Source organism: Ambystoma mexicanum, chromosome 9 (genome assembly GCF_040938575.1).
Source record: "Ambystoma mexicanum isolate Mex_15411 chromosome 9, UKY_AmexF1_1, whole genome shotgun sequence".
Lineage (NCBI taxonomy): Eukaryota > Metazoa > Chordata > Amphibia > Caudata > Ambystomatidae > Ambystoma > Ambystoma mexicanum.
In genome coordinates this window covers 157,756,034-157,900,212 of record NC_090931.1, presented here as the reverse complement: position 1 = coordinate 157,900,212, position 144,179 = coordinate 157,756,034, and positions in this window count along the sequence as shown.

The window sequence follows — 144,179 nt, the reverse complement described above, 5'->3', positions numbered from 1 at the left end:
AATACCATAATGGAACAAGAAGTACTCCTTACAAAAAAATGCCCTGAAAACGTAAATTTACCCCTCCATTCAACTGAATCAGAACATCTAGTGTACAAATGGCCAGGCACGTCAATGTGTAACATTCCCCAAAAAATGTTCAAGTCTTTATGCCAATTCCTCAATCAATATGTGAAAAGCAAAGACAAAATCAAAATTAAACTACTGCAAAATATGGATGCTTGTCCAGTATGCAAGTACACAGGACTACAAGGACATTCATTGGCCTGCATTACAGGACCTACTTGCAAAACAACCTTCCATGATATCAAAAGGATATCAACATATTATGCAAGTATAATAAATCTAGTTTATAAACTGTACTATGCTAAAAGTCCTGCTTTAGCACTAGCCAATGTAAAAAAACCTTCTTCTACATGGTACAGCAAAAGACCTACTAGAAGAAATCGACTATATCCAGACAAAATATTTTGGAAGTGAAACCCACTTACAAGATGAATTAGCAGTAAACCAACTTCGTAACAATTCTGCACATGGCAACCTTTCACTACACACATAGAAAAAAAGAAATACTAAAATTTGAAAGTACTTCAGCTGAAGTACCAAATCACATGTGTGTATGTTGCCGCAGAACTTTTTATAAAAGTAACACAAAAACTGTAGACGTATCATACAAAATAGAAGCCAATGAAGATTCGAAATTGTTTGAATTAGCTCTCTACCTTATAGCAGAAAACAAATATGAAATAACTGACCCCATAATACTTTGCAGTTACTGCACTGCAAAACTTGACAACAACCAAACTCCTTCACGTGCTATCACAAATAACTTTGAATTATGATGCTCTCATATAAATTACGTTGTTGAAGGGGTTTTGGTAGTGGATATAATTCCAACAAAAATGCACCCATTTCAAGCAATAATACGCCTTCAACCAAAAACTGCAAAATTACCTCCCTCTGAATTAGTGAAAGGTATTCATGGAAAATTAGTGTATTTACCATTAGATCTAAAAGAAAATGTGCACACTCTAGGAATGCAACGTCCAATGCAACAATCTCTAATTATCTTGGTAAATGGAGTACCTACAAAAGACAAAAAATATTGGCAACAACTGGTAGATTTACATAAAGTTAGAGAAGCCCTGCAATATCTTAAAGAGAATAATGAATACTACAAAGAAATTAATATTGAAGAAAACTTAAAAGATACAACTTAAATAATTCAAGAGACACAAGAAGCTCGTCAATTTGAGCTCATAGATCCTGCTACAATATCAAACACTTTAGACCATTATACAGTTCATCCATTGCACTCTAATGACAGCATAGAAGATGCACCGGAAACGTACCAAATGCGTCAAACAAAAGGATCACCAATCAGCATATGGGTAAAAAGTATATAAACACGTGCTTTTCCTCTACTCTTTCCTACTGGCAAAGGAGGAAGATACAATGATAGACCTATTCAAATATCAGCATCAGAATATCGCTCATTACAAATGTATTCTGAAGATCCCAGTTTTCGACAAAATGTGGAATACATATTCCACCTACTCTTAGAAAGTGAACTAGCAACTTTATGTTACAGAGTTGCACACATATTAAAATCAGGATCACACTTTCAAAATATGACAGCTACACAATTATTACAAAAAGTTCAACAAAAAGATGAGGTTTTACAAGCAAATCTTACAAATCTATTAGCAAATATGCGTGGTACTAAAGAGTACTGGTTTCAACGTCATGGAGATGTACGTTGTATGATCAGAAACCTTGGCCCACCCACTTGGATTGTTACATTAAGTTGTGCAGAATATGCATGGGAAGATTTACATGCTTTCCTACGCATATCAAACGAAAACAAAACAAACATAGATATACTAACACCTGGAGAACTTTGTTCTCAGGATCCTGTTAATATTTCAAGATATTTTCACCATCGCTTCATAGCTATGCTACGTTTCATTTGTAATAAAACTGTTCCTCCCCTTGGAGAAGTGCAACACTTCTTTTGGAGAAAAGAATACCAAGCCAGATTAGCACCACATGTCCGCATGCTTTTATGGATTAAAGATGCTCCATAAATAGTGATCTTCATGCAAAAATATTACAATTCCAAAGACACAAATGTGGCAAATACTCTCATCGCAAATACAAAAACACAGGGAAATACTACACCAAATGCCGATTTGGTTTCCCTAGACCAGTTACAAATACAGGTCAAGTGAACAACCTCATGTCTTCAGCAGTGGCGCCTCCAGAAATTTTTCAGAGGGGTGGCCTGATGAGGCCACAGGAAATCTTGGGGTGGCACACAGGGTGCCAAACAGGGGCGGATCCAGCCTCAACATTTTGGCGGAGCTGGATGGCAGTTTTGAAAACTGTTAGTGAGCCCGGACATTAAACCTATTGGGCTACTGAACCACCCTCGTCCTAACATCCGCTTTGCAAGCCCAGTAGGCTGAGTAGATATCACGCCTTCCTTTGGCCCATTAGATCCATCTTTCACCCCAACTCACCAGAGGCGTAGCCATTATTCTGTAACAAGTGGGGCCTGGAGCTAATGTAGTACGGCCCACATTAAGAAGAGCCTGCAGAAGGAAGGGCACTTGTTCTGCCCCCAGCCAAATACATAGGAGTGACAGAGTATTGAGGGAGGGCGAACCAATCAAAGGGGGTTTGTCCCCTTGAGAAAAGGTTTTAAATAATGTGTTAAAATATACTGCATTTTACAGTACACTTTGTGATAAATTGGGTAAAAACCACCTAGTTTACAATCGATTTTGTAGGGTAAGACATGAAAAGTGTGTTAGATTCCAAGCCACCAACAATGCACCGGAACATTTTCAAACACATTTTCATAATGCCTTTGTCCGCTATATGCCAGTACTCTGCAAGTGTAAAAAAGCATTTTCATATTGATTGTGCTCACACATGTCCTTTCTGGTGCACCTATATATGCCAATATTTCCATATATGACAATAATCATGTTTGCTTTGTCCATAATGCCAGTAACGATACTATAACAAAGCATGTGTATGCTAGCTCTCCCAATACGCGCCAGAATCCCCATGTAAGAACATACTCCTGTTGGCTTTGCCTTAATGCCAGTGAAAAAAGAGCCATGCCACATTAAGAAAATATATCCTTGCTGGCTACAAAAATCCCCCACTCCACATATAATAACACTCATCATGTTGTATTTGCTCCCTAACGGCAATAAAAAATGTCATGCCACAGTAAAAAAACATATAGCCTTGCAGGCAGCACGAATGCCCCCACCCCAATGTTAGAATACGTATGTTGCCTTTGGCCTTAACACCAGTAATACACTGCAACGCCACAGAAAGAAAACATGTTCTTGCTGGCAAGCCGGTAAAATAGCTCACCGGGCTGAGCGCATGCTTTTGTAATCCGAGTGTGATTTGCAGGTTCAAATCCAGGCAAGGCCAACTCTGTCTTTCATACTTCAATGTGATCTCTGTGATCTCTACCCTCCTATATGGACCTCGTACTATTATGTTGCTTTTGCAACTTGTTACCTCTCTTACTCTGTACTGTAGTGTCTTCCCTGCTCAGCAAGTTGTACCACTGCCGTGATACGTATGGGTTTGGTCGCTGTCAATAAATGCAATAAATAAATAAAGCTCATTAAATGAGTGCAAACTTCAGCTGGGTGATACATTTGATGTAAATGTTCTCTGAACATCGCTTTGGCGAAAGCGCTATATAAATAGCATATCATCACACAAATCCCCCCATATAAGGACATTTATGTTGCACGCATCATGTTATATTCCCCCATGCAAGAATATGTATGTTGCCTTTGACCTTAAACACCAGTAAAATAATAAAGACCCAAGTCAAGATAAGGAAGCATGCGCTCCCAATGTAAGAACACTCATGTTGCCTTTGACCTTAATGCGAGTACAACATTCCATGCCACAGTAAGACCCTGCCAGTCCAGCCCCACTGTAGTATTCTCCCCCACCCATCCCCACTCCAACCCCACCATCACATACAAACACTCAAGTAGGCTTTCCATTGCCCAAAAATGGCAGTAAAACATGCCATGCACTTACAGTGTGAGTCTCCCGACTAGACCCTTCTGCAAAAGGTGCACCTGCAGCTTTTGTCATTTATGGCACTATTTATTTAGTGGCTATTACTTCAACTCACTGCTTAGGGAAATTGGGGGGCCCTTCTTTCCTCTGAGCCTCATCTGAAATGACTTCTACTCTGGGTTTGTGCGCTAGTAAATGCCCTTTCATATATCACTGAAGCATATTCTCCCTACTTTCAGTCTGTAAAACTGCCCTGATGGGCTGCCTCATATGTTGTACCTAGGGAGGGCCATCTATTTACACAGGGTTGCTCCTTTTCGCTCTGTTGGCACACTGTTAGTAGCTTTTGTTCCAGGGAAATGGAGCTGGAAACATGCAACTACTATCAAAGGCAGATGGGCAAAGCAAATGATTGTGTTGGACTAAGGACACCAGAAAGTTCTACTACCTGATGTGATCCAATTTCATTACTCGGGTGGCATTGCAGCTTTATGGGCAGAAAGGAGGTGTGTATCAGTGCCCAAAATCTGCAGGGCCACAATGTAAGCATGTGTCCCTTAACATTCATTAAGCGTTACACATTTCATGTTGTAGACTTTGTTGGACTTCATTTGAGCTCAGAAAGCATTGCTCATTAAGGATCTGGTCTTCAGCAAATGTGTTGCAGCATTTCCAGTGTGTGTGTTTAATGGTGCTTGCTATAGCCTCATATATCTACAACTGGGGCGAGGAAGGTGCTATAGTGTCCACAGGGGATTCGCGTTACTCCAAATCCTCCTGCTACCCTGCCAAGTAATGCTGCCAGCCTGTGCACATGCTTAGGAGCTTTCTAGCCAAAGAGAGCATTCTGGGAGTGGGAGGAGTGCTATTTGGAGTCCGCATTTGAATTAAACTAAAGTATTATTTGAAAGCTATTTGCTTACATAAGGTGACTCGAGAGGTGAAAGTGCCGCAAGTTGTAAGGACTATGTCAAGGAAGGGAAGGACTTGGTGTATTGAAGCATATTGGCAAGTAATATGGACACTGTCATCCTCTGAAGCATTAGAGAGGGGTGCTCGTTTCTATTTTAATGCAGCATTCTGAAGAGCGCACAAGAATGAGGGGAGTCACATCTGTTAGTGGGAAAGTTGATAGTTATTTAATTTAAATGTTTCTAGAAGTCCTATATAGAGGGACCAAATTTAGCTGTGCACAACAGGCCTAGGAGCTCATTTGTTCTGGGTGGTGACAGAATGGTCGGCATTGCGTAAGGAGGTGTAAGTATAAAGAAATTGCGTGTGTGAAGAGAGCAGAATTGTGTAGGGAGATCAGGGCAGTGCAGTGCTGGCCTCGGTCAAGGGTGGGGTGAAGGTGGGCAGCAATCATGTGTCTTGTGTGGAGAGTAGGGCAGTGAAATGCCTCCCACCTGTCGAATGGGCAGGTAGAAGGGCAAAGGTATTTGGGGGTAGAAATTAAAGGTCACCGAACATGGGCCTCTAGTCCAGGGGACGGCTGTGACAGGAGGGGCCCTGTTTTTGGATAGGCAGCAATGATGGCAGCAAATGACGACGTGGCAGGGTTCGCATACGACATGGTCTGGCCACGTAGGCCAGATACAATTTAAAAAGCTGCTCTTTCAATCGGCAGGCACCGCAGCAACACGTTTTTGACAAAGGGTGTACTCTTCACGATGGGTACAAGGAGAATGGCCTCACTGAAAGAGACACCGATTATCCTGCTAAGGTGGCCAGCATGCATCTCGCAGCCAGCAGGTACTCTCTTCTTCCAGGGGCGTCTCACCTTCACAATTGTTCTATTTAATAATAATGGGCTTGTTACATTTTAACGCCTCCTCCCTCCCCCACAATCAGTTTTGTGAGGAGAAAATAAAGCGGTGTGGAGAGCGCCGGCTTGAGGTCAAGCGAGCAGGCCTGTGCATGGCAAATAGGCATCTGCAGAAGGGGGGGGGGACTTTAGCCCTCCCACGCCCATGCCTGGCACCACCCCTGGTGCCACATACCTCAACTCTGAAGTGCTTGCCTAGGACAACCACTCGATCCCTCAGCGCCGCAGCCCAGGTCTCCTTTTCAGTGCCTGGAAGTGAACAAAGCCTGCAAGTGCAAGCCAAAACAAATGCGTGCACTCAGGCTGTGTTTATTGTGCGATCAATGGGGGTAGGGCCACCATCATATGTGGCTTGATCCAGTCCATCGCGGGTGGTGAGCTGCGGCAACAAACAAAAAAATGTGTTCACACTGAACTGCACATGTGATTATTGTCCATGCACAGTTCAGAGGGGAAGAAAAAAAAGTGTATTTTTTTGCTTTTTCATGGGGTGGCCGATGGGGGGGCCAGCATTTTTATAAGGGTGGCCATGGCCCCCCCTGGCCACCCCTTGGAGGCGCCCCTGGTCTTCAGTTAGACATAGTGTTAAAGGTAAGTCACCTAAAAATACATATTGCATAAAAAGAAAAGAAGAAGAAAAATATATGAATGATTACAATGCAATCATTGCCCTCTTATGGAATGCAAACATAGATGTGCAGTACATTGCAGACAATTCTACTGCAGTGGCACGATATGTCACAGCATACTTAACCAAATCAGAAAAGACAGAGCTCCAAGACCTCTGCAATGACCTGTCATCAGATAAAACAGTGTCTCAGAAATTATACAGCTTGGGCATAAAAAATGCTGTCCCTTAGAGAATGTGGATCCTATGAAGCAGCTGATTGATTAACTGGTACTGCATTGTATGGTAAATCTGAAAATATAGTATGGTTAAGTCTTGGTCCAGCTAAATCTAGAAAAAGAGTTCTAAAATCATACAAAGATATAGAAACAATAGCCAAACATGATCCCAACAGCCAAGACATTTTAAAAAACAATTTATTGGACACATACTACCCAAACAGGAGTACCACTTTGGAAACCATGTGTCTATACCACATAGCCCAAAACTACACATACAAAAATAATATAAAACCTGATGAACAAAACCGTAAATACAAAGTGACAAACTGTGAAGGCAGTTTAGTAAAACTCACCAAACCAAATTTAATTAATCATATCAAAGTGTCATTAAAGACTCCTCAACATAAAAAAGTATATTACATGTCCCTGCTATAACTCTTTAAACCATGGAGAAAAGAAGAAGAAATACTAGATAACTATGACTCATATGAAGACGCTTTCAAAGCAAATCAAAGCAGTATAACTGATGTAAACTTTGCACAGTACAAAATAATGTTGCACAATGAACAGCAACACGAAGAAGAACTCCAGGCCCAACTAGACAAGGACACCCTGACAGTAGTCAACCTTCTGTCACAGAAAGCCAAGAACCACTGGGAGATCCACTAATAACAAATGAGGCAGAATTAGCTATGATAGAAGTAGAAAACACCATGTGTCAGTATGAAGATAAAGAAGACTTAACTATACTACAATCAAAGCTAAACAATGAGCAACGTAGCATTTTTCAAGAAGTAACAAAATAAATTGCACATGGTGTACAACATGAAAACAAATAATGCACCTGTCAAAATTACAAACCTATACTATTGTATGTCAATGGTGAAGCTGGTTCTGGCAAAACATTCCTAATCAAAATCATCAGTAAGTTCCTTCCACAATTGACAAACAACAAACTGTCAGCTGTTGTCACTGCCCCCACAGGTTTAGCTGCCTACAACATAGGTGGTGTCACTTTACACCGATTTCTGCTCCTGCCAGTAGAACACAAAAACAAATTAGATTATTACAAACTTTCTGTAGAAGCTGCAATGGAACTACGCAGAGTACTGAAACAAATGAAAATGCTACTAATAGATGAAGTGAGCATGGTGTCCAACCTAATGTTGGCTTTGATTCACCTCAGATTACAAGAAGTACTCAAAACAAACTATGAAGAGCTCTTTGCAGGAAAACACATTATTGTTTTCAGAGATCTTCTTCAATTGACACCAGTAAAAGGTGAGCCTGTTTTTAAAACATTAGGACGCAAACTCTGCCGTAAAACTGTTGGCAGCATTGGAAATGTCAACCTTTGGCAACATTTCCAATACAGAGAATTAACAGAAAACATGTGCAAATCTGCAGATCTCACTTATTCCAACATCTTAAAAAGTATCAGAGTAGGTATACGTTCTATAGAAGCAGAAGCAATATTGAAAACCAGGCACATTCATGCACTTTATGGTGATAATGCATGTGCTACAGATGTTATGGAACAATTAGCCCACAAAAATTATGGCCTTAATGCCAACACTTGCAACTGTGTCAAATTCAATGAAATAATGTTAAGTAAAGAAATGCAACCAATAATGGAAATTAGCGCCACAGACAAACTAGATGTACATGGAATGACACTGCCCATGTGTGACCAAGCCACAACAAGACTAAATAGTTTAGAAAAATCAATCTCAAACACAGCAGGCTTGGAAAAGATATTAAAATTATCCTTAAATTGCAGAGTAATGCTGAAACGTAACCTTGACGTGGACCAAGGACTAGATAATGGAGCACTGGGTACAGTTGTTGGCTTTCAAACATACCCATGTGACAACAAAATTCAGTTTGTCAATATTCTCTTTGACAAACTTTCAGAAGTAAAAAGAATAGAACGCTCAACAGCTTGATTCCTTCTCTTCAAAGACATTTATGTACGCAGAGAACAATTTTCTCTAACTCTTGCATACACAGTCACCATTCATAAATCACAAGGTCTTACCCTAGACAAAGCAACGATAGACATTGGCAACACAGTCTTTAAAGAAGACATGAGCTACGTAGCACTATCACGCTTACGTACACTTGACGGTCTATTTCTAATCAACTTTGATGCAAGTAAAATAAACACTGATATTCCTTGCATTTTAGAATACAATAGACTTTGTTCACTATACACGCCCCATCTAAACACATATTCGGTTCCACAAAAAGTAAAACATTATAAAAGAAAAATAAATCAAACAGAAAAGCAACAGGATGTCACTGCAAATCCTCCAAGGAGAGTAAAAGAAAGTAATACTTCATCAAGTGCCACAAGCAAAAAAGAATCAATTAGGGAAAGTAAACTAGGTACTTATTCAAAGAAGGAAGACAAACTCCAAATGAAGCGGTCAGATACAGAACTACCTGGTCCATTTAAACTCTCAAATATAGTTGGTGTAAGTTGCTACACAAATGTAGCAATGAATATTCTATTTCAATTACCACCAATTGTTGAGAACATTTACTTACACAGTACAGACCCATTGTGTTTGCAAATGTTAGTACTTCACAGAAATGCAGCAAACAATCATGACAACACGTATATTGTTTATGGAATAAGACAACAATTGGACTACTGTGCTGGAATGGTGAAATTCGCTATAAACTCACAGGAAGATCCACAAGAATTTCTAATGTACTTACTGTTAGTACTGGAAAACAAAAACATACCTATAAATGAAATCTTTCAGATTTCATACATGTGGAAACATACATGCACTCTCTGTAACAATGGGACACAAGAACAAATCCCCAATGAACGCTTTGTGTATATATCAATACCTAATTGTGAATCCGTTCCATTTCAGCAACTTGTACAAAATGCAAACAATGGTAGATTATGTTCGACCTGCAATTCAGATAATCGCTCCACGTTAGTAATACAAACACATAGTATATACGTAATACTAATGCTTCTATGTTACAATGCAGATGGTACCAAAATCAACTGCAAGCTGACTGAATTCACACATGGTCAAATATCACTTGGTAGGAAAACCTTCACAACAATGTGTATAATCTACCACGCAGGAGCCACAACCAATTCAGGGCACTACACTGCATATATAAAAAAGAAATGTGGATGGTTTGAATGTAATGATAGTACCATTACTCTAAAGCAGAGTATACCAGCAAATCTTACAAACACTTATTTAATGTTCTTAAAACCAAAATTTGATAACTAAACTGTACTTAAACCTTAAGTACACTTGTAGTAAAATAATATAAACTGTCACAATATTCCAAAAGCTATCTAACTGCCCAAAGATGCTACAACAACTAATCAGATAAATTGATACCACTCAAATAGAGAAAAAAATAGACAGTTAGAATACGCCAATTGGTATCTAACTGTCCCAAAATTTAGAAATATCCAAACAGATAAATCAATACCACGAAATTATATCAAAAAACAAACAGTTAGAATATGCCTACTGGTATCTAACTGCTCCAAATTTGTACAATATTCAAAGAAATACCTAATATCGTACTGCTCCCAAAAACTAGAACAATCCAATGTACAAAGCATTAGCCAGAAACAACAAGTAAACACTGAAAACAAACAAACAAATAAACTGTAGCATAACAGAAAAAGGGTTTTTTTTAATCCACCATTGATTTTTTTTTCTCCCACAGACCCAATGATTTTAGCAACAAACACAGAAACTGAGCAAATTGCACAGTACTCTGGTATGTCATCTACTAAATATGAGGGTCAAAATAAAGAAGAAAATGTTGCTTGTACAATGTAATAAGTCTTTATAAAATACTAATACTAACATGCTATTTTCTTTTATTACAGAAATGAACAAGAAAAACATGGACTCCCGTTACTAAAGCAAATAGTAAGTATAACATGATAAATACAACCATCGCAGCATATCAAACCCATGCTGGCTTATAACATTGTTCCTTATAAAAAATTTTTTGACCCAAAGTTATAAGCCACTATGAGTGTGATATGCTGCGGTGGTTGTGGCCAGGGCATAGACTCTTGCGTGCATGGCCAAATGGCCATGCACCCAACTTTCTATACCCTGGCCACAACCACCGCAGCATATCACACCCATAAATTCAAGCATTGCAACCATTTTAATGTTCGCGGACACAAGGAAGTTCCTAGAACACATTCAACTTGCCAGAGGACGATACGGACAGCGTCCTCAGGACAGCCCCATTTTCTTTATGTACAAACATTTCAGGACACCGCGAGTGTTCTTAGAACACCAAATCCATTCTGTTTATTTACGAACATTTCAGAACAGCCGTGTTGTCCGCAGACAAAATCGAACACAACAAAAGCGTCTAGCACATAAAAAAAATACAACATTGCACCTATCTCATACTCCCCCACCCTCCCCAAACACTCTTACACATCGCGCAAGCTGCTCAGCCAAACAGGGCACTGTCCGCGGAGCGAACCGGGAAATCCATCTGCGGAGCGAATGGAGAAATCACTAATTTTTGTGCCTTACATTTTGGTCATTTTAAAAAAAAATACTGGACAGATTTACACCAAATTCGAAAAAGCACGCTTTCTGGACCAAGCCCCTGCTCCTGGTGTAAATCCGTCCAGTGGTTTGGGCTGTAGGCGTGCGCAAAGTGTTTTCCCATTACGTCTATGGGAAAAAACAAAAGTTTTGCGACCCCCCCTATAACTTTGCCCCCCCTGGACCAAACCTCTCCAAACTTTGCACTTTGCAAAAAAATTCAGAGTGGGCCATATACTTTTTTTTGCAAAGTTTGTTGAGGATTCGTCCAGAGGGAGCGAAGTTATAAGCCACCCAAAAAATGCTCTTCCTATAGAAACACCAACTTAACCATAACTACATGGACGCTACCGCGTCCATGTAATATATATATATATGTATATATATATATATATATATATCCATCATAGGTCTGCGATAGCCGCCCTATAGTTAAGGTGAGTCAGACTTCAATAGGAACCCATCAAAATTCTGTTGTTAATAACATTTGATTCGAGTAAAATATTTGACCCCAGACTGCAAAGTGCTGTAAAGATTTGTTAAAAAATAAAAAAACTTATTAAGAAGACAACACATTTTTTTCCAAAAGCGCGGCCTACTTTACATTCATTTTTCCATATACAAACAGAGTACTTTTTTGTAAAAGCTCATAGCCCAAACTACTGGACGGATTTGGACCAGGTCTGAAACAACTTACACACAAAGCATTAACTCGTGATCCATGCATGGTTTGGTGTTATTCCATGCAGTAGTTATTCAAATGTTTGATGGAAAGGTGCCCCTTCCCAAAACTAGATGGCTATATCTTGGGGGATTTACCTGAAACCGGGTTTTATTAGAAATGAAACAGTCGCCGTCTTGTTTTACTCTAGATCAAGAGATAACCATGGTTATAGCCGAGGATAACAGAAAAAGAAAAGCACTTAAAAAGCTATTTGCAGGTTAAAATAATTGCAAATGCGTTTAGTCTATAGATGGGGAGGTTGCTGGAGGACACCAAGTGAAATTTGGGAATTATAGGAGGTTCAGGGACTGAGTTTGCAACGAAAAGCTTTCTGTAGCCATGGATATAGCTTCAAATAGCTGACATCTCAAAGCAAATTGCATCACAGAACCAGCCAATTTCCATGCATGATAAACATGAGCCCTTTCCATTTTTATTTTATTTTAATTTGTTTATTTTTTAATATAACCACGGGTTGAGCTGACTGACTTTTTTAAAAGACTTTTTTAAATAAAATTGTTAGTCAAAGGGTGGGCTCACTTCTGGTATTATAATACAATAGAAGTTCAGAGATCAACACAGTAAAGCATGGGGGGCGTGGCCAAGTGCCGTGCAGGATGGCTGACTGATACATGCGCTACAGCCCCGTAAATACTTTATCCCCCTTTATTAACTCATGGTGAAGGGAATTTCTTCACAAAATTATAGCCGTTTACTTAAGAAACCTTCCTGGTGGTCTGCGGCGCTCCGTGTGCCTGACGTTTCATCCTGCTATGTGAGCTGTATCGTGGGTGCAGCCAGGCCTGTCAAACCAGGAAGTCCCGTGACGCATGAGCCAACGTTCCTGTCAGCTGGCTGGGCTACGCGCTCAGCCGAAGACTTGCTGAAGAGACCGGTGACGTTTTCTTCACAACACAGGCCTGGAACTGTTCCTAAGTCATTTAAAGGCATATCCTCCACTTTTAAGGGTACAAACAATGTTTTAAAGGTACATGCAAAGCTTTACCTTACATTTTTGTAAGTGACAGATCTGCTAAGCTCACCTAAAGAACATTGGGAATTTGTCATATTTCTTTACAATGGACACTACAATACCTCAACATATATTACTAACTCTGTGCTAATAGTAAGTAAATGATGACTCCCTCACACTAAAGTACGGTACTGTCATAGCTGAAGCAGTTGCATGTTCTTGAGGGTTTAAAGCCAGGTACCTGTTTGACTGGTTGCCCAATGTTTATATAATAACTGTGATTCCTTCCTTTACCATTCTAACTAAGATAATGGTATTTTAACTTCTCATGGGAGGGCACTATTAATTTTGAATGGACATTTCTGGAACTTTCTAACTATATTTAGAATCTTTTTTTCAAGTTTCTATCATTCTAACTCCATAACTGCACATATCAATCCCACACTGAGGCGATATATGCTTAATTAATGCTATCTTGTATCAAAGCTTAATGAAGGTGTGCTGCAAATCAGTTCTCACTCAAGTGTGCAGTGTAATAATATATCAACTTTCATCAGTATGGCTTCTAAAAAACCTGAAGTCAAAGAAATACCCATCTCCACCTCAAATAAGAGGCAGAAAAGTGAATCACCAACACCTTAAGAAGACACACCAGATTCTACCATGCAGGCCATACTTATGGAAGTAAAGGCTGTGTAGCCTTTTTAGGAAGGCTACTAATCATAAGCTACAGCAACGGATGATAAATGGTCTGCGTTTGAAGCAAGAATCGCTGAGGTTGGGCAACGGGTTAGTAAAGCTGAAGATATCACTGGAAGAGTGCAAGCACTTGAAAACACTGTTATATCACTACAAAAGTGCACAGAGAATTTATAAAATTGCAACAGGAGAAACAACTTGCGAATTGTTGGATTATTGGAAGGAATTGAAGGAGAAGATCCAATTTCGTTCATTAATAGTCTCCTAATGAAACCTCTGAAACTTCCAGGCAAAAATGCTTATTAAATCTCTCACTGGGCTTTTTGGAGACACCTTATATGTAGTAAATATTACTTTGTGAAACTTCAACCACTTGTTTCTTTTGTTCATTTTTTTATTCAATCTGTGAGGTTGTGTCCAAATAATACTCTTCAACTCTTCATATATCTTTTTTGGTTGATTATTTTATTTAGAAGATTTTCTGAACTTCCGCCATCAACCAAACTGAATATTGAGCACATGGTATTGGACCCTATATCCCTGTGCAACCCTCTAATAGCACCAACGACAACTCTTCAAGGACAATGGTTTTCAATCTATTAGATTATACCCATGTGCGTTTAATCTTGGAGAAGGCCAAGTTGAAAAAACACCTAACTTGGAAAGGCAGGAAACTCTTTATCACACAAGACGTATCTAACACCACTGCGGGCGGAAGGAAGGAGCTCCTTGCTCTTAGACCTGCTCTTAAGCAGCTCAATGCTAGATACAGTATTATACATCTGGCTATCCTCAAAGTGACCCTCAATGGCCATATATCTTCCTTTCAAGATCCCATTGCCCTGACACATTTCATTCAAAATCAGAGGAAACATGACATGGATATGTCGAAAGCACCTACCAGAAGAACATTACTAAGGCATTCTTATCTACTATTTGTCTTTGCTATGTCTTCTGTTCTTTTTTACTTTTTACAGAGTGGGGTGTGAAGTCATCTCCTTCGAAGGCTATTCCTCCCCCTAATTATACACCTTTTTCACTTAGCATGTTTTGGAGTGGCCATTTCTTTTTAGCCACTATGGTCACTAAAGTATTTTTCTCTTCTAGTTTGTTGTTTTCCATGCTATTTTTGTTAGTCACCTCATTTCCTCTGTGTTTCTCTCCTTGTGTATCTTTGCTGAGTGCATATATGAAAATGATTGCCTTATTGAAGATGATACATAACTTATGGCTCTGCACACATTTTGAAATATCTTCTATACTTCTCTTGTTACACTTATCTTTAAGCTTATTTCCAGTCTTACTATGCCACCATAATCCTTTAAATTCAAGATAACAACATGGAATGTAAAGGGGTTACATAACCCTATTAAAAGGTAGAAAATCAATTCTATCCCACCTTAATGGAACCAAACCCTCCATTGCATGTATTCAAGAGTCTTATCTTTCCAATGCAGAGGCGGCAAAGCTCAAACGCCACAGGGTTGGTCAGGTCTTCTCTAGTGCAGTTTACGGGAAGAAAAATTGTGTTATTACCCTAGTAAGCAAGAAACTTAATTGTCAATTATTAGCAAATGAATCTGATGATGTTGGTAGATGGGTAAGGGTTAAACTTCTAATTGACTCCACTGAGTTTACTGTTCTTAATTTCTGCAGACCTATGTCTTTTTGGGTACAACTTAAAAATCACATCTTTCTCTCTAACCCTAATAATTTGATTGTGTGTGGAGATAGCAACGAAATTATAGATCCATACATAGATAGAAAATCCAATGTTTGCTATAAACCTGCAAAATCACATATGCAATTTATCAAATTTATTTCTGAATTATGCCTCATAGATACCTGGAGTATTACTCACCCATCTGACTCTGAATTCACTTTCTTCTCCAGTCCTCACAAAACTCTATCTAGATTAGATTATATATTTATCTCCAACCCCCCCTTTAAGTTCTATTGTTGATGCCAAAATGTATTGTATAGCATTATCGGATCACGCCCCTGATCACTTACAAATAACTTTGCTGCTAAAGTCTCAGACCCCCAATAGATGGAGATTTAACTCAGCCTTGCTCAAGGATGAGGCATTTACTTCCTTTATATCTCAACAACATAATTATTACTCTTCTGAAAATGTAAGTAAAGATACCTCAGTTTCGAATATTTGGGACTGTTTATGCAAGGGCATATTATTTCCTATGTAGCCAATAAAAATAAAAGGATTAAATTAGAAACAGAAAATATACTAAAAGAGCTTAAAACTCTTGAATCTCAGTTTTCACATAATAATTCTAAAACAATACTGAACTCCATCGTTAAACTTTAAGTTCAGTATAACAAAACAGTTACCCAATACTCATGTGACAATCTCCTTAAATATAATGCAAAAATGTATCAACTATCTAACCATTCAAGCAAGTCATTAGCATCGTTTTTAAAGCATAAAAAGGAGAAAAATAGGATTGCAGTTATCAAAGATTGTACTGGTGATAGAAAGTTTACAGATAAAGAAATTGCTGGAGTCTTCTCTGATTTTTATAAGAAGTTATATACTTCTGAAATGTCTTCTAATAACAAACTATTACAAACATTTCTTAAAGATCCCCCTCCTTCTCTGTACCCATCAGTTGATCTACAATTGCTCAATGCTCCCATTTACATCAATGAAATTTATAAAGCCATCAAATACCTTAAAAAAGGTAAAGCCCCTGGATACTCTAGTGATTTCTACACATAATTTAAAGATGTGTTAATACCCAAACTCGATGATTTTTTTTCTCAATTCATTCAAGATAATAAAGCCAAAGGATCTTTCTTAGAAGCTATTTTAATCGTATTCCCCAAACCTGGTAAAGATCCCGAAACTCCCTCAAAGTTATAGACCTATTTCCCTTATCAATACGGAGTGTAAAATCTTTGCAAAGATCTTAGCCAATAGACTTTTACTGGTATTACCCAAACTAGTTAAACAAGATCAAGTAGGCTATATTAAAAGTAGGCTCTGCTCTGCCAATATAAGTTTGATTCTAAATTCTATTGATCATATTTGTAGCTCGAATTACCCTTTTGTTGCAGATGCCCTTGATGCTGAAGAAGCATTCGATAGAGTTGAATGGAATTTTATGTTTGAATCCCTTAAATGGCATGGCATTGAAGCACCTTTTTTTGGCAATGTTTAGAGTGCTTTATTCCAATCCAATGACCTCCATGTTCATGAATAGACATATATCCCCACATGTCCCCCTATTCAGAGGAACTCGCCAGGGATGCCCTCTTTCTCCACTCCTATTTATTTTGGCCCTAGCCATAGCAAATAAGACTGAACACAAGTTTCAAAGGCCTAACTTGCGGTAATTTGCAAATTAAACCAGTGGCATATGCTGATGACATCTTATTACTAGTCAAAGATCCCAACTCTTCCCTGAAACATATTTTAGATATGATATCACAGTTCTCAGCTGTCTCAGTGTATAAATTAAATACTGACAAGTCTGAAATCCTTCCTCTTAATTTCATTGCACCAAACATCATATACTAAAAACTGGTATGAAATGGTGTCCTGATGGTTTTAAGTACTTAGGAATCCATATCTCCTCCTCTATCAGAGACATTGTCAAACTCAACACTACCTCTCTTCTATCAAGAATTGAAGAAATAACTAACTCATGGTCTCCTCTTTAACTTTCATGGTGGGATAGACTATAATCCATTAAGATGATGATTGCATCCATCATCCTTTATCTATTATATATGCTGCCTGTCCCTCTTCCCTGATCTTTTTTTTTAAATCTATTGGGCCTCATTACAAATCAGGCGGTCCGGAAATAACGGTGGCGGTAAACCCGACGCCACCGTTGTTTCCGGACAGCCTGATCCCGACTCCTGCAGGCGGGAGGTGATGTTCTCGCCAGGTTTGACCGGCGGGTTTAACACCGCCCGCCTGCAGGCGGACGAGGAAACACCGGCAGCATCACGAGATGCTGCTGGTGTTTCCATGATCCCCATTCCCATTGAGTCCGATAGGACTCAATGGGAATGGGGATTAACACCATTCCGCCTCCGTGATTCCCGGGAAACCGGGGTTGTAATGCCCCAGTAATTCCGGGAATCATGGAGGCGGAATGGTAATACGAGTCCGGCGGTAACCAGGCGGTTTTACCGCCTCGGTTACCGCTGGACTCGTAATGAGGCCCATTGACTCAAGTCTAGCTAAATTCCTTTGGGGGAAAAAGAGAAACAGGCTGTCTCTTAATAAACTCAAATTATCACGAGAAGCTGGGGGAGTGGGGTTTCCCAATTTCAAGAATGATCATATAGCATTTGTTTTAAAGCAGGTTCAGTGGCTATGTTTAGAGAGAGCGATGGTATGCCCCATAAGTCTGGCTGACAGCTTTTGCATTAAAGCTAAAACAAAATACATTAAGGGGCCGATTCATAGAACAAACGTTCGCCGAAAATCCCAGTGCAAGCAGGCGCAAGGAGGCGCAAGCGTGAGAAAGCAAGCGCACGCGTACGATTCAAGGAAGGCGCTGCACTACTTTCCCACTGGTTGTGCGCCAAATCCGTGCATGGCGCGCGCTGGCGCACATGTCTCCAAACAGCGTGCGCTAAGCGCACAGCGAAAAGCGCACATGCTGCAGCGCACACAACAAAAGTAGGCGGAACAGGGGGCGTAACATGCGGAATGGGGAATAACGCGTGAAAAAGAAGGCGTAACTGGGGAAGTACTGCTGGGAACTACACGGAACGCCCACACGCACGCGAACCACACATATTCATGGAATCGAAGAGGGCAAACCCGCGCACATGCAAAGACATGCACAGGTCTAAACACGTCCGCCACACGAAGGCAGGCGGTAGTGTACCTGCGTATTACAAAAGTGTGCACAAATAAAAAGCACGTATATACTGAGTGGGGTACGTGTATTACTGGGGTTCGCGGGAAGTTTTACATGCGAAAGAGCCCTGTGCAAGTGGGGTACGTGTATTACTGGGGTTCGCGGGAATTTTTACACACGAAAGGGCCCTGTGCGAGTGGGGTATGTGTATTACTGGGGTTCGCGGGTAGTTTCACACGCGATTGGCCCTGTGCGAGTGGGGTACGTGTATTACTGGGGTTCGCAGGAAGTTTTACACGCGATTGGCCCTGTGCGAGTGGGGTACGTGTATTACTGGGGTTCGCGGGAGGTTTTACACGCGAAAGGGCAACGCCCGTGCACGTTACATCACAGACGCGCTTACGTGCTAAGGGCCTTTGGTCCAATGAAATCGCGTACATGTGCTGACGCGCTTATGCGCTAAGGGCCTTTCCTCGGATTTCACACTGACGTGCACTTTTTTCACGTGCCAATTCACTCCGTATCAAGCTGGCCACGTGTACACACACAGAAGACCAAGCTCCTGCCCTAAAGGCCATTTTCCTGCCCCCCAGATCCCCGAGCACGCTCCCACTTGCCATCTGCTGCTACCTGACTGCCTGCTGCCCACGTGCCCTGCTATTTGGTTCCTGCACGTCAGCCAGGGTTCCAGTTGCTGTGTCCACCCCTGCTGGAACAGAAGACTCCCGACTGGGATACCATCGCTCCACAGCCCAGCCCCAGGACCCAGTTGCCCACCCACGCCTGCCTCGGGGGTCGCCATGTCGGGGCAAACACCATCTGAGACCGCTGGCGACGCCCAGCCAGAGAGGCAGAGGGCCACCAGCTTCAGTGTGAAGGAAGTTGGTGTCCTGGTGGAGCATGTCCTGGGGCATTATTATGCCCTCTTCGGAACATCACGCGCCAACAAGGAAGGACGGGAGAGGATCTGGGACGACATAGTGGTTGCCATCAAAGCGGAGGGGGTGGCAACCCGTGACATCAAGCACGTCAAGAAGCGCTGGAAGGACTTCAGGTCCAGGACTCTCCACAAGGCCCGGCGCCTCGCGGAGGGGGGCCGGGTCAGCATGAGTGACATCCAGATGAGGGTCCTGGAACATGTATGCCCAGCGCGCCACGCCCAGATCCTTCAGAGGAAGACCCGTCTGGAGTTTGAGCGGTAAGTGGCCAAGCATTGGTGTGCGAGACAGGGCATGTTGCAGTGTGCTGGTAGTCTGATACTTGCCTGTATGTGTGACATGGGCCATGTATGGATGTGTGTGTGCAGGGACATCATGGTCATGCATGTGAGACCAGTACTGTGCGAACCACATGGTTGGTGCATGAGTTCCAATGCTACATGGGGAGCTGTATGGCAAATGCAGACATGAAAGCATGCCAGTGTCTGTTCTTGCACATGGTGGGGGTGTGAGGGATGGGTGCTGCTGTCATGTACATGTATGGTGCACATGTGTGTCTGTCTGAGAAGTATGTCTGTGACTTCGATACGCCATGGATTCATGACACATATCCGTGATGATGTGTAGATTCACTCATGCAGTGCAGTCACCATTGTATGCACTGTGTCTATCCACTGAGTCTGTGGTGTACAAGGCATGATGCATGACCCTCCGGTGATGTGTGTGCATGGGATCAGTATGAGCCAGGATGCATGTGAGTTTGAAGGCAACATTTTGATTAATAGAGGCCCTTGTACATGGACGCTGATGTTGATTGCAGGCGCCTTGCCTGGTCATGCATGTGTGTTGCGTGCATTCACCCATGTGTTGTGGAGGGACAGGATGGAAGTGACGTTAGACACTGTGTCACAACCGCAGGTTCCTGGCGTTTATGGAAGAGGTGGAAATATGGCGGCCGTCCGACTGTGCCGCAACGTTGTGCTCCCAAGCGCTGCTAGCGGTCTAGTCCTTTCCATCATGGCCGCTGCCGAGTGTACTTCCCTGTTTACGCTCGGCGGCTCGGCGCGTTGCCACTTATGAATCCTCTTCGTTGCTAGCGCTCCACAGTTCTCTCGCTTGGCGGTGTTCCGCTCCTGTCCTATTTTCCTCTGCTTACCTCTCTCTTTCCGTTGTCTTCTCTTCTCTCTCTTGCCTGCGCCCCGTTATTTCTCTTGGGCGCTTGGATTGCTCGCATCCCTTCTCCTCTCCTGCCTTGCCTCTTTTGAGTTTCTCTCTCTGGCTCCCCCCTCCCTTTGATTCCATTTAGTGCCGTTCTCTCAACTCGCCTTTGCTGAGCCCTACCCGCCGGATTTTCCGGTCTCCCATATTCCAGCTGGTCTTGGATTATCCTCTCGTTCCGCTGCATCGGATATCTACACTCCGAAGGGGTTTTTGTGCCGTAAGGCTTTTACCCTTGCCTCACTTGTCTGTCGCGGGGGGGAGTCACCACCGATTCGTTCCCAAAGGGGGCCCAGTGGCTTCCTCCCGAGGCCGACCCTATCTACACAAGGAGAGGAGGACTTTCACTCGTCGATCCCGCGGAAAGAAGTTGGACTTCTCATCTTCATCAGGTGAGGAGGAAGGGGAATTTGCAGACTCTCAGGGTTCGAGTGGGGTGGACAACATAACGGAAAACCCTGTCGATACGCCCACAGCGTCAGGCATTGTTGATAGCTTGCAACGCCCAAATACTGACATGGCAACTCCCCAGCAACTTCAAGAATTTTTTGCAGCGGTACAAAACTTAAACCTGGAAGTTCAAGCCCTTAAGACGGCAAATACCGCTCTCCAACAGAGAGTTACCGCCAGAGAACAGCAAGTCACAGATTTACTGCCTTTGCCTCTGGTGTCAGGCAAATTCGACGGATCATAGAAAAAAGTTAAAGAATTCTTGGAAGCTTGTAATATCCATTTCGCTTTCAGACAGAACACCTTTTCCTCCGATCACGCTAAAGTGGGGTTTATGATCACACACCTGACTGGTAATGCCCTAGCGTGGGCTACCCCATTGGTGTCCCAGTCCGACCCAGTGTTACAGAATTTTGTAGCATTCAAGGATCTTCTCAAGCAGACATTTCTTCGCACTGAGAGCGCTCACCTGGCTAGTGAAGACCTGTTGGATGTACGTCAGGGTGGTTCTGACCTACTCACTTACATATCCTCCTTCAAAAGACTAGCTGCAGAAGCTGGCTGGCAAGAAGAGGCTCAATGCACCATCTTCAGGAGGGGTTTGCGCGAAGAGCTGAAGGACGAGCTCGCTAGGATCCCTCGCCCCGATTCTTTCTCAGATCTCATAAAGGCTGTTGTACGGATAGATTTACGGTTGACTGAACGGAGGAATGAAAAGAGAAAGACCCGTAACTCCAGCTCTTACCCCGAGACTCACCCATCGACCTCCTCACCTGCCGCTCGTCCATCCACCCGGGAAGAACCTATGCAAATAGGAGCAACCAGAGCGCCCTTGACAGCGGAAGAGAAGAAGAGGAGAAGAGAGGGCAGCCTTTGTCTATACTGTGGCTCCTCCACACACCTCTTGAGAGACTGCCCAGAGGTACCCCCCAGACGTCCGGGAAACGAACGCCCTCGGTAGTTGGCAGGAGGGACTACCGAGGGGCTTTTCCCAGTTCCTATGTCACTCTTTCAGTTACTTCTGCCCAACCCTCGGACGACCAACGTCTCATGGTGGTATCCATCCAGCTTCAGTTCAGAGGAAAGGAAATGGAGACTCTGGCCCTGCTGGATTGTGGAGCAGCCGGGAACTTCCTGGACACCCTATGGGCCGACAAGGTAGGCCTTCGCAGGATAGCCAAGAAGGAAGACCAGAAGGTAGAGGGAGTAGATGGTACCCCTCTGTGCTCCGGCCTCATTACCCACACCACAGAGAAGGTACGGGTATCCATTCAACAACATACTGAAGTACTGAGCTTCGATATCATTCGCGCAGCTCATTTCCCAGTCATTTTGGGGATTGGTTGGCTCCGACGACACAACCCTACCATAGATTGGTCGGCAAATCTTCTAAGTTTTCATTCTGCTTACTGCCAGGAGAAGTGTCTTCCAGGACCCTTGTTCGATAGCGTCAAGATGGGGTGTGCTCCTGAGAGGAGCACGATCCATTGTATCCCAAGCTGTCTTCAGGAGTACGCCACAGTATTCCAAGACCAACAACCCATGGAACTTCCTCCTCATCGACCTGAGGACTGTAGGATAGACTTAGTCCCTCAGGCTCTGGTTCCGTTTTGTAGGATGTATCCCCTTTCCTTGTCGGAAAAGGAAGTCCTTAGACGCTACTTAGATGACAACTTAGCCAACGGACTTATCCGACCTTCCAGATCACCAGCAGGAGCATCTCTATTCTTCATTCCCAAGAGGGACTCCAAGGACCTAAGACCTTGTATCGATTACCGAGGGCTTAACCAACTTACCATCAAGGACTGGTACCCTATGCCCATAATCTCGGAGATCCTGGAGAGCGTCCAAGGCTCAGTAGTTTTTTCCAAACTCGACCTACGTAATGCTTACCATTTGCTCCGCATCAGGACTGGTGACGAATGGAAGACGGCTTTCCGCACTCCCTATGGGCTGTTCGAATATCAGGTTATGCCGTTCGGACTGGTCAACGCTCCCTCCATCTTTCAAAGGTTTATGGACCGTATATTCTCTGATCTCTTGGGCCAAAACACTGTTGTCTACTTAGACGATATTCTGGTTTACTCCCGTCAGCCCGAAGAGCATACTCATCATGTGAAGAAAGTATTACAAGGGCAGCGACATCATTTATTGGTCAAACCGGAAAAGTGTGCTTTCGCCAAATCCTCCGTCTCCTATCTGGGGTTTATTTTGTCCAGCGAGGGGATCGCCATGGATCCCAAGAAAGTCGAAGCTATTCTAGGCTGGCCCTCCCCTTCGTCGGTCAAGGAGATTCAAAGATTTTTGGGACTGGCCAACTTTTACCGGAAGTTTATTCCCGAATTTTCCAGACTCACTTTGCCTATCACCTCCTTACTAAAGAAAGCCCCCAGGCCCTTTCGATGGTCCAGGGAAGCCGAGGAGAGTTTCATCTGCCTGAAAAGAAGGTTCTGTTCTGCCCGTATTCTGAGACAGCCGGACCAACTGCTTCCCTTTATTCTTGAGACCGACGCCTCCGCGGGTGCGGTTGGCGCCGTTCTCCTACAATCAAATCAGGGCCAAGAACATCCCATCGCCTATTTTTCCAAGACTCTGAACCCTAGTCAGCTAAACTACTCCGTCATAGAAAAGGAGCTCTTAGCTATGAAACTGGCTTGTCTAGAATGGCGGCATCTTCTCCAAGGAAGCTTACACCCGTTCCTGATACGTACTGATCACAAGAACCTACAGATCCTACGTCAACAAGAGTGTTATAACACCAGACAAGCCCGATGGGCGCATTTCTTTGCACAGTTCCATTTTCTCATAACATACATACCTGGTACCCAAAACCAGGTTGCTGACGCCTTATCTCGCAGAGATGAGACCTCTCTGGGATACGAGAAAGAGCTCATGTTTCCCCATATCAAGATCATTTCCGCTGCATCGTCTTTCTTGGAAGAAGTGAGGGAAAGATCTCTTTCCCCAGAAGAAACGCTCTTGCAAGTGGGGAGGACTCCGGTGGATCAGAGGGACGGTCTGTACTTCACTCGAGGGAGGCTCATCCTTCCTTCACAGGACCTCAGAATACAAGCTCTCCAGTGGTGTCACAACTGGAAGGTGGCCGGGCATAGAGGCTTACGAGGGACTTTGGAATTACTGCAGAGATCCTTTTACTGGCCCGGTATGCAAGCCGATACTCAGGCATACATCCAGACCTGTCTGACCTGTATGCAAAATAAACATTCCACTCGAAGTCCCCTTGGCCTGCTTCAACAAGACTCGATTCCCTCAGGCCCCTGGAAGCACATATCTACAGATTTCATCGTAGATCTACCGGTTTCCCAGGGCTGTACCTGTATCATGGTAACTGTGGACTCCTTCTCGAAGTTGGCTGATTTTTCCCCCTTACCCAGGATACCTTCGGCTTCCCTTATGGCGGAAGTCTTCATGAAAGATGTCTTCAGGTTGCATGGTCTCCCCAAAAAGATTGTGTCTGGCCGTGGGAGCCAATACACCTCAAAATTCTGGACTGCCTTGTGCAGACTGCTGGGTATCGAAAGGGCTCTGTCCTCTGGGTTCCACCCACAGACTAACGGGCAGACGGAAAGGCTAAACGGGACCCTTGAGCAGTATTTGAGGTGTTTCATTAACCAACAACAGGATAACTGGGTTTCCCTCTTACCAACAGCTGAGTTCGCTTATAACAATTCTGTACACAGCGCACTTGGGATCAGCCCTTTCTTTTGTACGTATGGGTACCATCCTAAATCTATAGTACCCACCTTCTGGACTGAGACTCCTATACCATCCTTAGAAACCTCTCTGTCTAGATTAAAGGAAGCCCATAACACCGCCAACACCCGTAACAAACTACAAGCTGATAAACACCGGAGACCTGTACCGGGTTGGAACAGAGGATCCAAGGTCATGTTATCCACCAAGTTTTTGCCCCGCTGGGTACGTCCTTCTAAGCTATCTCCCCGATTTATTGGTCCCTTCGAAGTCCTATCCAGGATCAATCCAGTAGCTTATCGCCTCAGACTGCCTAAGAATCTTAGTCGCATTCATCCGACCTTTCATACCTCTCAATTACGTCCCTTCGTATCAGGGAAAAGAAAACAGAATACCCCCAGACTCCACACTTTGCCTGCTCCCACCTCTGAGGAATACGAGGTCTCCCACATCCGGGATTCTCGTTACCACAGAGGTCTCGGACCCATGTACATGCTCCCCGTTTGTTACGTCAGTTTCACAGATTACATCCCAGCAAGCCGGGGGGAACCCGACTTCGAGGGGGGCATACTGTCACAACCGCAGGTTCCTGGCGTTTATGGAAGAGGTGGAAATATGGCGGCCGTCCGACTGTGCCGCCACGTTGTGCTCCCAAGCGCTGTTAGCGGTCTTGTCCTTTCCATCATGGCCGCTGCCGAGTGTACTTCCCTGTTTACGCTCAGCGGCTCGGCGCGTTGCAACTTCTGAATCCTCTTCATTGCTAGCGCTCCACAGTTCTCTCGCTTGGCGGTGTTCCGCTCCTGTCCTATTTTCCTCTGCTTACCTCTCTCTTTCCGTTGTCTTCTCTTCTCTCTCTTCCCTGCGCCCCGTTATTTCTCTTCGGCGCTTGCATTGCTCGCATCCCTTCTCCTCTCCTGACTTGCCTCTTTTGAGTTTCTCTCTCTGGCTCTCCCCCCCTTTGATTCCATTTAGTGCCGTTCTCTCAACTCGCCTTTGCTGAGCCCTACCCGCCGGATTTTCCGGTCTCCCATATTCCAGCTGGTCTTGGATTATCCTCTCGTTCCGCTGCATCGGATATCTACACTCCGAAGGGGTTTTTGTGCCATAAGGCTTTTCCCCTTGCCTCACTTGTCTGTCGCGGGGGGGAGTCACCACCGATTCGTTCCCAAAGGGTTGCGGTGGCTTCCTCCCGAGGCCGACCTTATCTACACAAGGAGAGGAGGACTTTCACTCGTCGATCCCGCGGAAAGAAGTTGGACTTCTCATCTTCATCAAGTGAGGAGGAAGGGGAATTTGCAGACTCTCAGGGTTCGAGTGGGGTGGACAACATAACGGAAAACCCTGTCGATACACCCACAGCGTCAGGCATTGTTGATACACTGCCACTCATGTGTTATTGCTTCCTGTCTAGGGGAATATTGTACTGTACCCTGATGCTTGTGTTCTATGTCTCCCTCTACGCAGCGTCAAGTGAAGAAGAGGGCAGAGACGGTGCTGTGGAGCCAAGCGGCGGGGAGGCGAAGCAAAGCCTAGCCACCCTCCCAGGACTTGCCATCATCCGGGAGAGAGGGGGCTGGTGCTGTGTCTGCCACTACGGCTGTGGTGGAAGGGCCGGGTGAGCCCCCACAGGGGCTTGCAATGGTGGAAGACGGTACAGAGACATCCAGGTTGGTGGTCTGAGGAGGAGCCCGCTACTGAGCCGTACATGGGGCCTGGTGGGGGTAGTACCACTGGTGCAAGTGGTGCAGTCCAGGGCCAGGGTCAGGAGGCAGCACAGGTCACCGCGGAGGGGCCTGTGCATGTCCCTTTTCCTTGACCCTGTGACTACACCACCATGCACCAGCAGGGAGGCCCCGTCACAGGCCTGTCCACAGGTAGGGGAGAGTGCCATGTCATCAGCCTCTCCACTAACTGCGGACGAGGGGTCCCATGAACGTATGGGCTCTGTCCTGATTGGTGTCGCATTGTGCATGCGTGACATTCGTGATGACGTGCGTTCTTCATGGGCAGAGAACGCACGCGATCACGAAGAGCAGCGTCGCGACATGGCACTGTTGGGAGGGGCCCTGGTTGGTGGGTTCCTACATGTGACGCGCACCCTGGCAGACCTCTCCTCCTCTGTGGAGACTATGCGCCAGTCGTTCTCCCTGCCGTCTTCCGGCCCAGATTCCACCAGGGCCCCCTGTGGACCTGGCCTGACCAACACAGCAAGCTTGGTGGAGATCCCATCCCTGCCACAGTTGGGAGTCGGCGGTCCAGCAAGGGTGGACACCACAACTGCAGACCAGCTGATGGAGGATGTGCAGGCATCATCGGACAGGGCACATGGACAGCAGCAGCAGCAGGATCAGGCTCTAGGTGGGAGCAATGATGGCTCGGGCCATCGACATCAGGGCAGGAGGACCCTGGAATGGATGTGTCTTCCGTATGGCTGCGGTTGGGCCAGCGCATAGATGCGGAGTGGCGGCGGGCAGAAGAGGCGCGACTCACCATGGTCACGGCGGAGTTCTCCATGCGTCGGGCGTTGAGGCGGGCAGAGTGCCTCGAGGCGACTCGGAGGGAGTTGGAACAGGCCATGAGTGCCTCCCTGCGAGACCTCGGGGCCAGGGCAGAGGCCCGCCTCCGGGACATCGACATGGAGTTCGATGATGCCCTGGCCCGGGACACCACAGAGTGAGCCGCAGGTCTTGCCCGCTGCCATTGTATATAGTTAGATAGTGTTAGGTTTCCTTTCCATTTCTTTTTTATTTTGGTTGCGCTTGGACAATGCACCAAGTTTTTGTATATAGTTTTTTATTAGGTAGTATTTTTGGTAGGTTTCATTTCATCAGTTGGGCTCATGGACCCTGGATTGTTCATTTGTACATAGTTCACCATTGGTTTATTGTCATTTTTTTATTTTCCCCATGGAGCAATGGATTTCACTTTCTTTTTTCCCTTGGATTTGCTTTGTTGGACTGTGACTTTCGACACCATTACTTTTGGATTTCTTTGGATTATGTTTTCTTGTTTTTTATTCTTTTACGGACATGCAGCATTTCTTTAATTATTCCCATTGTTGTGTGTTTTCTTTTAATTACATTCATGTTGTGTTTAATACATTTTTTTCTTCATACTTTGATGTGTGTTATCATCTCATTGGTTTCATGTATGTCATGATATGGGTTTTCACATTCACTTGCACCCATTGTGTGTGTGTGACGGACATGTCTTCATTTACATACTTGCCTTTGGGGTTGTATCATGTAATTGCCTTTTCTATGTGGGTGGATGCAATACTTGGTTGGGTCTTTGGGCTGGGGAGGCTGACCATAAGGGCCATGATTGAGGATCGTCATGACGTGGGGGCAGGGGGTCATGAGTGGGACATGAGTGGGGGCCTGCTGGCAGGTGCTCCGCACTGCTGGGGGATGGGGGTTCAGGGGGACATGAGTGGGACCTGAGTGGGGGCCTGCTGGCAGGTGCCCCGCAATGCTGGGGGGTGGGGGTGCAGGGGGACATGAGTGGGGGCCTGCTGGTAGGTGCCCTGCACTGCTGGGGGGTGGGGGTGCAGGCGGACATGAGTTGGACATGAGTGGGGGCCTGCTGGCAGGTGCCCTGCACTGCTGGGGGGTGGGGGTGCAGGGGGACATGAGTGGGGGCCTGCTGGCAGGTGCCCTGCACTGCTGGGGGTTGGGGGTGCAGGGGGATATGAGTGGGACATGAGTGGGGGCCTGCTGGCAGGTGCCCTGCACTGCTGGGTGGGTGGGGGTGCAGGGGGACATGAGTGGGACATGAGTGGGGGCCTGCTGGCAGGTGCACCGCACTGCTGGGGGGTGGGGGTGCGGGCGGAGTTGAGTGGGACATGAGTGGGGGCCTGTTGGAAGGTGCCCCACACTGCTGGGTGGTGGGGGTGCAGGGGGACATGAGTTGGTGATCAGTAGTGCAAGCTGACATGTGGCTTGGCTGGGGGGCATGCCCATGGTGGATGGGCTGCCTGTGGACATGGCCAGGGGTGCAGGGTAGTCCCCTGTGGTGTGGGCTGCCTGCAGGGGCCGTGGAGGGTGTAGAGGGAACACCTGGGAGGACCCACACTGCCAATTCACGTGTAGGACTCCCCGCGAACCCCCGAAATACACATACCCTACTCATATTGCGTGTGAGACTTCACGCGAACCCCAGTAATACACGTACCCCACTCGCACAGGCCCTTTCTCGTGTGAAACTTCCTTCGAACCCCAGTAATACACATACCCCACTCGCACAGGGCCAATCGCGTGAGAAACTTCCCACGAACCCCAGTAATACACGTACCCAACTCGCACAGGCCATTTCGCGTGTGAAACTTCCCGCGAACCCCAGTAATACACGTAAACCACTCGCACAGGGCCAATTTCTGTCTATTATTAATGCCATAGTCAAATACTATGACTCTCTTGTTATCAAAATCCCATCTCTTAATGCCGAAAGCTTACAGTTACAAATCAATAAAGTCAGCTGCCATGTATTACAAAATCCTCTGGAAAACCTCTTAGTTTAGTACACTACACAACTGCATCTCAACATGGCACCAAGATTGTTTACTAATGAATAGTCAACTGGAATGGGCCAAAGTTTGGAACCACATGTTGCAAATCTAATGAAAACAATGCTTTTCTTTCATCAGCTGATTTTTATTACACCCCTACATCTTTTTAAATGTGGTCTTTTATCAAATGACAAATGCTGGAGCTGCATTCAATCCCCAGGATCCTTCAAACACATGATTCTTGATTGTAAATTTGTTTAATCTTTCTGGTTTGATATTTGGAAATCTATTAAGAACATTTTTAATATCTCAATTGACTTCTGCCCGCAATTACATTTTGGTGGAAGCACTATCATTCAAAATATTACATGTAAACACGAACACTTCCTGTTTGATTTACCTATTATGTTAGCCATTAAGACAATGGGCCTCATTACGACCCTGGCGGTCATGGTATGAATGGTGCCGGTAAGGCACCGGCACCATTCATACCGTCCCGCCGCATTACGAGTTCTGCTCGTGGGTTCCCTGGCAGGCTGTGCGGCACCTGCGAGCAGAACTCGTGGTGCACCGGCACCGTTATCAACGGTGTCGATGCAACCATGCTCCCCACCCCCATTCTGCACTATGGGGCAGAATGGGGATCGGGAGCCCGGCAATACTGCCACCCGTGAATGGGCAATTACCGGCCCATTCAACTCGTAATGGGCTGGTTATTGCCCAATTGAGGGTGGCGGGGCTGTTAGCCAGCATGGCGGTAGACGTGCCTGCCATACAGGCACGGCTACGGCCATGCTCATAATGAGGCCCAATCACTTCTAATTGGAAAAATCTAGATAAACTCCACTATACAATATGGTGGAATGTCATATGTAATATTTATAGATTAGAATATTGTAATGCATCTACTAAATCCCTACTATGTAAAAATGAATTTAAATGGAAACCCTTTGTAGAATTTCTTGCAATATCCTCCATGGATTCATTAATTACTTATTTAGGTTTCATCATGCACTCTCTCCCTACCTTGCACTCAACTCCCCTCATGTATATGTCCTGTATACATCATGTCATGTCTTTGTCCTTAAATGTATATACGTATACCCCCTCTTATCAAAAATTGTAATACCAGTTTATCGATGAATTTACATTCTTAAAATGATTTATTGTCTTTCAATAGGTTTACTATATCAAGGCTACATCCTGTTATTTGTATGCAGGTACGTTATGTTATTTGTTCTTGCAATGCCTTGTAAGATCTGACCTTAAATAAAAACATTTTAAACAAAAGAAAATACAGTAAAACACTGCTCATGTACTTATTTAAGGTAGATGAAGACAAATAAAGCACAGTATAATATATGACAATAATCTAGGTGGGAATACATTTAATGGTACAATTACACAAGATAAAATAGCATGGGTGACAACACACAGGCTAAAATGCAGTGTATGGGCATCTCAAACTAGAGTAGGGTGAGCCCTTTTTCTATTGATTTTTATGGTGTACTAAGAATGCATTCAGTATTCACTTACTACCATTATGAAAAAGACATCAATATTATTGTTTTAATTTTATTATGAAATACACGTCATTCTGTATCAAAATTACTATATTCAAGTAAGAAGACGACACATATAAAGTCATTAGGTAAGACATTTGATAATTATGATATATAAATATATTTATATATATATTCAATGAAAAAACTTTGTTAAAGGGACGTTATGGTTAAGTTGCACTAATAAAAGCCTATGAAATTCAATGAAAAAACTTGGATAAAGGGACGTATTGGTTACAAGTAAAACCGAAAAACCCCAGAAATCCGCCAGTTATGGTAAGCTAAGCAACCATAACTCGCGCCATCACCATGCACTGCTACGACTAACACCCAGGACGTCAAAGATGACATCACAATTGTAATAAATGTAAAAAACACAAAAAAACACCATTTTTTTGCTTCTTTCAGCCATATCCCACCCCATCCTCATCACCCCTCACCTGCCCAGAGATTATGTGATAAGTTTGACAAGTGCACTGTTGTGTTTTTTAATATGTTTTTACAGCGATGTCCACGGACACCGGCCACTGACCGCGAATCCAAGATGTCGGGCGTTTCCAAAAATCTGACGCACTTCACACTTTTTCAACATCCAAGCAGTGGGCGCTTCTGAGGTCCGCAAACACCACGTTGCCCTCTAAGCCAATCAGAGTTCAGTCCGTGGACCGAACAGGGAAATGTGTCCACGGACCGGACACAGATATTACACTTTTTTTTTTTACATACATTTTGGTTATTTTTTTAAAAAACTACTGGACGGATTTACACCAAATTAACAAAAGCACCGCTCCTGCCACAATTTTGGTGAAAATCCGTCATGCAGTTTGGGCTGTAGATGTGAGAATAGTTTTTTTCCCATTATATCTATGAAAAAAAAACTATTTTGGAATCCTCCTACAACTTTGCCCCCAAACCTTGGCAAAATAAAATCAGAGTGGGCCATATACTTTTTTTGAAAGTTTAGTGAGGATTTGTCAATGGGGAGCAAAGTTATAAGCCACCCAAAAAGTGTTCTTCCTATGAGTTGAGCAACCTAACCATAACTACACGTCCACTGCCGCAGGCCATGTAATATGTATATGTACAATGCACATATGCATGGACACATATTTGTATTTTTTTTAATGTTTTTATTTCTAGCCATTGCTACAGCGCAAGCCAATGAGACACAGGTTTATGCAGGCACGGCAAAGGCAAGCAACAACTGGTGTGGTTCTATCCGTGGCTTCATGCCCCCTGTTGGCATTGTAACCATGGATACAAAAGAAACATTTAGGAAGATTTTAGACACTCAAACTACATAAAATAAATTACTATCAATATTGTAATATATTTTTACAGTGTGTGTTCAGTTTCATCTGTTTTTGTAACTTAAAAGGTGTCCCTTAAAAGGACCATTCTGGGAGAAGGAAAAAGGGGGTTGAACATCGGAGAAAAACACATAAGGATGAAACATATAAACATGGGGTATAAATAAAAAGGAGCATATATTTTTGGGGGTATTTTCTTTGTTTTTATTAGTTTTATATTTCAAAAATAGGGGGAAAAAATTGCCACTTAAAAAAAAAAAATGACAGTTAATCTGGTGTTGATATATTAACTTCTCGCAATTCTTAGTTGTGGCACCTCCCGCAGCTACACATTCATTGCATCATTCACAGAGGGCTCTCATCACTGAGAGATTGGGAGCCGGCAAAATTGTAGCAAGTAGAGTTGACACTGCTGCAGAAGTTGAGGATTCATCAGTGCCGGTGATGTCCCACTGGTGGATGCAGGGGCTGGAGGTGGTGCTGATTTCCATGCATTTAATGCATGAGCCCCATGCATTTTTATTTTGTGGTGCTTGTTCGATTTTTGATACACATCATCCACATCATCCCGTCTTACATTCACCTGATGATTTATAATGATTTATGTTCCAAGCCTTTGTTACGGAACAATAGAAGGGCCACATCTTTGTTTTGTTTCTTGCACAATGTGCATTGTACATCCTCTGCTACTTTTATAGTACAGTGTTATTTCACCTTGAAGTATAGCCAACTGTCTGAGGTGATCTTCATTCTAGTTGCTTTCTTCCTGGGTTGTGCTGGATTGGGGACCCATCACAACCCAGGAAGAAAACAACTTGGTGACAACAGGTGACATCATCATCGCTGCTGGTGCTATCTTGGTTGGACAATCTAAAACAAAAAAAATGACAACATTAAAAAGACAATGCCACAAAAAATGAAAAAATGTTTTTAAAAAGTCAAACAAAAAATAAACAAACAACAAATTACAAGACAAGGGAAAAGAGGATTAGGTGAAAAGTGGGTAGAAAGGGAAAGAATTAAAGGGTTAAAGACAAAGGTTCATGCAGTTACTGGGATAACCTTTCACTAATGAGCTCTGATAACAATGATCAATATTAACTTATTTTATGGTGGGTTGGGTGATTATTCGCAGCTACATACTGCTGCCCTCTGCGTCAATACATCGCAGTGTGTGATTGGACCGTTCGTTGATGCGGATAAGAATCATGTGTAGGCACGGAGCCACAGCGCGTGATATGATTGGCTGATGTAAGAGGCATGCAGATGCATAGCCACGTTGAAGTAGCTCGACGTCCTACTGGGATATTTCACATGCATGAATTTCATCAAACGACATCGGCATAGCCATGTCAAGACATTGCAACTTGTGATTAGACTGTTTGTTAATACAGATAGAAGTCATGTGTATGTGCACAGCTGCAGCCACTTTGAAGGAGTTTGACATCCAATTGGGTAATTTTGCAGGCACAGATTTCATCAAACGGCATGGGCATAGTCGCATCAATACACCGCAGTGTGTCACTTGCTCATTCGTTGGCGCGGCTAGAAGTGTGCCACAGCCCATAATCCTATTGGCTGTTAAAAACAGGCATGAAGCCGTGTAGCCACGTCAAGATAGCTTTAGAAGTGATTGGGCCTTCCATTGACTCAGCTACTGACACATGCAGGCCCGACTCCTCATTTAGCAATGTGATTGGTTAATAATTTAGGTGCGAACACGTCATTGCACTTGGGTGTACCCGCACATATGGAAAACACATTCCAGTCGGCTATATCGTATAACCGCGGTTATAACCTTTGCCCAAACACCTTTTTCGTGTTTTCTATCATTGCTTTTTGTCGCTTGGTGGGTAAAATTAATTTTGAGCCTTCTGGAAATTTTAAAAGCATTGCCTTGATTAATCAATTCCTTGTTTTTATCTTTCTGCTTCCTATACCCTTGTCCTTTGTCTTCTGCTTTATAGTTTGTGCATTTTTTGTTATTTTAGACTGTTTTAAAGTTTTTTTGATATTAAGTGGCAGTGTTGTTTGTGTTGTGTATTTTTAAGTTTGTATTATTCTTCCACAGGCCTGCATTTCAAAATGACTATGACCAGCAGTGAGGATGCGGTGGTGTGGGTAGCATCAGTTTTACCGCCACGGAACAAGCAATGTGCACAAAAAAACATAGCTGACAGTTGGCAGTATTTCTGCGTAAAGGACCAACCCAGCAAAAAGGAGATTGAGGAGGTCATGTGCAATTTCAGCGGTAAGGTTTTGTGGAGGGAACCTTGACACAAGCCATCGCAAAACTTGGGGACATCAACGTTAATTCAGCATCTTGTTCGTGTTCATTGGGATGAAGTGAATGAATCCTATAGGAAGGCTCATTTGATGGAGCAAGATCAGCACAGCAGTATTTGCCATCTGTGCCATGCACTTCCAATTCGATTACCAGCTATTTTCCAACACCCAACCTCAGTCAATTTTGCCTGCACCCAATCTTTCTAATTTTATCGTGATGTCAAAACCTGTTACAGCTTGATCGAGGTGGGAGGTGGCACCTTAGACGCTTTGGACAAGTCTCTGTCCGATCATACGGTCAATTTCCAATGCTAGGTATATTTTTGAGTGTCAAATTCTTTTTGCCCCATTCTTTTAAAAATAAAATAGGAAAATATTTACAAAATATAAAATGTGAATAAAAAATATTTTTTAACCTTTTGTTATATGTATGAATCCTAATGTTTTTCCCCTCCCTGACCAATTTGTCAGTTATAAAAATAGACAATGAATACATATAATGTGTATATGGTTCAAAGACCACTACTTGACCTTTTCAATACAGTGGGCCTCATTACAAACCTGGCGGTAGCCGTGCCTGTCACACAGGCATGGCTGCCGCCAGAGTTGCCTACTTGCCCCTGGCAATGGGGACTTACAGGGCCATTCTGACCTTGGCAGACCCTGTATGTCCCCATTGCCAGGGGCCAGAGCCCATTACTCCTCATTCCCATTTGAGCCCTATAGGGAATGGGAAGGTTGGATGCACTGGCACCATTTATAACGGTGCCGGTACATCCAACATGCTGTGGTCGCGGGTGCCTTTTTGCCCGCCTGGTCGCCAGGTCCGACTGTCACTGATATCCTCTCCGGACCTTTGTTTTCCCCATATGGTCTCAGTGCCAGGGTTGGATTCGGCCGTCGGCCATTTAGCCCGTGGCCAGGCCAAAATCATTTAATGAGGATGAAGCCCTGGGAGCCAGTTCCTGAAGTCATGCCTGGGCCGTTTTTTAAATGTAACACGTTACTTTAAGTAACATAAGTAACCTTGATTGCCTTTGCAGCCAACCGTGCTCAGAGTGCCTGCAGTGCTGCAAGCAGCCCCTGAGCCGGGTACCACACCATGGCGCCAGCAGTGTTTGTTTTACAAAACAATGGGAGCGGCCGGGCTGGGCGGGGCCAGTCAGCTGCCTCAGCCTGGCACACTCCCAGTGAAGTCAATTGTAAGTGGCCATGCGCATTTGCAACTTAAGTTGCAAATTGCTTCGTTTTGTAAGTTATCAGGCGCCGGGGGAATTTCCTGTGTGCCATTAACACAACCCCTGCTAGGGGAGGTTCTGGCTGTGTGGTAGCCCTGACTGAGCAACACTGGGCTCTGCGCGGGCTGTTTGTCCACACCTCTGAGAGTGCAGAGAGGAGACAGCTGCTGCAGGTGACATGGAAAGAGGTGTGCCATTGCCATGTGCACGGTCTCCAGGCACTAGTAGGGCAGATGTGAAAGCAAAGGGAGGGGAAGGTTAGTGGGGCAGGAGGGGCATTACAAGGTGACTGCATCGCTACTCTGTGACTGTAAACCGCTGCATGTGCCTCATTCTGTGCCCCACAGATGCAGGCCACTCACTCCGCTCCTTGCAGGACCCAGTTATCACATTGTGTCCCCCAGAAGCAGGTTCCAAACTCCAGACGAAGGCTCCTGGAAGCTCTGTGGCATGCACCGCATAATGTGGCATGTTGGTGAGGGCCCTATTAGGCATTAATGACCAGAATGAGTGAGTGTGCAGTGTGGGATGTTTTTACCCATGCATCCAAGTCCTACCATAAAACTATGCAGTACTGGCATGGAAAAGATCATGATGGCCAGAACTCCCCAGAGAGTGCACAGGGAAAACATGAAGAATAGGCTGCCACCGATTTTTGCCTATGTTGTGAGCACAGGAGGGCACTGCCTAAAACCACCATTGGGCTACACACACAGTAGCCTGAAACCATTGGTAATGGCAATGCTGATTGCCAAAAAGCAACTCAGAACTGTGGGGAATTCATTTTCTTAATACCAAAAATGGTTGCATTACCAGTACTCACCACTATAGGAAAGCCGGCGTTTTAAAACCACCAGACTTTTGTGTAAAACTGAACAAATGAAACAAAACCAGACCAAGGAAAGACTTGCTAAGAGGTGGATACAATGTAAAACTATATTCTGAAATGACTTGAAGGAAGTAATTATTTAATGTATAGGTAAAATTTGTCAGTTTGATTTGAATGTAGAAAACTGGGAACAAAAAGTGACATTTAGCTGAAGCCTGGCTTAATGAAACTGAATTCTGCCTGACAACTACCCCCGACAGGAGTTGAAACTGGATCAACAGCCACTCTTCCCAGGCCTAGCTGCATCCTGCTGCCCCTTGCCAAAAGGAGTTGTCACCTCTCTGATTAGATTATGGGTGGAGCACCTGGGAACTGGAAGGGACCGAACAATGCAACTTCCTTGACTCAGGCAAATGTTATACTGGGGGCGTCGTAAAATAGCTTCCTCTTGGGAGAAACTGGGGGGCAGCTGTGCCTCTGTGAACAAGCTGGCTTGGGGGAAGTGGATAAACCAGTTATTCCACCCTGTGATGTGGGAAACCACACCCCTTTTTGACCAGAGCATAATTTTAAAAAGATAGATAACTCATAGTGCGGACTTGTCAGAATTATATAAGTAATACCATTATTCTTGTGATTTTTCGGTGCACATTTTAAGAGGCGTTAGGACCCTGTGGTGTATTCTGGGGGGTTGCTAGCGGAAAATAGGGTCTCACTCCAAATGTATGCATGTTAAAAATCTGACACTTTATCATCTGTAACCCAAATCCCTGGTGCACATTTGTGTAAAATCTGGAAAGGTTTAGAGGTTGTTATCTGGATGAAAAGGGGAGAATTCTGTCATCAGTGGACACAACATCGTACAAAGATAGGGATCGGATGGTTTGGTGCTACAGAAAATATGTTAACTGGACCTATTATATTAGAAAAATGGTACTTATATAAATATGTATTTGGGTCAGAAATAGATTTGTGTGCAATCTGACAAGGGGAGGTTCCTCTGACCATAAAACCTAGAGCATCACTCTGACTCACATTTCCTTCCCCCAATCAAGGGAGAGAGGAGGAATTGGCCAATGATAAGTGAGAGGGGCAGGTTTAGTTATGACCAACGCACACACCCACTTTCCAAAACACATAAAAAGAGACTGCTGGGACAGGTAGAGACATTCAATTCCATTTGCTGCGGAGCATGCTGACCGACGACTTCACATCCAGAGATCCAGACTTCAAATCCATCAATCTCCAGAACCTGTAGCAGAAATTAACTCCAGAATTTGTAGCAGAGAGGCCTGAATCCTCTTCAGCAGGCCTCAAAACGAACCAAACTATTCAACAGCCGGGCGAGCTGTTTGAAGTTTTGCCGAGAATTTTTGCAAGAACCTGTAGCAGTACCCAGAAAGCAGTGTTACATCCAGAATCCAGAGAGGCTAGACCAGCAGAGCAGAGCTCACCCAGATCGCTGTGAGCAGAACCAGTGCCTGATTGACCCGCCGAGCAGACAGAACTGCAGCCGGACGTGTTGACCAGATCCGTGACGAGGCCTAGTTCAAATTTATATTGTGAGTACCTAGCAGAACTGTGCAGATCTCTTAGTTAAAATAATCTAATCCAAACTATTTTAACCTAAGTAGAACTGCCTCCTAGAAATCGTGTCATCTGTCATTTTTAAAGCTGCACAACTGTCACCTGTCAATTCTGCAGCTGCAAGCTGTCACCTGTCATTATGAGTTTACTTTAAATCCGAAAATCTACCTTTATTTAATCATCCGTATCTCTGGAACCGTTTGGGCTAGGAACAAAATTTTAATCCAGGCTTTCCAACGAACCTACTCACTATACTTTTCCCGTAATCGCGAGACACGCACTCACGAAATTTACCGCGATTTGCGATTTGGCCCGATTTCTTCATCTGTAGAAATCAGCAGCTTTTTTCTTCTCTTTGCTAAAATTCGTTTGCAATCTGCTAATCATTCAAGGAGTATTGTTAAAGTGAGCCTGAACTAATATAAAATAGCCATCACCTATCCTGAACCTCAGGAGGGAATTAAAAGCAATTTTAGCACCTTTTCACTTCCTTGCAAACCACATTAAAGTAATTCGCCTGTGTTTAAAACTCATCCCTGTTTTCCCTAAGCTTGCTGGGAGAACTGGAACTGTGTTTTGCATTATAAAGTGTGATTTGTTGGGATTCTTGAAGACTGTGTGTCTGTTTTGCAAAATAAAATACAAACTTCTGTAAGTCAGGAAGGAACTCAAATTCCAGAATGACGACCTTGGTAGATATGAAAATAGCCAGAGAGCACTTCTTACATAAGCTATTTGTGAGAGGTGAGTGGACTCATCAGGACCAAATTGTCTGGTTGCAGGCAATCGCGCAACAGGTCACTGAAACAGGGTCAGATATATTGGGAGATCAGGGTCCCCTACATGTGGCTCTGAGTGAACTATATATGGCCCCTAAAGCCAAAGATGAACATAATAAGATTGCCAGGATAGCGGCATATTTGTATCTATATATGGGAGCCATGCAGGACTAATGCGCTGAAGGCCAAGATCTGGCAAATAGGCAACAGATGGCGTTAAAGAAGGCCCAATCTGATCTGGACTCTTCTGAGCAGAGGCTGCTCAGGAGCCAAGAGTCAGAAAAGGACAGCAGACAGTACATCACTAAAATAAAGGAGGATATGGATGTGCTGCAACAGGAAAAGGCGGACCAGGATACCAGATTTCTGGCCTTGCAGAAGGAGTACCAAGAGCCAGAAAAAGCTGGAGCAACAATTAGATTTCAATAGGGCATGTGCCAAGCAGGTAGTCATCCTACAAAGCCACCTAGATAGGGAGAAGGCAGAGAGCAATAAACTGATTTTGAAAGACCTGGATACCCAGGCAGAGTTTGACCAGGAGCGCCAGAAAGCTGGTGCCTTCCAAAGGCAAAGGGACGACCTGGCGGCACAGATGCAGGCTCTTAGTCAAGAAAGGGATACCTTAGGCCAGGAAGTCTGCCACTTAAAAAGGAAAATGGAAGAAAATCACCTGGCCCTCCAGGGACTGGGTGACCTCCAAAAAGAACACCAGAACATGTTAGAGCACACCAGGAGGGTGGAGGATGCTCTGGCAAGAAAGGAGCAGGCCAATAGGGACACAGCTCAGGAGGTAACCCTCCTGCAGCAGAGACTGGCCCAGTACTCCAGGACCAATCAGGAGGCACAGAGAGAAAATGAGGCTCTCTTTCAGCACAATGATAGGCTCCAGCAACAGGTAGCGATGCAGGAGAGACTGATAGAGTCTAGTAAGGCCTTAACTGAGGAACTGAAAGCGCAGGCTCTTGCATTGCAACAGGGAGCAGGGGCTGATAGAGACGAGGTGCGCTGGGAAAGGGAAACGCCTGAGCATAACCTCAGGAGCCCTGGTACCAGAGGCCTTCATCTCTCCCAGTCCCTGCACTCTGCCACCCCCATGTCCCCTCGCGCACATGAGCCCAGGGCCACGGAGATGGCAGATTACTATCCAGCTAGAAGTATGGGGCTCATAGGCAAGTACCTCCCAGGAATGGATGGGCTGGCATCCGGGTATGGGCACCCAAGCACAGTGCAATTTAGTGGGGAACCCCAGGAGAGTAGGCCCATTAAGGGCATCCTAAAAACCTCTGCCCAGTTAGGTCAGTGGGGGGGTACCCATCAAATCCTGGCAGCAAGGAGGGGTCTGAAGACTCCTCTGAGCATTTCAGGACACAGGAGACCAGGGCCCCACATTCTGCCAGCCATTCCCAGGCTCGCAGAATCCGGGAATACCTGGAAGATCAGATGGGCACCTCTGGGAGCAGCGCTTCTGAGTCGGAGGATGAATGGACCAGGGTTACCCGAACCAAAAAGGCCAATAAGGCAAAAAGGGCCTTGCTTAAGGACCCATTGAAACAAATAAAGGCAATAAGGAGTGTCATCACGCCTTATCATAAGAACGCCAAGTATTCTGTTTGGGAACACTTGGAGCTCTATGAGCAAATGATGGAGACTTTCCATTTGAAGGAAAGCCAAAGCTGTATTCAATATGTAAAGTGGACCTTCTCACCAGAATACTCCAGTTTCTTTGCAAGGCTGGAGGATCAAAACCATTCAAGGTGGTCCACATACAGGGCGGCCATCTTGAAACATTTTTCTGTGCACAGAAATCCTCAAGAGGCTCGCAAGGCAGCCTACAATTTGGAATGTGGGGAGGATCCGTCCCCACAAGAGTTTGTGCAAAAATTAAAGCGTGCTTTTGCGCAGACCACCAGAAGGGTGCGCACGGATAGCAGAGAATTTATCAATACGTTTTTCCATGCCTTACCCAAATACATAATGACCCAGCTCGTGAGAGATTTTCATGAGAAAAGATCTTTAGACTGGGTCATTGAACAGGCTACCCGGATCTATGAGGTGGAGAAGCCCATTGAAAATAAAAATAATGCGCCGAAAAACCCCAAAACCAACAGCACCCCAGCTGCTGCCAAGGTGGCAGAGGTAAAGGTTGCCCCCGTTTTAGATTTGGAGATGGGGGGGCCTAAAAACCTGCCTGCACCAAATAATTCACAGCCCAGAAGGCCCTCGGGTCAGTCACAGACAGGGAGTCGAGGAGGTAGTCCCACAAATGGGGTCCCCCGCCCCCCTGACTATGTAAGTCCCTGCTACAAGGGAATCCGACCAATCCTGGGTTATGTGTGGACTCCTCCAGCCCAAGGGGGGGGGATCCAGCCAAGCACCTGACCCGGGGAACTTCCCTCCTAACTTCCCCCAGGAGGGCAGAAATTCACCAAATCCTGGGCAGAACTTTTTCCCCAGGTATCCAACCAATTTCCAGCCCCAAAATCATCCATCCTTCTTTCTCCAATTCCCTGAGCCCAGACAACCTAATCCGGGAGAGTGGAGGACAAGGGTGGAGGGGTACCAAAATCTTCCCAACCAGGGGTACTACCAGAGAAGGGATAGCTACCCTTCCCGGGATCAGCCCAGGGGAGAAAATAGAGCCCCGTATCAACCTGAGCGGGTTTCACAACTTGAGCGCCAGGTCCAAAATATGGCACGAGATCTGGGTCACATACTGAGGGCTCAACAGAACCCTCAGATGAGCATGCCACCGCAGAATGCCCCAAACTCCGGACCAGAACAATGACGGGGCAGCACCCCGATAACCCACCGGTTCCCAGGGAGGAGGCACAAGGGGAAGGGGGGTGTAAAGCCTTGGAGGAAGCTTCCTTCCCAACTTGTAAACAGCCCCTGGAAAACCAGGAACCGGAAACAAAATTTCCTGCCCCTGAAAGCCTGCCTCCCAAGGAGCAGAGGGGGGATAGGAGAAACAAAGGACCCAAACAGACCCACTTTGTGGAGGAGGTACAGGTCTTCCAATTTGAGGGAGAGGGATCCTCAGAAGATCCCGGGAAAAGGATCTTCTCCTTCAGAGATGGGGGAACTCCTCCCAAGGAAAAATGGGTCCCAAGGGATTCCAATCCAGACTGGGGAGATGTGGAGACTGAGCTACCGCCGCCCATCATCTCATCCCAGAACCGACAATACCAAAATCCCAAGGGTCAAACCCATCCTGATGACTGCCTCCAAAAAGGGTGGGGCGGCCCAGAACCGGAACCAGGGGAACTCACAATGGCTCTGATCTCCAGCTGCCAACTTTTTCTTTCAGATTCCCAAGGTTCTCCACAGAATTCTGCCCAAATCTCTTTGCTAGCAATGTCCAAAACCAGAAAGTTAGCCCACCAGTTGTCCAAAAATGTGCATTATCTGTGCCCCCTTGAGGAGAAGGAGGGAAGATACTATGCCCCGGTACAAGTACAGGGGCAGGGTACAATTTTGGCACTGGTGGACATTGGATCCCAAGCTACCCTTCTATCCAAAAGGGCCTTTGAGGAACTAAATGTAGGAAGGGGAGAGAATTCCCGAAATCCTCTCACCTCTCTTCCTGGACAACTGCAGAACTTTGACGGGAAGGAAATTCCCGTTGAGGGAACTGCAGACTTGGACATTAAAATTGGGCGACACAAGGTGTAACACCCGGTCATAGTAGTGACTCCAGAGGGCACCCCTTGTTTACTAGGGAATGACCTCCTGAGAAGGTTGTCTCCCCTAATAGATTGTGTAAACAAGGTCCTCTGGACCCAGACTAGCCGACCAATAAAATTAAAACAGAGTGTCAACCATGTTAGTTTAAACGGCACCTGCCACATGGTTGAACACAAATCTGACCAAGTAGAATTTCACTTCCAGAATAACCAAACTCCAGACGTGACAGTAATAGCAGTAGGACAACAGACTGGTGATGGCGGGTCCACTCTATTTCTGAAAATCAACCTTCCTTCCAGTTTAAGGTGGTATTCCACACTGGAAGGAAACACCCTGAAATTCTTTACTAATCCACAATCATAAACTCACACTCCTATAGTCCAGAAAGATGTGAAATCAGCTCAGAACCTGGCTGATATTCAGCAAATTGGAGAGCAATTGTTTATCCCTGTTCAGTTAAATGATGGGAAGGACTCTGTTCTCGCTCGAGTGTGTGTGAACAACGGTAAGAGCTTCATCAGCGAAGCCATGTTCCACCAACTCCCAAAAGATCCAGCCATTCCCACATTCAAACTGATAGACAAATGGGAAATGGACCTGGAAGCACCTAATTCCAAACATCTCCTGCCAAGCAGGTGTATGCTCAAAATCTCCATTGGCAACAAGAGCATAGTCCATAATTGTTGGGTCCAGCGAGACGTCACTGCCGCCTTTTACTTAGGCAGTGACATTCTCAATCGCTTTGCCATTAGTTTGGACCTAATAAACTTCAAAGGTTGGTCCCGATTAGCGGATAATCCCATGGGCTTTGATGATCCAGAAAAAGCATTTAGGTCAGCTCAATTGCTACCTTATGCAGTTGAAATTCAGATCAAAGAGGAAGTCACCATCCCAGAAAGGACCCGACAATTCTCCCTGCAAGTGAAAGTTAAAAGAGGAACAAAATTGAAAAACCCTGATGCTTATATCCATCTAAATGCTTCTCTCCAACAGCAAGGGTCAGGGGTAAACCCAACACCATTAGTCAACATAGAAATGACACCATTCCAATAGAGGTGGATAACAGCGACTTAAAGAGTATTACTAAAGCCGCAGGCACCATTATTGGAATGGCGATTGATGACTGACATTTCTCCATTGATTTAGGAAATGAACTGTTAGGACCAATCCCCAAGGACTGTTTTGACAGTGACAGTGAGGACAATACAACACCAGACAGGATTTTCACCCGGCATGGGGGGAACTTCCTGGTGTACACGTCTTGCCCTTATGGTAAGGAAGATATGACTTGTGACTTCAGGAGGGATGAGGTGATTTTCCAGGTCCATGAGGGCTGCCTTTCCCACCTGAAGCCTCCAGTCCAAATCAGCACTCTGACCAGGGACTTCTCCACCCAGCTGGAGGAGGCCGCTGAGATAGCCAAACCAGAAGTCTTTCCAGGCTTCAGGCAGATGGTGGAAGAGAGAGTCAACCTAGCTGATGCCTGTGTGACTCTGGAACAGAAACAAAAGTTGAAACAAGTTTTCTTGGATTTCCAAGATCTCTTTGCGGTAGACTCATATGACTGTGGTCGCACTGACATCCACACCACAACAATTCCCATGGACCCTGGAATGACTCCAGTGTTTGTGAAGCAATATCGCTTGCCTCTCGCATCCATGGAGTTCCTTACTGAAATAATTAAGAACCTTGAGTCCCGGGGAATAATCCGTCCATTCCACAGCACTTTCAATAATCCGGTGCTTGTAATATTGAAGCCAAACGGCCAGTGGAGACTCTGCGCCGACCTTAGGGAGCTCAACAAATGGGTCCATACTTCCCGATGGCCTCTGCCCTACATTGACCAAGGGCTGGCCCAGATTCAGGGGTCACAGGTATTCACAGCAATAGACCTGACCAATGGATACTGGACCGTGCCTGTCAGTAGGGAGGACCAATACAAACTGGCTTTTACCTTTGGGGGCCAGCAGTACACATGGACCCGGACTCCCTTCGGATACCTCAACTCCGGAAATTAATTCAACATTTTCCTACATAAGGCCATGCCCGACCTGGGTGCGAGGGGTAACCTGGCTTATGTAGATGATGTCCTCATCAAAAGTTCATCTGTGGAGGAATACATAGCGGAGATCCGTTATGTTCTGACACAGTTGAGGGCCGCGGGAGCAAAACTTTCCTTTCAGAAAGCACAGTGGTGTAGAACCCATGTTAATTTCTTGGGGCATGAGATTACTCCTCAGGGTCTCTGTCCCCAAGAAAAGAAAGTGGAAGCACTCCAGAAACTGAAAGACCCCACAACTCTGCGGGAACTAAGGAGCCTCCTTGGACTGACTAATTACAGCAGAAAGTTCATTGAAGGCTACGCAGAGATCACTAGACCCCTGATTCATCTCTTGAAGGGGGGGTCAAGTGGGAATGGGTTCCAGAACAATCCGAGGCAGTAAGACAACTCAAAAGAAGCCTCTCACAAGTGCCTTGCCTAGCTTACCCTGTCAGAAACAAGGAGTTCTTCCTGGAGACGGCGTTCTCTAATACATGCTTGACGGCAGTATTATACCAAAAGCATGACAAGGTCAATAAAGTAATCTCCTATGCGAGCAAAACTTTATCCTCTGTGGAGGAAAAATTCAACGATTGTGAGAAGGCACTCCTGGCAATGGTGAAGGCATTGAAGAATTACCGCCCGTTTATCCAGGGGGAACACATCATAGTGGAGACTCCACACCAGCCTCTGCAATATCTCCAAAGTGACAGAATCCGGGCCGGAAATGTGAGTAATTCCAGAATTACTTCCTGGATTCTGTCAATGCAAGGCTTTCCTGTGGAGGTCAGATATGGCCAAAACAAGAAGAGTCCCCTCGCGCAAGGTCTGGCTGACTTGCATGATTGTGCCAGAGAAAACTGTCTCGAGGACGAAAGTCTAAAAATCAAGGACAACACGGAGGCATACCTTAATTCCCCACACAAAGTCTTTGAAGAGGACAAGTGTGAGGGAATGCCCACTGTCTATGTGGATGGATGCTCTTACCATGTTGACAACAACGGGGAGAAAGAACTGGTGGCCGTCGTAGGGAATGCATGGGTGAAGGAGTTTCCAGAACCCTCCGCTGGATACAAAATTGGTCCCCGAAGTAATCAGGTTGCAGAATTGATGGCTGTGCATCAGTCCATCCTCACTGCTGTCCAGCATTAACTCTGCGAACTGGTCATAATCACAGATTCGGATTATGTACGGAACAGGTTCGTGGAGCACCTGGTCAACTGGAAAACCAGAGGCATGTTATGCGCTAATAACAAACCCCTGAAACATGGGAAGTTAATCCAAAATATTGATGATCTGGTCACATCGAATGGGATGACCATCTACTGGAAAAAGATCAAGGGTCATTCCAAAGTAGAGGGACCAGACAAAACTGGAAATGGCTTAGCTGATCAGATGGCCAAAACCGGGGCCATCCAAGGGGATCTAATAGAAATAGAGTCCCTGTTGGGGGAAATCCAGGTCACTGCTATCACTAGGACCCAGACGAATGCTCACAATGATCTTTCAACTGCACAATGGAGTAAGGAGACCCCTGATGCTGATTTGATTACAGCTCAGAAGGGGGATCCAATAATTGGTAAGTTTTACCAACACATTGAGAACCCTGAGAACTTTCCCCTGACGGATACCGATTACATTGGGAAGGAGGACCTTAGAGTGTTGATGAAATGTCCAAAGATGTTCCGAATCCAAGACGGTTTGTTGGTAAGGAAATCCCAAGCTGGCCATGATCAGTGGGTGGTTCCTATCTCATTCCGAAGCCTGATGTTAAGTCATGCCCATGATGCGGACACCGCCGATCATAGGGGGTTTCATACAACACTGGAAATCATAAGAGAGGTTGCATACTGGCCACACATGGGGCAGGACCTCGACCAATACTTGAAGGGGTTTCTTGTGTGTGCACAATTTCAGCCATCATCCCTCACACACCGTGCGCCTCTCCAAAAGAGGGGGATGACACTGCCATGGTCAGATTTGCAAATCGACTTTGTAGGCCATGTAATTCGCTCGTCTAGAGGAAACAAGTACATGTTGACCGTTACATGCTTGTTTAACAAGTGGGTAGAATGTCTCCCAGCCCCAAACTGCAAGGCAGAAACAGCAGCTGCCCTGATGATTAACCACATCTTTTCCCGTTTTGGTGTACCTCAAAGGATTGAGTCAGACAGAGGTAGCCACTTTACCAGTGAAGTAATGACAAAGATGTGGGAGATACTGGGGGTTAAAAGGAAGCTACACATTGCTTACAGGCCAGCTTCTTCTGGAGCTGCGGAGAGATACAACCGAACCATTGTGAGCATATTAAAAAAGTTTGTGGCGGATTCTGGGCCAAGTTGGGATATCCGATTACCTCTGGTCCTAATCGCCATCAGATCTACCCTTTCATCTGCAACCAAAATGTCACCATTTGAGTTGATGACTGGACGCAAGATGGTGCTTCCCCAGCATTTGCTCTACAGAACCCAAGAGCAAACATTGATAAATGCCTCCACAACTCATGAGTATGTGGAGAATTTAAGGAAACACCTTCAGCATGCTTTTGCCTATGCTCAGCGGAATCTAGAAAGATTAGCCGAGAGCATGAAAACCCACTATGATTTAAAAACTACCCGAAAGGAATATAAGGTGGGTGATCGGGTCTATCTATACAATTTCCAAAGGAACCAGGCCAAACAGCGAAAATTCTTGCCTACATGGAAGGGACCGTTTGAAATTATAGACAAGATCTCCCCTGTTGCCTATAAGATCTGCATCCCCAAAGGCAGTCTGGCGGAAGGGGAAGACAAGTGGGTACATATAAACCAGCTAAAGTGTTTCCATCCCAGACACACTCTGCAACAACTGGAGGAATCCACTGGAATCCCAGAGGGGGCCGCTCCAGAGTAATTCAGTTCCAACCCTAAAATATTCCACATATAGCATATAAAATTCTGTGATCCTTGTATATATATATGTTCTTGTCTCCCAATTTAAAAAAGAAAATGTATATGTTCATATCTTCTGATTCATAAAATGTATATGTTCGCCACACCATTAATAGTGGTGAAGAAATGCCTACGAATAGGTATTGCTGCTTTGCTTTATCATCCTAGGAGAGATGAAACCATGGAGACTGACCAAGGAGGACGACCGGGGACCGGGAGCAGAGACCGAGGGGCCCAGGGTACCGCCCAATCCTCCCATCAGGACCAGCAAGGAGAACTGATTGATCGACTGGAGGGAGGAAAAGATGCTGAACTGTGCCATTCATGGAATTGGAAGAAGAGGAGGCGAACATCCCAGATCTTGTGAGTTCCATCAGCGAAAGGACAGAATGGCCATCGCAAGAGGGGGGGCTTGTGGGATGTTTTTACCCATGCATCCAAGCTCTACCATAAAACTGTGCAGTACTGGCATTGAAAACATCATGATGGCCAGAACTCCCCAGAGAGTGCACAGGGAAAACATGAAGAATAGGCTGCCACCCATTTTTGCCTATGTTGTGAGCACAGGAGGGCACTGCCTAAAACCACCATTGGGCTACACACACAGTAGCCTGAAACCATTGGGAATGGCAATGCTGATTGCCAAAAAGCAACTCAGAACTGTGGGGAATTAATTTTCTTAATCCCAAAAATGGTTGCATTACCAGTACTCACCACTATCAGAAAGCCGGCGTTTTAAAACCACCAGACTTTTGTGTAAAACTGAACAAATGAAACAAAACCAGACCAAGGAAAGACTTGCTAAGAGGTGGATACAATGTAAAACTATATTCTGAAATGACTTGAAGGAAGTAATTATTTAATGTATAGGTAAAAATTGTCAGTTTGATTTGAATGTAGAACACTGGGAACAAAAAGTGACATTTAGCTGAAGCCTGGCTTAATGAAACTGAATTCTGCCTGACAACTACCCCCGACAGGAGTTGAAACTGGATCAACAGCCACTCTTCCCAGGCCTAGCTGCATCCTGCTGCCCCTTGCCAAAAGGAGTTGTCACTCTCTGATTAGATTAGGGGTGGAGCACCTGGGAACTGGAAGGGACCGAACAATGCAACTTCCTTGACTCAGGCAAATGTTATATTGGGGGTGTCGTAAAATAGCTTCCTCTTGGGAGAAACTGGGGGGCAGCTGTGCCTCTGTGAACAAGCTGGCTTGGGGGAAGTGGATAAACCAGTTATTCCACCCTGTGATGTGGGAAGCCACACCCCTTTTTGACCAGAGCATAATTTTAAAAAGATAGATAACTCATAGTGCGGACTTGTCAGAATTATATAAGTAATACCATTATTCTTGTGATTTTTCAGTGCACATTTTAAGAATCGTTAGGACCCTGTGGTGTATTCTGGGGGGTTGCTAGCGGAAAATAGGGTCTCACTCCAAATGTATGCATGTTAAAAATCTGACACTTTATCATCTGTAACCCAAATCCCTGGTGCACATTTGTGTAAAATCTGGAAAGGTTTAGAGGTTGTTATCTGGATGAAAAGGGGAGAATTCTGTCATCAGTGGACACGACATCGTACAAAGACAGGGATCGGATGGTTTGGTGCTACAGAAAATATGTTAACTGGACCTATAATATTAGAAAAATGGTACATAGATAAATATGTATTTGGGTCAGAAATAGATTTGTGTGCAATCTGACAAGGGGAGGTTCCTCTGACCATAAAACCTAGAGCATCACTCTGACTCACATTTCCTTCCCCCAATCAAGGGAGAGAGGAGGAATTGGCCAATGATAAGTGAGAGGGGCAGATTTAGTTATGACCAACGCACACACCCACTTTCCAAAAGACATAAAAAGAGACTGCTGGGACAGGTAGAGACATTCAATTCCATTTGCTGCGGAGCATGCTGACCGACGACTTCACATCCAGAGATCCAGACTTCAAATCCATCAATCTCCAGAACCTGTAGCAGAAATTAACTCCAGAATTTGTAGCAGAGAGGCCTGAATCCACCAGCTGAATCCTCTTCAGCAGGCCTCAAAACTAACCAAACTATTCAACAGCCGGGCGAGCTGTTTGAAGTTTTGCCATGAATTTTTGCAAGAACCTGTAGCAGTACCCAGAAAGCAGTGTTACATCCAGAATCCAGAGAGGCTAGACCAGCAGAGCAGAGCACACCCAGATCGATGTGAACAGAACCGGTGCCTGATTGACCCGCCGAGCAGAGAGAACCGCAGCCGGACGTGTTGACCAGATCCGTGACGAGGCCTAGTTCAAATTTATATTGTGAGTACCTAGCAGAACTGTGCAGAACCAATCTCTTAGTTAAAATAATCTAATCCAAACTATTTTAACCTAAGTAGAACTGCCTCCTACAAATCTTGTCATCTGTCATTTTTAAAGCTGCACAACTGTCACCTGTCAATTCTGCAGCTGCAAGCTGTCACCTGTCATTTTGAGTTTACTTTAAATCCGAAAAACTACCTTTATTTAATTGTCCGTATCTCTGGAACCGTTTGGGCTAGGATCGAAATTTATCTTTCGTCTGAAAGCTTAGAATCTAGGCATTCCAACAAACCTAGATCCGACTTCCTACTCCCTATACTTTTCCCGTAATCACGAGACACGCACTCGCGAAATTTACTGCGATTTGCGATTTGGCCCGATTTCTTCATCTGTAGAAATCAGCAGCTTTTTGCTTCTCTTTGCTAAAATTTGTTTGCAATCTGCTAATCATTCATAGAGTATTGTTAAAGTGAGCCTGAACTAATATAAAGTAGCCATCACCTATCCTGAACCTCTAAAGGGAATTAAAAAGCAATTTTAGCACCTTTTCACTTCCTTGCAAACCACATTAAAGTAATTTGCCTGTGTTTAAAACTCATCCCTGTTTTCCCTAAGCTTGCTGGGAGAACTGGAACTGTGTATTGTATTATAAAGTGTGATTTGTTGGGATTCGTGAAGACTGTGTGCTCTCCTTCCATTTCTGGTATTGCATAGGGGGGGAGTGAATTGTCAAAAGAAAAAGTGATCAGCTACCTCATCCTCTACACTACTCCTAAGTAACCAAATCAGTGTACCCCTGTAACATTATCCATTGTTGATCACGGTCATATTCTGAAGTGTGATATCAGTTATCAATTTATTTATAAAGTGTGATATATATTGTTGAATTGTCCAAATAAACCTTTAATTTGCAAAACAAACCTACTTCTTGGCTCAGTGGGGTCAGGGGGATTCTAAGAGGGGGTGGTATACAAGGGTTGTCATCCAGAGTACTGAACTGGATATAAAAATACATCGATAAGGGTTTTCCTCAGCATCCCAGACTAGGCATTGACTTAGCTGTATTGTTGATTGAATATTGCTTACAGCAGCACATTTGGGCAGTGCAGACTCACCATATCATGCATTGTGTGGGTGTGTGGGAGTGTTGCAGCAGGGGATGGACTAATTAATCCAGGTGGCAGGCTGGTAGTTTGCATGTCCCCCTATGTTTTTGTGCCTGCCCTGTGGGTCCCTGGCCGTGGTGACCAGTGCTGGCTGGGTTAGTGATTAATTGCTGCTGAAATGCCCCTGTGTGTTTTTTTGGGGGCCCTCCTGTCTAGGGGTGGGGAACATCCAGGGGTGCAGATCGCGGTGCAGGTGCACTTCACTACACGTATGCTCTGCTAGGACAGGGGTCCGTTTTACAGCAAAATTATTCTGCATATGCACAGAATGCCTCAGGAAGGGCCAGAGGCGTTGCTAGGGGGGGGGCTCAGGGGGCTATAGCCCCGGGTCTTTTGGTTGTAGCCCCGGATAGAAGCTGAGGGGTTACAACGAAAAAGGCTAGCTAGCCCCCAGTCCTGACAGTCCCAAAATTAGCGTAGCCCCGGATCTTTTCCAGACCTAGCAACACACCTGGGAAGGGCAATGCAGCACACAGGGAAGAGCTCAATACCATTTTAAAGCCCCTTGGTTCGTGCACACTGCAAAGTAAGGGCCAGCATCACATAATACTGGCCAGTCTCGAAGTGTCTCTAAACTATTGACTTGAAAAGACTTTCTTTAAAATGTACATGTGCCTACACATTTTATTTACTGTATTGAATGAACACAAAACAACTTTAAACGGTGTAGACGTTTTCATGTTTGTAGTACGTGATAGTATAGACGGCTATTTGCTTAGATCTCTTTAGTTTACACATGTGGGCAGAGGAAGAATAGTTGGGAACCTACAGTAGTATAATTGAGATGGAGAAACAAGAAACAAAGGGGAAAAGGAAATGAAAACCCTAGGCCGGTACGGGGGTTGTGGGGGCATTGAAACCAACATTTGTTCCCTGAAACAAAGTAAAGAATGGTCACTTCAGCACTAACGCCAATGATGAACCTGACAACGGGACCGGTTATTAGGCATTGATGTAAAGTCATGAAACGCTTTAATGCACGTCGCAGGTAGAATTATTCCTAATGGATGCCCTCCTCTCCATCTGCAAACACAGGTCTAGCTCCCTTTCAGACAAGAGGTAGCCCAGGAGTCACATACTCACCCACACCACCCTCTTATTGAAGTGGGCGTTGAGTTCTGCAACTCTACTCACATGCATCAAATCATGGTGATGCAGTGAAACCATTGTCGCTTGAATTTGATACGCCTTCAGAGGGCATATTTTCTCTCCCACCTTTTTGACAAAGTGGAGACACATACTAGCACCAAAGGGAATTGCACTCCCCTTTCTGGAACTTTATCCATGACCAGACCCACTTTATCATAAGCTATCCGCATAACTAACAGACAGCTGGCCTGCTTTATCATAACTCTCTGCACATCTCACAAGTTGCCTGCTTTCCTTAACACTGTGTCACACCAGCAGCAAGTAAGTGTGGTGGGGGGGGGATTCTGGATTTGTCACACACACTATGACTAGTCCACACAGGTACTGGGGGGTCTGGGGTCGGACTGGGCTGGCCTGGCTGGGCATACAATTGTCTCAGGCACCAACAAAAGAGTGTCTCAGTTGCAATAGGAATTCATTACTTTTGTGACAGACTGTTTGAATAGTACCCAACGGGGGATTGTTTGATAAAACGTACTGCACATTGTGCAATTTAAAGAATATTGCTTCAGCAACAATGGTCAAAACTGATAGCCACATAGGGAAGTAACTCATCAAACTGTTACTGGACCATATTGGCCAAAAAAAGTGGACCTGCTCAGTGCTCTCCCCTTTCTCTTCCTCTCCCATTAATGGTGGCATTTGTTGGGAAGTACTCTTGGCATATTTCATTCCTCTAGGGCCATCAATAATGCCAACCTAAATGGTACTGTCATAGCCCAGGGCTCTCTGCTTAACCTCCTCCTTCTTGAAGGGCATCTTCTGTATCTCATCAACTTCCTCTCTCCTGCTGGCACTCCTTCTTCTGCCTCCCCTCTGCCATCACCGACGGGTGTACCACATTCCTTTACCCCTCCTCAGAAGACCTTCAAAATATGGCAACCAGCTCCACTTAGCTACACTCAACTCTCACTCTGACGTCAAACACTCCTCTGACATCTGACACCAACTTGAAGATCTCAACATCCTCGTTCTCACCTAGACATGGTTCACAGTCAGCTCTGTCAGAGCCTCTGGATTCTACCTCAACCTCTGTGACACTCTTTCCCTCTCCATTCTTCCCTCCAGTCCGATGCACTCAGCCGGACACACCTTGGATGCTCTCATCTCTGCTGACATCCCCATCTCCACCCCTCTCTCTACTCCTCTCTCCTGGTCATATCGCATTCTCCTGTCATCTCACCTGGACCTCCTGGGTCCCCTGGCTAAGCCCCTGCATGCACTGCCAGTCATCCCAGTCATTCAACCTATGAAGTGAGTGTCAGTTGCTGTTTTTGCCAGTCACCTTCATTCCCGCCCATCTCCTTCTTCTAAGTCTTACTCAGACACAGCCCTTACTAACCTTTAACTCTCCATCTCCAACACTCCTTGTCATGAGGATCCGCATGAAGCCTGCCTACAAGAGCAACTTCTGGTATGATTCCAACTTGGCGTCTCTGAATCCGCAAGTGCTAAGATTTGCTGAGCGGAAGTTGCAGACGTCGAGCACATCCTCTGAAAAACTGGCCTGCCGCCTGCTCCAAAGGCAATATATACTCTCCATCTTCTCAAAGAAGAGGGCATAAATCTAAGTCCATATTTCTGGAGAGACTAACAACAAGGCTGAATTGTTCAAATCTTCAAGGAACTTGCTAATCCTACTGCAGTCTCCATTTCTCCTCTGCCTTCCCTGACCCTCTGCACTGAACTGGCCTTTCACTTCATTACTAAAACTCAGGACATACAGTCCCCACTCTCCTTTTCAGAACTCCCCTCTCCGTCATCTACTCTCAGGCCTCCCTTTGCTCCCCTTCGCCTTCCCTCCTATTCTCTTCTTTCTCTCCCATATCACCTGAGATTTCTAGACAAGTCCGCCCTATGAAAGTCTCATCCAAACAGGTGCTCTCTTGCTCCTCTAGAACTATCAAGGACAACATTGTCTCCATTGCTCCAGCCTTGGCTGATTTCTTCAATTACTCCTTTGCACCTGGATCCTTCCCCTCACTCCTCAAGCACTCCATTGTGCACCCTCTCCTCAAAAAGCCTTCTGCCGACCCCTCCTGTCTGGCTAACTACCACCTTATCTCGATTACCCACTTCCTGGGCAAACATTGGGAGAAGATGTCCATCTCCCAGCTTATCCATTGCACTGAATCTGTTCGTTGTCTCCACGACCACCAGTCTGGTTTCAGAGTTTTCAGCGGCACGGAAACTGCACTCCTAAACACCCGTAAGACTTGCTCTCTAATCTCGATTCCCACTTTCCTTCTGTTCTCATCCTTCTTGACCTTTCCTCTGCCTTTGATATGGTCAATCATGCCACCCTTATAAATCAGCTCTGTGTTGTCCTTGGCATCACGGACCTGACTCTGGACTGGTTGACCTCCTTCCTCTCTGACCGACCCTTTTCTCTCCTCCATCTCACTCTCCACCTGTGGTGTCCCTCAGGGCTCTATTCTCTCGCCTTGGCTTTTCAACATCTACCTGGACCCGCTAGCCCATCTGAACTCGACCTATTCTCCTAACTTCCAATGGTATGCAGAAGGCATGCTGCTCTCCTTCAAGCCTACCTCCTCTGCCACCTCCTCTCTCATTCCTGACTGTCTGTCTGCTATCCAAGCATGGTGCACGGCTAACTATCTCTGCCTTAATGCCAGTAAGACAGAGATCCTTCTCATTGGGACCCCTACTACCTCCTTCCCTCCCACACTCTGTCCACCCTCCACTGGCTCTCTCCCCTCACCATCCTGGGAGGCAAAAAACCTTGGTTTCATCTTCGACTCATCTCTTTCCTTCTCTCCTCACATCTCAGACCTTTCCAAGAAGGCTCACTTTCAACTGCACCTCTCAGAGGCAGTCTCCATTTCCTCAACTTCCCCCAGAAACCTGATGTCTCTGGAGCTCTGGTCCTCTCCAGGCTGGACTACAGCAACAGCCTTTTCCTGACTCTGCCTAACTCCTCCCTTCACCCCCATTCAACTAATCCAGAATAGGACAGCAAGACTAATCCATGGTCTCAAGCCCAGGGACAGCATCTGTCCAGCCCTAAACTCTCTTCACTGGCTCCAGGTTGCTGCAATGATTAAGATCAAGACCCACTGCATCATCCACAAGGCTTTCTTGGGCCTGAAATCCTCTATATTCAACTCTCTCTCCCTAAATACCTTCATGCTAGAGCCCTTCGGTCCTCTAGCTCCAACTCTCTGCAGATCAGATGTTTTTCAAAGCAGAGAATACAGGGTATATCTCTCTCCTCTGCAGGTGCCTTCCTCTGGAATGGCCTCCCTGCCCCTGTAGGACTTGAGCCGGATCACCTTAAGTTCCAGAAGATTCTCAAGACCCTCTTTTTCTCTTCCTCCTTCCCTCTCTCCCTCCGCCCGCTAATATCCCTGTCTGCCAATTGACTGGCGGCCTGGTTCTTTCAGATTCCTACAGGGCACCAGGCCCTCCTCGTCCAGTCTAACCATGCAGTTGGGCTCCCTTGACCCAACGGTCCTCACCCTGCACAAGCACTTCCGGGCCCCTTCTCCTGGACTAGCCTGGCTGGGCCTGCACCCCTTGAGCCCTTCCAGCCCCTTACCTTGCACTTAGTACATGGACCTTCTTTTCCTTGCACTCTCTGCATTCCCATGGGCACTGTCTTTCTGGCCGCCCCTGGCACTTGCTCATCCCACAGGCCTTTCCTCACCCGACCTGCACTTCCCACCTCTCCTATGCCCCACACTTCTTGCTACTGCACTTGCATGATTCAAATGCCTCAAGGCCTAGTAGGACCGTTATTGTTTTTGTCATCATTGTCCCCCCTCCTCTTGTCTTGTTGTGCCTTGACACACATTGTGTATAGGCGCATTAAAAATACCCAATAAATAAAAATAAAAATAAAGTAATTCGACCATTAACATGGTGGGCATGCGCTCACCTGGGCTTTTTGACATTTTTAATTAAATGTAATGATGCTAGACCAACCTCAGGAAAATGTGTGGGGCTAATCCACATACATTTTACTATGCTCACATCATGACTAACGCATAGACTTGTGTACTCTGGGTGGACACAGACCACAGGCATATTCTGCCTTGTCATATTTTGTTGGAATAGGGCAGCCAGGAGTACATTATGTCACCTCCATGCAGGGAGAGGACTAAGCTTCCCACTGCCATGGGCAACCTGATTAACTAACACAGGCTCCACGGTTCCACCCTGCTCTTTTGTTAGGCCCTGCAGCTGGTAGCAGCTTTTAAGATCCCAATTAGATGGTACTTCAAAGATGTTAGCAAAGGAGATAGGAAACCCAACAACATTTCATATGCAACTGTGTCAATAGGAAGTCAGTTCCTGCCCTCAGTATCAATGCCAGTGAGCTGTAATATCTGGATATGTGTGTTTACAGTAGGCCACCCCGGTAGGGGGACCCTGTTTATAAGATAAGAGAATGTGGTTTGCAGGAGCCAGAGAGTCTGGTCTCACTGCAGCTTCAAGGGAGGCCTGCCACATTTATCTGGAACCACAGAGAGATCAATTAACCAGAGAGACTCTTATATCAACAACAGACAGGAAGATGGGTGGCACTTGGTATCACAAGTTTTCACCCCTTTACCTTTCTTGATGCAAAGCACTCTGGTTATGACCTCGTGCATACAGGAGATTGTTGGTAGGGTCCCAGGATTGGTTCATTCAGGTAGACAGAGCCTACACCAATCACTATGGTCCAGATGTCTTTAAAAGAGGGCTGAGCCCCACTTTTGGCTGATCACCTGAAGATTTCACTTCAAGTAACAAAGAAGAACTCCACCTTGGAACCTGGCTGAAGGAACACTCCGCCTTACATCTCCCGCCAGTGAATGATGGCCGGGATTTCCAGAAAGAGAAGCAAGACCCCTACCCTACACATCTCCCGGTGTACAGATATAAAGACCTCAGAGGACCCTTCAGCCACTCCATAACTGGTACCCAGAGAGCACACAGAGTGCCATGCTAGGCTGTGCAGCAAGCTTCCTGGATAGGAAGTACCAGAAGGTCTCTGAACCTACAACAAAGGACAAGGCATCTGCCTGTAACACACTTCTCAGCTTTGGTACGTCTACCTTAAAGGACGACACAAGCCTATTGAAGAAACTGGGAGAAGTGCCTCAACCAGCATCTACCGACATCTTCATTAAAGGACATTTGTAAGGCAGTTGAGCTCCTCAATCTGCATTCAACTGCAAAGCTGACTGTTGTCAAGCTGCAGTCCCTTAAAGACATCCGAGATGTCTCGACCAGTGCATCAAAACCACCGATCAGCACTGAGACAATGATTCCTGACTCTGAGCCGCCATGTTAGCCAACCTGGAGCGTTCGCCCAGCCTTGCTTGACAATCCGTCTTGCTGCCTGATACCCGCACCTGACTTCCATCTTGAACTCTGTCACAGAAGCCTGCAAGGTGCCCTGAAGCCAACTCGACCCTGTAAAGCACCAAGAACACTTACAGCAGAATGTACATTGTGGTTCTTTCCCCCTGGTCCTTCCCAGAAGGCCCCTACAGACATATTAAGACCCTTTGCTCCCTTTGAGCTGAAGCCAAGTAAGCTTAAACTGTTGTGATTATTAACCATAGCGACTACCCTCCTGTCATTGTCCAGAGTGCATCCTTTTTCCTTCTTTGAAACTGTCTGTCCTCTGCATTCCTTCACTGGGTGGGTTGTATTTTGTAGTGTTTCTCGAACTGTTTGTTGTGATATAAATAAAGTTGATCTTTTTTAAATACAACTTTGACTGGACAGTCCCTTTTATCATTGGGTAATAATTACATTTCCGATATGTTTTAACTAACTAATGATCCACAACCTTTTGGAGATAAGGCTGTTTTTCCATCCACGTTACCAAAATAAGAAAGGGGGTTTTATAATTTACTGGTTTTTCCAATCTGTTCGGATGCCTTCTGGTGTTCTAGAGGTATGGGGCTGATGGTTTAGAAACTGATATTCACCACCCCTGGACCACTGGTGCCCCGGAAGTTGATTTGTCACAGCAGGATCCATCAGGTTCAGGCACGCAACGCCATTGAGCTAATCTGGCTTCAGCCTCCCCCCCGCCCCAGAAATGTGAGCTGAGGGGTGGGGCTTCTGCACGTAGCTTTTTGTTAGTCAGAGATGGGAAAGAAATGTTTCCTGAAATCAGTGGTTTTAAATTGTTACCTGGCCACATTACACCTTAGGCAGTAGGGGGTTAACAGGGCCGGTAGAGCTGCCGGCCCCGTTAAGCCTATACCGCCTCATTACGAGGTCTCCGAACAGAAACAGACCAGGATGCAAACAACGGGCCCATTATTAACATTATTAACAGGCCCGTTGTTTGCATCCTCTGCATTCCCATTGAGCCCTATGGGGGCTCGAATGGGAATGGGGATGTACCGGGTCCGTGTTCCCTGAATGGGGAAATACCGGGCCCTCCAAGGTCGGAATTGCCCGGTATTTCCCCATTCAGGGAACCAGGACCCGGTACCCGGAATGGGGGTAGCCATGCCGCAAATAGCGGCATGGCTACCTCCAATTTCGTAATGAGGCCCTGTTCGTGCAGAAAAATGTATTTGCATATACGCAGCAAACCCTTAAAGCTGCTAGTTTCAAGTAAGGCTTCCCTCACCTCTCTGCCTAACAAAAATCACATGCACACATCAGCCCACTCTCCACGGATGCGAGCCAACATGTAACAACATTATGGGCCTCATTACGAGTTTGGAGGCAGCCATGCCCTTAACAAGGGCATGGCTGCCTCCAAACTGGGGTCCGTGTCCATGGTCCCTGAATGGGGAAATACCGGGGCATTCCGACTTTGGAGGGCCCGATATTTCCCCATTCAGGGAACCAACGCCATTCCCATTTGAGCCCCCAGAGGGCTCAATGGGAATGGGGAGCATGCTAACAAGGAGCACGTTAATGACGGGCCCGTTGTTAGCATGCTTGTCCCCTCGCGGGACCCGCAAAGGATGTCTGGTCTGACCAGACGTCCAGAGCGGGTCCCGCGAGGGGATCTCGTAATGAGGCAGTACGGGGTTAACGGCGCTGGCACCTTTACCGGCGCGTTAACCCCTTACCGCCTCACTTGTAATGATGCCCTATGTGTTCTTTCTCATCTGAGGGGAGGTTGTTGATGTGCACACTTGCTTTTTGTTAGGCAGAGAGGGGAGAGAAACCTTTTCTGAAACGATCAGTGTTAAAGGGTATGTATGTATGTATGTATGCATGCATGTGTGGAAGGAGTGTGTATGTAATGTATGTGTGAATGAGTGAGTGTGTGTGAATGAGTGTATGATATATGGGGGTCGGTGCGCATGTAAATTAACAAGTGTATTGCGAATGGGATGTTTCAATGAGTGAATGTGTAATTGTGTGTGCGTGCGTGCACTTACGTGTAATGCTGGGCTGCTACCATTTGATACTTGGGCCTCACACCAGACACCTTTGGGGTAGAACAGAGTGGGTGGACCCTCTAAGTTGGCCTCACCAGTTTGTGAAGTGGCCCCTCCCATCAACAGTTACTCCCCCCCTCCCGAAATGCAGGTTTTGCAGGATGCTAGGGACCACAATTGTTGCACTGATATTCGCTCTGCGTATTCCGGTTGTCCAAAACCTTTCCATCTAGAGTTGCTGGATTCTGCAGTGCTCAGAGTGCAGCATTACCAGACAGTATTTAACCACAAACCTATCAAGCTTCAGGGCATTATCGCTGGCAGCTGTGGTGGTGCATTTGTCCCGGATGAGGATAATCGCTGGCAGCAGTGGTGGTGCATTGTTCTTCTATGCCCATGGCACATTTATCCAGGCTGTCAATTACCGCTGGGCGTAGTTATGTGATAGTATGTAAGAACTGTTTTATGATGCACCAAATCACTACTGTAGTCCCCTCAAAGCAGCAATGCTTGTCTCGAACGTGCTGTATTCAGCCCCTTCCCGGGGTATCCCCACCGCTGTCTTTGAAGGAAGGGAAACACGGATGGGGAGAGGGATGGTGAATAGTGGGTACGGATAAAGCTAGTGGGGGTCAAGGGGCGGTGGAGCATGTTCAAAGAGGCAGGATTCTGCATGTTAATCCATCCAAAGTACATTATGGGTAAGACTCCCTGTTGTCATTTGTAATGATTGTTTCACATACATACAGACAGAAATCAATAAGATTTGAGTCTGCATTGTTTGGGGGGAAAATGAACTAAACAGAAATGTAGGTTTCTTGTTTGCCTCCCCCTGCTGCTAAGCATGCAATACAAACCGACAGATGTGCAAACCAACAGCATGCAGAGTGCAAAGAACGGAGGGGGTTTGTCTTGAAAGCCTCTGAAATGGCTACAGAGACTGAGATAGGTCATAAGTAAGGCTTCCGGTTTTATGGTATTTAATGTTCTGCCATTTCTGTTTGTATTTATCCATATGTATCTGTTGGCCTTTTTTTGTATTTATGACCATTCATTTTGTGTCATAGACAAATATAATTCACAACCAGAATGTATCTGCATTTATTCTAATAAAAAAATGCATTTATTAAAGAACACATGCAGCCATATATAGGAAAGAAATCATAGCTCCATTTTTTCCATACCAACACATGGTTGCTCTTGTTACTGCTGCTGCCTTAAGATATATGCTGTCAGCAATTTGAAGAACTCCAATGCTATTTTTATGCAACTTTTACACTCTTTATGCTGCAAATCTGCAATGCGATTGGCCTTTGATTTAGGAGTGACATCATAGAGAACCGGACAGAAAGACTTGTTTTTCTTTTTTTTTCTCCCATTTTTATGAATAAATACAGACAGAAAGCAGATTGATTTCCGTCTGCATTTATGTATAAAAATCAGTAAAAACTGAAATCTGGAAGGCTTGGTCATAATTCAGCAGTCTGAACACGATCTGTTTGAAATGGTGACAGCCAAGTCTGTCTCGATGTGTCAGTCAGTGTGTGTGTTCCACAGTGTATGTATTTTATAGGAAATAGGTGTGCGTGTGCGCAGGCGTGAGTGCGTGCCTGCGCGCGCCTGCGCATTAAAGCATAGTACATGGAGACTCATTCGATTGCTCCAGTGTGCAACATTAAAAGGTAAAAGCTGCCGGTTTGTAAATTGCCATTTACAGTCCTGGGGGTGAATGAAGCTTGGTTTGGTTTGGAGGTGCCCAGTTCCATGTGTTTCCATGCAGTAGAGGTAAAAAAAGAGGCCAGGATATCTGCAGCAACCCCTGTCTGCGTGCACTATGGTCCATTTTTCATTGGAATAAAGGTGGGAAAATACTAGTTTCCACTCATTTCTTTTACAGAGCAAAATAAATGTGGATGAATACAGAAAACACGACGGGAAAATAGGCATAAAAACCCACAACACACTCCAGACTTGCAATTTCAGACTACTGCTCCCTGTGGCCAAGAGTGGTCATGTGAATAGTAGAGTTGATATAAGGCGAACGGCATACATGCCAACCCTCCCGATTTAGGTGGGAGACTCCTGATTTTTTCATTAAAAACAGTGCTATTTTTTGCTGTCTCCCGCCTAAAATAACAATATCCCCAATGCATTCCTATGGAGAATATGCATTCTCCCGGTTTCGGTGGTGAAATCTCCCTCTTCAGGGCTTCGGAATGTTGGCCTGTCTGCGAACGTGGATGGAGACAAACAGGACAAGCAGGGAGGGGTCGGCAAGTTAAAGTCCAGCATGCTTTTGTGTGAAATGTCCTAGAGATATGTACATGGCTTTGTTCCTGTGAGGAATGGATTTCTCCTGGATTTCGATTATTGACAGATGCATCGATGGTGCATTTGATTGGTTTCTGATTTATCGCTGGAGGCAGCGGCAGTGAATTTGTCCTGGATGCTGATTTATCGCTGGATGCACTGGTGGCACATTTGACCAGGATGTCGATTATTGCTTGATGCAGTAGCAGTACATTTTTCCCAGATCACATTTTTACTGGATGAAGTGATGGTGCATTTGTCCTGGATGCCAATTATTGGTGGATGCAGTGTTGGTTTATTTGACCTGGATGCCGATTATCTCTGGGTGCAGTTGTGGTGCATGTGTCCTGGATGCCGATTATCACTGGGTACAGTTGTGGTGCATGTGTCCTGGATGCCGATTATCGCTGGGTACAGTTGTGGTGCTTTTGTCCTGGATGCCGAGTATCGCTGGGTGCAGTTGTGGTGCATTTTTCCTGAATGCCGATTACCTCAAGTGCAGTTGTGGTGCTTTTGTCCTGGATGCCGATTATCGCTGGGTGCAGTTGTGGTGCATTTCTCCTGGGTGCATATTATTTTTGGATGCAGTGGTGGTTCATTTGACCAGGATGCCGATTATTGCTAGATGCAGTGGTGGTTCATTTGTCCTGGATGCAGATTATTGTTGGATGCAGTTGTTGCGCATGTGTCCTGGATGCCGATTATAGCTGGGTGCAGTTGTGGTGCTTTTGTCCTGGATGCTGATTATCACTGGGTGCAGTTGTGGTGCAGGTGACCTGGATGCCGATTTCAGTGGGTGCAGTTGTGGTGCATGTGTCCTGGATGCCGATTATCGCTGGTGCAGTTTTGGTGCATTTCTCCTGGATGCCGATTATTGCTGCATGCAGTTGTAGTGCATGTCTCCTGCATGCCCATTATAGCTGGGAGCCGTTGTGGTGCTTTTGTCCTGGATGCTGATTATCACTGGGTGCAGTTGTGGTGCAGGTGTCCTGGATGCCGATTATAGCTGGGTGAAGCTGTGGTGCATTTTACCTGAATGCCAATTATTGCTGTGTGCAGTTGTGGTGCAAGTTTCCCAGATGCCCATTATCGCTGGGTGCACTTGTGGTGCTTTTGTCCTGGATGCCGATTATCATTGGGTGCAGTTGTTGTGCATGTCTCCTGGATGCCGATTATAGCTGGGTGCAGTTGTGGTGCATTTGTCCTGGATGCCAATTATTGCTGGGTGCAGCTGTGGTGCATGTGTCCCGGACGCTGATTTTCACTGGGTGCAGTAATGGTGCTTTTGTCCTGGATGCCGATTACCTCTGGGTGCAGTTGTGGTACATTTGTCCTGGATGCCAATTATTGCTTGGTGCAATTGTGGTGCTTTTGTCCTGAATGCTGATTATTGCTGGGTGCAGTTGTGGAGCATGTGTCCTGGATGCCGATTATAGCTGGGTGCATTTGTGGTGCATTTGTCCTGGATGCCAATTATTGCTGGGTGCAGTTGTGGTACTTTGTTCTGGATGCCGATTATTGCTGGGTGCAGTTGTCGTCCATGTGTCCTGGATGCCCATTATAGTTAGGTGCAGTTGTGGTGCTTTTGTCCTAAATGCCGATTATAGCTGGTTGCAGGTGTGGTGCTTTTGTCCTGAATGACGATTATAGCTGGGTGCAGTTGTGGTGCATTTGTATTGGATGCCGATTTTCGCTGCATGCAGTTGTGGTGCATTTGTCCTGGATGCCGATTATCGCTGGGTGCAGTTGTGGTGCTTTTGTCCTGGAGGCCGTGGTGCTGGTTTCTTTCTCACTGCAGTAGCGCGCATTATCATTTCCTAAAGTATGGTGTGAATAGTCATTAGGATTTGAGGGGGGGGTATGCATGCCGCCCTCCCCCCCTCCCCCCCAAATCCCCGCTACACTGGAGTGGCATCCGCGATCATGCACTGGTCTCTTAGCTGCAGTTAAGAAGGCCGGAAGCCTGCTCACTCCACACCTGCTGATGATGATGCAATATAAGAGCAGCTGAAACGTGAAATATGCCTGGCAAGGCCCAGGGCTGAGCACTGCCTCGCACAGTTGAGTGAACTTTATTATTACAAATCCCTTCCTTCATTCCTTTGGAAGGGTTTCATTGTTTTTTTGCAAAATAGACACTGGCGACGAGTGAATCTGAAAATCATGTCAACGTATTATGGGATGTCGCCAGAGCCATTCTGCTGAGTAGGAAAGCGCACTAGAGGCCCATTAAAGAGAGGTGCAATTTAGTAAGGCATCACCACGTGACTGGGGTATTGCACGGTCGGCCTGTATGTGAAGGTGCCAGGTCTGATCGGCGGGACGGCGGGGCATGGAGAGGTGCAGGACCATGTGGCACAGGCCTGGTGGTGGTTCGCATGTTCTGGCTGCAGGCAGTGGTGCTTAGAAGAAAGGGCAATGTGTATGGTCTATGAAAAGTGTTTAGACAAGAGGGCTGTGGCATTAAGCACGTCCCCTGAATATTAAATTAGTGTGTTTACTAGTAACCAGTCTTTTACTGTATGTTTTTCCTTGCAGTAATGTTCTACCACTATTTGTTGACGATTGTTTGCCACAAAATGCTATGGGGTGTTTAGGTAAGGCAATATGGGGACAGGGTGGATAGGGTTGGGGGTGGGGGGTGTGAGGTGGTGGGGCAAAGGGCTACGTGGGGTCTCCCCCCGAATTATGTGTAGAAAAAAACGGAAATAATTGTCAGTAAAACATCTGCTGTGAATAAAAGCACATAGAAACAGTTAACTGATTTGGAAAATTTTCAAAGTGCCAAACCACCACGGTTGGGCCTTGCGGCACAGTGTGCTGTTTGGTGTATCCTCATTCTCTGTGGATTAGTGAATTCAGTGCATGGATCTGTGTTTAATTTCATGGCCAGAGGTTCAAATCCTGGCATGGCTGCTCAGATGTGTATCCCTCAAAGGTTGATTAAATATGTATCATTTGTAAGGGTTTATTGAGAGGTCACCCTCAGTACAGGGAGTTCCTTCCCTCCCCAAGCTAAGTGTCACACAATAAACGGTTAATGTCAGTTCTTTCATTCAGCCCTTTCTCAGCCTCATATCATGCCCCTTGGATCGCTCCCCATGAGCTACCAATGAGCCAGGAATTAGGCTGGTGTACAGGAAATATAGTTTCATTTATTTGAATCAAAGGTAATAGAAATCACACTATACAACACACACCACCTTTTTTGTGGCTCACAATAAATGTCTTGTTACACAAATAAATCACACCAATGGGTTGAGAATAACACAAATTACAATACTTTTCTTTCGACAGATTTCCCTTTGAGAAAGAATTAGTGCTGGTCTGTGAACACAATGGGCCTCATTACGACCCTGGCGGTAAGGGGTTTACGCCAGCGTTAGCTGCGCCGACCCCTTACCGCCAATTACGAGGTCCCTTAGCGCCATGGCGCTTTTAACACCTGCTTTTAGCAGGTGTTAAAATCCATGGCGCTAAGGGACCATGGAGTTAATTACGCCAGCGTAATTTACGGTGGCGTAATTAACGCCTTCCCCACTCCCATTATGCCCTATGGGGCAAAAATGGGAATGGGGAAGGGTAAATGGGGATTGGGGACTTACCGCCCCGCCAACCTCGGAATGGGGCGGTAAGTCCGCCAACCACCATGGCGTAAACGTAGTTTACGCCATGGTGGTAAAGTCACGGCCCAGGCGGTAACTTACCGCCTGGGTCGTAATGAGGCCCAATCAATTTTCAGATGTAGTGCTGTGAAATTTCGATTTTCCTGCACGCTTAAAAGGCTAGCAGTTTGGCTTTCAGATTTGGAAAAATGCATATGGCAATTACTATTTCACCAACACCTTTGCTCAAAATAAACACGGGGTGCTTATTACGATTTTAGCAGTTTTCTGGCAGTATATTAGCTGAAATACTGTCCAACGGAATTACTGTTACTGCCACATGGTCTGACTGAGTTACTGCCAGATTACAAGTGGCAGTGGTGGAGTTAATCCCCATTGGACTCTATAGGGCATTTTTGGTGGAATTACCGCTGCAGTAATTGCACCAATTTTACCAATATCTGTCAGAAAGTGGGAGGATTTACCTCCAGCATGACGTTGGATGGCACAACAGGAAAAGTGCCGGTTATTCCATTACTGCAAATTTCTTCATCCACCGTCATACTCATAATGAGTTTTTCAAACCCCCCCCTTCTTTGGTCTGTGTTGGGAAAGTCTGACAGAAAATTTGGGATGATTAAAGAACCTTGGATTTCAGATCCCCCACCACTTAAAGGCCTGTGTTGGGGAAGCATGATGGTACAAATGGGGTTGCTCTTTGAATTTTGGTTTGGGAACAAAGACACCTCTCTTCCTAAAAGAAGTTGGGGTTAACATGCAAAATAGGTTTACCTAATTACATTACAGTCTATAGTTTTCAGTGCACACCGGGAATGAGCTTTGTTAATGTAGAATTCTAACATAATCCCCAATGGTGTTCCCCCAAGGGGAATTAATTAAAATCATATTTGTAATTAAATAGGCTAAGGATGTACACAGTCTTGCACCACTCCCACCCACTATAAATGGAAAGGATTTAAGGCCAGCAGATCCCACACCATTTGGTTACAAAGGGCACAAGTCTACTTACATTGACAGCGTCTTTTTAAAGTTCAGGAAAGCCAGCTGTATTTTTTAGGACCCTCTGGAAAGATAGGGCAGGGGTCTGGTTGCTCCACTCTCAAGTATGGTCCTGTGCTCCCCACCATAGGACCCAATCAGCTTTTAGGCCTTCTAAGCCATAGAAAACTCTACTCAGATGCCATCTCTGCAAAATATCCTTTTGGAGTTTCCCGGTGGCTATCAGATGGTAAGTTTCAGCACTTCCTTTTCACAATGGTAATTTTAGGAGCTCCTTTTCTTTTCCTCATAGTGCATCCACTTTATATGACAGTGATGTCAGCATCAATTGTACAATCTTGGGCAGCTCCCTGCAGGAGTTCTCGCACCCAGGATTGTACTGTTAGCCTTCTCTGTCCTCCCAAATCCAGCCCCTCTCTAAGGATTGCTTTAAGGGTCTAGAACAGACATATGGCAACATCCCTTTGAATCCCCCTTTTGTTTCTATGCCTGCTTTTGGGCAAAACCTAGTTTTGTAGCAAAACTTCATAAATTTACTAGTAACTACATTAATATACATATGTTCTGCTTCAGCTACTCTTGGGGAATTTATAAAAAACGACAGCCATTTCCGCATCATGTTGCACGGCTGTGTGGGAATTTTCTGCTGTTTAATCAAAAAGCATAAGAATTATGAACACACAACTAACTCCCCACCTTCATAATTTGACCCTCCACCAGTTCACCAACTCTTAAATTCGGGACATTTTCAGATCAGCCAGGAACCCATTTTAAATGGTCATCACAGTTCCCTAAATCGCAAGTGGAGGATTTTTATTTCCACAAAATCGCCGGAAATTATCTAAAAAATGACAGATAAATCAATGCAGTACGATGTGTGGTTGCTGTGGAAAAGGCCTAAGTTATAATAGTGCTTTTAAATTAATAGTACATCTTCATGTTAATGCAAATAGGAGCTCTGCTTCCTCCAAGCCATTTGTCTCTCTCGGCCAGCCCGTGACCAGAGTTTTTATTAGTCTCTTTGTTGTTTGAAGTTGGTTGTTTGAAGTTGGTGGCTGCAGATTGTAAATGGGGATGTTATTGCTACACAGAGATCTCCCATTGCAGATAATGAGCTGGGCTTGCCGGGTGATGTCACTAGGCCTGTCCTTTTATCTGAAGGGGACCATCATTCAGATCTGAAAGGCTTTTGTTTCTTGTATTTCTTTCAAAGTTTCAACGTCCCTTGATTGTAGCCCGTGCCCCCCCCCCCGACATTCCAGTCATGCACCAGCCAGGGCCAATCTTCCTGCAGTCACAGCAAGTCTAGAGAAAGTTTGTTTTCCAACACCCTTCAGGCAAGACACATTTTATTGCAGTTTTAAACAATTGGGATGCACAAACCAGGCTCGCAGTGGGGTAGCCACTTGTGAATTTTGCCTGATGTCCTTACCTGAAATTAAGTCACATAATGCATTTTCTAACATCAGCCTTTATTCTTTGACACACGGTGTGTTTTGCTGATTAGCGTTCAATTTGTTTTCGCGCTGAAAGTGAAAGGCTGTTTATTTCAGTTATTAAAAAAATACAATTTTAATTACTTGTTCGTTTTTCTGCTGAAAAGTGGGTCTGAATGGTCACAGTGCAGCCCCTTGTGATGGGTGACAGTTTGAGTGAAAATAATTGCTGCATTTATTTCTCAGCACACAATGTGATGTGTGTTTGCAATCTGCACTCATATGACATTTTTGTTTTAGCCTTCTCTGGATTTTACCTGCAGAAAGACACCTGCATAATCTGACTAAATAGGCCCAATTTTTCAGCATGCAGGTTTCTGAATGCTGGCAGGTCAGTTTCCCAGTTGACCCTTCAGTTGAGTTGCAGGTTTCTGAATGCTGATAGGTCAGTTTCCCAGTTGACGTTTCAGTTGAATTGATTTGAGGCCTTTCATTACACCCCACACCCCCACCCCCTGTTCATCCAGGATTCTTTGGCTCAATTTGCTTCATTAGGGAGTGGGCACTCCAGTCTGCCCTTCCGTCTCTGGGTTAGGGGGTGTAGCACAGCACCCTCTTTCTTACTTCATCAGGGAGTGGGCACTCCAGCTGCCCCTTCCATCTTTGGGTTGGGGAGATATCATGCCACCCACTTTATTCTTTCTTTACAGGCTCCCCAGGGTCCTCTCCTGACTCCCCTCTTTCCTCAGTTAGTTATCTAACAATAGAAAGAAAAAGAGGTTCAGTACTTTTTACCCACAACATTTCCCCAGAAGATGGACACGGTATTTGAAATACAATATTTACATAGAAATAGACATCAATTTTAAGACTTCCATTTGAAAAAAGAGAACTTTACATAAAACTATATGCAATACTAAAGAACATTAATTTTGCAATTTTATTTGGTTTTGAAAATTTCCAAAGAATATTAATTAAAATGTTCATCTGTTATAATTATCCACCCTGGGTTTCACTGCTCAGATGTTTCCTCTGCCCAACTTTCATTTGGCTCCTCAATCAGTCATAAAGTGTGACTGAGTGACAGCTTTTCAACGGATTGATGTGGACCCATTTTTCTTCTGTCTGTTCTCTTTTGACATGTGGATCTTGTAGGCAGCAGGTGATATTTTATGTACAATTTCAAATGCACCACGCCAAGATGGAGGAAATGTCTGCTCCTTTGCCTGATTCCTTTGAAAATTGTACAGGTAAAGCTTATCACTTACTTCATATTCTTTCTGGGTGGTCTTTAGATCATAGTAGGTATGCATTCCTTCAGCCAACGTTTCTGAATTGTGCTGAACATAAGCAAACGCATCCTGGAGGTGCTGCCTTAAATGTTCAATGTAATCATGCTTAGTGGACACATTTATCAGGGTTTGCTCCCAAGTTCTGTAGAGCAGATGCTGAGGGATCACCACTTTGCATCCAGTCATGAGCTCAAATAGAGACATCTTTGTTGCAGAAGATGACATAGACCTAATAGCAATCAGGACAAGCAGTAATCGGATGTCCCAACTGGGTCCAGAGTCTGCCACAAGCTTCTTTGAGATACTCAGAATAGTTTTGCTGTATCTCTACCCGCCATTTGAGGCCAGGCAGTAGGCGATGTGTAGTTTTCTTTTTACCCCTAGAATCAACATGTATTTGTTTCCTCCAGAGGAGAAAGTCACTGGCCCTATGGAATCGACTTGCAAATCTGAGCAAGGCAGTGTCATTATCCCTTTTTGTCTGGGAGATCTGTTTGTGAGTAAACTGGGTTGAAATTGAGCACACACAAGACACCCTTTAGGTAAGTGGTGTGGTCCCGTTCCATGTGTGGCAAGTAGGCAACCCTGCACAAGATTTCTAATGTTGTGTGAAACCCTCAATGACCAGCAGTATCTGCGTCATGGGCATGATTCAGCATCAGGCTTCAGAATGAGGTAGGTACCACCCACTGGTCACAGCCAGGTAGGGCTCTCCTTACCAACAAACCATCTTGGATCTGGGACGTCTTGGAAAACTTCATCAACACCCAGAGATCCTCTTTATCATTATAATCCAACTCTGTTAGAGGAAAACTCACAGGGTCTTCAATGTGTTGATAGAATTTTCCAATGATCAGGTCCTTTATCTGTGCAGTGATCAACTCCACTTTACTCCACTTTGAAGTCAAGAGTTCACTATTCGCACAAGTTTGTGATGTGGTGACAACATCAACTTGGATTTCCCCTAGCAGGGATTCAGTTTCTATGAAATCCCCCTGCAAGGCTCTGATTTTAGCCTACTGGTCAGCCAGGTCATTCCCAGACTTACCTGACCCCTCTATTTTGGAATGACCTATTGACCTATCTTCTTCCAATAGATGGTCATCTCATTGGAGCTCACAAGATCGTCAATTGACTGGATCAGTTGAGCATCTTTAATGGTTTATTTTTGGCACAAAGCATGCCTCGATTTTTACAGTTGAAAAGGTGCTCTACAAACCCATTCCTTACATTATCAGAGTCAGTGATTATGACCAGTTAATTGAATAGGTGGTGCACTGCAGTGAGGATGGCTTGATGAACGGCCATCAACTTTGCAACCTGACTACTTTGGGGTCCTAATCTGTAACCAGCAGAGGGTTCTGGATATCATTCAACCAGATCTTCCCAATGCCAGCCACAAGTTATTTTTCCCTGTTGTTCTCAACATGGTAAGAGCACCCATCCACATAAACTGTGGGTATCCCCTGACCCGTGTCTGCTTCATAGACCTTGTGTGGGTAAGTTAAGTATGCCTCCATGTTGTTGTTGGTTATTAGATTTTCATCCTCGAGAGAGTTTTCTTGACTTCAACGCAATCATGCAAGGCAGTCAACCCTTGCACTAGGGGACTCTTCTTGTTTTGGCCATATCTGACCTCCACAGGAATTCTTTGCATGGACAGAATCCAGGAAGTAATTCAGGAATTACTAACATTTCATGCCCAGATGATGTCACTTTGGAGATATTGCAAGGGTTGGTGAGGAGTCTCAACAATGATGTGCTGTCCCTGGATGAATGGGAAGTCATTTTTCAATGCCCATACCTTTGCCACAAGGGCCTTCTCGCATTCATTGAATTTTTCTTCCACACAGGACAAACTCTTGCTCATGTACAAGATGACTTTGTTGACCTTGTCATGCTTTTGATATAACACCGCTGTTGGACAAGTATCTGAGATCCCCATCTACAAGAAGAACTTCTTGTTCATTAAGGGGTAAGCCAAATAAGTAGCCTGCAAAAGGTTTCTTTTCAGTAGTTTAACTCCCTGCCTTGTTCTAAACCCCACTCTCACTTGGCTCTGGCCTTTAATAAAGGCCTTTAATAAATGGACCAAGGGTCGAGTGACATCTGCGTACTCTTCAATGAACTTCCAACTATAATTAGTGTGCCAAGAAGGCCTCGTAATTCTCACAAAGTAGTAGGGTCTATTAATTTCAATAAGGTTTCCACCTTCTTTGCCTGGAGATTAAGAACCTAAGGGGTGATCTCGTGCCCTAACAAGGTCACCCAGGTCTCACACCTCTGTGCCTTTTGAAAGGACAGTTTTGCTCTGGCTTTCTACAACCATGTTAGAACATAGCAGATTTCTGCACTATGCTCCTCCACAATTGAGCTCTTGATCAGAACATCATCTACATAGGCCAGGTTTCCCCTTTCGACCAAATCGGGCATGCCCTTTTGTTGAAAGATGTTGAACTCATTTCTGGCATTTATGTATCCAAAGGGGGTTCGGGTCCACATGTACTGCGGCCCCCCGAAGGTAAAGGCAAGCTTGTACTAGTCTTCCCTACTCACGGGTACTGTCCAGTAGCCGTTGGTCAGGTCAATGGTGGTGTACAATGTTGACCCCTAGATCTGTGCCAGCCCTTTATCGAAGTAGGGAAGTGGCTATCCTGACATCTGGACCCATTTGTTCAACCCACTCTGGTCTGCACATTATCTCCATGGCTGTTTGTTTTCCCCAGTACCGGGTTGTTGAAGGTACTGTGGATCAGACAAATTATCCCACGGGATTCAAAGTTCATAATAATCTCTGCCAGTGACTCCATGGACACGAGAGGTAATCGGTATTGTTTGACAGATACTGGACCCATCTCGGGATCCATGGGTATGGTGGGTGAATGAATGGATGTGTGTCCACAGTCACATGAGTCACTGAAAAGATATCTTGAAATTCAAGGAAGACCTGTTTTTAGCTTTTGTCTTTGCTCCTCGGGCTCCCAGGCGTCAGCAAGATTGATCCTTTCGGCAACCATATGCTTGAAACCTGGAAAGACCTCATGCTTGGCAATTTCAGCAGCATCCTCCAGTTTAGTGGAGAGATCTCTTTTGATGGTGTTGACCTGGACAGTAGGTTCCAGGGATTTGAGGTTGTGGTCCTTGACTCCTAACACTACCTCCTCTCTCCTAATGTCACAGGTCACCTCTTCCACCTAATAGGGGCAGGAAGAGTACATCATGAAATTCCCCCCATGCCTGGTAAAAATCTTTTCTGGAGGAATACCGTCTCTGATATCGAAACAGATGTTTGGGATTGGTCCCATGATTTCATTACCTAAATCAGTATAATAATGTTGGACAGCAACCGCCATTCCAATAAATGTGCCTGCACCCAAAGTTATACTTTGAGGGTCACTGTTATCCACCAATATTCAAATGTTGTCGTTTTCTAGGTCTATTGGAGGTGTCCGGTTTAAAGGCAAACCTTTTTGCTGTAGATGGGAATTTTATTTTATATAGGCAGCCTGATGTTTGAGGTTCTGGCCTCGCTTAAATTTGAGGAGAATAGTAAATAGTCACACCTTTCCTGGTATGGTATCCTCTTCTTGCACTTGAACTTCAACCTTGTAACGCAGCAATTTAACTGACCGTAATGGTTTTTTGGTGTTGTCAAAGCCCATGCAGTTACTCGCCAGTAGTGACCAGGCTTTATCATTAATTAGATTTAAATGTATTGCCAATCGGTTGAGAATGTCACTGCCCAAATAAAAGACAGATGGGACATCTCTCACAACCCAACAATTATGCTCTGTGCTTTTGTTTCCATTGGAAATTTTTAGCATGCACCTGCAAGATAGACGTTTGGAGTTTGGAGTTTCCAGATCTACTTCGCATTTGCCAATCAGTTTAAATTTGGTAATGGTCTGATCTTTTGGGAGTTTCCTAAATAATTATTCGATGATGAAGCTTCTTCCATTATTCAGGTATACGCTGGCGAGCACCAGCCCCTCGCCCTTATTTAACTGAATGGGGAAAATCATGAACCTGTGGCTTGTTGGACATTTCCTCCTGTCATTTCCCCCTGGGGCATCAGACCTGGGTGTTGGGGAATTCTGGGAAGTAGTGTTAGGTTGACAGCTGGACTGAGCCTTCGTCATGCACCTTAGATAATCGGTCAGTTGCTGGACCTGTCACTCGAGCTGCAACAACTCTTCTGGGTTGTAGGGAGGTCTCGAGTCAAACCTCTGCTTCTCCCGAAAATGGAAACTGTGTCTTCTCCCGATCTAGCTCAGGTACTATCAATTTCACCCTTAATTGTCCATCCTGAATCTCCCTTCTCACGGTTTCAGGGGTATATTGCCCTGAAACCATGGAGAGAGCGGAGTATAATTGTGGAAGTTCTGGTTCGGGGGATATCTGGGGAAAATGTTCTGATTGGAGGTGGAGTGATACTTCTCTCCTGACGGAAGTCTGGAGGAAGGTTTCCCGGGGCAGTACTTACCTGATTGCCCCCCACCACTGGGGCAGGGGAGTGTATACATACCCCAGGATTGGTTTGGCATGCTTATACCTAGGCCTTACATAGGTGGCAGGATCTGAGGGATCATTGTTCTGAACCCCTGCCTGACTACCATTGGATTGCACCAGGTTGGGAGTCCCTTCTGCCTTCCATGTTGCTTGTAGATAGGAGAGTTACTTTTAGCCCCCCCCATTTCCAGATACAATGGAGGGGTAGTTTTTAATTCTGGCACCTTTGCAGCAGCAGGGGTGTGAGATGGTTTGGGGTTTTGGGGGGTGTTTTTGCTCTCAGTGCTTTCAGACCTTATAGATCCTGGGGGCTTGTTCAATGACCCAATCTAGGGTCCTGTGCTTGTGAAAATGAAACACCAACTGCCTCATTCTGTGTTTGGTGACCGCATAGAAATATGTAGTTATGAACTCCCTACTATTTGTGTTCACCGCCCAGAAGTCTGAGCAAATGCACACTTTAGCTCCTGCACTAACTCACTAGGCACCTGATCCCCCCACATTGCAAATTATATGCAACCTTACGGGCCACCTGTGGGTTTACATATGAGGACACATTTTTTTACAATGACCACCTTATAGGTGGACCATTTATAATTATCCTGGTCCTCTAGTCCTGCAAAGATCATGTTGAGAATCTCCATTTAGCAATTGTTATACAATTCACATAATTTCTGATCTGGAATGATGCCATAATCTGCTCATAAAGTTCCCAGAGCTCCCATACTGAATGCTTGTCATTCATGTGGAATGGGGTTAAGAAGCTCTGTATGGACTTGATTTGTCTTATTGGGTCTTTCACAAAACCGTTGCTCTGTTTCCCTGTCTTTTTGACCTTCTGACTCAGAACTGCTACTGGTGCTACCTTCCCTGTCTTCTAGTCACTCCATAGCTCTATGAGATTGGGAATGGCTCCCAGAAACATGGGGTCTGGACTCAGCTCGCCTGGACAAAAGTGAACTCTCAGGGTCCCTCGCCCTGTAGTTACCTTTTATACCAGGATAGAACCCAGTTTCCGCATCCCTCCTTCTAGGGTGTCTGGGGCATTCCCCCTTCCCCTGAATGTACAGACGTTTTTAGAATACCCCTCCTGTGCTGAAGCTTTGAATGTTCTTCTCCAACCAAGCAAGCTAGGTGGTCCCTCTGCAATCCTATTTGTTTTAAGTCCAAATCCCTCCAACTTCTTATCAAAGTAGTTATCATGCTCTGAAGTACTCACTGGATTATTCCTTACTTCCGAGGAAACACTGGTCCAGCCACGTTTCCTTCTGTGTAGTAGAGGTGAGTACTCCTCAATCTCAAATAAGAACTGGCCTTCTGGATCGGTCTGGCTAGGCATGGGTAAGTCTAGGTACCTTATGTTTCCTTGGGCATTGTAGGAGGAAAGCATGAGGGCAGTTGGCCCATAGGAAGTTGTGGTTAATTGGCATGAGGTTCCTGATGGGCAAGGCATTACCCCTGGATCAGAGGACCCTTTCCCATATCCAGAATATTTCAAGGTACCTCAATGCCTGTCTCTGTTTTTCAGTTTCATTTGCCAAACTCATACACCTGATACTCTCTGACCTCATATCCTGATGGTGTTCAAAGCGCTGGCTTTTTAACTCTGAGACCAGGGCTTGATTGGCCTCAAGCACTTTACTCTGGGACATTAATCAATCTTTCAATTCCCTGATTTCTTTCTAACTTGACTCATGTTTGTTGTGTGTGGCCTGCATTGTGCACGCATATTCAAAGTGGTTGGCTTTCAAAAGACAAATGTCATTCTCTTACGTGTTTCTTCATTTTGCTGCCTGTAACAGGTCATCCTCTGCTTGCCTCACTTGCTCCATGAGATCTACATTTTCTTTCCTATTTTTAGTTTGTTCCTGAGAACCTGTCTGACTCTTTACTGCATCCATTTTCACCTGATAAACCTCCTGTGCAAATACACTATTCTCCTGGTTCAAGAGGTTTTTTTTCTTCATCAGTTGAGGTTTCTGCTGTTTTAAATTATGTACCTGATGATATATCTGATCAAAGTCATTTTGGGAATCAACACCTTTTATAATTAACTGACTGGTTTCATTTTTTAACTCCTTGATTTGTAATTGAAAGGCCATAAGGTCATCTAGCAGTCTTCAATTATAATAGTCTGATCACTGACCTTATGTTGCAGTGTGCTCAAATTTTCCACACACTCTTTATGCACATCTTTCAGTGCAGAACAATGTGTTTCATGCTCTGCACTCTCTTGCTGCTGGGGTTTATATCATTTTTGAGTTTTTAAATGAGGCTTTCTTGTTTTAACTCAAAACAATTGTTCTGCCCTGCTTGATCTTCTAACTGTTTAAGTTCTTTGTGCACCTCATTTGGAAGCTCAGGCTGACGCGATGCACAAGCCTCATTCTTCTGCACTCGCTCTTCCACTAACTGCAAGTGAAAGTATAGATAAGCTGTGAGCTGGGCCATTCTACTCAGTTTCTCTTGACCATTTCTGGTCATACAAAATGCCTATAATGCTTTGTGCCATAACCCACCATGGCACCAAATGTCAATCCTTTCTGATGTGATATCTTCTATCATTTTAGCTTAGCAGCTCCCTTCATCCGCCTCTGCCCACTCACCACAAATGAACCGATTAGTAAGGAAATGTCACCTTTTTGCAATTTTTTACAATATCTTTTGTGCACAGGTCAAAATTACAATGTTCCTGCTTCATTTCAACTCACAATGTCAAATCCAAATCAATTCTTAATCAATCTTAATTGTTTCACCTATACACTACCCTGGAACTCAGGGGTCAAGTCCTCACGACACTTTAACAAAACAAAGATGACTTTCCCTCGACCTTAATGCAGTTACATCAAAATGAACGGTCTGTCATAACGCACTTGTCATGTGTCAGAAATAGCCAGCCAAATCCTGGACGTGCCCTCAATTTGTAACAGTTTATTTTGAGGCCACCCTCAACACAAGTAGTTCCATACCTACCCAAGCTAAGTGTGATGCAATAAACAGTAAATGTCAGTTCTTTTATTCAGCCTTTTCGCAGCCTCATATCATGCCCCTTAGATACCTCTCCCTGAGCTACCAATGAGCCAAGAACTAGTCCGGTGTACAGGAAATATATTTGAATTTATTTGTAACATAGATAATAGAAATCACACTAAACTACACACACCGCCTTCTTTGTGGCTCACAATTAACTTTGTGTTGCACAAATAAATCACACCAATGGTTTGGGAAAAACACATTACAAATTGATTCTTTCAACAGATTTCACTTCAAGAATAAATTAGCAAAGGGCCGTGAGCACAAATAATTTACCGATGTAGTGCTGTACAATTTCAATTTTCCTGAACGCTTAAAAGGCTGGCAGTTTGACTTATATATTTGTACAAATACATATTGCAATTACTCTTTCGCCCACACCTTTGCTCTAAATAAACACGTGGTGATTTAGCAATGGCTTTTTCAACCCCCCTCCTTCCTTGGTCTGTGTTAGGGTAGTCTGACAGAAGAATTGGCAGGATTGAAGAATTTTGGATTTCAAATCCCTCCACCCACCCTCCACTTAAGGCCTGTGTTGGGGAAGCTGGACATCAACAATTGGGATGACTGAAGAATTTTGGATTTCAGACTCCTCTCCACTTAAAGGCCTGTGTTGGGTAAACTGGATGGTAAAAATTGAGAAGATTTGAGAATTTTGGTTTAGGAACAAAGGCACCCCTCTTACTAAAGGAAGTCAGGGTTATCAGAAAAAAAATAGGATAATCCAATTACATTACAGTCTATAGTTTTCAGCTCACACTGGGAATGAGCTTTGTTGATGTAGAATTTTAATAAAATCACTCTCTGGTGTTCCACCAAGGGGAATTAATTAAACTAATGTTTTTAGTTCAATAGGCTAAGGATCTACACAGGTTTGCCCCCATACCCCACACACACTATAAAGGGAAAGGATTTAAGGCCAGCAGAACCCCCCGCTGTTTGATTATAAAGGATTGAAGTCTACATACATTGAAAACCTCTGTTTAAAGTTCAGGAAAGCCAGATGCATTTCAGGACTCTCTGGAAAGATAGGGCAGGGTTCTGGTCACTTCACTCTCAGGAATGGCCTGTGCTCTCTACCGTAGCCCCAGTAACCTTTTAGGCATTCCCTGCCATAGACAGCTCCTCCCAGATGCAATCACTGGAAACATCTCCTTTTGTGTTTCCTGGTGGCTGTCATATGGTAGGTTTTAGCAGCTCCTTTCACAATGGTAATTTTAGGAGCTCCTTTTCTTTTCCTCATCCTCATAGTGCATCCACTTAGTAATGCACCATCAAGTTTACAATCTTGGGCAGCTCCCTGCAAGAGTTCTCTCACCCAGGATTAGATTGGACTTGTACCCTTCTCTCTCCTCCCAAATCCAGCCCTTCTCTAAGGATCGGTTTAAGCATTTCGATCAGACATATGGCAACTTCCCTTTGAAATCCCTTTTTGTTTCTATGTCCACTTTTGGGCAACAATTTTGTAGCAGAACTTCATCATTGTACTAGTAACTGCCATAATATACATATATTACACTTTTACCATTTACACAAATAGCATAACAATTATGAACACACAGTTTACTCCCCACATTCTTAATTTTACTCTCCACTGGTTCACCAACTCTTGAATCTGGGACATTTTCAGAACAGCCAGAAACCCATTTTAGATGGACATTACAGTTCCCTATGTCGCAAGTGATCTGAAAGGCTTCTATTTCTTGGATTTCTTTCAAAGTTTCAGCTTCCTTTTATTGTAGCCCCTGTTTTTACACCTCCACCCTACATCCCGGTCATGCACCAGCCAGGGGCATTCGTCCTGTAGTTACAGCAAGTCTAGAGACAGTTTGTTTTGCACACCCATCAGGCAGTACACATTGTATTGCAGTTGTAAACAGTTGGGATGCACAAATAAGGCTGGCAGTGGGGGAAGCCACTTTTAAATTTTGCCCATTGTCCTTGGCTGAAATGAACGCACATGCTGCATTTTCTAACATCAGATTTTATTCATTGACACGGTCTGTTTTACTGATCAGAGTTCACTTTGCTTCTGCGCTGAAAGTGCAGGGCTATTTCTTTCAGTCATTAAAAAATACACGTTTAATTTCTTGCTGTTGGTTATTCTTCTGAAAAGTGGGTCCGAATGTTGACAGCGCACCCTTGTTGATGGGTGACAGTTTGCGTGAAAAGAATTGCTGCATTTATTTCCCAGCACGCAATGTGATGTGATTTTGCAATCAGCACTCAAAATTACATTTTTGTTTTAGCCTTCTCTGGATTTCCCCTGCAGAAAGAAGCCTGCATTGTCTGCCTAAATAGGCCCAATTTTTCAGTGTGAAGGTTTCTGAATGCTGGGAGGTACGTTTCCTAGTGGGCCTTTCCGTTCCGTTGGTTTTGGGTCTTTCATTATACCCCACACATTGAGTTAGGTAATGTTAATTTTAATGTGAAGGGAAATTCATATAGCATTTATATAGCACACCGTCACCAACAGAGTTGGTCTCCAGGCGCTCAGGCGGATCTGTAAACAAAAGGTGGGTGGGAGTAGGTTAGTGGGTGAAGAGGGCATAAGAAAGTGAGAGGTGGTGTACTTTTGGCAGCTTCAGTTCGGCTTTCACTGCGCGCTGAGCTTGGGAGTGCATATAGGATCGACGCGAGTCCTCGAATGCTGTTTTTGCGATCTATGTGTTGATTGTGTGTTGTTACAGTGTGGTGAAGCCTGTGCGGTTTGCTGTGAGGGTGGTGTTTGTGTAGGTTTTTGTGTGAATTAAGTATGCAGCAATCTGAGGTTTTGGTTAGTGGGTTGTATGTCTGATAACCCTTTAGTTTAGTATTATGTATCAGGCTGTCATACTGGGTATATTCTTTATCTTGGTTTATTGATTGTCTAGTTTCTGGGTGATACCGTGGCTGGTTTCCAGCAGATAAGAGGGCTTTGTACCACAGGTTCGGCGAGTATTTCCTAGTTTGGTAGTGGTAGTATGTTATCATTTATAAGCTCCATTATACCTATTTACTGTAGGTAGTCTATTAGTGGTATATTTTCTTTTCCCTTTAAAGATAAAGAGGAGTTATCTGTTGTATATCACAAGAGGCTGCATGGTGTGTAACTGTTCTCTCCAAATAAAATTTGCCTGTTTTATTATTGCTTGCTGCACCTTAAAGGGTTTTTTATAGATTCTAGTCTGACATAGCATTCTTGATGACAAAGCAGTTCCAACATTGAAAGATACTCAAAAGGCCACCAGTATGTTTAGCTGTAGACTATATGCAGGGGGGTGGGGGGCGGGGGGATTACAGTTTGCCATGCAGCACGACAAAAGTAGTGGAATTGTGACCTGGCCGGTGGTGGGGGAGCATGGTAGGTGGGAACATGGAGCAACGCATGTGTTATGGTTCTGCGATGGGGCATGTTGACAGCCAAATGGATGGAAGAGGCAAAATATTGCTTTTTTCTTTTTTTTCTCTCGGTCAAACAGATTATTTATATATTGCCTTTGTGAAATGAATCCCCTGTGCCTGCTCCTCTTACCTCCACTGGAACCCACACATGTCATGAATACAATTTGTTAATTTATTCCAAAGCCTGGGTCCCAAGACAGAGAGCCTTTTATCTCATCTGGTCTGACATAGATTAGTAGAGAGCCTGTGATCCTCCATTTATGAAAGGTGCCATACTGTGATATACCCTGTGATGGTATCCTTGAGGTAGGCAGGCAGAGCCCCCTGAATGTATTTGAAGATAATGCTGAGTATATTAAGCTGAATTCTCTATTGTACGCCACAGCTGGTTCCTGCGAGCAGCGTGGGCATGATCACTATTTCAACATCCAGAAAGCAATCAGGTTTGAGCCACCTGCAACCTGCTCATGGGTTTCACTGACGTACCCCCTGGACTACATTACAATAGCACGAGCCATTACTGACTAAGGCTCCTACTACATTTGCACACTTGTCCAGCGGCATGAAGGGACAAATCCCAAGTAGCACCCCCGTCCCCCGATATTAAAATAGCAGCCCTTGTGGATGGCGGGGATCTTTTTCAATTATAGAGTCTAAGCATTTTTAATCTGAGTTGAAGGGCTGATGGGGTGCACGCTCACTTTTCACTGGTTCACTGGACCGTTTTTTATTGCATAGTGGTTTTCCCAGTTGGGCCGTGTGTGTCTGTGTGTGTGTATGTCTGTGTCTCCATATCAAAGCAATGCAAGTTCCTCTACTTTGATAGTTGTCTACATGTAGGCGTCCGCAACACCAAACTGTCATTTGCTTAGAATCTAGGTCCTTACCAACGTGTAGACACTCATTGAATGTATTCTCCATTCTACAACCAAAATACAGCAAGGCTCCCGGCAGCCGCCGCGCTGCAGTAGCAGGGTTGTATGTTGTGTTGTGCAGTGATGTGTTAGCTGCTGGGAGAGGCTGTTCATGTCTGCCTTCTGGCAGCACTGATTTCTCCAGCTGTCATGTGGAACTTTTAGCACTTTCAGAAAGTGTCTCGTTCTGCATTATCATATATGCTTTGTGGAGGTGGCCTGGTTTTTGTGTTGCAAATCACATGTTTTCCTTAACCTTTATTACTTCCTGTATGTATGGTTCATCAAATCATTTTATGTCTGTTTTAGAATTTTTTTACATTATTTCTTTCTGTTCTATGTCAGTATGCTACTTTTCATCATTTCATTCTAATGTGCCAATTCTTTCATTTTTGTAAAGCGCTTTGGTGTAAAAAAGTGCTATAGAAGTAACTAAAACAAATGAATTGACCAGTATTGCCCTTCCAGCTTATTTCATTTGTATGGAGTGTGTCTTGAAGCCCATGAAATTCACGGAGGCCCTCACCCAGTATCACTTATATTTTTAAAATGGCGGCTCTACCAACTGAGATCAACATTCCTTCTAGAAGGTGGGTATCGCCTTCCTCTCACTGACAGTATTCTCAAAGAGATGCAGTAGATGAGAGCGACATGGCATCATTTTACTCTCAAAGAGATGTAGCGGATGAGGGCAAAACAGCACCATCCTACTCTCAAAGAGATGCAGTGGATGAGGTCTACATGGCATCCTTCTACGATCAAAGAGATGTGGTGGATGAGGGCAGCATGGCATCAATCTACTCTGGAAGAGATGCAGTGAATGAGGGCTACATGGCACCATTCTACTCTCAAATAGATGCATTGGATGAGGGAAATATGGCATTATTCTACTCTCAAAGAGATGCAGTGGATGAGAGCACCATGGCATCCTTCTACTCTCAAAATCATGTCTTATTTTTAAGTTACCAGAGACATAGCATCGTAAAGTGTACTTCATCTTTCCAGGGCCAACTTTAGGCATGGCCGGCCAGGGCGACTGCCACGGGTGCCACATTAGACCCCTGCCATGCCAGCTTACAGGGAGTCTTTCAATGGCTCCCCTGAGCTGGCATGGTGGGTAAAGGTGTGGCAGGCACCCTATTGTAATAAAATGCACCCCACTCTACTGCTGGTGCTGGGCACACCAGCAGAAGAGTGGGGTGCTTTTTATTACAATACGAGGATGATCTACCCCATGCTGTTTTAACATCAGCCCCCTATTGAAGTGATTAACTCCCAGCTTTACCACGGTTGACCAACCCATCCTGTTGTCTCGTCGGGCCCAGATAGGGATATCCGGACAGGTACTAGCCTGGTTCATGTCGTTCCTGGCGGATCGTACCCAGACCCTCTCCATGACACCTTTTCTATCTGCTCCCTGTTTTCTCACTTGTGGTGTCCCGCAAGGCTCTTCCTTGTCACCGATTCTATTTAATATCTACATTTGAGCACTTGTGTGTCTCATCCATTCCTAAGGCGTCAGGTGGTACTCGTATGCTGACCACACTCAGATCCAGATCCGGTTAGATCTCAATCAGACTGAGATGCAGTTGTGCCTACGAGGATGCCTGGCGGCCGTGGGCAAATGGATGAACCACAACAGGCTCAAACTGAACAGAGACAAGACAGAGTTTGTTGGGTGTCCCCCAGATCCTACACTTTGGATCTCCTCCTTCTGGCTCTCCTCTCTTGGTGTCCTTCCATCCCCGGTGAGCAAAGTAAAAAATCTGGGTGTAGTTCTTACGGCCTCTCTTTCTATGGCTAATCAAGTTGCAACTGTATGTCAGGCAGGGCATTTCCAGCTGCAAATTTTCAAGAGGGTCTTCCACCTGATTGACGTGCGCTACGCCCCCTTGTGGTAGCGGCGTTGATACTACCCTGGCTGGACTATTGCAACTCTTTGTATTTTGCCCAACCAAAGGGTTTAATCCAAAGACTGCAGCACTTGCAAAATCTGGCGGCTCGAATGGCAACTGGCACTCCCTATGAAGCCCACATATCTCCGGTCTTGCGATCACTACACTAGCTACCCGTTAGCCAGCACATAAGATTCAAGGCTCTATGTATAGTGCATCGAGCCACTCATGATTTAAGTGAGGAATTCCTACAGGCCAAATTGACACGCTATCACCCCAATCGTCAACTCTGTTCGGCCTCAGCTGATCTGCTCATCGTGTCCCCTTACCATTGCACAAGGATTGGAGGCAGAGCCTTCTATATAGTCCCTGCTAGACTATGGAACGAACTTCCATCTTCCTTAAAGAAACCTTTTAATCATAAGGCCTTTAGGAAAGCGATTAAGACACTTCTGTTTCAGTCAGCTGCTTGCTTTAGTGGTTTTCATATGGATGGTCTACCTCACTCTCCAGCGCCAAGATGCCTTGGGCGACAGTTGCGCTTAAGAAATTTCAAAATCAATCAATCATTTCAAAATCAATCTATTGCTCAGACAAGATATTCGGCAGAGTAGGATTTACTGGTGGAAAGTATCTTCCCATTCACTGTAATGAGTATTTGAGTGAAACAGGCAGTACCTTCCTGATCTGTAATGAGGCCTGTCACGTTCAAAAAAAGATCTTACTCTGTGATGCTGTCCCGTTTAGACAATTTAAAGGGTAGTCTCCTTATAAATTAATTCAACAAAAGGTAGCAGGCACTCCTCTCCAGAAAGAATATGGCATGATAACCTGTTCTGAGATGAGAGTTTGCAGCACATGCTTTTTGCTCACTGTACCTTTCACAGATGGGAAATACCCATTTGCATATCTGTCTTTGTCCCACCCACATGGGCAGAAAATTAATAAATACTTAATTTGCTTTTCAAAGTGTCTGTGGCCCTCTACCACCTGCCCATCAAGTTCTCCGCCTGTTCACTGAACTAATATGGTCAAATTCTACATTCCATCAAACAATACTCCCACCATCTAAGACTTCATAACTGAGCATTAAAAAAAAGTTCCAACAGATATCAAACATTAGGATACGTGACAAATTACAGATATTCGTCCCTCCTCCCCCTTTGAGACTAGGAAGGTGACCCTGCTCCACAAGACCCTTCCCAGGGGTCGCGGCAAGTGGGTTCTCACTGAGAAAAACTCCCCATTGGGGGACAATGACTCCGTTCCTTTGAGGGACTCCCTAGATCAACTTCCACAGCCACATGTTTGGGACTGTCTGATATAAGAAACAATGTGTCATCTTTAGATTTGACTGAAGTCAATTCTTCACAAAACCATATAAAGGAGATGTCCCTTTAAGGGGAGATGTGCATTAACCTGTGACTTGTCAGAGAAGGAGAGGAGGAGAGAATTGTATGCAGAGGAAGCCCCCTGACATCCTCGCGACTGGTGGAGGCAGAGCCGAGACAGACCACGGAGCCCGTGACTTTTGAGTGAACGAAGAAAACCAGTGGGGGATGCTAGCGGCACACATAAGCAACAGCCAAGAAATCGTTGTAAAGAGGAAGAGAAAAATCACGTACCCAGTGGCGGCATAAACACATCTGCAGCATGGTGGGCATGATGCCCAAACCATGACACCCAGACCACCATTGCTGTAACATGAACAGCGTCCTATTGCCAGCACCCCTGTATGGCAGGAACCCAACAAGATGTCGAGAATGGGATGCCAATGAAAGTTAAGAGCTAGTAGCCAGGTACCAACAAGCATTGCCTGAACAAGAGCCAAGCCCTGCAACCTTCCCCTGGATACAGAGAGGTGCCACCAGAGGAACCGGGAGATGTGGAAGGATCCTTATATGCATGAAGAGACTTGTCCCAGTCCTAAGAACAAGACTCTAAACCTACAACTGTATAATTAGAATGGTGAAAGCTCGAAAAAGAAGTAACAAATAACCCAGTCACTGAAGACAAGTATTATATGAAGAGAGAAACTCGTTCCAGTCCTGAGAGTGAGCTAATAGTGGAACGACCAATTAACAAGAGATATGAGAAACCTAGAAAAGAGGGATCTAATCATTCCTGGTGGGGAACAAACAGAGACTGGACACAAGTCTCCTGAGAGGAAGGAACAAGACCCTTTTCCTTCTGAGTAGGAGATTGGTGAAAGCCCAACACAGAGACACATAATGAGTGACAGGAAATAAGATTGTCAACTGAACAAGACAAAAGAGGAGACAGCCCAAGATGAGAAGAAAGAATTAAAAATGGATCAAGATAAACCCAAATTAGGAAAGCCTGAATTAAAAAAAAACTGGGAAGAGTCTGCAAGCTTAAACAAGAGTGTGAGCTATTCTAGGTATTCCCTCTAGCAATAGGCAAAGGTAATTTTTATTTCTATCATTTTGTTAAAGATAGTTGAGAATGTCCGCAATGTGTCCTGCTCCTTCTTCCAACTTGCCACAGACACTATACCCCTACAACATCTTACACTCCACAGCCCTGGCCAAAGCATCCTGCTGCCATGGCAACACAAGGCTCTGCTTTGGGCTCAAATGCCTCTAAGCTCTCAACACAGAACACCTAGAAACGAACCTGTATGCAGTGATCAGGACACTTCTGCTCTACCTGCATGAAAAGAAAGAGCAGCAACGCTACCTTGCATTACCCACTACCCTAACCAACACTGTCTCTTTCAGATCCTCAAGAGCACCTGGGGCCAGATTACAGAAACCTTGCACCGGTGCAAATACAAAGTTTGCAGGGTGTTGGCACTAGGACAAAGTTTGCCCTATTTTTAAAAATTGGGACATATTACAAAACTATTGCACCATGACAAGTGCAGTTTGGCATAGTATAAGCACCAGGGCAAAAATTGCCCCAGTGCAAAAAGGATGCATTTTCAATGCAATGTTTTACCAGGGCAAAGTTTGCCCTAGTGCTAATACCATTCCGTATTAGCACTAGGGTAAACTCTGCCTGTTGCAATAATGCAGTGAAAATGTATCTTTTTTGCCCTGGGGCAATTTTTGTCCTGATGCTTACACCCTGCCAAACTGCACTTGTCATGGTGCAATATTTTTCTAATGTGTCCCATTGTTTTTAAAAATAGGGCAAACTTTGCACCTGCACCGGTGCAAAGTTTCTGTAATCTGACTCGTGGAAACCATGTGAATGGCAGTACAGTGCATAATACATCAGAGTAATGTAACATTTCTGACCGACCCGAGAAGTGCAGCAGTTATCTTGTTCACCCATCCATCTGTATTCCCATCATCCAAAGTTGTCTTGGGAGGATAGCTCAGGGGCAACGTGCTCAGCTTGGAAACAAGATGGCACGGAGGAACACAGGTCCAGTCCCCGGGTCCACGCTTAGAAACTTTTGGGTTTTAAGTGTGTTATAAATAACCAATCATATCAAAGCCAAGGGAAATTAGCTATGCCTAGCCTTCATCCCCGCTACCAGAAGGTTTGTCTCCCTAATGCAACGTGTGCGATCCTTTCGCGGTCTTGCATCAGGGATGTGCAATTCCCCTGCTTTGACTGAGCATCACTTTCACTCTCTGTGACCTTTCACTCATCCTTCTGTAGCCCCCTGAACTTAATGTTGGAGCTTCCAGCAGCAAGCACGCCTGGGAAAACACCCTTTGCATGCAATGCTATGTTTTGGTCTTTTACTTCATATCAATAGATTGTTTTCAGAAAGGCCCCTTGGTGCTGAAAAGAATGCTATATTAAAACTGCTGGGAGTGCTTAAAACAGCCAGATGTTTTACGAAGCATAAATGATTCTGAATAGGTTCCAGCTAAGATGACATTGGATTCCGAAGCTAAAGGGCCAGATGTGAAAAAACTCATCCGCCAGAATGGTTTCTTCTAACCCTTGGCATTACCAAGGAGACATGGGTAGAATCTCTTGGAACTGTGTTTGGTTGATATATAGTTAACTGAGAGGAATGACATTGGGGGGGGGGCTTTTTCTCTAAGGACCACAAAACAAAGTTTTAAAAGTAACTCTTTTCTTAAATATTGGCCAATATAGAGATCGACTGACAGGTTATTTTACAGAAATATTGGTGTAGTTCCCTATGTAACACGTCTGACGCCAGAGAAGGAAAGTGATTAGATCGGAAATCATTGCGTGACTGTTGTTGCTCGTTTCCACAGAGTTCTATGATGATAAACACCACCTCAGAAGCATTGACCTTCTGCAGTTGCACAGAAAAATGGGACACAGTGTGTAGGGTTGTTAAATATATTCATTGAGAATGACTTCTGAGGGGTAAGGGATTGTCGAGTACTTCATTGTATATTTAATGGACTTTTGACGTTAAATCTTGTATGCCTTTAACCCTCGAGGCTTTTAATAGATGTAAAATAAAAGAAAATTGATAAGGGCTGAGAGAATTCCCTCCCTCCTGGAACTTATAGATTTTTCGGTTTTAAGTTTGCATTTAAAGACTTTTAATCTCTATTTTATTTATTCATTGTTCGTACTTCTTTTTTATCAAGCCCTGTGGTGTAATGCTTATGCAATGATCTGTATTTTGTATATTTATCTCTCGTTACAGTTTTAAAGTTTCAAGATTGAATATTGTGCTTATTGGTTATGTGGTGACATTATTTTTCATTTGCACTTTTTCAGCTTTGTGCCGAATAAACGTCCTTTGACTGACAAACACCTGAATTTACTCTCTGATTACTCTAAATTTCTAATATAGAGGCCTGGCCAAACACACCGCTGAGACGGTTCACTGAGTTTGATGGTTTAGGACCAGGGCCTAACGATGACGGCAAGAAAGATGCTCTGCCAATTAGTGGGGAATCAGCAACAAAAATGTGTTTTTTGAGATGTTCATTTTTACCATATTCACACTCATCCACTGACTCATTCTCAAGGGGCACCCTTTAAGTGCAGTTTGAGCAATTTGGGGTGTTTCATCTACCGAGCTGTCGTCGAGTAACAACCCAGCCTCACAGTCCCCCTCCCAGCATAGCGGCTTCAAGTCGGGTTGCTCAGAATTATCAAGGTAGGAATCCTGCCAGCCCTGGACTGACTGGAATACTTATTCTTATCGCATTTCTGTCCTGCTCTTGCCTGAAGTTGGGAACTTTGCACAAGAAGGAGCAATTTATCTCAAAGGAAAAGGACTGTTAAGATGGGTGGGTGGTGGCTCCAGTGTATTTGTAAATAGGTCGGGTGACCTTTTGTATTATAGGGTATATATAACGTGCTTAATACCCAGAAATGTCTAAGCGCGGACACAGGGATTGAACCTATGTGGCTCTGTGTCGTCTTGTTTCCGAGGCGAGCAAGTTGCCGCTGAGCTATCCTCCCGATACATGTGTTTATGTTTATGTTGTGAGGAGGCGGGTGCACTCAAAGAATGAAAGAACGAAAGGATTTGGATTGGTGTGTTCGCATAACATCATGAAGGGTCAGGGTAAGTAAACAGGCAACTCCTCTTGATAAAGAAGTGTCTCGGGTCTTAGAGGAGGCAGGTTCTTCCACCACAACGCCAGTAAAATATGAATTCTAAATTGCACAATCAGGCGTTGCAAGAATTGTAAGAGTTGCCTGCGGGGGAAGGTGTGGCAGAACCAGTTAATAATCAGCCTGCCCTTCTACCTGTCTTTGTTCCAGAGAATGATTTGTTAGATCAATGAAACAGCTCCCTAATGAATGCCTGTCCGAGTCTCAAGGAGGCGATTTTAGAATTAGACATTCCTTCCACCAATTTAAGTGCCTCTCCTTGCCTCTTCTTGCAGTATCATAAGTGTATTGAGGCATCTATGCACGTGCAGAGTGGTGGAAATTCTGAAAGACCTACACCAGGCAAGGATTCCTCAGTACCTGTAAGTGGAGAAGACTCGATTATTCCAGATTCATCCACCTTGGGAGGCAATTCTCTTTCTGCCCTGAACCTTGTTTTATAAGCTCTTGTGAGGCATTAGGCTGGAAATAATGGCTCACTCGGTTGTGTTGATGAATATCAAGACAGGAATAAAGAACTCAATTAGTCACCCGGGTCCTTTGGAGAAAGAATCTGATTTGTCAGTAAGAAAGGTAGATCGTGGCTCTTTAGAACTCACTGAGCAGGCCTCTCATTGACCGGTGGAAAAGGCCTGTTGTCTACAAAGAAAGGTCGGCGGAAAAACCAAAGACCTCCTAATCTACAAAAAAAGAAAACGGGGAAACATGGTTACCTTCCAATAGTCATTCAGATTCTAGAAGATTTTTAAAGAATATTCATTGCGCCTCTCGGTCTAGAATACATCGGGGCTGTAACACAGTCTCTAATACCTCCTAAAATACTGATGTAATAATCATTCCAGACACTTGGACGACTTTACATGATGCTTTAAACAATTAGGAACTTAAGGAAGTGGCAAAATCTGTTAAAAGGCCCAGTAATTGCACAAAGAAGATGAAAGAGTCAAAGAAAAAGAAGAAAATAAACAGCAAGGACATACAGCATTTTTTGCCGCTAATACAGTGGGAAAATGACAGGATGACCTTGAATTCTTCCCATAGTCAGTGGGGGTTGGGGGTATGCATCTTCACTGGAGAATGTCAGTCCTCCCATGATAGAGCATACGGAGGGTCAGTCAGGAGAGGTCACTGGTACAAATAAGAGGCTAGATGGGATTTTGGCTGCAGGCAGAGAGCTACTGAGAAGGAAGGAGGGTGTTCCCAAATTTTCCCAAAGAAAACAAATGAATGGAGGGCGCTGTAAGGGCGAGCACCAACTTAGTATTATGTTTAAAGGTATCTTTCAGGATGATTTGGAAGTGCCCTTAAAATGCCAAGAATGTCGGCTATATTCAAAAGTGTTCCTTCATTGTCAGTACTCACCTCTGCTGATCTGAAATTGATTATTTTACATGACGTAGATTATTTTAACAAATCCACAGTGCACCTTTTCCCGCAACTTGCTTCGAGGCTGGTAACTGCAGCACATGAGGAGTTGTTACACAGGGGAAATGGCGTTTGAACCCCAGGGTATTGGATGAAACCACTGCAATTGATTCTTATCGGGGCTGCATAAAAGCAGATATCCTTAAGCCAGCATTTTTAAATACATTGTGTAAAATTGATTTAGTTGGGCGGAGGCTGCAGTCCGCCACCTCAGGTTACGTCAGAATTGTAGAGGACTGGGCATGGCTCTCATCTGCCCTGTCATGTGACAGAGACCCTCGGCCAGCAATCTAATGTGCAAACCTTATCTCTTCTATCTTGGTATATGCAAGGTTTAAACAGTTTTAGGAATATTGAGATGATGGAGCATTTAAATGAGTTAGATTTTTCTGTTTTTACAAGAAATAAGACTACTTGATTCTCCCATTATTGATGACTTCACAATCATTATAAAGAACGCTAAAAAAAGGATGGAGAGGCTGTCATTCGGCAAGATTATTGATTGGCAGAAAATTGTATTTCGAGCACGCATTGGAAATGCAGAACATTTATTTGGATTCCTCCCTGGCATCTAAATTGACCATTCATTTTGGAGATAAGGTGAACAATGTGTTAATGATTCATTTGTATTGTAATCCTATTCAGTAAATGAGGAGCACATAATGTCAATCTTGGAGAAGATTTTATTGCCCTGGGTGGCAAATCACCCAACATTGATGCTCAAATGTGCAGGGGATTTTAATTATTTTGCCCCAATAAAGGCTGTGTTATGGAAGATCTAAGTAACACTTGCTCCTCAAATAAATTGATCCCAATTGTTTCACATAATTATAAGGATGCCAAGGGCTTTGCATGAGCGAAATGTATTACTAAACGGGATCTCTTTAAAATGATTGTAAATGTATCTGGTGATTGCCCTATGCAAGCAAATTGGTTTGGCCCATTGTCCTCTTGAACCATTGATTTTATCTTTGAGTCGAATTCCAAACTGGATAAAATTGTATCTTTTGAGGTTTCAAAAAGTGTAAGCAGTGACCATGCGATGTTGGCTTTAAAATGTAGGCTGATTGCGAGGAGGGGAATAGAAAGGTAAGATCTATGTTCAATTTTCTTACAGGTAACTGCCTAGAGAATCGGTTGGCTCAGTTGGGTACACATTTAAATGGTTTCAATTCTAGTGTATATAGAAGTTGGAGAAATGGGACACAGCTGGAGAAGTCTGGCAAATGTTCACCCAATTTCTTCTCCACTACCGTAAATAATTGGCTAGTACATTCACTTTCATCTGAGAGCTGGAAACAGTGCCCATTTATAAACAGTTATTCTGATTTATTTGGGAAATTGATAAGAAATCACAAAAAAGCAATCCGTTTGGATTTGAGTAGAATAACGTGGGTCACTGCTGTAGAGGAGGAGCCAAGTACCCCTACTCCACCTACCCCGCCTACGTATGAACCGGATTATGTGATGTATACTACACTAATCAGAAGGCAAGAAGAAGAGCAACGACTCTGTGCAGCACCCATAGGAATGCCTATACCTAAGAGAATATGGGAAGTAAAGTATCCATTAAGGAAACCATACCTACATCCAAGACAATATGACGGTTATTTTAATGCGATTCCTGATGAAACAAAGAAACTGAATGACCAGGATGAATGGTGACGTCTTATGAAACTGAATCGATTCCATAGATAGAAGATAATCAGACCTGAGAGGCAGACCATTTATGAAGAATGATGAAGTACTAAGGATATGTGACATCTTGGGATCAAGATGAAGAAACTTATGCCACAAACGTGATGAAGATATTTAGTTAGTTTAAACATGTACAGATGCAATGAAACACAAGCAGCAAAGCAATCATGAAGCTAGCCAAATGCTTATAGTAAATAAATTGCGGCAAGCACCAACATATACATATATACCTCATAGATACATATGGATTGAATAAAGAATGAAGGTTCCACTACGTATATAGCAGTCTTGAACAACGAGGAAGGCCTCAAACTCAGTGTCACAGTTACAAAAGCAATTGACTTAAACAGAATATATTTCAGCTAAGGAGTTGTACATTAGTACATTTTGTACAGATCCTTGCGTCACAGAGACATTCACGAAATCAATCACATGTAGAATCTGTGAATTTTGCATGCATCTTTTAAATAGGTAATCTGGTTACATATTTTAAGTAGGTAATCTGTTAGGGGGTCAAGTGGCAAGGGCGAAATTTGTTAGAGATGATCAAAGGGAAGGTATGTTCAGATGGTAATGGTTTAGAAACTTTGAAAAATATTGTGGCAACAGGCTGTAATATGTGTATATCATTTTCCGTATTGTTAGGTGCTAGATTGCTAGTATTTTTCCAAATGTTCTGATCCATATTGGAAATCTTATTTTCAAAGAAAGTGCTAGCTCAGAGCAAAAAGCGGAGAGATGTTTCAGAGAAGTTAATCTAAGCAGCTGTTTCTGATCTTTGATGATAATGAAATAAAATGTGTTCTTCGGACAAATAAATTAATAATTTATAGAAAGTTGTTTTGCCACAATAACTACTTCTTTATTTAAGGAGTTACAATATTGTATAAGATTGTATGTTCTGTTTGTCCTTAACTAGATTATGTCTGCACAATTTGCATGTGAAACCGTGTTTGTATTAGCTTTTGCTGCACGTCATTCTGGTTTGAACCATGCCTCATGTTTCTTTACAGCCTCGTTTTATACTCCTCCAAGGGATAAAGGAGTTCAACAGTTTTGTTCAGAGAATCATTTATTTTGCCAAAGATCTGTTGACCATTGTTTGATAACCCAATGGTATTTAAACCAGTTGAAGTCAGGCGGAGTGATCCAAGTTATTTGGGCCTAGTGGACATAGGGCCTCATATAAGTTTGGCGCTGCGGGAAAAGTTGTGATAAAAGTGGCAGTAATTCCATTACTGCACGTTTCCTTCACTGCCAAACTACAAGTTTACTGGTGGGGGTTGACTGATTTGCATCCAGCAAGAGCTGTTGGTAAATCGGGCCTCCTTTGTACAAAAACAGCCGGTATTTCGGCCACCGGTTTTACCAGCAATTCCCCCTATGGAGTCCTATGGAGTGGGGTATGACTGCTGTTTCCGACACCTGTAATATATCAGTCACCGGTCACATTTGGTCAATTTTCCAGTATCCTGCTGGAATTTCTAGCAGCATACCTGCAAACGTATAAAGAGGCGCATAGACTCCTTAACCAACAGTCTTAAAACACTGGTCACATTCGTATAAAACCCAGCCATCTTCAATAGCAGCGCGCACCAGTTGGGTGCACTAAGGAGAGCCCTAGCTATTATTTACTTACACTAGCTGTTCCCGGAGTAACATACACCGTTCTAGCATACCTTAAACGTCAATATCGGTTGGTAATTCATAGGGTCACTTATGTCCCGCTTCTTAAATATCAGAACCACCACAGATCGCTTCCAGGAAGGGGACGTAGGTCCTTGTGACTTCTTAATGGTCATTGAAAAGGCTAAACATAGAAATAAGGGCTATGGGCAGTATAAGAACATTATCTAAGTTTCATCGATCACACGGGCCTCTATGATGTGTCTATGTAGACGTGCATTTGTCAGCCATTGTTCCATTACAGAGTCCCTGTGATGGCATAAGATTTCGTAGTAGCATAATTACAGCTCCTACTTTCAGTTTTAGCTCTTGGGGAGGCATTTGTCCTACAGCTTTTTGCTCTTTAGTGACTGAACCATTGAGCCATTAATTAACTGTTCATGGACACTGGAACCGTTGTGCCCTGTGTGAAGAGAAGTGTGGGTGGAAAGCAGTAATTTTCCAATGTTTGCGATAGTGGAAGGTGAAGGTGATCGCGTAGAACCATGCTCATTCTGTTTGTGAAATGGTAGCTGTTGTTGAAGTGGGTGCACTTTGTCATTTGGACAGCAAAGAGCAACCTGACACTGCAAAATTACATCAGCTGAGTACAGAAACATACCTAAGTGTTTAATATATATAGACTGATTGGTGGAGCTGTGCTGACCACACATTTCTTGTCTGCTTCATTTAGTGGTGGAATGAGTGAGTTAGCAGGAGGCAAAAGCGACATATTTGCACAGAAATAGTTGCACCCCTTTTGGAAGTAGGATGAGTTGCATTACATGTATAAAAACCCTCATCATGCATCAGACAGAAAGAGAGCGGGTGAGGTTGTATGAGAGTAAAAGAGGTGGCAAATAAACATGTTGTGGTATTAACCGACAGTAGCAGATATTAATGCAGTAACAGATGTGGTAGCAGACTTATGAAATAGAAGCAAAGATAATGTGAAAAATAAATGAGAGGTAGCAGTAAAACCGAAGATCTGACATAAAAATGAAATAAATAAAAGGGAAAGCAATTGCAAGAGAACATGAAAATTGAAGATGGTTAAAGCAACATGGCAAGTGACAAAACATTGAACAGAAACACACAGCAAAGGAGTACATGGCAAAGCAACACAGCAACAGAAAGAGGGATAGAAAGAATGTGCATTCTTGGGCACATGTCAAAGTTTGAGAAAAAGTGAGATCTGCCATCTGTCAGGCACTACATTGACACGTATGGACTTTAATAGCTCATGGGACATGAGTAGTGAGTGACTCCAGGTCAGAGGGAAATCCTGACACCCAGGAGCTACTCCCGCTCCCACTCCATGCATTCCTATTCCAGCCATTAGGTGTTATTATCGTATGCATTCGCTGGGTCTATCAGCCTCAGGAGGATGAAGGATTGGGGTGCACGTGTTGGCTCTGAGACCTGGCAATGCAGGCTGCACGCGCTTTCCGAAGCAAGCATGTAACTTGCTGCACTTGCTTGCTGGCATCCGAGATAAACTATTTCAAGCAGACCAACGTGTCATATGGTTTTGGTAAAAATCCCGATAATGTATGGACCCACTGATTTACAAGGGCATCTTCTCTGACATATGCCTGCCTCTTTCCCAGCTAACACTGGACTTTGGGAGGCACACGCTTCTGCAGGCTGTTCTGCCTTCAGCTGCAAGCCACCCTAAAGTTGGCTCGGACTGAGGGAGTGGCACATTTATTTATGTGAATATCTATGCATGTATACCACGTCAGCAAGGCAAAATCAGCTGCGGGTGTGGATTGGTCATTACGCCGAGCAGACCAATCAGCGCCTGGCACGCGGCCTCGCAGCCTCCTGGCCGGGTCCCATTAGAAAGGACGTAATGCATTAGAAGCAGAACTGAACAGCGTCGGACGGTGGGCATAGAATTGTCTCGGGCATCAAAGAAAAAGTGTCCCACAGTCGCAAATGGCAATTCATTCATTTTGTAATAGACTGTTTGAGGAGTACCCAAAGGGGAGGTTTTCGATCAAATGTGATGCAAACTGTGCATTTTAAATACTATTCATTCAGTAACAATGGTCAAAGCTCCAGTCCAGATTGGGGGGCAAAAAGGGGCCCACTTTGACCCAAAAAACTGCTCACACTAGCATTTTGCGTTTTTGTTTCCGGTAGTGACCGATTGCCCTATACGCCTTTCCGAGCCTGGCACTGAAGTACCCAGTGTGTAACGTGCAGCCACCCCCTCCTGGCTCCTGCAGTCATATTTGTAAGCAAACGCCTGATGCCATTCCAGTCACAACTGCACAGCTCATGTTCATCTACAGGTCACAAAGCCTAGTGTGTGAAGCGTTTGTCACTAGATGGCGCCTGGCGCCCTCTGCTCTAGTCTCCTTCTCGATGTGTTGCATAAGAGTGCTCTAACTAATATCAGAGCTGTTTCTTTTCACTGTCACCCCTTGGTTACTCTTCTAACCTCATTAACTTCAGCCCCCCCCCCTTCCTTCCCCCTACCCCTTCCCCACATTGTCTCTGTCTTCTCTTTCCACACAGCACCCTGAAGTAGCCTGGAGGCAGCAGCAAGCGCTATACAAGACACCCGCATGCGCACATACTGAGATCTCGGTTTGAGCTCCGACTGAGCAATTCTATGTGGCAATAACAACACCAGAGCTATGAAGCAGCTACAACCTGCGTACTTTGCTTTTTCACAGGTGCTGTGCAGTGACTGCATTGGCACCAGTCGTAGAAGTGAACCAAAAAAAGTGGTGGAACTGTGGTCTTGGCCGGGGAGAGGGTAGGTGGCAGCACAGTGCAACATGCGACAAGTGTTGCGGCCGGGGCATTGCAGCAGTCTAAGTGGCTAATAACTAAGGTTCCTACTACCACTTTACACTCGCACAGGGGCATGAATGGACACGTCCTCTGTATGGAATGGTGAGTATGGTCGTTACATGTCGAGGAATAGTAAACAGCAATACATAAAAGTAGTGGAACACCGCTCCTGACCGTTCCCGCTCACTTCGATCACTGATTGGCACCTGGTCGGATTCAGTGGAAGCAATAGGGGCACAGGCCTTTCTAGCAAATGATGGCGATATGGCATATCTGGCGGGTCTGGGGGTTTGCAAGGGGAAGTGCCCCTCCCATCTTAATGCATGACCCCTTCTCAGATTCGCCCCTCCGCCACTGTGAGAAGTGGAAGTCCGGCATTGGGCCCCTACAGCACGCAGAAACTGTATTGGTGCATCACATTGTGATGAGTCCCATTCTTGCACATTTTAGTCTGCTGAAACAGGCACACAATGCAGTTAAAGTGGGCTGCAGTATGACATGTCCACGCCATTTCCCTCTGACAGATGTCTTCCTCAATTCACGGCTGTTTTGGCTTCCTCTACGGTGCCATATTCGCAAAGGAACAGCCGAAGAGCAGGGATTGTCCAACGAGGAGACTCAGACTGGATGCCCCAGACCTGGAGCATCTTATCTAGAGTCAACTTGAATGTTTTATGTTTCTGTGGCCCCTCATCTTGTGCATGGCAAAGAAAAATCGGATTTTGACTTTACTGTGCCCTATTTCCCTGCATACAGCTCGAACAGTTATCATATGATATTGTAAAGTATAGCGCTGAATGCATGATTCCGCCTCCTTCTAAGCGCTCTAACGATAGGTGTTTTTACTACCACATAGAATGGTACTCCATGTATCAACCTCAGAAAGAATAAGGCCAGATTCTGCACTGCCAAGATTTCAGCTTGAAAAGTGCAGGCTGGCTGGAGTGTTTAACTCGCCGAGTATGTTGCTTGATCAAATGCACACTTACAAAGAAACAGGGAGTATGATATGTACCCAATCCTCACTCCTGTCTTCAGTCCTCCCCAGTCCTATATTAATATAAAATATAAGATTAATCATATCATGTTCATAACTCGTGAACCATGACATATTCCATCTGCTTCTAAGCACTGTCATAGTAGGTGGTGTAGGAAACACAAACCCAGCGATAAGGCATTACAAAAAGCTGCACGTGTGCACTTTACAGGAGAAATATATAGCTCAGTAGGTTCAGTGCTCGCTGCTGAGGTCTATGTGTGATCTGCAGGACGGCGGTTCAAATCCTGACAAAGTAAACCCAACCTTCCATCCTCCTAAGGTTGTCAAATATGCCCTTACTTTGGGTGTGTGATAATATTATTATAATTTTTTATTATTATAAACCTTTTAAAAAACAGTAACAAGAGAAAGCAACAATTCCAGGGTTGCACACATAAACAAAACAAAAACATGAAATCAAAGGAAAGATCTCTTATGTCCGTATTATTTTCTTAGTCCTCACCTAACAGGCTCTTGTTCAGCTCTTCCAAACAGAGTGTCAAAGCTATTGTTAGTTTTTTACATTCGCCACTATGCATTCTAATAATAATTGTTAATAAAGTGTTCTACCTAAAGCACTTTGTCAAAAAGTTCTGTATGGAGCACAGGTTATTTTAAATGCCTAAATGTTAACATCAATAATTTGATGCAAGCCTCAGAATAATGTCCTATTCTTAACTGGCTTTCACTTTAAGTGTAACTTCTGCAACTCTTTTTCTGCTTTAGACATGCTTATAAAAAATTCATACCCCAAGCATTTTCTTTGATTCCATAATATGTGTATTAATCTCATTTGTATGCCGGAAGTCTGAAACTGAAGGAGAGGATTGTGTTATGCATGGATTGGCAGTTAGAAGGCAGCGCTTTCGCGCAGCTTACTGGGAACAGAAATAGGGAGGTTCCAAAGCTACACTCTGTTTTTGCATACATGTTTAATGCACCCTCAATACCGCAGGTGGGTGTTTGTTTATTCATGATCTAGGACTTTATTAGCAGCAAATAAAGGTGGTAATGAGACATGTCGTTGTGACCATTGCAGTCCCCAGGGCTTTAAGTGGGCCTGAGCCCCAGCAGTCTCCCAAGAGTCTGGTTGAGCCAGGGCTCCCTCCCCAGCAGCAACAAAAGGCACTTTGTTTTCTTTTTTGCTGCAGCCTGGGGATTTGAACCTAAGCTCTGCCACTATCACCGTGTTATTTCAGAGTTGCAGGAACTGCTTTTGTTCTATTTAATAAACTGCTTGACGTCACAGGCTTCATGTTTCAAACGGTCTATTGAATGAAACAGAAAAGATTCCAGCACCTACGAAATAGCACTGTGCCATTTCGTAGGTGCTGGAGTTCGTTCATTTAAGACTGCGTGACACGTGAAGCCAGTAACTATGTGACAAACTATTTACTGATTGAAACAAAATAGTTGAAGTGCCTTTGAAATAGCACAGTGCAATGTGATAACGCATGACGTCATCGCGTTGCGCGGTGTGATGAAGTCACACGTAGCGGGCCCGCAAGTATAAATAAGAGGATTCAAAACACTTTCACAGTAGCATGGACTGAGAAGGATTGAAGGCAATCGTACCGGGATAAATAAGGTGAGGAGAGCAGACTAAGGGATAGGATACTGTATGTTACCAAAACCATAGGGATTATTTAAACTTAACCTAAGCTTAAAAACTTTGTTTATTTTACTTCTGCTTTTCACAGAAATCCCATATAATTTTTCTGGAAGATAAGAAAGGATAAATGTTTGCTATAAATGGGAAAAAACTAACTTTAACAAAAGGATTTAAAAGTTGAGAATATTATCGAATTTGAAAAAAAATTGTGAGTATGTTAAATGAATATTTAAATTGGTGGTTTGCCTCTACCACCTAATTTGTTGTATATAAACAATGTATTTGAGTTGATATAGCTAAGCAAAAAAATTTTTTTTCTTGTTTTATATTAGAAAACTCTCCTGATGAACCACGTGCGTTAAACGTGGAGAAACACGTGTTGAGAGACAAAAGGGATATGGTTATTTGAAGAAGAAAGTTTGTTTGAAAGGAAATAAAAAACAAAGATGTGCATAACCAATCAAAGATGTATCTTTGTATGATTTAAAGTTCAGAAAAGGAATACCGGAAGCGCACTCCAAGGAAGTGTACAGTTAAAAAGAATTGTTTGATACTGCCTTGTCTACAGTAGGGCTGGGGTTCAAATTCTCAGCATGGGACAGTAAAAATATAGGCAAGAAAATCAATTTTTCTTTATTGTCCTGTTCCAGGGATTCGAACCCAAACCCTGCCAATGACAAGTCAGTGTCACACACAACTGGCTATTTGGGAGATGCTGGATTTCTTTTCTTTCATTCAAAGCCTGTGCCAAGCGGGCTATTGAATGAAACTGGGCTCGGGTTTGAATCCGCAGCACTGGACAATACCATTTTTGTTTAAACTGACAGTGAGAAAAGCCACTTATTTTGACTGTCCCTTGTCAGGGACACTTCAGGCCACGCCCATCACTTAAGCCACGTGCCCTCATTACAACCCCACCTCAATTTCTCACCCAACTTAAAGTACTGGTAGTCCCCCACACAACCCACCCAGCCCACCCAGAAACAAATCCTGGAGACACCACTGGTGTCCAAGGCTGCTTCAATGTCAGTTTTTCTGAGAAATGGCATTAACTTTAGCACATGTGGATGCGAACACAGCATCTGTTTCTAAAATGAGCTGAGGTCTCAAAGTGCCATGGCTCTGGTGGCACCCTGGCCTGCCTAGTGTAAACCCTGGCAATCCAAAAGAAATGACACAAGGCAGATGAGGAGGCCTGAGTCCTAAATGAAAGGCCAGTCTAGCAACCGATTCAAATATGTGTCGGTACCTTGATGCTAGTAATTGACTCGTTTTGTTTTGCCTGTGCCATATGCATGACCCAGTGTTGCTGTACCGAGGGCATCCTGTCCCCACTGCACATGCGCGCAACTTGTGAACGAGTGAGAGAGTTAATCTGCTCCCCGCTTTGTTGGTACTTTCTTAGCATGGGTTTCCTTTGAGGGGACAATGAAAGCATATCCAGGGGTCTGCGATTGCTCAGCCTACAGGCCTTTGCCTGCCTTGTGATCTTGTCTCGGTTTTGTGTGCTTTCCTCTCTTGCTGACAGCTACTGTTCTCCTAGCAAAGCACAGCCCCTGTTGCTACTGGCAGCAGACGGCAGGAGATGAGATGTGCCACAGTGCAATCTCCAAGTTGACTTGTTGGTTCAAGCTGTTTATGTGAATTTAGAGTCCAAAAAGAAGCTGCACAACACACATCTCCATTTTACACAATCCTGACTGGGAATAAAAGGGAAAGTGCTCCACTTATAGCGGGGCAATCCCCCACTATGCCCCTTCCCCCTTACATGTTATGATAAAAGCAAGGAGACCGTGGTCCAATCAATACTTATAATAATCGACACAGTTGTAAGGTTTGGAAACACAAAGATCACAGTTTATTGGAGCAAGCAAATTGGGGCGGTCCCAGCCACATACGGAAACAAAATTCTGATACAAGAGTTGACCCGTGCCACTCCCCGTTTGCCATTTTGAGTCTCAGCTGTCCCTAAGGGGAGTCAGTGCCCGTCGACCGGCTTTGGCTTGAGTGCGGCCATTGTGGAGTCATTTGTGGCTGCAATCACAGTGTCAAAGTTCTCCTCTCTGGCTAGGACCACTATGCCACTCCGCCTGTGACAGAAAAAAGATAGTTAGCACATACATACATAATCACACAAGTACAAATACATACATCATTTTATTTAATTTATTTATCAATTTAAACCGCGCCGGGAACCCGAAGGCATCACGGCAATAAGACAAACACAACGGAACATCAAAATAAAACAAGACATACATGAATCATAGAAAAAATATACAGGCGTCTAACTCCAAAAGGAAAAGTAATCTTTACTAAAAGAGCAACATTTTCAGAAAGGCACGGTAAGTATTCCGATTTTTGTCCAGCCAAAGGGAGATCGGGAGGGAGTTCCATACCTGGGCTGCCCATATGGGAAATGCCCTCCCGAGACCACCCACCCTGTTAAACCTTGGGACACTAATGGTTCCCTGGTCAGCAGAACGGAGAGCTTGCCTGGGAGTGTACAGAGTTAGGTGGGTCTGCAGCTATTCAGGGGCCTTTCCATAAAGACATTTCTGCACTGGAGTAGCTGTTTTAAAATTAATACAGGCCTGAATAGGGAGTCAGTGAAACGAGACCCTCCCTGCCGTTAGGTTATTTCCTCTTGGAATGGCCATTTTGGAGCACCTGCAACTGGTGCAGGAATTTTTTTGTGGCCCCAGAGAACAGTGAGTTCGAATAATCCAGTCGAGATAGTATAATTGCTCAGCCAATAGAGCCACAATTTGTCTCTGACAGGAAGGCCCTAATATTCTTAACGAATCTCAGGTAATAGTTACAGTTTTTGGACAAATAACTAACTTGTGTCTCCGTCCCGAGAGGCATTAAGAAAGACCCCCAACGTTTTGACTTTTTCTGCCACCACAATGGGGCAGTCCTTGATGTAAAAGTTATGATATTCATTCCCCAGTTTAGCTCTGGCCCCCATGCTGCTGAATAATAGTAATTTGGTTTTAGCTGCGTTGAGGCAGAGCCAGTTCTCGGTCATCCATTGTTCAATAATGCAATCAATTGCATTCAGATTCCTAGTGTCACGCTCATAATCCCAACTCATTTCCAGTATCAACTGGGCATCGTCGGCCTTGTTGGTAAACGAGAGTCCACAGGACTCTAACAAATGGCAGAGAAGTCTAAGATACAGATTGAAGAGGGTAGGCAAAATGCAGGCTCCCTGCAGGACTCTGCAATCAATAGGGGCCGAAACTGAGGAAGCCCCTTTCCAGGTTACCGAGGAATGTCTGCCTGACAAAAAGAATCTAATCCAGCTTGTTGCTTGTGGAGCCCAATATATCCTATATTAGCAAAAGCAGTGAGTAGGCGCTCATGGTCCGAAAAGTCAAAAGCTGTAGATAAGTCCAGGAGGACCAGGAGACCATTCTTTCTCTGGTCACCATCCCTAGCATGTTTGTCTGCAGATCGAGGAGGGCTATCTCTGTGCTGTGGTCAGCTCTAAACCCTTATTGTTTAAGATGAACTAACCCTGCAGATTCAAAATGTGCCTGTAATTGCTTAGTCACCACTTTATGCAGGATTTCCAGTAAAAATGTATATTAGTGATGGGCCTTAAGTTTTTTTTTACATCTTTAGGATCCAGTCTCGCTTTCTTCACCAATGCTGTAACAGTGACAATTGTTTATCATTTCCGGGACTGAGGCATGATCAAACAAAGAGTTAACAAGTCTGGTAAGGAATGGGGCAAACTCCCTTATGTTGTATAAAATGAGTTTCACCGGGACAATATTCTCTCGTCAGGAGGTGGGATGCAATGACAGCATTATGGCCTCAGTCTCAGAAATAGCCACATGTTTGAAGGCAAAGTTTGGTGGATCATCCTGTTGGTTACACAGATCGTGTTCGATTGGATCAGTGTGATCCATCTGTTATGGAAAAGTCAGTGACGGAAAAGTTTGCATGGGAAATGCATGCACCACCAAAGGTTTGTACAAATAGTGCACATCACTACATTACCCACACCCCCACCTACACCCACAACACACCCATGACAGCCCCCCACCCACACCCTCAACACACCCCCACCCACACACCCAACATAAACAAAGCCTTCTTACCTTTTCTTCAGGCTGTCTCCCTGCAGCATCAGTTTTCGTTCACTTCCGTGATCGGGAACCGGCGCTGCAGGGTCCTTTTCCTCTTTTTTATTTTTATTTTTTTTAAATGGAAGGGGTTTCACCCGAAACCCCTGCTCACTATACTATAAAGTAAAGTGAGCGGGGCATTGCGGTGGACACCCCCGCAGCCCCCATTCTTTTTTTGTTCATTTATTTTTGGGTGAGTTGCGGGGGTGTCCCCCGCAACACCCTGCTCACTATATCACACAGTATAGTGAGTGGGGTGTTGCGGGGGGCACCCCTGCAGCTCCTGTTTTTTTTTTTTAATGTCAGGTGTGCAGCAGGGGTGCCCCCTCCAACCGCTGCTCACCATACTGTATAGTATGGTGAGCTGGGTGTTGCGGCAGAAACCCCTGCAGCCCCCGCAGTTTTTTTTTTTATCTTACCTTCAATGCATGCTACCACCAAAGGTTCGAACTTTTGGTGTTCAAACCTTTGGTGGTAGCATTTTTTAGACTTTTTGTGCATTCAGGCTTTTTTTTTTTAAGTCCGTTCGTACAATTCCGTTCGATTGGGCTGTCTGTCCTAGGCCACTGTCGAGATCACTCTCAATTTTGTCTCGGGCAGATCTCATTTTATTTGCAAAAGCTTGTTGGACATTATCACAACCTAGATTTGTGAGGTGTAAGGGTTGCGCTAAGGCTTTGGGCTTCTCCAACAGTTTCAAAATCTCAAAGAGCTTCTTGGAGTTATTTTTGGCTCCTGAGATTTCTATATTGAAGAGGTTATTTTTGCTTCAATGATTTTGGCTTTATCGGCCGCATCAAATGCCTTCCATTGTTCCTTGTTTGAGGCTGTGGGATGTTTAAGCCATGTTTGTTCAGCACTTCTTTTCTGTCTTTTCAGGCTTGAAGGGTCAGGGGTGAACCATTTTTTGTGATTACAATATTTCTTCACTAGTTTCTTTGTCATGGGGGAAAATGTATCCAGCATTTTAATCATAACATTGATGTATATTTCTACTAGTAGCTCAGGGGTATTGGTGCTGCCCTTGGAGGACATGATATCCCCCAGGCAGCTCTGGAGGTGGTGAGGGCTTACCTTCTTAAAATTGCAGTTGTATACCACTGTGGCCGGGTTAGGTGGAGATGTTGGTGTATCTCCCAGGCATAAGGTAAACTGGATTACACTATGATCCAACCATGTACACAGGGTGATATGATAGGTTATTTATACCGTGCTTAATACCCAGAGGTTTCTAAGTGCAGACCAGGGTATCAGATCTGTGTTACTCCACGTCGTCTTGCTTCCAAGGCGAGCACGTTGCCCCTGAGCTATCCTCTCTGGTGTTACTCTCCATGTTAACCCTAAACCTTCTAGAGATCCCCAATCCAGGACATTTCCAGAAATTGACGTTGGTTCCTCATTTTCAACCTTAAAGTCAATTTCGAGGAAAAGCCTTTTCACACGAGTACTACAGGACTCTCAGAATACTCTACTAGATCTGATAAGGAAAGGTTATTCATAAGTATGCACAGTCTACATTGAGCAATCTTAATTCTTAAAACACCAATTGAAAACTAATGCCTCAGCTTAAACCCACTCCAGGTGCTGCGAAAAAGTAAAAGAACCACCACAGCCCCCACCTTATGAACACTCCCTGGACCCAATACTGGATGTGTTGGACCTAGTGATGTTCCTTCTGTTTCCAGGTAGGAGGAGGAGGTGAGGTGTTGGATGTTCCTAGGAGGGGTGGCCAGAGGGGCAGCCTGCTATGTAGGCTGTCCCTCTAACGCCCCCTGCAGGGGCTGACCAGCCTCTCATTAGTTTGAAGATGGATTTGAGAGTGCTGTCCCACATGGAAAATGCCCTATAAGATTACTAGGATAAGCTTATAAGAACTTGTGACAAACCAGTGGGATTTTGGGGACAATTCTAAGAACTTTATAAGAATATATAGGGCTCCTTAAAACCAGTGCATTAAATGGGCCATTCCTACCCAGCCCTCCCTACCTGTATTCTTGTTTATGAGTATTTGAGTACCTGCACTTCTCAAAGCCTGAAAGAGAGTACCGGTACTCAACGATGTTGCAAGGTGAACAGGAAAGCTTTTCTTTTCACTGTATCACAATTTAAAGACCTAACCTTCTACAGCCTTTACTGGAAAAGCAGCACCCTCTCCCACCTCCTCTAACCACCACCCACAGTGCCCATAATGTCTCCTTCAGGGCCCACCCTACAGAACAAAAGGAGAGACAAACATGCATCTACTGTGCTCTCAGCACACTTGGCGCGCAACACTCTTTCGTTAAGCGGGCTTCACCTGTTACCATTGATGTCCTTTGATGGAACTGGGATTGATTTGGAAAGCTTGGGAAATTACGTTTCTCTATTAGCAGTGCCTATTCTGATATGTAAATGTTTACGTTATTGAAGTTGTGATGGAACGTTTTCAGCTGAAACCTGCACATAGCTCCAGTTACCTACCAAACTTCTTATCAGGCAATGTAAGTGAGCAGTAATAAAACCTCTGTTCTAAAGATTAGTTTACAGCTATAGTATCTGCTAGTTTGAAACGCACACAAAAGCCTAATTTAATATAGATATTCAAACTTTCTTAAAAAAATGCATAACAACAGACAAAGTTTCTGTGAATGGATCTTAGACACACTGCTTTACCAAAGAGTGGGCGCCTTGGCACATCATTTAATCTCACTGGGCATTGCCTGCAAACAACAAGGTGTACCTAAAAGGGACCTGTGCCCAAGGTGCTGTGCCAAAACGGCTGGCACCGAAAGTGCTGCGCTGGAATGTCCAGCTTTGTAGCTTGGAGTTTAGCACTGCTTAAAACATATTGAAATATTGCCATGTGTTATAGTTAAGTGTGATTTTTGTAAGATCTCATAAGATTTTGATAGCATTCTTATAAGAATTTCAAAAAATATGAGTCTGGTGGGTTGACCTGTAATTATAGATTGTGAGGTAGGTTGGAGCAAGGATTCACACACCCCAGGAGCAATGCCAAATTGGCACCCAACCCGTACCTTGTTTACTTGTAGCGCCTACTAGGCATCCTGCCGGTGGTGCACCAGATTGCATTTCCACAGTCTCAGCTCTGGATGTTGCTACGGAATGCAGTGCTGTATTCTTCCTGGTTTTCTCCACTCATAGATTTAAAGATAGGATATGAAGTTGGAGTGTAATAGTCCATCTGCGGTAAACAGGACCAACCCTGGGGACATGCAAGGACCTGGATTGGGTACTGAAGCAACAGTAGAGTCCCTCATTTCGGTCCGAGATCTTTGTAGTACACCAAGAGAGTTCTGAGTGGAGTTCTCTAAAAATTCTCCATGTGAAGCTTTGGCACAAAATACAGGATGCTTACAGATGGCACATGCAATTCAGGCCTCATTCTCTACCCCATCTTTGTCCCTCCCAATCTTGCCCTGTCGTTTACGCTAGTGAACCTGCCGTGGCTGGTTCTCTCTATGCTATGTTTCTCTATCATTGCTCAGCACCTTCAGATGATTCTGGAATCAATAAACTGTACATAAATCGGAAATCTATTAGCATATAATGAGGATCTGATCAGTTTACTTGCCAGTTTTTATCCTTCAACCCAAATGAAGGATCCTTGCAGCAGTAATGGGGTTTTCCGATGGCTGGATCATACATTCTCTTGGCATAATTGTCCCTATTAATGGAAAACCTATAAGAGGAACTGTAGCACTCCCCTTTGGCTTGACAAAAAAACATAAATAATGCACAAAGACCATTAGGAAAGTTGAACTGGCTTGGAGGCACAACCATGAAAGAGATGAAAACATAAACAATTCTTCAAAGAACAGCATACCATACAGAAAGAAAGCCAAGTCCTGTATATACTCTGAAAGACTTGCTTCCTCAGAGTGAGGTGTTCAAAATCTGCTCATTATTTTGGAATTTGTGTGTCCTGTTTAAATACTTCATTACATAGGTATTCCTCTGTGGGCCATTAGCCAACCAGTTCAACCTAAAACAATTGTCTCTTGTTTCTAAAATCAAAAAAGATGTCCGCCTCCTCTTCATCCCTGGCACATGCAACAATACCCTACTCTCTTCAGGACACTCACCACAGATGAAATTCAAATTCTTGTCAACGATCCTGTGGCTCACTCTTGTTCTCCCCCTTTTTGAAGGACTCACTCCAATCTCCCTAGGAGCTTTAAGCTGCCAGATGTGTCATGAATGCCTTTGTCTCTCCATGGATCATTCCACTTAAATTCCAGTACGCGTTTTACAAAACTCTCTTAAGAAGTGAGGGCCTAGATGCACCAACCTTAATGACTTTAGCGAGATCTCAAACTGCAGATCCTTAGCAAAACTAACAGACAAAGCAGCCGAACCCCAACTTTTATGTTTCTTTGAAAATCTCAAGTCCCTGGACCCAGGCTTCACACCCAGATATAGTACAGAATCTGTCCTTCTTTCTGTCTGGGTTGACATGGTATCTCATTCAGACTAGGACAGCACTTCATCACTGACCACCCTTGACCCATCAGTGATCTTTGGCTTGGTAGACCATGATATTATTAAGTCACGTTTATTTGATCTAGTTGTAAAGGGTCCCTCTCTGTAATTGTTTATTTATTTATGGTGTTATAGTTTTAAATTAAAACATTACACATATACAATAGACATTACATATAGAATTCATTCATTCATTCATTCACATCATAATATTAATGACATTCTACAGTATTACATGACACAATAATATTTATCATAGCAAAGAATAAATATTGCTAAAATGATAGCGAACAGAAGAGAACATCCTCCAAAAGATAACATATTTCATAAAGTATTTCATTAGATATTTCATGGAATAGATCGATAAAACAACCATAGTTCATCATATACTACACAAAGCCTGTGCAACACACTTGTTTCTCTAGCATTCTACAGTCGACGAGTGTCAACCTTTAATACCACCCTAAAGTACACTGTAGCACACTTACTGCTTTAATACTCCTTATCACACAAATAGAACATAGAATAGAATATCATGGCCTCCCTTTTAAGTCAGTCACCCTTTCTGCTGTTGTTTCAAATCAGCCCTTTGTCAGTCTCAGTACAGAGTGCGAGGGATAGCTTGAGCATACATTCAACTAGCACTATATTCATGTGTGTTTCCACAAACTTCCAAATCCTAAAAAGAGCAATCTGTTTACTCTTGTTTTGGGTGTTTAACAATTTGAATTTATCATTTGCTTCTTAAGAAACCCTTTATCACTGTAGCCAAGCCATGTCTCCTACTCTCTCCACTTCTGTGCAACCTCTACCTGATATGATATGATATGATATGGCATTTGTAACGCGCCTATACACAAGTGTTTCAAGGCGCGACGAGGCAGGGAGGGGGGAACAGGGGCGAAAGACAGACAACGATCCTACTAGGCCAGGTGTCATTCAGATCGCGCAAGTGCAGGGGTAGGGGGAAGGGAAAAAGTGCAAGGGGAAGGGGAGAGGGGGAAGTGCTGAACAGGGTAAGTAGAATAAAAAATAAATAATAAATAGGGCCAGCTGGTGGCAAGTGCAAGGTAAGTGCAGACAAGTGCTGGGAGGGGGGGGCTGTAAGGGATGCAGAGACAGTCCCGCAGTGCAGGGGTTGCCAGAGAGGCAGTGCAAGTGGAGAGTGGCTGGGCCAAGGACCGAGGTCGGTGAGAGTGGCCCAGGTGCAGGTTCAGTGCAGTTTCAGTGAAGAATTAGCAGGGGAGAGGGAGAGAGAAAGCAGAAGCAAAGAGGAAGGTTTTGAGGTGCTTCCGGAACCGAAGATGGTTCTCCTCAAGTTTCAGGGAGGCAGGAAGGCTGTTCCAGTGGGAGGCCCCTGCCGCAGAGAGAGATCTACCCCCAGCTCGTTGCTTCGAGAAGCGGCTGACCCTGAGGGAGTTGGAGACAGATGAGCGAAGGGCTCGGGAAGGAAGATATTTAGGAAGAGAGAGTTGAAGGTATTTAGGCCCCAGGCCCCAGAAGGCCTTGTGGACAATGCAGAGGGTTTTGAACTTAATCCTCGCAGCCACGGGGAGCCAGTGTAGAGATTTCAGTCCTGGAGAGATACGGTCCCTGGGCTTGAGGCCAAGGACAAGTCTCGCAGTCCTGTTCTGGATGAGTTGCAGAGGGCGGAGAGTAGAGGCAGGCAGATTAAGATAGAGGCTGTTACAGTAGTCCAGCTTCGAGAGAACCAGGGCTCTGGAGACCGTGAGCTTTGGGGGAAGGAGAGGAAGGGAAGAATACCTCTGAGGAGGTGCAGCTGGTAGTGAGACTTCTTAGAGACGTCAGTTATATGAGGAGAGAAGGAGAGTGTGGAGTCGAAGATGACCCCAGGGTTTTTTGCCTTGCAAGTAGGAGCAGGAAGCGGGCCAAGAGAGGCTGGCCAGAGCGGTGCAGGGAAGGAGGAAGTGGGTGTGCCGATGAGTAGAATCTCAGTCTTACTGGCATTAAGGCAGAGGTCGTTGGCGGCACACCATTCCTGGATAGCAGACAGACAGTCGGAGATGAGGGAAGGAGAGGAGGAGGCCGAGGGTAGCCTGAAAATGAGCTGGGTATCATCCGCATAGCACTGAAAGTTGGGGCAGAGAGTGGCGATGCGGTGGGCAAGGAGTGCCAGATACTGGTTGAACAGCCAGGGAGAGAGATTAGATCCCTGGGGGACACCACAGGTAGAGAAGAAGATGTCAGAGAGGAAGGACCCCAGTTGGACCTGGGAGGGTCCGTTGGAAAGGAAAGAGGTCAGCCACGCCAGAGCCTGACCAGTGATACCCAGGTTATCACGGAGACGGTTGAGCAGGATGGCATGGTTGACAGTGTCAAAGGCAGAAGAGAGATCGAGCAGAATGAGAACACACGGAGTGTTGGAGTCGAGGTTCGAGAGCAGGTCCTCACGGATGTTCAGGAGAGCAGTTTACGTGCTTCTGGCAGCTCTGAAGCCAGATTGATGGTCATGAAGACTACCAACAGATTCAGCATGGAGGTTGAGCTGGGAGATGGCCAGTTTCTCCAGGAGCTTGCCCAGGAAGGGAGTGATGGAGATTGGGCGATAGTTAGCTGGGTAGGCGGGGTCGGAAGAGGGTTTCTTAAGAAGAGGATGCACAAGGGAGTGCTTAAGGGGGGATGGGAAGACTCCAGAGGCGAAGGAGTGGTTGCAAAAGTCAGCCAGGGCAGGAGCCAGGGAGTCGATGTGGTCCTTGATAGTTTTGGAGGAGCAGGGGTAAACCTGTTTAGACGAGACTTTCATAGATCGGACTTGTCTGGAAACCTCGTCAGCAGAAAAAAGGGGAAAGGCAGAGAAGGAGGGAAGAGGGGTGGCTGCAGAAGGGCCAGAGGGAGAGCCAGGAAGAGATGGAGGGAGGTGATAGGAGGAAAGTGTGGACAGGATGTCCTGAGTTTTAGAGACGAAGTGAGAGGCCAGTGCAGTGCAGAGGGCCTGGGAGGGGACAGGAGAGGTAGAGACTGCAGCAGGGTTGGCAAGCTCCTTGCAGATTTTAAAGAGTTTGGCCGAGTTGTTAGATGCAGCAGAGATGCGGGCTTGGGCAAGGGCTCTCTTCTTGGTGAGAACGGAGAGACGGTATTGCCTTTGGAGCAGGCGGCAGGCCAGTTTGTCAGAGGATGTACATGAAGCATGCCATTTCCTCTCTGCCACCCTGCACTTGCGTTTTAGGGTGACGAGATCCGAGTCATACCAGGAGTTGCATTTGGCTTTGGGCTTCAGGCGGATTCTCATGACAGGGGCAAGGATATCAAGACTATCAGATATAGCAGAGTGGAGTGTGGAGAGGGCTGTGTCAGGGTGGGAGTCAGCCGAAGGGGGGGGCAAGAAGGTGGCAGCGAAAGCCTCAATTGACACGCGCTTCATGGGTCGGATGACCGAGAAGGTGGTTGGCAGTGGTACCTGGACCTGATCCCCACATTTCTGAAATATCTCTGGCCGTAATTACATTGATGACACCCAAATAATCTTGAACATTCCTAAAACCAAGTTTATTGAATATAATGCCCAGATCAATCAGTGTATGGTTTCCAACCAGTTTCCAACCAGTTTCTCATTAACCCAGAAAAAAAGAGATTAAGATTACAAGAAGCCTCTCCTTACATCTGCCTCTTCTATCCAACATTCAGAACTCCCCACTTGCACATGTGCCTTCCCCTGGTGTCAAACACCTGGGTGTGGTAATGGACCCCAAACTGAATATAGAGCTTATCATCACTTATATAGCTACACAACCATTTGACCATCGCAAAACCCTGAGAAGACTATTCCAATGCACAGCAACCAGTGCCATCCTAATGTTGAGATTAGACTATGCTAATAATGTGTACCTGGGTGCCTCTGCTGACCTTATTGCAGGATTGCAAAGAGTACAAAACACAGTGGCTCATTTACTCCTGAGACTAAATTGTAGAGAACATATTATGCCAGCCCTAGAATTTGTAGATTGACACCCGGTAGGCAGTAGAGTTGCATTAGCGGTACTATGCATTATCTTCTATGGAATTCCAGGGACAAGACCTGCATTCCACACGTCAAAATTGAAAAGATGTTCCCCTAGCAGAAACCTTAGATTGCCTACACACATACTACTAGTAGTACCAACCTTTTTAAACATGGTTGGGGGTGGTGGTTTCCTCCTTTTCCACCCATGTCCAAAAAATCTGGAACCCACTGCATCACGTTGCCCGATCCATTGAAGAAGCTCCAGCTTTCCAGACTGCCACAAGTACGAGTTACTTTGCTCTGAAGGATCTGTTTTCATTCCACTTTGTCTTACCCTTTGGAATATTCGAGTAAGATTAGAAACCAAATTGTACTTGGTTGATTTTTCTTTAACTGATGGAACCTTTTTGTCTTACTCAAAGATGCAACTTATACTAGGAGGAAGCCCGGGGTATATTAATAGCTAAGAAAAGTTAGCAATGTATACTTTGTCTATGTCCGGGCGGACAATAGCCTGTATATATAAAGAGAGACAAAGCTAAAGTGTAGATGCCAGAGGTACAGAATAATAAAAAACAATTTACCACATCGGGGACCAGTCACAATTAAAATCAAGTTTTAATAATAAATCATAGAAATTAAAACAACCAATTAAATGAAGTGGTCCACAGTACAAAACATACAATATCCAATAAAAGACAAACTAAAACAGAAGTTACGTGACAAACTTGTTCAGCTAGTTACAAAACCAGTGTATCGAAAGAGCACAAGAGGGTACCTATTCAACAAATTGTGTAGTACCCTACTTCCGTTGGAATCAATGTGTCATAAATTTAGATCTCTGGTTACAATACAGAGAGATATCTCTTTCGATACACTGGTTTTGTAACTAGCTGAACAAGTTTGTCACGTAACTTCTGTTTTAGTTTTTCTTTTATTGGATATTGTATGTTTTGTACTGTGGACCACTTCATTTAATTGGTTGTTTTAATTTCTATGATTTATTATTAAAACTTGATTTTAATTGTGACTGGTCCCCGATGTGATAAATTGTTTTTTATTATTCTGTACCTCTGGCATCTACACTTTAGCTTTGTCTCTCTTTATATATACATACTTACTCAAAGATGCTCCATACACGTGTTGGAGTCCTTTATGGCCACATCCCTTACTAATGTGCATATTGGATAAACTCATGATATGCCTCTTATGCTCCTTTTTTGTTTCGGCAGTTAGGTGGTGCTGAAAGCGCTACCTATAAAGCTGAAACTATCATCATTAAAATAAGAGCTACAACATAAGAGCTTGAAATTGGGGGTTTAAATATTGGTTTGTAATGCGTTTCAATGCAGGTGACACATTAGGATGGATTTATGAAGCTTGGCTATGTGTCCCACCCATTTAACACCCATTGCTAAGTGTAATCTATAGCATTTTCCTCCCCTTGCCACTAATTTTCCCTCCAACCTAACCTCCTGTGTCCTTCTTTGGCTGGATTTCTACTCTGTGGTGAATTTTTTTGCAGCCATTTTTACTTCCAAAATCGCGGCCGCCATCTCTTAATGTTATTTTAAAGTTATTTGACTTGATTGATGCTTTAAAATATATTTATTGCAGCTTTCAATTTATGTTACACATTTCACATTATTTTATATTAAAAATAAACAAGGTAGTGTAATAGTATGTTTTGGTTTAAAATGGCTCTGAAAATTTACATTTAGTGATTTATGGGGGATTGGCCCACTGTTTTTTATGTAAGGAGCAACTGATTGGCTGTGCAGTGAGTGATTCTCCATTCTGGGTCTAAGTGTAGATTGGCTGTGCAGTGAGTGATTCTCCAGTCTGGGTTTCTATATCCAGGGCAGCCATTTTTCCCAGCATGAATGTTAAGTAAGGATATTTTTTTATTTACTAGCATGGTTGTCTTCTGAACTCCAGTTTTTTTCCACAGGCGATGGCACTAATGTTATAATAACTTAGTTCTTAGCTGTAATTACTTTAGAGCCCTGTGACTCAAGTTGGCCTTGCGATTTTCACTCTACTTCCTGGGGCGTCCAAGGGGCATGGATTCCTTTTGAGCTACTCCATCAAGCTCCTGGACTGGCCCCAGCCGAACCACACTTGTTTACTTTATGACGTAAGATAACTGTTACAGCTAGATGAGGTTTTTGCTGAATGTTATGAGTGTATCATATGGTTAAAGCTCTAATACTCACCTCAATATTAGAGGATTTATTTTCTAAGTTAAATGCAGTCCTCAGTAATTGTAACCTATAATTGCTTCATTCACAGTATTTGTAACTACTAACTTTCCAACTATGGCTAGGTGTAAAAACGTTTGTCACTGTGTTAGTCCAATTTTGGAGAAAAAAAAACATCACTAACATTTGAGGTTTGATAACTTTCATGGGCCTAACTGAAAATACTCTGCAGAGATTGAATAATGCATGAGCTTTAGATGTCACGTTGATCTTCATCGTATCACAAAAAGGAAAGTAACACAGTCGCGAAGTGCAGGGTTTAGAATGGCAGATGAAGCATGTGCTATATTGGCATTCATTTCTCAGGTGTAACTGCTGGCAACATCTGCACCAACGCTGAACATTTTCAAACCGTGGCTGCTTATTCTGAAAGCCAAATACTAAGGGTTTGCCAACATTTTAATCCTTAGAGATTCTGATGAATTGTGTTAATGTTGGGTGATAGGTGACCACTACAGGCACTTGTTCTATAGTGCTGGTGTCTCAATGGTAGCAGGTTTGCTCTTGGAACTTCCAATGCACAATCAATCTCCCTGTCAATTTGTCTGGGTGAATGTCTCATTGGCATAAAGGACGTGTGGGATGCAGCAACCTGCTTGTCTCCTGTCCATGTGTTGGAGCATATGCATTGATCACACAAACACAAAGAGGCATAAGGGATACAGGGCCCACCTCTAACAAACCCTCATATAGGTACACGACCTTTAGAAACAAACAAAAAAAGAGTTAGGGGCGGGCAACGTGCTCTGTTGCATAAAGGTGAATGCCACAGGAAAGCCCGTTATCAAAGGGAAATGCACTTCTTATTGATAAAATCATGAAGCAAAGTAAATACACAAATAAACATTTGTATTAGGTTTCCAAAAACAACAGTTTCTAAAATGCAAGCACACTGCAAAACAGCATACAATGTAAAACAAAAATATATATGGATGCGTCTATTATCAATTACTCAATCAGAACAATACAGTGCGAGAATGTCTCAGACAGCAGTCAATATTAAGGGCTTCTAATGGCCAGCCATATAAAGTTTGTGTACCAAAAAGTGTCATGTGCCGTGCAAATAACGCAATTCAAACGCATCCAACACTCCAATCATGCTCATCATCAATCACTCATACACATACTCTCAACAGATTGTTCCAACATGTTTCTTTCCTGGTCTAAGTGTGCAAAATTCTAAAGGAAATTCGTCAGGGACTGTCCGTAGTTAGCTCAGTGCACTAAGTCCAACAGAAAGCAATAAAGCAAACGAAATTGAAGTTTATTACAAAACAAACACAGAGAAAAAGCAATATCTCTGTGGTAAAGAGACACTTTGTAACCAACAAAATGTGTTAGAGGTTATTTAGGCGTTCAGCTGTCACTTTTTCAAGAACTTGTGACCCGGGGCATCACCTGCGATAGATCAGACAATGATATCAGTATCCATGTGTCTATTGGCATTTGTTTAAATCAACATTATGCGCTCCCATTCTGATTAATCAAGTGGGGCGCCACAGTATAGAAATAGCAATTTTCTACCGGGCATACAACACAGAAAAAAGAGAGGAAATGGAAAAACAGCAGTGGTTCTGTAGTTGACTTAAGCAGTCAAGTTTGTACGATGCAGGAGTGCTTACAGTTCTAGGTACACCTAGCTTGTACTGAATACTAGATCTTTAGGATTAGCAAAGCGACCAGAAAAGGCTATTGTATTCTTAGTTTAAGGGTGAAGTTTATCCAGTCACTGCTTACCATTCACATATGGTAGAAAGGAGAATCAAATTTCACTGTGCGGTACCCAATCTAGAAGGTCAAGTGGCACCGTCCTTCAAGAGTCAGGGTTCTAGACTCTGGGGGTCTTGACAACTGGTTTAGGGCAGCCAGGTGTTGAATAGTGGTTCTGTAAGAAGTCATGAGATGGCGTGAGTTTCAAACAATTAGTAAATATCTTGAATTTTAGGTTGCAATAGTCTCAGTCCATCAGTGGATAGAAGAAGTTGGGAGATAAAAGACTAAAATGATGTGGAGCATGCGCATCAAGCGGTCAAGCCGTCATATGTCCCCGGCTGCCAGGAGGGTCTCAATTGGTATGAGGCTGCATGTGATAATCCTGATAAAGCAAATATACCTCCAATCTCAGTGATCTACATGCTACAGCGGTGGAAGCTCGTGCACGTGCTATTATTGCGAAAACAGCATCAGTGAATCTGTTGAGTCAAATTTACCTCGATTCGATGTAAATTAAGATGATGGTCGTCTCACGAAAACGTCTGTGATCCCATGTTCATTCAACTTTGTGTGGTAATAAGGCTGAATAGAGCACTGCATATGATAGGCGTGGCTGTAGGGTGCTTCCCCTTCAGAGCAGGAAGGAAAGAATCCCCGTCGGATGAGGGAAAAGGGCAACTCGTAGTGTTTCAGGGTAAGGTGGTGGAGACAACCATGAAACTATCAGCAAAAGTGGGTATTATGTCCAATAGTCCAATCCCTGCGTAAACGAAATCTGCATCCCATAAAGGGGAGAGAACGCTTACCCATTAGCAGCGGAAGGTCCCCACACGTAATGCGATCGCCAATCGTCTGGTTCCGGAAGTGTGTATGATCACATTATTGCTCAGGCCATTGAAATACATTGCTGTGAGCGGCCGACCTCTATTCCTATTGGTTGAGTGCCTTGGAGTGGCGTAGGCTAGCGTGATGCCGTTAATTGTTGGTATTCGCTGGATCAGTGATTAAGCTACAGCTGTGATCGATCCGCTGACAACCCACAGAACGTGATGCCCCATCCCATACTATCTTGCAGCGAGATCGACTCGCTGCAGCCAAAATAGGTTGGTAACTTGAGTATTATACGTTTGCCGTTGTGGGCTTACTGAGAGGCTATTCATCATAACCACCACAGCTGTAATATTCTTATCGGATTAGTGTCCAAGACTCTAGTTACGGAGTTTAGTTCTAGAGAACCGCCGCTCAGGAAAGAGAAATTGAATATTGTAAAAGCAGCCATCTAAGCGCATAGTCAAAGGCTGTAACATCAAATTCCAGGTGCAGGAAGAGGAGCAATGTATGCCTGCACGTTATGAATTTAGCCAATCAATTCTTTCATTAAGGCCAACCACTGCACTTTTAGTCAGAAAGATAAGTTGTTGTTCTTTGCGGAAGAGTGTGATTTTGTCTCTGTTGGATGCTTTGATACCTGAATGCCTGGCTGTGGATGACAGGTGTTTTATTATTTATTTTTTTATCAGATGAAAACTTCACCTGTGCAGGTATTTGTTCCGGTTTGTGGGTTTCTTGAATACACCTTCATCAAGTTGCCCATTGCTTGTAATAGAGGTGGTCTCCAGAACGTGTATGATTATCTAGGATTTAATGTGGCAAACAAAAGTACTGTTTGATTCATGAAGTTGTTTAGGAAAATGTTCACCTTATGTCCAAACCATGAAAATGTTACAAACAATTTGCTGGTATGTCAGTGTTTTTTTTTAAATATTTGTTGTGCTCAAGGCTATTTCAGTGTTTTTTAAGAAGTGCTGTTCATGAAAACAAAAGTCGAGTGTATGTGTGAGTATTTTGTTGGTGGCTCTGTTGGAGGTTTCATGTGGAACTTTGGAATTGATTGAGGTCATATCCAATGTTTACAGGAATGCCAGGACGGAGTGCCAACCCTGGCTGGTTCCAGATAGGCCGTTTCATTGACGAATGTGAATAAAAACATGGAGGAAGGCACAGAAGGAAGAGGTTCAATTTACAGCAAATGATGCAAGCTTTGGCATCCGTGTGATACTAAATGTTCTATCACTTCAAATTGTGTGGTTCTTGTGTTACATGCATATGTGCTATATAATGTAAAAACAAAATGGTAGCCATTCTCCATGAATCGTGAAATGATGCAACTGCCATGAGAGTAATTTTATGGAGATATTACTTGGGGGGTAGGGAGGGGGGGCCTGGTTTTTCAGTAGCATGGAAGTACACATAAGGACATTCATGGTATCATAACAGTACCTCCATTTGTACGGACGTGGAGCAGGAAGATCATTCACTCATGGCGTGAAGTATGAATGCTAAACTGATGAGAGTAGCACTGACTCCTGATACATGCCTGAGCTCCACAATAAGGATATACGTTCACCTCGTTCAACTGACTGATACTGACTAAAAAGGAACAGAGTTCTGCAGTTTTGATGTGACACCCACAGCCTTACCATGGCCAGAGGAGGAGATTGCAAAATGACATGATCCACCAAGTCAAAGGCTCTGGAAAGAACCAGCAAAGCGTCCAAGCAGGGAAGAGAAAGCGGGTGCATGTCAGTATCACTGGAAATAGTAGTTCCGTTAGACTATGTTACTGGGATGTACATTCTGCACCACAACGGTTCACAAGCATGTTCAGGAGATGCATGTGGCAGAGGGAGGGAATGCTAAACACATATAATTGTCCAGCTGTGGGAGGAAGGTGGCTATCCACGTGCAACGTTCGCCATTCTGGATAACCCTTGTTTGAGTGGTTGGGAAGACCCCTTATCTCACTAACCGTATCACCAAGAATCACAACATGAGCTTTCTCTGCTCCTCCGCCACATCAGCTCTGAACGTACCTAGATTTGCCAGAAAGAGAGCTGGGGGCCCCTGCTTCACTACCATCGCCCCCACACTGTGGAACGCCCCTTCCTCAGCAGATCCAAGAGGAACCTGCCTATACCCTCTTACGTAAAAAACTCAAAAATTCGCTGTTTAACCAATATCAGTAACTAGTGCGTACTGCCCTATCTACCTGAATTGTCTCTTGATTTGTTTTGCAACGTAAAACTCACAATCTACGATAACATGTAACATTATTCTGTGTCCATTTAATCCAAACTATGTATTTTTTAGCGCTGTGATGCCTCTGGGCGCTACCAACAAATAAATAAATAAATAAATAAATAAAGCACAGATGATTCTCACAGTGACAGCTGGTGAGCTGACCGCTGGTGATGAAGATCAGAATCAGGCTCTGTGTGCAACAGCTGCTGCCAGGTGAGGTGTGCTTAACACGCAATTGTGTACACAGCACCAATTGAATCAGGTTGCATTCAACTTTTGTGGATTAGGCACCTGGTGATGGACTTCTCAAATTCAAAGGTGTGCTGAGTAATGGCCGGTGCTGGATGTCTGGGATTCGTTATTAGACGTCCAAGGCACGACGACTCTATATTATATATCACCTTTGCAATGTAAACCTTTCACTCTTTGTAAAGTGTGGTGAGGTCCATGCGATATCCAATGCTAGTCATCAAGGTCATGACATATGAACTACTATCTGGACAAAGGCACGTTGCACCCCCTACTTCACCCCAATCGAATGTTTTCATGACCCCGCAGCACCAGAGTGGGCGGGGTGACAGGTGCTTTGAAGACCTGCTGCTGTCTTTCCCTGTGAGAGCTGGTTTTCCTTCTCCCTGCCCAATGTCTGCTTCCACTCCCGAGCCTCTCCTTCCTTAGGAACTAGGCTGCATTCTCTCTGTTATTTGTGTGTACATTTTGCAGGGCTTCCGCATCTCAGTGCAGTATACACTGGCTGCTGCATTATGTTGTTAAAAGCATGGCCTCCGTGCTTTGGTCTTTCATGGAAACATGGTCCCCAGGGGTGTACTGGCCTGTGGGGAACTCTGGACATTTTCCGCTAGGGCTCTGCACCCTGGGCCTCTTCTGTGTGGTAACCTATTTTATTTCCACCGGAAAATAGTTGGGGGCTTGCTGAAAATGTGTAAATGGGCCACTTTGAACATTGTTTCCAGGACCTCGTTTGGTTCTCAGTCCACCCCTAATGGTTCCTATGCCCCAAGGCACTTCAGATGTGTTGCCTCCCTTATTGGGGTCAAAGAGTGAACAGGATTGGCAGAATGTATTATCTAATAACAAGCAGCACATGCCCGCGCCTGGAGATCTTCAATTACACTGGGGCAGGTTGTTGCATTTGTAAATAATGAAAGAATTGCAACTGAGCAAGGAGACACGCTGAGCCCGTGTGATGAGGAAACATGCTCTTATTATGCATAAGATAAACAGGTTGCACAAATGACAGCTGTGAATTGGGGAGAGCGTTCAGGACAAGTCAGATGACTTGTCAGAAGTATCTCGTCCAGTTTGCACAAGAAGGCACGTTGGTAATATAGAAGCGCATTGGCCTGGCACAAGACAGGCTGTCACCTAGACTTGCTTGTGTAATTTGTAACAAACTTCTGCACCACCTAGAGACAGGGGAAGGGGAAGACTTGTGACTATCTGCACCCTTTCGTAATATGTAGGGTCAAGCTGCGCATCGCTTCTGATGGAAAACAACATAGCAACTCTTATATATACCGTACATGGCGAGGATATAAAAAAGAAGAAGCAGGCGCAGTGACATGGTGCTTCTAAGGAAGGCTGCAAAGTGCACCAGTCAGGACAGAAGGATACAAACGTCTGAATACACAGACTCACCAAGACGGATCCACTAGGACAACACATCAACACGACCCGACCCTGAACCACTCAAAGCCTTAACCGACCAGGGTCACACTAGATGACCTGAGAATAGATATCACCCACCCAGTCCCACAACTGAAGATATGGTTCAGACGCACCCACCAATCCAAACTATACTCAATAGGATACAGTTGGATCAGCGCAACACCACCAAGCGAGTCGGCCCACGAGGAACCAGCAACATCCCAACCCAGAGGTATACAACTCTAAAGGAACCATAACTACTTGAATCAGGATACATACCCCACTAACCCAACCCTCAATCTTCTGCATACTTAAACCCACACAAAACCACACAACCATCTCTCTCCCAGCAATCCGCATGCACTTTACCACACTGCATCAACAACACATAAACTTCACCCACAGCACTCGAGGTCTTCGCCCGATCCGATACTAGCACCAAAGCCCAGCATTCGGTGTATACCGAGGTGAAGATCCCAGCAGCACACCACTTCTTCCACTCTCCTTCTCCCCTCTTCCCAACTAACCCTACCCACCCTTCCTGTTTACAGATCCGCCAGGGCACCTGGGGACCAATTCCGTTGGTGACGGTTTGCTATACAAGTACCGCTAACATAAAATAACATAACATATGGGAAGGCAAGGCACAGAATGGGCCTAGTGCAGGTCTACGGTATAACATCACATAACAGAGATTTTCTGCCACAACAAGGTGGAACCGGGGATTCCAGTTCAGGTCATCCCAGAGTGGCCTAAAAGAGTGGCTTTTGAGCCCTAAAAAACTGCAAGGGATTCTAGTCCTCAGATACAGAACAAGATAGCTCCCCTGTTGCCTCCAGCCCCCATTCCCGTATCACGCCAGTGGCTGAGCTGTAAAAAAGGTCAAACTTGTGTCAGTGCAGGCGCTGTCCACCGGTATTCCCTACTAAACCAGTGCAGCCCTCAGTTCCAGTGGAACTGTCACAGTGCCCCACCCAGCAGTGGCCCCCATATGGTTAAGCACATGGTCTGAATACCCATAACTTCCCTGTTTGATCTTCATTTAGGGCTGGGCTGCCCACACCAGGCATTACTTCATCCTACTCATGGGCTCTATACCCAACGTGGGGCAGCAGTGGCCAGGTTATTTCCCATTGGGGCACTGGCTCAAGTTCTTTCACCATTTGCCCCTTCCGGATTGCAAACACATGGCAAACCATGCCATCATCCTATCCAGCCTCAGCTGAACACTGATGTAGGAGGCTTGGTTTCTTGCCTGCCCAACATTTAGGCCACCGATAATAATACTGAAAAGTGGAGCAAATTGAGTGGTTGCGATAGTAAGGATGTGTCCCCTCGTGTTCTTGATATGTGTCATGGTTGTCATAGTACCCAGGCACAGTATCAGCCTTATGTATGCACACGACTATGCTCTTTTGGCTGAGAAGAAAAGGAGAATAGTCTTTGATTGGTGGTTGGTCAATTTGGTTCTGCCTCCCCATTTGCAGTTTTGATAAGTTTTCTCTTTAACGTGCTACAAAAGAAAGACCTACGCCAGCTCCTTCATTGACTGCTCCGGTCGGACTTGTGTTCAGTAAGTCATGATTTTCTTCACCAGGCACCAAAGTGGTTGCCATAATTAGGGCACATGGAGAAGAAGGTGGGGATTGAATAGAATACCAATGTACTCATGTTCATCTTGAGGAATTCAGTCAGGTTGGTTCTGAGATTGTAATTTTACTCTGCTCATGATTTTGTCCCATCTGCATAGTTTCAGATTGGTAGCATGTTCTGGAGTGTAATACAGCAGATATATAAATTGCCAAGATGTATTCACTCCTTGGAGGCGTTTTGTTCTTGCCATTAGGGACGACGAGAGTTTGTGGTGAGATTGGCAAACTAGTGATGGGGAACGTGACTTTCTCCCTGGCCGCGGAGGTGGTGGGCACCATGGTTGCCTTTGCTGGGCATCAAGCTTGACTCTGATCAAGAGCATGGCTGCCTGTGTGAAGACAAGGCAAAGGCTTTCAGGACTTACACATCTCTATGTTTGTAAACTAGGAATATACATTTGCATCAGCTGACGGTCCTGGTAGGGACCTTGAATTGTAGCTAAAGAGGTATCTCCAAGGTTCAATATCTTTTTCAGGCCCGATTACCTGGGATGTCTAATGTAAAGACAATGTACCACGTGGGTTGTGCTTGTACTGGGGTGACATTATATATTGTTGCATTTAGCTCAATGTTCCAGGATCACTGGTGTGTGAAGAAGATGACTTCCGTCAAGGGTACATTTATTTTCTGGTCTAGTCAGTGTCAGAATTTGGGGTGGCAAAACCAGTGCGCATGACGAGGCCCCTTGTTTGTTCAACCTTATTGGACTCTCCAGTCCCTTTCGATTTGAACATAGTGTGTGACTTTGCTCTGCAAGTCCTGGACCTAAACACTCAGGTTGGCCTCCAATCTCTTTGCAATCGGGGCAGCCAATTTGATGAGTAACTTGGGTATGGAATCTGTGCACTCTTAGAGGAATGGGCAATGGAACTCTGATTATTTTAAGCACTTCTCTTCCATGAACTCATCAAGTGACAGCCACTTCTTGACCTTTCGTTTAATGATTCCCCCCAACACTGTGATAATGAAGCTGGCTCCAGGGAGGGGGGTGTTTAAGGAGTGCCCCAAACTCCTTATTGCAGTGTTAGCCCATTTCATAAGTATAGTAACAGCCTCTTGAGGGGGTTCATTAACTTGCTTGTTTGATTTCCAAGGTATTTCTAGTGTTTGGTAAGGCCAACTTGCTGGGTCTTTCTGATCGTTGCTATGCAATGCTTTTGGTTCGAATCTTCTCTGTGAGTTGGGTGCTGGCTGTGAATTTCAAACTCTCCAGCATTCATTTCTTGGTCTGCAGGTGATGCAGGTGCTTGAAGGGACTGGGTCTGGTCACAGGACACAATGATTTATATTTGCCCTGGATCCGTTGTAGAGGGCTATTACCTGGGTGGACATCTCACGCACTTTGCACAGAATACTTTAGGTTTTGTTTATGTGTGCATTTGGAGCAATTATTATTTTAGGCACCTTTCTTTTACTCATTGTGTAATTAAATGAGTCCATGGTTGTATCCATATCTTTAGCACCTCATCCTGGCACCTACGAGTACGGAATGGCCCTCTTTGTCACTTGCCCAGTCTAATGGCTGGTTCATACTCACTGCCACTCGTGAAATAAAGAGAAATGATAGCTGATCTTAGCAAATGGTGGTCTATGGGATATGGGTCGTTTGACCTAAAAAACTTGACCTACTGACGATTTGACTGAATTCTTTTGACCAAATGTTTTGACCTACTGCAGATGGAGACCCCCCACAACTCCCCTTATGAAGGGGGACACCCCCGAACACCCTCCTAACCTCCACCCACCTCAACCCATTCCCTTACCCCATCCCACAACTATTCTTTATTGATATTGTACCATGTGACCTACTGAATTCGGTCAAAAGGATGCAGTCAAACTGGAGTAGGTCAAGTTGGCATTAGGTCAACTATGCCAATACCGGTCTAGGTAGATTCATTCTGCCCTTGGCACAGATTGTAAAGCTGGAAGGCTGGGGTGGTGCCCGCTTGTGAAGGAGAGGTCAAGAGAATCCAGCTCCCAAGCAATGCATGGAAAGAGGGAGGTCAGAGAATGGGGCTCTAGTCTCCAGTCCCGAAATACATTCAACATTTTGTTTCCTTTCACAAAGAAATCCAGTAGCCTGCCACACCATACAATTTAAAGGTTTATACATAGGCCAGAAAGATCTTGTGTCGGCTTGTAATGGCCCGTAATTGTTTCAGACATTACTGAGGACAGGGGCACACTTAACAGCTATTATGGCCTGGCTCCAAGGTCTTTATTGCCATTAGCATCCCAGAAAATTATCCAGTCCAGCGTGTTGATTATTTTTTTCGGTTTAAGGAATATATTAACAGAATAATGAAGTATATAATGTTTAATAGGAGTGAAAGAATCTTTTGCTACCTTCATTAATATGCTTTCTTTATCGCTATGTATGGAAACATGTGGAAACAAGTAGCATGTCTTTAAACATTTGAACAAATGAAATGAAGATAATGAAAGAGATGGACAAATAAATGCCCACTCCCACATCCAATTTTTTAAAAGATAAAATGATTATTCTTTCTTTCTATGTTTAAATTGGGAACTGAGTAGACATTCATTGTGATCCCCTATCAGACAATGTGTGACAAGTGTATGTATATAGAATTGAACGGTTGGGACATCTTTTTGTTATAATACACCTTTTGTGAGTGGTCCGTAACAAAGTGTGGTGTCCCCAGTCCTGGAATGGGAGTTTTGGTTGCCAGCCTTTCTATTATCGTCCACCTTTTCTGAGTGGACTGTGGCAAAGTGTGTGTCCACAGTCCTGGGTTTGGTTCCTTGGGTGCCACCGCGATCTGTGACAAAGTACAGTGATTTTTGGCCTTTGCGCACTCAGCAGATACCGACACGAGTAATCCAAGCCCACTGAATGCCAATTTCAGAACTTTCACTGCATCTTGATCCCAATCCCAAACTATCTGCAATTGGTAAACCTTATCCCACTGCAGACTTCTAAAGATTGTAGTTTTCTGTTCCAATATGGATGTCCCATTTCACTGTGCCTTGTTGCATCACGTTTCAGTCTCCTTCACTTTGCATGCCGACCTTGGCTGGGCATCTGGTTTTAGCTATGCGCGCCCTCTCCTCCCTCACCAGGTGGCCCCATGCTCCTTTTACTTCTCCACTTTCTGCCTCTACACTCTTGAGAACGGTGGTCGCCTTACCCCATCCTCCCTAGCCTCAGTGCACCTTACACCTTTTCTGTCCTTTGCATGACATGCCTCTTGAGACCTCGCCCTCCCTCTATACTTTTTTGGGCACTCACTTGACTCCCTCTTCCCAAACAACCCCTCCAACATCAAGGATGGTGGCATCGAGTGGAAGTCAGCCCACGCACAAGTCTCTGTGATAAGGTTATGATATGATAGGTTATTTATAACGTGCTTAAAACCCAGAGGTTTCTAAGCGCGGACCCGGGGATTGAACCTGTGGTGTTGCGTGTCGTCTTGCGTCCAAGGCAAGCATGTTGCCCCTGAGCTATCCTCCTGAGACAGTTGCCCACCTTTAGTGATTTTTTGTGTTTTTTATCGGATTAATGAAATTTCTTCATTGACTTGGGATTCTACATATCAGTAAACATGCAGCATCCTGGTGACCCCTCTGCTGAGATCAGTGCACACTGATCAAAACAGGTGGATAGGACAGGTGCAAACACCTGCGGGGCTAAAAGGGGTCTATTCCCCTGAAAATGTGAAAGGTAGCCTGTGTCCCCTCGTTTTTTTTTTCACCTAGCACTTCTTCATTGATGGCTGCAATATCAGACACTATTGGTACCACAGCAGAACATTGCACTGACCCTGCAATTGCTTCCTTCATGTATAATTGTTCGGACCAGTGTCAGTTGGAGAGGGTCTTGTCAGGTCAGAAGATGTGCGTTGGGTCCAGTGTTCTTTCAGCAAAGCTTCCTGCTGTGCTCTTAATTACCCTGGCATTTTGTGTGTGCTGCAACTTACAGCTTGTGTGCCAGCCAAAGCAGCAGTTAATGGGGAATGGATCATGAGGGGTTGTTCATTTTCAGTGGCTCTTTTCTGGTAAAAAGTTCTAAATCTTAGAGAAAAAGGCTGGCGCATGTGTTTTTAGAACTGTGAGGGCCATCTGAATTTTAAAGCCTAATCCTGGTGACAGCCTGTAGATGATTCATTTGGGAAAGAAAAAGCCAAGTATATCTTTTTTTACAATAAGCAGATTGTTTGCTTGTTGCAAAAGCGAGAAAGGTTGACTTGTTTGGCAATGCACATTTTATTTGCATAATGCATACGAGCAAGCTGCACGCCTCTTTCAAATAATAAAAAAAACAGGGTGTTGTTCTTAGTAATATAACAACTGTACAGGGTATACGGTGTGCAGTTAAAATGTCTAATGAATCATTTCGAATGCATTTATTCGAAAAAAGAATGTAATTTTTTTTAAATATTTTTTTTTATTTTATGTTTTTTTGGGGTTTGGCTAGTAAAGAAAGGGTTATTTTTTTTAAAAGGGGAGTTGGGGGGAATCCCCATTAAAAAAATAAAAAAAATAAATTCAACATTTTTTTTTTCATTTTTGATTCGAAATTAATGCATTCAAAATTATTAAATTCGAAAATATCACTATAAACCAGGGTATATACAGAAATCTCATGTTGGCATATTTCACTTCTGAATGATACATGCAGCCCTAAACTAAAATATGCTAGAAACAAATAGTGCCAGATGCACTACACGCTCCGGGAATAGGGCATAAGTCACAGTTAGGCATTTTACGCTATGAAATACTTGCACACCTGGCTTAGCCCCCTGTACCATGAGGTGACGCTTAACCAGAATGTTCACTCATATTAATGTTTTCCATGCTTATTTGCACACCTGATGTAGCCCCATACCAGGAGGTGAGGCTTTACCAGAGTGTGCTTTCACATCCTGTCCTTATGTTGTAACTTTATGTGTGATCCCACACCGTGTGGACTGTACTATCGCACGTGTACTGTAACTAGCACCTATATGCCTCTGGGTTGTGTGTGCTGCTATAAATGTAAACATAAATAAATAAATAAATTGCTGTTGACAGAATCCTTGTGTGCCAGGACCAGCAAATATTACAGACAGCTCTGGTTGTCCAGTATAGCGCCCAATAGGCACTGTGATTCTTTTCACGAGCATTAGTATGCCAGTGGGAACCTTGTTGTTTACCCCACAAAGTGGAGTAACGAGAACAGGAATAGTGGTTGGGGGTGGAAGGTCTATAGGGAACTACCCATTGTAAAACACAAATATATTGCCATACCACTGCCAGCCTAATTGCCCCCGGTATTACAAGGTCACCATAACTGCCCATCCAATAAAGTAGTTTGTTATCCGTTTGTGTTCTGGTGCCTGTTGCTGTTGATTCAAATCTTTTTATTAACCAAGAAATGAACAAGACATGGATTATAATAATACAACCCTTGCAAATCGGGAAGAACAGAATACAGTACTTCATTTGTAGTGGTATAAGTATAAAGTATGAGTTTATTCACGGTTTTGTAACTGAGTGTGCCACCTTTGTGTGACAAGACAGAATTTAAGAGAAATACAAATCTTAAATTGCCTGGAGTGGGGAAATGAGTTTCAGTGACCGTACATGATTGTGAAACGCACATGCCTTCTTTCAATGACTACTATGGGGGAGAGCCTCCCAGTTAGCAAACCCAGTTAGCAAATTGCTTGGCAGACATTCACCTGTCTTTCCTGTCAGTGACTAGCATGGTGGAGAACGATGGACGAGAGCATTCCAGAATATTTGGGAAGTAGGTTTGGGATTAAGTGTAGTGACTGTAATGGAGTGTGCCATCTATGAGTGAAAAGCGAATTATAGAACTGTTAAGAGGGAATTACAATAATCCAGAGGCTGTAACGAAATGTGCAATGCACTTGCCATCCTCTGGACAGGACAAGAGGGAGGAGAGAATCCCAGTCACCATTCTGTCATACAAACATGCATGTCAAATGTTTTACCAGTGACTCGTAGGATGCGAAATCCCAAATTGATTGTAAGCAGACAGAAGATTGCATTCAGTGACTGTAACCCAGTGTGCCTTTTCTGATAAAGACATGACTAATGAGGAGATATTCTGGGATAGTTTGGAGAGTTAGATTGCATTCAATGGATGTGAGTGTGCCTTGTTTTTGTGATTGCAGAGAAACAGCTAGACACATCATTAGACCCCATCCCCTCCCCTCTGTCATATTGGAAGAACAGGGAGATACTTAGCCCGACACCCGTATACAATTCCAATACTGCATCGAAGATATGAGAGACGGTATGCACTCAGACAACCTTATCGAATGTATCCAAGAACTGAAGTATTAGAAGGAGGTCTGCGGACTCCAATGGAACTAGAAGACATATAAGTGAAATCTGACGAGTGCAAAGTGAAGTCAGAGGGAGAAGACACTATGATGCACTGAAATGATATGAGAATACTTAAAGAATAAAGATGTAACTGAAGAAGCAAAAGCAAATATATATATATATATATATATATATATATATATATATATATATATATATATATATATATATATATATATGAGAAGAAACCATATATACAAAGAAGATAAGTACCCAGATGTGCAGTAAATGTATATACGCATAAACACAAGGTAGATGAGTCACATAGAAGCTGGCTGCAGTAGAAAATATAACAGGGGTAAAGCGGCCATGTTGACAAGATGGACGTCGGCTCTGACTAAAAGTAAGCGAGAAGCTCGACGGAAAGAGACCAGGTGCTGGAAAGTGAATTTGCACACCAACAAAGAGTAACTGTTTGGCCAAAGATCAAGGATGCCACAGTAAGAAGCAATTGCAGGGTACACAGGGAGTCACGGGGATAAGCAATGTACGCAGGACATAGTTCTCTTAGATTAAGTAAATGAGCGAATATTTTTGAATGCCAAGTATTGAACAATTAAAGATACATAAAGCATATACAAGACAGAGCAACCAAGTCTCCAGAGGCTGAAGAGAGTCATGAAGCACAGGATAATTGAATCAAATAGCACTCAATAAAAAGCAAAATGGACAACATCATGGTCTCCTCACGCAAGGTGCAAGACCAGAAAACAAGGGCTATTCATAAGCTATCAGATGGAGATAACGATGTACCTTAACTCCCCTTAAAGTTTCAGAGAAGAGAACATTCAGCAAGGTCAAGTACAAAGAAGAAGCCTTGGCTGAAGGCTTAACTGATGAGAGATGGTAGACTAATTGGGCAAGTGGGCAGTTGTCTGACGTTGTTCTCTGCACCGTTTGCTTATGTGCTGCTAACAAGCCGAATGTCCAAGGCTGGGAGAGAATGCCAAACAATCACGGGGGCCTATGCAATGCTGAACATACATTTTTGCAGGGGCCAATCTGTTGCTGTTCTGCTATAATCTGTATAATGAGTAGTTAGAGGGAAGTTCAAGGTATGTCTGCCAGATGAAGGTCAGCCAATCATGTTACTAACTCTTATATAAACTATAAGTAGATATGCTCCCTTAACCAATCCCTCCGTCGGATAGGTTTTATTATTTGCCACATAAGATGATGTCATAGCTGACTTACATCGAGGTATAAAGCCTTTGTGCAACCAAACATGCAATTTAACGGAGCGTGTGTGAGCTACAATCTATTCTTCACCAGGTTTCCTAACTTTATTGAGCTAATAATAAAGTAGTATTTTGCCATATTCTTTGAGTTTAGCTGCTTATTTGGGTCTGATATAATTTATTATGGTAATCACATGCTGCGCATAAGAACACCCAAAGATTCTACTGCACATGATGATAAAGAATAATAGTGAAGAGAAAATCATAGCAATGTCTGGGAGCGGGTGCAATTGCCTGATGGATATTACTTCTACTAGAGACTGGAGAAGATCCCAGTGACCACCTTGTGTGACATGCATGCACGTGACATTTTTTGTACGTGGGAGTAACTATAACTACATTGAATGGAAACAGGTCTGGAGCACTTAAACCTGAAAGGCGGATGGGTGCAGCTATATAGTGTTTTAGATAAGTAATAGCAGCTACATTGTCCATGAGAAACACCAAAACTGAGCATGGTAAATTAGCGGTTTCAAACAAGCATTCAGCAGCACCTTCAACTACACATCACTCGGGTGTGCAAGATAAAGTAGTACACAGCATGGTATTGCAATAAGAAGAGGAAGGTGTTCACTGAAATGTCTCTGGTACAGAAGAGGAAGTGATGACAATCACATCCACTATTATCTGTGGCAAAAACACACAATGTAGAGGAGCATGATCAGCCCAGAGAACCAACACAGGAAAAAGGAGAAGGATATGCGTACTTCCTGTGCGCCATTAACATTCAGTGAGCCTCCAAATTTTCATTATGTTGAGCTAGACACACTTTTGACCGATGCAAGTGCATGTTGCATAACGCAGGTGCTCGCGCAAAGAAGAGACAAGGTCACGGCACAGAGACCGTAGGGAATGGCAAATCGTGTCCTCCACTTGTGTGCAATGCCTTTTAAACAAAGTCTGGAGGATCTGAGAACAGAAATGTGTGGCATACAGATCAATTACACCACCACCACCCCCACCTATCTGCCCAGATGGGCCAAGCAAGACATATGTAATCCTACTACAGAAAATTACAAGTGTGGGCAATTCATCGAGGAAAAAGAGCAACATGTCACGTCCTGCACTCAGTGCAGGAAAAATGTGTGTGCGTGGATGCCTGGGACCATCTGGGATAACACATCTTTGTGGCCCGATATGGTTCAGCACCATGCACAGGAATGTGATTTATTCAAAAGATATCGACTGCTGCCCTACCGCAACCAGCCAATCACTATACCTTCCCCAGCTAATACTCCCACCCTAGACGCTATTGCTGATGTTCCAACATTGCTCTGGACATTGATCTCCAGTTCTGCTTCACACACTTATCCCTCTTGAGCTAGGTCAGTGTGAAGAGGCATTTTATCATGGACAAACGTTTCACATTTTGCATCACAAAGGGTGCGAGATCAGTGCCAACCTGGATCAATGTTGCCCATAGACCTCTTGCAATATGTTTCTGTAGAAGTGCCCTATGTCTGTTGCTGTATTTGTAAAGTCAAACATCAGTGGGCAATTCCAGTCACTGATATAGTTCACACAAGATGTTGCTGAAGTCCTTGTTGAGACTTGCTCGTCGTGAAGATAGGAGATACCTCCGTCCCCAAGTGCCGCACAGAAAGAACCCAAGAGCCACTCTCTGTGCAGTCTTTGAGGCCACAGGTGGGAGATGTTGAAGCCCGGAACCACGGAACACTGGAGACCCCGAAGCCGCTGCAAAGGAAACAGCAATAATACCAGGCAATAACAGTGACTGTAAATATGGAAAATCGGGAGATGCTTACCTATTGGTGGTAGCGGGAGCACTGTTAACTTAGTGAAGCTGGGGTATGGTGTTCCGGGGCTCAAGTGAGCAGATGATGAGAGTAATGACAAGCTCAGTGAGCTGTGCAGACAAATAGGTCCAAGAAGTGAAGAAGTCCAAGACCACGTAAAGCACTTTCAAGAGTGGGCTAAGGGGACAAACAAGTCCAGGGTAACAAGGTGTCGAATGAGTTACAAATCCAAGAAGTCCAAGAGGCAACCCGAGTTTGTTAACCAGGTAGCAGTTCAAAAAGCGATCATCAATCCGACAAGGGCAATCCAGAGGGGTCCAAGAAGCAAGATCTGAGGTCGAGGTTTTCAAGGTAAACGATAGGTAAGAAACGCCAACTGTCTGGAAACAGCTGTGAAGTGAGGAACGCACAGCGAATCACTCCTTTTGTACTTGCTGCTTCCTGGTCACAGGACGTGCAACCGCATCACATGAACGAGGCATCGAATCACGTGAGCGGAGACGAGCAGTCACGCGGCGCTCGTCTGGTTAATCTGTTTCCCAAGCGCCAGGGCGGCTGCCAATGCAAAAACGGGTGCAACCGAGACTGCATAGAGTATGTGGCATGCCGCGTCCAGCCATGACGGGCAAACAACTGCACACGTGAGTCCCGACCTGTGTGAGTAATGTGTGACAATGATATAGGATATGGGCGCACTGTGGGAACCCTAATGGTGTTAGTGGTGTGAGAGGTGGCAGGATGTGTGACAGTCCTACAATGAGATCCTTGTCACAGTGGAGTAGGCACTATTTAGCCAAAAAATCTGAAAGTCTATTTCACAATGGACATGTGAACATTGGCAGAGCATTGATGGCAAGGCTTTGACTTCACACTGGGTGACTGCCTTTTCCCACACCAGGAAGGATACGTCCAGTTCCTGAAGTAATCCATGGAGGGAGCAAGTGCATGAAGTATGCCACTGGAACACTTTCTGTATGCCAGGCTTTGCTGTAGAGGACCAGGTAGACACATATACCCTAACTCCCGCCCCCTCACTGACGTCATACTGAAACAGCAGGTGAAGAGCTGCATGTGGATCCCCCTGTGTTGTCCCTATACCGCATTGAGTGTATGAGAGACGTTATCAAATGTACCCTGACGTCGAGAGAGCCGATGAATGTCTGCACGCACCATTAGACATCATGGAGAGCTGAGTTACATCTGACAAGGGCAAAGTGATATCATGAAGAAGATGTACGAGAGCATACTGAATCAATAAGAAAATACTTAAGAATGACGATGTAGCTGAAGCAACAAGAGAAACATGTACGAAATAATGAAGTAATCATGTATGGAAAAATAAGATAAAGTAATTTGTGGATCCATAAATGTAAATACGCAGCAATGCAAGGTAGATGAGACAAATAGAAGCTTGCTATAGAGGAATATATATAACGTGGCTAGGATGGCCATAATTGGAAAATGGAAGCTGCCTTGTGCAAAGGTTCATTATAACTACCTCAGAAACAGATCAAAGATGAAGAGTCAGGAGATGCTGGAAAACAGCTTTGTGTGCAAACTAAGGAGTCTATGTTGGCCTGGGATCAAGGATTCAATTTCAAGAAATAACTGCAAAGCACAAAGGGAGGCAGATGGATAACGTCATGAGCATGTGACATATTTCTATTAGATTAAAGAAGATGAAAACATGTGCAAGACCCAAGTATTGGACAATTAACAGTGAATAAGACTCATACAAGATGGAGTGAACAAGTCTCTAGAGGCCATAGGAGTAACAATACCCAGTATAATGGAATCAAATATCAGTTAATAGGAGGTCGAAATAGACACATTTGCAGTCTCTTCACACGTGATACAGAAGTCGAAAACAAGGGCTATTCATTAAGCTGTGATTGAAGACAAAGCATGTGCCCATACTCCTTTGAATGCCACAGAACAGATAGTAACTGCAAGGTCAACTACAGACGGGAAACCTATGGCGTATGGCCATACTAATGAGAGATGATGGACTTGATGAGAAATTGTGGAGTAATCTGACGTGACTCACCTGGGTTTCGTTTCACTTATGTGCTGCTAGCTGAGCCGAAGGTCCAAGGTTGGTTGGGATGCCAACCAATCAGTGGGTCTATGGGGCAACAAGCTATAAAATGTTGCATAGCCCAATCTGCAACCATTTTGTTTGCTATAATCAGTATTAAACCTATTTAGAGGTAGTTTGAAGTGTGTCTGACAGATAAGAGACCCCCAATGAAGTACTAACCCATATACTTTCTATAAGTAGATATGTTCCCCTAACCAATCCCTCCCACCAATAGTTTTTCAGTTTGCCACGTAGGATGAGGTCATAAATGATGTATATTGGGGTATAAGACCTCTGTGTAATCAAGTTTGTGCATGTGAATGCAAGCATCAGTCCGATGTCTGTCAGTGTACCCTGCTTTATTAAATTGAGAATAAAGTAGCCGTTTGCCATATTCTTTGATTCCGTCTGGTTATGTGACCTGCAATCTTTATTAGTAATTCCATCTAGCACAACAGATGATTCAAGGTGCTAGAGACCAGGGTGATGGCAGAGTGTACTCCTAGAACTACAGCTGGGTGTCATTATTGTTGACAATGGGTTTGATATATTTGCTGCATTAAAAATTGTAAACGTAATGCATGTCCATTTCTTTGAGCAAGCTAATTGTCTGGTTGTGTTACGTTTTATGAACAATTGCCAGACTGTAAAGGACATCATTTCTGTGGCCCAGAAAATCAGCTCAAACTTCAGCTGGGTCTACAGTCCAATAAACATGCTGCCTCAATTGCAGTGCACCACAAATTGCCACAGCATAACTGAAAACCACGTTTTCCACCTGCATGAATTCTACTTTGTACTTGTTAGACCTGCAAACTGAAAAGAGCAAAGCCATCAATGATGATTGCAGTAGTCAGAGACAAATATTAGACAGTGACGTCTGTGTGCCGAGATAGTGGAGGCTGGTGCCTGATGTCTCCTCTGTGCTACAGTCTTTTGAGGAGGGAAGGGAGCAAGTAAGCAAGCACAACGCCCCACTCAGTGAGGCTGTATTACTGGTGTACCTGCACAACATGATAAGGAGACATGATTTGGCTGGCAAGGTGGATACTGTGTGACTGTGGAGGGATGTGCTATTGTGAATTAAGATTAAAGAGACTGCTTAGCAGCCACATGTGGTGCAGGAGAACCTTCAAACCCTAGCAGAATGGGATACAGTTATTAATGACATGATATGGCATTCATAACACGTCTATACACAATTGTTTCAAGGCACAACGAGGCAAGGGAGGGGGAACAGGGAAGACAGACACAACGATCTTACTAGGCCAGGTGACATTAAGATTGTGCAAGTGCATAGAAAAGGGTAAAATAAATAAAGATAATACATAAAAGTGCAGGGGAAAGATGGAGGGGGCAGTGCAATACATAGGAAAAGAGTAAAATAAATAAAGAGTAATAAATGCGGCCAGCTGGTGGCAAGTGCAGGGGTAATTGCAGACATCAGGTGTCAAGTGCTGGAGGGGTCTGTATGGATACAGAAACAGTCCCCGAGTGCAAGGGTTTCCAGGGGGCAGTGCAGGTGTGCAACTGGCGGGGAGGGGACCTGGGCCCAAGATCAGAGGGTAGCCAGGTAGCCAGTACACTTTCAGTTTCATCCAGGAGATCAGCAAGAGAGAGGAAGAGAGAAAGCAGAACCAAAGAGAAAAGTCTTGAGGTGCTTTCAGAATCAGAGATGGTTCTCCTCAAGTTTCAGGCAGGGAAGCTGTTCCAGAGGGAGGCCCCAGCAGAAGAAAGAGATCTACCACCACTGGTTGCTTGGAGAAGCATCAGGCCCTGAAGCCGTTGGAGGCGGATGAGCAAAGAGTTTGAGAAGGAAGACATTTTGGAAGAGAGGGTTGAAGGTATTGAGACCCCAGGCCCCAGAAGGCCCCGTGGACAATGTGCAAATATGTAGTGATGTAAGTTTGGGAAAATAAGTTGCAGGAAGCTCAGTGTCTGGAAGAAAATTCAGCAATGCCTGTGCTCTTCACAACACAAGAGAGGTCAAGAACGTAGACGTCTTCATGATGAGGTAGCTCATTCTGCCTGCGAATGACAGCCCCTAGGTCTTCTTATGTGAACGCTACTGATGAAAGTGATAGGCTGGAGATGGAGAGGCTGTGGGACATGTGATGTGCTAAATCTGGACTCCTCAGTGCAAATGGGTCTACAAGAAGATACAGCAGATCATCAGACGCTCAGAGTCCGAAATCTTATTTACTTGATGTATCCCACATTGGTAGGGTTGATAGACCACTCAAATACTGGTGCAGTAAGTGGGACATCTGTCTTGAACTACTTGTGAGAGTGGCCTTAGAAGAACTAATCTGCCCCCTGCTAGTGTACAGTCTGAGTAAGACTTTAGTGCTGAGGTACTATTGCATCTGACTTCAGGGAGGTCTTACAATTACCCATGTTGAATAATGGATATTAACACAGATAACCCATCCCTAAATTGTGAGGTCCTGTTGGAAGACACGTAGGCATAGACAACTCACAATCTCTAATGATGTACACTTATTGTCGCTTTCAAGTGACACTCAAAGAAGTGGGGAGAGGAAATTCCGGTGTACTTGTAGGCCTCAAATAGTTGTCTTCAGTCACGTCCTGCTGGTGTCTGTAATATCGTGAGATGACTAGTTACAACGCTCTCCACAACATTGCTCTGTGATAGTTTTGGTCTGCTGCAGTGTATTGCAAGAGTAACAATTATACTCTTGTGATGATCTTGAGGTTCCTGAACATTTGCAACCTACGATAGCACATGAGTGCATAGTGCAGAAGGGAATTTGGCCCAACAGAAAAAAAAACGATTACATATATCAGTGATAATCATAAAAGAATCTTCACACATACCGTAAAAGTCAAGTAGAAACAAATAATTCCCTAAGTTTGGATGGTATGACCAAATTAATTATCAAACATTTTGTAAACCTGATGGCAAAGCCTGGCTTAAGCGTTCTCCTGTCCCTATAGGGATGGAATTTGGCTGCTTTGATCAATACTATAGAAGGGCTACTCAATATTTTCTAGCCTCATTTAAATTCCTTAAAAAAATCTACACTCATTTTACAAACACCAAGGGAACATCAAATTGCTCATAGGAATCAGAGAAATGAATAGGCTTCATAGGCAGGCTAAAACTACACCTGCCTCTGAACATTTTGGCAACTGATCTCATAGGGAACTGATCATTTTTAAACAATCAAATAAAAATCAATGTTCACGGACGTCCTTTCACCAAAATGCCATGGGTAGCGGACATGACATCACGGGACGATTGACCTCTGATGATATTACAGGAAGTGATGTCAGTTGACCCCACCCCAAAGTGACATCACAGGAAGCAATGATAAACTACCTTTCACCCCTTGACAAGTGCCATCACATAGCATTGTTCCTAAGTACACTATGAAAAATATGGTTATGATATCATTATAATGTGATATACATTTCATACACGAATGGATCACCATATGTATCTTTAACATCAGTATATATAGGCCCATATTACCAAATTACTGTGAATGCAAGCAGAAGTCCAAGGCCAAATGATAATGATGTGTTATTATATAACACGTATGCTTAAGCGCTTTATATAGAAAAAATATACACCCAATATCACCCAAACTGTGTTGGTACGCATTTATCGACCTCAGAATGGTGGAAGGCTGAGTTGATGTGTTTAAGAACAGACTAAACCAGAAACTCACCCCCTGAAGTGTTCCGGAAATAAACCTTTACTGTATAGAATTCCAGAAAGACAAGGTATGTGTTATTAATATTCTTTCTTATTTAGGGTCACTGCTCAAAGTTTTACACATGTGGAACCCCCTCTTTTATTAAAGGAAAGGAGGCTTGAACAAGAAAGCCAGCCACTCTAGAAACTAAGAGCCAAATGGCGCTGGCCACAGCCCAGGAGCTTACATTAAATAAAAGATGTTTTGAATTATTTTTTTAGCGGTAGCAAGGGTGACCCTCAAATGACGTCCCTGTCAATGTTCCCTGTCAAGCTAGTGTAAACTGCAACAGTCGATTATACCATAGCTCTTTAATAGAAAAACATTCATAGAGTGATCTTAATTGTCACCTGCCTGTTCTGACTGACCCTCTTTTTTGTGAATGCCCCCACAAAACGCCCACACCCAACATCTCTGACTTGGGATAGCATCTGACCCCCTGAGTCGCCACCTTGTAGCTCCCCAGAACCAGTCAGGTTACTTCATCATGCAAATTACTGCAGACAACTCTAGGAAAATGAAGCCTATATTACCTGTATCAACATACAACCTTCTGAAAGAGTTTCCATTCTCTCATAAGTGGGCAAAATGTGCCCTACTTGCAAGAACCCCAAAGGTCCTACATGCCATTATATTATTTTATGTTATTTGATATTTGCATAGCGCACTGCAATTAGTTTGGCTTTGAAGCGCTGCCGTGAATGAATGCCCTTCGGAAGACTGTAGTATGTGCAAACATGCAAAAAAAAGAGCAATACCATGTGAGTGAACAGTGGTTGGCATTCTGCGACAAGCAAAGATGACTAGGTTGAAGCATTTTATATCATGCAGTGCATATTGCAACAGCATAAGGAATGACTATTATGTCAGTGGCGATGTGACAGCTGGACCACATTTTTCGTGGGACTCAGCTGTATTCTTTGGGTTGCAGCGTGAGAGGAGACAAAGCTATTGTAAACTGTCTATCAATCCCCTGGGCAACTGTCTACAGTTGTGGGCTCTACTATACTTTACATGCAGAACACATGCATCAATGGCTAACACGCATGCAGTCAATCTGTTTGGTACCTCCACCAATGTTTTGTTAAGGGGGACCGGTCTCAAGTGTGGAAGATGCAAAACACCTATCTATCAATAGGAGACTGGTGCCAATCTCTGTCTAGTACTTCCTTCTGCTTCTTAGCTTCCTCTTCAGCTGTATCAATGATCAGGATAACCCAATCTCTAGAGCACTTATTCCCCACGCCACTGAATTTGTGCTTGAATTTTGGGTTGTCTATAAAGACTTGGGGGACGTTACATATCTGCAGTCCCCCTGGAATCATCCCTGCTTTAAGATATTCTAACATTAGTTGTCCATATGATTCTGTCATGATCAGTTTTGTTCTTTTTTTGTGTTAGTACTTCTAAATTGTTAGTTTGTCCATGGTTGGCCATTCGAAGAGGAGGCAGGGAGAGAAGGAAGACCCAGGAGTTGCTGGTAATGTTCATCGGAAAAAGACAGTGTTCACCTTTTCCATATCGCTAATGTACACTTTGTTTACCCACAAGACAAAGGCTTGTCCATATAACAGTCAATCTGTTGGGTACTTCCACCAATTATTTGTTTACAGGGGACCGGTCTCAAGTGTGAAATGTGCAAAACACCTATCTATCTATAGGAGACTGGTTACCCCTCCCTTACTCTTTAGGCACAACAATGAGCCCACACCTTTTGACTTTTCATGCTACTCTTCCCTTTTTGTGCAAACAGCTAGAGAGAGAACACAAATCGCATTATTTTAAATTAGTATTTTGTTTTATTTTGGAAATGTTTACAACGTACAAAATTATAAAACCACTAAAGTCAGCCAAACAAACAGATTCAAAGATGTTTGAAAAAAGGATCACTTCACCAAATAGAATGTGACTGGGGATTAGTATGCAGTGATTGCACACAAATCTCGTAAACACACAATATAGCAAAGAAATGATTAGTTAATTGGAAAATCTCTACTGTAGTCTTAATCTACAGCTTTTTTTTTCCAACTCTGCAACAGTTTTTAGTTTTGCGAGTCTAGATTGATGTGCTACTCGCTGTGTGTTTTTTGTTAATGGGAACATAATAAAATAAACATGATATTGGACCTCATTACAAGTTTGCCGGTCCATTAGTAACGGCGCCGGTAAGCTACTACCGCCATTACTACCGGACTGGCAAACTACGAGTTCTGCTCGCGGGTGCCTTTTCGCCCGCCATATCTGACCTGGCGGATGTACCGGCACCCGTGAACAGAACATGTTGAATGCACCGCCACCGTGCATCCGACCTCCCCATTCCCATTGACAGGTGTTTCCTCTCTTCAATCATGATGCTCTTGTACCCACATGCTCACGTGTTTAATTATTAGAGCCATCTTCAGGACATACATATGGTTCTATTTCAGGATAAGTCAGTTGAAAAGCCCCATTTCCCACAATTCTGAAAATACAATAGCAGTGCGTCTGTTTCAGGCATGCAGTCAAACATGCAACTTACACACACAGTTGCCAGAGAAGAAGAGATGCCACCAGCGTAGATCCTCTTGTCTGTTCCTTCTCGTTATTGCAGTCAAAATATAGTATAATGGTTTAAAACGTGGCAGTGATAATGCATAGTCACCTATAGAAAAATATAGAAATGGTCGTCCCTGCCATTGGCAGACTCCAGGCCACCCGGTCCTCTAGAGAGGAACTGCTCCCTGCTCCCTTTGCCCCCCTTATTGCTCCAGCCACCTGAGTCCCCTGAATGTCCATTTCCTGCCTGGAATCTCTGACTGCCTCACCCTTTCTGCTTAGCGTGTTTGAGGAACCTGAAGAAGGGGTTGAATTCCTATGGGTGCATACAATACGGGGTTCAAAAGAAAGGAACGGACAAGAAACGCTCGTCAAAAAGGGAACGCAAATAACCGAGGCTATAGGGGTATTTTGAAGGTTGGAAGATTCTGCTACATTAATTATGAGGCCCCTTTCCCTAGCTTTCGAATTGTATGAAATTAAATTCTCCAAACTAAAGCTTCTCTAGAGTGGGCCCTTGGGATGGGCTAGAAAGGCTTTAGTTTGGAGAATCTGATTTCATACAATTCGAAAGCTCGGGAAAGGGGCCTCATAATTAATGTAGCAGAATCTTGCAGCCTGGCTATTGGAAATGGTTCAAGCCCATGCAAAACATTCTTCTCCCAAGTCTCCCCGGTTGACCAGGTGGACACATTTGATTACTCCGGCATACAATACGGGTTTCACAGGAAAGGAACAGACTCGAAACACTCATCAAAAAACGAATGCAAATAACAGAGGCTATAGGGGTCTTTTCAACTTCATGGAAATTTCCAGCTCTACCATATCAGGCTTGGAGCCCATAGGGCTATGCGCAGGATCTCCATCTATGACTGTGGGATGTGGGGCTGTGAGAATGCTACTCATTATTCAAAAAAACTGGCGGATAGATTTTTCAGGACGATCTTACGCCTTCCCACATCCATCCCAGTTTACGACATTCGTTATGAGTTTGGGGTGAGCTGATAGGGTACATGAAATAAGCCCAGCATTGCTTGGCTGTTTACCCGTCTCACAAGCCTGCGACATTTATTAATGAGTTGCTGAAAAGTGTTTTGCTCTCTGCAGTGGCGCTCAATATTCCATGCCTGGTCTGAGTTATTACAGAAACTGTCTGCGATAGATAAGTACAAATCACTGGTTTAACTCTGGCGACTCAATCAGCAGGAGTCCAAACAAGATCATTAGAAGATTTCTCTTGGCAAAGCATTAAGATCAGAGGGAATCCTCACCCATGGCAAAGCATTAAGATCAGAGGGAATCCTCACCCAATCATGTCAATAACTAACTTCTCATTGACCAAAGACTACTTATGGTGTGGATATGTGCATTACTTGTTTAAGGTTTGATCTTGTACCGATAACAGAAACATGGCCTGGAAATGCCTGGACAGACGCTGCTGTCCTTTCTGTCTTTCTGAAATGGAATCGCCAATGAATGTCCCGCTACTTATTGCATTTTATAGCGCTGTTAGAGCAAAATAGTTAATGCCACTCCGAACAAATATCAATGTAGGACTGCTCTTTTTAGTCCTTGTCTTGGTGTCTTTTCCTGGACAGAGGGTCTCTTGGGTCTTGGAGTCCTTCATCATGACTGCTTTTTGTCTGAGGCACAGAAGTGTCTAGCAGGAGGGCTAGATTTAGCCACTTACAATGTCTCAGTCTTGTTTGATTCTCTTATTAGTAACATATGGGATCATCAGAACCCTACAAACTCAAACCGTTAAGACCGCACAAGTGTTATTTTTTTAATATAATTGTAACATCTTGTGTTTAACTATTACCACATAGTCATGTGAGATTATGGCAATGTAGACGTTTTAAATAAATAAGTATTGATTGCTTGAGCTGTCATTAGCAAGTGTTCTAATTCTGCTCTGTTTCTACATTAAGTTATAGTAGGAATTCACTAGCTTAGGAAGAGCTTTCTTACAACAGAGAAGTGACCACTCTTTAGAATGTTTGTGGTTCTCCCTGCTGCACAAGAGCAGCAAGCATGAGAATGTTTTCTGTTGTCCCCCATGCACAAGAACCTCAAGCATGAGACCTTTTTTTGTTTTTTTCCGTGTTCCATGAGATACTCAAACAATGAACATTGTTGGGCTCTCCCTAAGGCACCAGAGACCCTAACACCAGAACTATTTGGGTTTTCCTCATGGCACGTGAGTCAACAGCATAAAACCTTGTTAGCATACTTCCAGCTAGGCTTGAGAGTTTTTTCAGATGCTCACTGCACTTAAAAGCTGCCGCAGAGCCACAAAAATAGGAAATAACTGACCCAATAAGACAGCCGTCCCTGGAAATACACTAGAGCATGTCTCAGCCCAAATCCAAAATGGAAGCTATCACCAACAACCATAGTGAGGCAGACACCACTGTACTCTACAGCAGAAAGTCACATCGCGTATTCAAAATAATTGTTTTATTTTTTTTTAAAAGACACCCTGTAGGGCACACGTCACTGGAATGCATCACAAACTCAACCCAAAAATAGTAAGCACAGACCACTGACATGCCTCGAAGAAGAAAGACAAAGAAACAAGAAAGGAAAACAGAAACATGAAGGAAACTGCACCCCAACGGAATAGAAACCACCCACCAGAAATCACTACACCCAGAAACCCCATAGAGAAACAACTATATGGACTAAGGATACAGACCACAAAAAGAGCAAACACGGAATACATCTCATGCTACCTCTCCACCTAAGACCCGAACTCAACGGAAAACAATCAACCGACAAAATCCCCACAAGCAAGAACCCAAACAAACCTGGACCCCAACACGATGCCAAACCAAACCTCTCAAAACACAGCAAATCGGAAAACATCTTCGGTAAGACCCTGTTGAGAATCAGGGGCATTCTTGAATCCATAACCATCCACACACCCTACATAACCAAAGACTGTAAAACAAGCCCACACGTTCAAACAACCAGCCACCACGAACCAGAACTAAGAAACCCTTCCATCAACTTAATTAAACTCCTCAACGAAGAGACAGAGCCCCCAAGCACAATCGCAGCAAACATCTGACAGAGAATCCCAAGAAATGAAAACCCAGCAATCATCACCCCGGCTGAGACACATGAAAGGATAGGCAACAGCTTACAAGGAAAAAACACATTGCACTGTAACCTACTCAACGTAAGATCTATGGTGAAATGCAAAACAGACATTTTTGAGCTCCTAAGGAAGGGTGGCACCATCACACTCTTCTCATGAGAAACATGGCTATCAGACAACTACAAGTGAATCGCCCATGAAGTCATACCAAGCAATTTTAAACTAATACATGCCAACAGAGAAAACCAAAGAGGAGGCGGAATCGTAATGGTGCACAAAGGGTACCACTACATATTATCCCTACCAAAAATATTGCCGTATATATAGTCATCTGGAACGGCCGTAGGCGATATTTTTGGGAGGGATATTTTTGGTTTTTTTAGGAGCAGGGCTTGTGGGGGTGTCCCCTGCTCCTTTATAAATAACGCAGGTGTTGCGGGGGCGTCCCATGTTCCATGCCTTAATATCACTGCAAAAATATGGTGATATTTTTGTATGGCAATATTTTTGCGGGGATATTAACACATGGAACCGCACAAAGACCACATCTGTGCCACAACACTACCTCTGCGACCATAGAAGACTGTGAACCCCTCTTCATCAAGATCCAGCTCAATGACCAAGCCAACATACTGTTCCTTCTGATATACAGACCACCATCCTATAACCCGAACCTTTCAACAAAGCTTGCAGACTTTATTGCTAAGCTTTTCACTTATCATGATAACCTAAGGATCCTGGGGTTTTTCAACATATGGTTCGAAAGAGAGAACAAAACCACAACAAACTCACTCAGCGCCCTTCTGGAAACACTCCAGTTCCAGCAAATAGTGAACAGATCCATACACAATGCTGGATACACCTTGGACACAATCTTTTGCAGAGAAGTACTCTCTACCAATGCCCCACGGATACCAATGATATGGACTGATCACCACCTGATCCCATTTACCATCAAACTCCCTACCCGAAACAAAATACTGCACACTACTTACAAAATAATGAAAAAATTGTCAATAGGTGCCCCTCTGCGAGAACAAATAACGGCCCATTGACCTGTTCTTTGGGAAGATACCCACTTGAGAGTCCAAAGCCACACTTTAGCTCACTGTACCTTTCACAGATGGGAAATACCCATTTGCATATCAGTCTTTGTCTCATCCACATGGGCAGTCCAGCACCAAATTGCTATGGCAATTCCCTTCCGAACAAGATTACCAACATCAACCCCATACAAGTCTTTCAGCCTTGTTGGGCCTCATCAGTGAGGTGGAGCTGTGCCTCTCTGAGCAAAGTGAGGAAGGGGTCCACATCTGGATGACCCTCGGAAACCTGGGATGACTAAACCTAAGACCCTTAAACAATGAAAAAATAGTCAATAGGCGCTGCTCTGAGAGAACAAACTCAGCCCATTGACCTGTACTTTGGGAAGGTACCCACTGGAGAGTCCGCAGCCCCTCTCACAAAAGAAACTGGAATAGTCTTGACCTGGAATCCTTAACAGAACTGCTGGAATCAACTAAACCATACATCTCTGAGTTAAATGGAATGGCTTTGTGGTAAAAATACTCGACAGCTGGATCACTCAAGCCCTTCACCAACTAATGTCAGCCAAACCTTTCAAAGCCACTGCAAATAAAATGGCTGCAAGGT